Source organism: Papio anubis, chromosome 9, assembly GCF_008728515.1.
Source record: "Papio anubis isolate 15944 chromosome 9, Panubis1.0, whole genome shotgun sequence".
NCBI lineage: Eukaryota > Metazoa > Chordata > Mammalia > Primates > Cercopithecidae > Papio > Papio anubis.
This window is the reverse complement of record NC_044984.1, coordinates 47,490,238-47,630,257: the sequence shown is the minus strand read 5'-3', so window position 1 is coordinate 47,630,257 and position 140,020 is coordinate 47,490,238. Positions and strand designations below refer to the sequence as shown.

The following is a 140,020-nucleotide window of genomic DNA, read 5'->3' as shown; positions in this document are numbered from 1 at the left end:
TTGCAAAAGAAATTAGAAATCTGGATTTTTACATGAAATCTCTTTATTTTATTTATTTGTATTTTTTTAGAGACAGGGTCTTGCTCTGTTGCCAGGCTGGAGTGCAGTGGTGCCATCATAGCTCACTGCAGCCTTGATCTTCTGGGCCCAAGTGATCCTCCTGCATCAGCCTCTGATTTTTAAATGTTGGCAACTAATTCAAACGTTTAGAAAAAATGGCCAGTGATGCGGTGGCTCACATTTGTAATCCCAATACTGTCTATTAGTTTTCCTCTTCAATTTCCCCTCCTTTGAATGGTTCCCTTTTACTCAGTGAAGGAAGCACATACATGTACAGGTCCCCAGGCTCAAGATGGAATCTCACAAAATCCAAACAGGATAGGAGCAGAGGACTGGCACGGTGACTCATGTCTGTAATCCCAGCAGTTTGGGAGGCTGAGGCAGGCGGATCACCTGAGGTCAGGAATTTGAGACTAGCCTGGCCAACATGGTGAAACCCCGTCTCTACAAAATTACAAAAAATTAACTGGGTGTGGTGGAGCACACCTGTAATCCCAGCTACCCAACTTGAACCCAGGAGGTTGCAGTGAGCTGACATCGTGCCACTGCACTCTAGCCTGGGTGACAGAGTGAGACTCTGTCTCAAAAACAAAAAACAAACAAACAAACAAACAAAATGGCCGGAGGCGAAGTGGCTTATGCCTATTTCTATAATCCGAGCACTTTGGGAGGCAGAGGCAGGCAGATTGCTTGAGCTCAGGCATTTGAGACCAGCCTGGGCAACATGGCTAGACCCCATCTCTACCAAAGAAAAAAAAATTGCTGGGGTGGGGTGCAGTGGCTCATGCCTGTAATCCTAGCACTTTGGGAGGCCGAGACGGACAGATCACTTGAGGTCAGGAGTTTGAGATCAGCCTGGCTGACATGGTGAAACCCTGTCTTTACCAAAAACACAAAAAATTAGCTAGGTGTGGTGGCACATGCCTGTAATCCCAGATACTGGGGAGGCTGAGGCAGGAGAATTGCTTAAAACTGGGAGGCAGGCCGGGCGCGGTGGCTCAAGCCTGTAATCCCAGCACTTTGGGAGGCCAAGGCGGGTGGATCACGAGGTCAGGAGATCGAGACCATCCTGGCTAACATGGTGAAACCCCGTCTCTACTAAAAATACAAAAAACTAGCCGGGCGTGGTGGCGGGCGCCTGTAGTCCCAGCTACTCGGAGGCTGAGGCAGGAGAATGGCGTGAACCTGAGAGGCGGAGCTTGCAGTGAGCCGAGATCGCGCCACTGCACTCCAGCCTGGGTGACACAGCGCAAGACTCTGTCTCAAAAAAAAAAAAACAAAAAAAAAACTGGGAGGCAGAGGTTGCAGTGAGCCGAGATCACTCCACGGCACTCCAGCCTGGGTGACAGAGCGAGACTGAGACACGCGCGCGCACACACACACGCACACGCATGCACGCCACACACGCACACAACACACACATGCACACACGCACGCATGCACACGCACGCGCACACACGCACACGCGCACACACACGCACGGCACACACGCGGGCACACACACGCACACACGCACTCGTGCAGATAGACACGCGCGCGCGCGCACGGAAGCAAGCGCACACGCACACACACGCACTCATGCGCACATAGATGCACGCATTCACACACGCACGCACGCGCACGCACGCAGCACACACGCACGCACACGCGCGCACGCACACACAAACGCACCCGGGCGCACACGCGCACACACGCACGCGCACACAAGCACACGCAGGCAGACGCGGACACGCGCACACACGCACGCACACACGCGCGCGCACACACACACGCACACACGCACAGTCGGGGGTGGTGGTGCATGCCTGTGGTCCCAGCTACTTGGGATCACTTGACTGGGGGCGGGGGTTGGGGGTGTGTGCCAGAGGTTGCATTGAGCAGAGATCGCGCCTGTGCACTCCAATCTGGGTGACAGAGCTAGACCTTGTCTTGAAACAGACAAACAAAAAGCCAAAAAACAAACAAACCCAAAACCCAAAACCCAAAGCAAAACAAAAAAACCTGTCCTGGACAAAATCACGCAAGCCACCGGAAACATAGCAGGGAGACCGAAGCCAAAGAGGCAAAGCTCGCCTTTATTCCCGCAGCATAAGAACCTGAGCCAGCACAGAGGGGATTGAGTCAGAGCTGATTAAAGGGGCAAAATCTCCAACACCAGCTTCTGCCTTCATTTCCAGACTTTGAGAATCCAGTATTGGCACTGGGGCCAGTGCTGTGCTGGGGACCCAAGGGACACAGAGAAGCGTGGGCAGCCCTAGATTCTCCTCTTTCCCTGCAGCCTGCTGTCAGTCTGCCTGAACTCCTGAAGAGTAGGCACCAAGACGGCTAGGGTTGACCGAAGCGGGATGGATTTGTGCAAACCGGAGAGACATCAGACATCCACAAGGAGGCAGCAGAGGAGCAGGGAAAGAAACTGCTCTCTCGGCTTCTGGAAGCAGAGTCTGCACATCCTCCCATCCCCTCACTACATCCTCCCTATCCCAGGAGGCTGACTTGGGAGGTTGTTGGGTTGCAGGCCACCACTAATCCACTGGGTGGCTTTGTGCAAATCAGAGGAAGCTCCCATCCTCATGGGGAATGTAGGCTAAGGCATGACTTGGCGAGCAGAGCTTGGGGTGAATTAGTCCAAGTCCTCCTATGCCCTGTGCCCTTGGCAACCCTGGGGAAGGAGGACGTGGACTAACTCACCCCACTGCACTGTGCACTGGAGGTTTGGAGTGCTGGCGCGAGGTAGCAGGGGCTCCCCGAAGAGGGCGCCACATTGCCCCGCGCTAGCTCTGAGCAGGCTCCGGCCTTTCCAGCAGGTGGCGGGTTCCACCCTCCGTCCTGGAGACTGCTGAGGCCCTCGCAGGAGGTCCACGCCTGCACAGGGCTGGGGGCGGGAGGGCGTGGGCAGGAACCAGGAGGACAGGCCGGCTGGCAGCAGAGCGGCCCAGGAGAAGGCAGTGGCCCGTGAGCCAGCGGCTCCGAGGTTCAGCACGCTGTTATTTTGGAGGCTCAGAGAGGAGAGTTGAGCAGCATCGGGCAGAGTCAGGGTGAGAACTTCCGTGTCCTGACTCTCAGCCCAGTGCGCTTCCTCCACAGCACACCTTCCAGTTGATCCCAATCATGTCCCAGCCTGGCCCAAACCCTTCCTTGGAGACACCCAAGCCCCTGAGCTTGGCACTTCAGGCCCGCCTGACCCGCCTGAAGTTGACTCTGCTGTGGCCCTCCACTCCAGCAGCTGAACCTCCCAGAGGTTCCCTGAGGAAGTCGCACCCCCCTCACACCCTTAGCTCCTGTGTGTGAAGTCCCCCTGCCTGGAATGCACCTCCAATGACTGACCCATCCACTTGTGAGCCTTTCATCTTCCCAATTTAGTTAGGATTTCCTCCTTTGAAGCCCTCCCTGCCCCTCCGAGGCTGGGCTCCCCCTACCCTGTGCTACCCCACAGGGCTCTTCTCACCACACCACAGCCTCCTCAGCAGGATGAGCTTGGCTAGGGCCCAGTGTGCCTGGAATGCATCTGTATCCCCGTGCCTGGCACAGAGCAGATGGTTGTAAACATCTGCTGTTAAATGAAAGAAAGGCATAACTACATTCCCTCCTCACGCTCTGCAGTGGCAGCCTTGCCATCATGGAGGGAAGGCAGGCAGGGGGCTGTGTATGTGTGCACTGGTGTGCGCGTGTGTGTACTCTCAGGTGCACATATGGAGGGCCTCAGGCACCAGAGACAAGGAATAATTTCTATGGGAGGTTGTATGCGCATAGGCGCAGACAGGTACAGACAGGCACAGACAGACATGTGCACACCAACCCAGAAAGATGTGGAGCTTCATACACATGGGGAGATTTATTTAAAACAACAACAACTTTCATGGAAGTGTAACATACATAGAGAGAAGTACTCAAGTCATAAGTCTCCAGTGTGATGAAGTTTCACAAACTGAACAGATCATGCTACCAGCACTCACATCAGGAAGCAGAGCAGAGTTAGCCCCCAGGAGCCCTAGTGAGAACTGCATTTTTTTTTTTTTTCCAGACAGGGTCTCGTTCTGTTGTCCAGGCTGGAGTGCAGTGGTGTGATCAAGGCTCACTGCAGCTGCAGCTTCGACTTCCCAAGCTCGAGGGATCCTCCTACTTCAGCCTCCTGAGTAGCTGGGACCACAGATGTATGACACCACGCCTGGCTAAGTTTTATTTACTTTATTTTTTGTACAGACAAGTTCTGATCACGTCGCCCAGGCTAGTGGGAGTGTTTTGAACACCTGCTACCTGACTCCTAAGCTGAAAGGCAGAGGGGGAAGGGCACAGTGAGGAGAGTCTGGCGCCCTTCAATGGCCTGGCCTGCCCTGCCCTGAGTTGCTCTAGCGGTGTTACTGCTTTTTGACCCCAGGCCCTATCTCTGATGCCTTTCCTGCCACTGTCATTGCCCCTACTACTCCAGCAGTGGGGTCTGCCGGACCCTTGAACAGCTCCCTCCTGGGTCTCCTGGGCCCTTGCACAGCTCCCTCCTGGGGCAGCAGGCTCAAGGGTTTATGTGTCCTCTTCCCAGGTCCACCTCAGGTGCCATAGGGCTCCTATGGTTTTGAGCTCAAACCAGCCATTGGCTTATTTCTGCTTTTCTCCTCATGCCTGAGGGGCTGGTCTGTGAGAGGGCATGGCTTTGGCAGTGACATTTCGCAGCTCCTTGCCCCAGCCAGGCTTATCATGGCTCTTGGATAGGGGCAGAGCAGGGATAAAATGAAGGCTACTCTAACGTCCTGGAACTGCAAAGCCAATGGGTAGGCAGTGTGCAAAGCCCTGTCCCCCAGAACCAGCTATCCCAGTGCAGACCTGGCATGACTGTGTTTGGGACAATGATAAGAGCCTCATGACACTGTACAAGTCTGCGTGATGAGACATGCATAGAGATGCTGTGTCCAGCTGTGCATATTTTATGGAGACTGTGCATGAAACTCTGTGTGTGAGTGTGAGATGGGGGTTTGGGACACCGTGTGGTGTGCTAGGAGTATATATGATTGAGTTGCCTGTGCTGTGTGCTGTGGGCCTGTGACAGGGAGTGCTGGTTAGGTATCTGTTCCAGTGGTGGTATGTGTGCTTGAAAGCCTGTGTGTGTGTGTACAGATGTTTGTTGGTTAGGGGCAGTGTGGACAGAATACCTTGTCTACAGTGGAACTGTAGTTCTAGGTGTGTTTGCTGACTGCAACCAGGAAGTTACCTATGGGGACCCAATGTTGGTGAGGAGGGGTCCATCTAAAAAGGAGAAGGGCTGGGTGCGATGGCTCATGCCTATAATCCCAATACTTTGAGAGATGGGAGAATTGCTTGAGGCCAGGGGTTTGAGACCAGCCTGGGCAACACAGTGAGACCCTGTCTCTATGAAAAATTAAAAATTAAAAAATTAGCTGGGCATGATGGCACGTGCCTATAGTCCTAGCTTACTTGAACAGCTAAGGCAGGAGGATTGCTGGAGGCCAGGAGTTCAGGGCTGCAGGCAGCTATCACACAACTGTACTTCAGCCTGGTCAACGGAGTGAGACCCTGTCCTGTCTCAGAATAGATAAATAAATAATTAATAAATAAAATGAAAAAGAAAAAGAAGGCACAGGGGTGGAGGTGAGAGGCTCTGGGTCAGGCTGTCCCTTCCCCATGGGATCTTGATTGCCTGGCCCCTTTCCTGGCCTCCAGCTGTGGGGATCTAGCACCCTGCTTACCCACTCACCTGCAGAAATGGGCTAGGTGTGGCCTAGGCTGAGGCCCAGATGCTGAGATGGCAGGCCTAGCAGGAGGGGGTGGGGCAGGGACATGCCCGAGCAGTGGGCAGCTTGCCCTGTGCTGAGCTGGGCTGGCAGCTGGTGCTGGGAGCAGGCGGGGCCCCACTCAAGCAGGCTGGGGCAGGTTGGGCAGGGCCTGTCTCAGGCAAGGAGGGGATGGAGCTGATGGAGCAAGCCCAGGCCTTATTTGTGCCAAGATGGAAGGTTGAGGGGCAGTGGTGTGTGCTGTGGGGGGGATGTGTGTCATGCTCATGGTCTGTGCACACATATCCCCATTGTGAGTGCATTTAACTCATATGTGCATTTGATTGATTTGTGTGTGCATTTGTATTCCTCCTTCCTACGTTGTGTACATGGATCCACGGGTCTGTGTGAGTGCATGGGTGGTTGTGTGTCTGTGTGACCAGCACTGGACGTGCTTGTGTGAGAATCTTGCGTGGATATATGTTTGTGGGAAGGCTGTCCAGTGTGAGCAGAGGAAGAGGTCCAGGTTTTCCGGGTTGGGGCTTGAGTGGGTTTGGCCAGGCCCCTGAGCTGATTTGTTCCTACAACAACTTCACATGTTCTTCTCACTCCCTCATCATCCGCTTTTTCGTGGTTCTGACTGTGTGTGTGTGTGTGTGTGTGTGTCAGTAATGACCTACACACCATTGTGTGTAATGTGTGTAATGACTCCACTGATGCCTTCACGTCTGTTGGTAACAGTTCTATATATTAGGTGTGCACCACATGAAACATGCATGTGCATGTGGGCATCATTGCAATCACCCCACAGCTGGATCTGTGCACTAAGTGTGTCCAGCAGCCATTGTGGATGTGTGTGTGTGTGTGTCCTACAAAGTGTGCCTAGGTCGAGCTATAGGGTCCTTCCGCAGCCCCGGGATCTGGCATATCCTGTTGCATACTCCAAACCCCACATGTACTGACTCTTGGCTTCTTTCTCCTTCCCACCCCAGTGCCTCTCACAGTCCTCGGGGATCCTCCCTTGGTATGGGAAAGCCTGGGAGAAGTTGAAGGCTGGCCTCCCTGTGGAGGTAATAGAGTTTCCCCCAGGTTTGCTGTGGGGCCAGGTGGAGGCCACTCTTGGCTAAGGCACTCAGGGAGCAGCCACAGCCGTGGAAAGAGCATACACTTTAGAGCCAGAGAGCCCTGGGTTCAAATCCAGATTTGCTCACATACTGTGCCACAATGACCTTGAACCACCACCTAGGCCTCAGTTTCTCCCCCGTAAAATGGGGATTATGTTCGTTTTTGGAGTTGCTGTGAGAAACATCGATAAGGTGAACGCGAAGCTCCTAGCATGGCACACATGGCCCACATGGCCCACAGTAGTCTCTGGACAATTGTGGGTCCTTTTCCCTTTTTGAGGGATCACTTGGTTGAAGAGGACTTTGAGATCTTGCTTTAAGATCACTTTGAGATCTTGTAGGCACTGCTGTAGGGATTGAGCCTGGCCTGCAGGGTAGCATCTGGCCTCTGACCTTCAGGAACCCTGGCACTGTGGAGGGGGCCAGAGCCAGAGCTGAAGAATTCCCCAGAGCTAACCCCTGACGGGCCTGTCCTGGCCTCTGTGAGACAGAGGCACTGAGCGGCTAAGCTCTTCCCCACTTCTGGGGAAGTAGGGTGTAGAGGGGCGCAGAGATGATCTTGAGTGGTGGTGGTGAGTGACACTCCAAAGAAACCAACAGGCAGATTCCAAAAAGCCACAGTCCATCGGCCGGATCCATAAAGATCTTAAGACACAGAGACACCCCCAGAAAGACAGGCACACAACCTCTCGTTTCGGAGGGACAGAAGGCCCCACCACCCATGGACAGACACACAGTCTCCCAGAAGAACAGATACCAGATTCCCCTCCCTAGAGCGGGGCAAATTCTCCCACAGGGACAGAAACGCATTCTCCCCCTACACTCTCCTCCGCCCCCGGGGAGGACGCGAAGGGGGCGGAAGGCAGGCCAGGCTCCCCTTGCTGAGTCAGGCTGTCCCGGCTTAGCGGGCGGGTCTGGGGTGGGAAGAGGCCGGGCGCCCGTCCAGCTCCAGAGGTGGGGTGCAGGATGAGTCACCGCGGAGCGGGCGCGGCTGGCGCCGCCCTGGGCCCCCGGCCTCCGTGGGAGCGCTCGGGCCCAGCCAATCAGCGGCCGCCACCCGGCCCTAGCGCTCTGCCCCGCCCCGCCGCGCCCCGCGGGCTTCCCGGTTCCCAGGGCCCCTAGCCGCCCCGAGAGACCCCTGAAGCGGTATCCAGCCAGAGCCCATGGTCTCTACTTCTGGAGAGAGGCTGTCGGTGACAGAGCACAGGGCTCTCAGGGGAACCGAGCGGAGACGTCTCAGTCCTTCTTCCAGAGGCCCCTCACCGCCACTCCCACCAGCGGGTTAGGGGCACGGGTGGCTCTGCCGGGGGTGGGAGGTAGCCTTGCTCTTCTTCCTTCTTGACCCTCTCTGAGCCCTTCCCAGATTGTCTCTACGGGACACTCAGCTCCTCCTCGAAGGAGACAGGCTGCCTTGTTTGCCAGGCTCAGGGACACAGGGGCATTTCCTGCCACGGTCTTGACGGCAGAAGTTCTCTGTCCAGAGTCAGCAACACTACACGCTGTTGTCTGCTTCAGAAAATGCAGTCGGAATATGTCCAAGGGAAAATACAGTCAGAAAATATGCTCCGAGGGTCACTGTCCCTAAGACTCTGGTGATGCTAACTGCTGGCTGGCGCACCTGACTTGCACCTAGGCCACAAAACACCCCCCCCCCCCACAGGCACAGGTTTAGACGGTGCAGACACACAGACACACAGACAGATGTGCAGATGTTACACGATTCTCGTATATAGCTCTTTATTTTCGGGCACACAGGGAGACACATTCAACAGTAGAGGGAAGTCTCCTGGTTCTGCCTTTTACTGGTGATCTGACTTTGGGTCAATTATCGGATCTCTCCAACTCTACGTCCCTATCTGTAAAATGGGGATAGCTAGAATATCTTCCTTAAAGGATTGTCCTGAGGATTAAAGGAAACAACACCTGGAAAGTACATTGAAATAATAAATGGTAGCTATGATGATCTCCCCCACAGATATATCCATACACACACAGGCATGGACACATGCAGATTTACACACACACAAAACCTCAGACATCAATAAATGTATAGGACCAGGCACATATCAACACAGGTGTATTTGCACAAAGACACAAAGACACAAACAGACCCCCACCCCCACCATGAAGGAAAACAACAACCCCGCAACAACCATGAAAGCAAGTTTTACTGCCCAGGGTGTGATGGGAGCAGGCAGCCCAGCTGGGTCGGGGGTGGAGGCCTCCGCGTCGGGCGGTGCCCGCCCTGCTCAGGTTCCCACTCAGCCCCAGGGACAGGACGCCTTCATTCTTCCAACACACCACTCTCTGTCCCCAAGAGCAGTCACCCCATCCTTTCTCCACTGTTACCTGAAATCAGGCCCTACCCTCTCCCAACAGCATGAGCTCCAGGGTGGGGGCCCCCAGGGTGGTTGTGGTTGGTGGGAGGGCACAGTGGTCTGGTTCTCTAGGACTATTTGGGGGTCAGCAGGGTCGGTGGTGCTCTGGGTTGGTGGATTCCGGTTTTGGAAATTTGGCTGCTTGGCCTGGGAAGTAGCCCGAGGGGGACCGCCAGCCTCTGGGAATGGTCCTCTGGGCCCTGGACAGTTTTAGGCAGCTCTGCTCTACTTTGCCTTGTGCTGCTGGTCCTCAGATCTTGCCTGACCTCTGGGAGTCCCAGAGGACAGGGCCCAAGCATCCTTCCTGGAGCTGGGGTCATTTGGAAATGGTGCTCTAGAGCCAGGGAGAGCTAGAAGGCATCCCTGCTCCTGACCCTGGCAGTAAAAATCCTTTCCTGCTCAATCATAGCCACATCAGCCTGGTCTTCCAAGTAGTCTTTTCCCATTGCCCTGGTGTTTCTGCCCACAATGAACCCTCGGTTACTAGATAATCCTACTATCAGAGACTGCAAGGGACCCCCGAGGCTACTGAGTCTAGATTCAAGGTAGACAATTTCACATCTGAGGTCACACAGTGATTCTGTAGCAGCAGCAGCAGCAGGATTGAGCCTGGGGCTCCTGCCTCCCCATCCAGAGAAGCCCCGAATCTCAGGGCTCCCACCACCTCCCCCACTGCCCATTTTCACAGGGAGCAAGTTCGCGCCCCTCTCATGGACTATGTAGTCCTAAGGGCTGCTGTTGGAGACCAGAGCAAGGAGAGGCTTGGGCCCTGTCCTCTGGGACTCCCAGCCTGATAGGGGAAGAGAGTGTCAAATCCAGGCAACAGTGGAGCACCTGAACACAGCAGGCCAGGACTCTGGCACAGATTCTGGGAGGTTTATCAGGCAGTTGCCTGCAGAAAAGTTTTGAGGGAGAGGAGGAGCATGGACAGGCCTCTGGACTGTGGGGTGAGGGGTCTTGAGGGAAGGTGCCTGAAGCTTGCTCTGTCCCCTTCATAGAGTAAACTTGCTGCTTCCAGTCCTGGGGTCTAGATTCTGGGGGTTGGCCATAGAAGACCAGGTGACTCTTTGCTTAGAATGTTGAGTACAACTGAAATGGCCCAAATGCTTCACCCAGGCCTGGATCCAATATAATGGTCCTGTAGTATGACCTCCAGGGCTGACCCTGGCCAAGCTCAGGGACTGGTCTCCTCGGGGGAGCTGGGGAAAGCGGTGATTTCTCTGATGCCTTGCCAGCCTCCATTCTCTTGCTCTGAACCAGCTCAGTCCAAGCTTCCCAGGGGCCAACTGACTCTCAATTGTGACCACGTCCTTCCTGACAGTCCTCCAGAGGACTGGGAAGCCTTCTCAAATGCCCAGGCTTTCAACAACCCCTTCCTGACTCTCAGATTTCGTGCTCCCACTCCTGCCCCCAGGGCCTGGATGAGTCAGAATGGTGGGGCTCCCAGTTGGCAAGACTCAATTTTGCTAGCTGGGAGTTTTTTTCAGGGTGCTAATTAAAAGGAGCCACCCAGAGAGAATGACTTCACTTGTTCACACACACACCCTTTTGCCCTGCCCTCCCTTCTGCCCCCATTCACACGCTGAGCCAAGGCAGGGGTGGTGGGTGGAGGGAACCCAATGGCAAAAGCGTGAGCATCTGTGTATGTCAACAAGCAAACTGCAGGCTCAGAGCATTTTTGACATTTTTTTTCTCCTTAGTGAAATGTTGCAGTTGCTGCATTTCCCCTGCTGTTTGCCTCCCTGCTGAACTGTACAGGCAGAACTGCCTCTGGATGGGAAGCGAACTAAGTGTCTCCCAGTGGGCCCCAAATAACCCCACTATGGCGGGGAATCCCTCCCCGGCCTGACCTCAATCCCACCAGCTGCAGTCTATTCCCACTGGCGTCATCCTCTGTGGATGGGACCCCAGTTGGAGAAATCTTGGTGGGTCCACCTTCAGTACAGGCTATGTGAGGTTCTCTCCAGTTCTTCACAATCCTCTCTGTTCCCTAAATTCTTCCCTAAGTAAAAACACAATCCCTTCCAGTGCTAGCTGGCAGGATGGGGCTGTGGCACCCGGGGTAGGCACTGGTGCAGGTCCAGTGGTATCTGGATGGTGTTGCTGATGGCCGAGAGCCCCCAGATATTGCTGCTTTGATGCTTGGTACAACCCACATTGACCCCCTTTGTTTTAGCTAGTTGGGGCAGCTGTGAGTTTCTGGATTCTATCTGGCCCGGGTCGGGAGACTGCCTTCAGACTCCGGGGTGCCAGCAAGCATAGGGCGTGTTGGAGGTAAAAGGCCCAGGCCGGTGCCGCCCTGGGAGCTCGGGGGAGCCCGAGCTCACCTCTCCACCTCCTCCCTCCATTCTAGGATTGCCCTGCAGGGGTCGCCCTAAGCCAGGCGTCTAGGTGGCCAAAGCACCTACCCTCTTCAGACTCAGGGTCCTCCCTCAGGCTCCTTGACCCCCGAACTCGGGGTTCTCTTCTCTCTGGGGTCCCCTCAGCTCTCGGGAGTCCAGGAAGGGACATGAGGAAGGGACAGAGACAATGTGTGACCCAGAGGCTCTGAAGCAACAGGAGTGACCAGTGTTGGAGGACATGCAAACGACATGCAAATGAGCCTGACCAGTGCTAGAGGGTGTCTGGGCCCAGGCACTATCTCCAGCAGCCCTGCAATTGTCTGCCTCTTCTCCACCCATCTGTGTGTGTTAGGGTCTGTTTCTTTGCCCCTCCCCACAAGTAACCAGCTGTGCCAGGCATGTGCTAAATACTTGGAAACCTCAGTTGTCACCATAACCCGTGGCAGGGACCATTATCCTCATTTTTCATATGGTTTCTATATGGCTGCCATAGGATTAGATTAGTGTTTTCCAGTCTTTCTGCCCCCTATGAATTAATAGGTGTGCAGTGAGTCTGAAAATAATGCAACGGGGGCCCCACCCCCACCACCTTGAGAGCAGAGTCCCTCTGAGAGGTCTCTGAGAAGGGGGGCTCTGGGCTGCGGTTTGGCACAAAAAGCCTGGGGCAGAGGGTCAAATGTGGGAGGGGGATCTAGAGAAGTCATTTTGACTATTTCTCAGCTTCCATGGGGCCACCTCTCCCTGCCTGACCAGGGTCCCTGGACCTAGTCCTTCTGTATATTGACTTTGTCCTTTCAGAGATGGCTATAGCCACCTAACTTCAGTCCCTTTTGTGGCAGCACCAGCCTATCACCCTGTGTTGGGTCAGGTTTGCCAAAAAACGTTTGAAGGGGGTTTAATGTAGTTTCTGTGCCTGACTCTTGCAAAAGGCCTTCATGAGGCCTGGGGGCTTTGAGTGACACTTGTCCCCTGTCCTTTCCCGGAGTAGAGCTCCAGAGATCTGGAAAGGGCTGTGGGGAACTGATGCCCTGCTACTCCTTGCATTCGACACCGCTTCTTCCTGGCACTTAGCAGGGCCTGGGGAAGCTGGGATGGGGCTGGGGGTGGTGGCCCTAGGTGAGGTTTGCTCTGTCTCCTCCTCAAAGTGTTCTGCTCCAGCCCCAGCTGGTACTTTCATTCCAGTTTCCTCCTCGCACATTCTTCATTTCCCCACCCCTGCCATCTCTGCTGCCTTCCACACCTTCCCTGCTCCCTGCCCATCTCCTGTCTCCTGAATCTCCAGCCAGGTGCCCCTCTTCTCTGTGTCTGCCCCTCTGGGAACCTTCTTGGCTGGTCACTCTGGAGTCCCACTGAGTTTCTCTTCCCTGGAGACCCTCGGGGCTTGAGTGCTCCTCTCTGTGGCTGGGAATGAGGTGGCTCCAGGAATGAAACCCTGGCATGTTCCAGAGTTTGGAGGCTCTTGGTTGCCCAGGAAGCTCCCAGCATGTATACTCCTTGGGGTCTGGGGCCACTGGCCCACCACTGGCTTTGAGGCAAATGGCCCAGGCCTCCCTGGGGCAGTGAGAGCACAGGGAAGTAGGCACTCGGGCTCAGCCACAGGCCTCCTTTCCACCATCTCTGCACCCTATTCCCTCCCACACTGCATGCAACCATGCACCTGCCCTCTCAATCAGATGACCCCCCTCCTCATCCTTTCTTTCACTTAACAATCTCTCTCCTTTTCTTCCCAAGGCCCCTCACACTCCCCTTCACTGGAGCCTTTGCCAGCTTCCCAGCCCACGGCTCTTCTTGTTGCCCCATCTGGCCTGAGTGCATTCTCTCTCTGGATTCCTCCACCCCCTCTGGTGGAGGGGTGGCCATTCCAGCTGGAGAACAGACAGATGCAGACATAGACCTGAGAAATGGTTTACAGAAAGACCTGGGTTCAAATTCTTACTCTGCCACTATTGGTTGTGTGATCTAGGACAACCGAGCCTCAGTTTCCCCATCTATAACATGTGGTTAATCAGAGGTATGCTATGTAAAGTACTTGGCATGTAGTAGTTGCACATTAAGTGATAATTCTTCTTTTTTTTTTTTTGAGACAGGGTCTCCCTCAGTCTCTCAGGCTGAGTGCAGTGCAGTGGTGCAATCATGGTTTACTGCAGCCTCAAACTCTTGGGTTCAAGTGATCCTCCTGCCTCAGTCTTCCAAGTAGCTAGGACTATAGGCATGTGTCACTACATCCAACAAATTTTCATTTATTTCTTTTGTAGAGACAGGGGTGGGGTCTGACTTTGTTGCCCAGGCTGATCTTGGACGCCTGGACTCAAGTAGATTCACCTGCCCCGGCCTCCCAAAGTGTTGGGATTACTGGCGTAAGCCACTGCACTTGGCCTAATTATTCTTGATACATATACTACTACTGACAACTGAGACAACTTCCTGGAGGAATGGTCTTCTTTGGGACCCTTGAATGAAAGGAAGGGACATTCTTGATATTCAAACCCTGCCTCTAAGTGGCCCTTTCCTCCTAAGATGCCCTCCCCACCCAGCCCTCTTTCCTGATTTTGTCTTCTTGAAGAGATGCAGGGTGGAGTGGAGCGCCTGCCTTCCAGGAAGGGGGTTGGTTGTGTGCTCTGAAGCTGCCACCCCTTACCCCCTACTTCTCAGTTTCCCCTGGCAGGGAGTGCCCTGCTTGCCCCGGGGTAGTGCCTGCCTGGGCAGGTAGCAAAGTGCTCCCAAAGCCTGGAGAGTGGTTTAAACTTTTATTGGTGGTTGGGAGCTGCCCTGGGCTCCCTGAATGGCTGGGGAGAGCACGTGGGCCCAAGCAGGGAGGGAGAAATGGGGGGCGTGGCATGCGTTCTGCTGGCAAAGAGCATTCCTGGGCAGGGGTGGGGGTGCAGGATGGGGGTGCTGGTGCTGGTTTCCTTCCTGAGTTTCGATCAGAGGGGCGGGTTTAAGGCTGGGCTTGGTTGAGCTAGCAGCTCTTCTTCAGGAAACCTGAAAGCTTTGAAAGAGAAAAATATTGTTTGTTCCAGAGTCAGGGACACTGTCCCCTTAGCCTGGGGTGCTTTTGTCTCTGATGAAGCCCCCTCCCCAAGAGATGTGTGTTCAGGGTGGGGTTGGGGAAGGTGAACATTCACACACCCGCACCTGCACATTTATAACACACCCCCATACACACTCACATGCCTAGCTTCTTTCTCTCACACCCCCATACACATTGATACATGCAAGCGTCCACTATACCCATCCACAGAAGGTACACATTTCCACCCCACCCTTCCACACACACCGATGCCTGGCACACTCACATATAACTGTGTTACTTTCTTTATTTTTATTTTATTTTTTTATTTTTTGAGACAAAGTCTCGCTCTGTCGCCCAGGCTGGAGTGCAGTGGCCGGATCTCAGCTCACTGCAAGCTCCGCCTCCCGGGTTTACCCCATTCTCCTGTCTCAGCCTCCCGAGTAGCTGGGACTACAGACGCCCGCCACGTCGCCCGGCTAGTGTTTTTTTGTATTTTTTTTAGTAGAGACGGGGTTTCACCGTGTTAGCCAGGATGGTCTCGATCTCCTGACCTCGTGATCCTCCCGTCTCGGCCTCCCAAAGTGCTGGGATTACAGGCTTGAGCCACCACGCCCGGCCAACTGTGTTACTTTCATAGTCCCTACGATTTTACTGGTGTGCACACTCCCCTGCATGATCATAGATGATCTCTGCACCTTTGCACTCATGCCCCCCCATTTATTTACACACATCCTACAAGCTCCCTGCATACCCTTTTCCCTACGCATTTTCTTTCTTTCTCTCTGTCTCTTCCCCTCTCATCTCAGGGAGCCAGAAGGGATGGTTGTCCTCAGATGACAGTGAGAGCAAGAGAAGACACAGGCAAGTCAGCCTCTATTAGGCCAAGCCTGGTGGGAGTGGGGCTTAGAAGATAGTAACAATAATAATAATAAAATTGAGGCTGGGTGCGGTGGTTCACGCCTGTAATCCCAGCACTTTGGGAGGCCAAGGCAGGTGGATCACAAGGTCAGGAGATCAAGACCATCCTGGCTAACATGGTGAAACCTTGTCTCTACTAAAAGTACAAAAAATTAGCCAGGCCTGGTGGCGGGCGCCTGTAGTCCCAACTACTAGGGAGGCTGAGGCAGGAGAATGGCATGAACCTGGGGGTGGAGCTTGCAGTGAGCTGAGATCATGCCACTGAACTCCAGCCTGGGTGACAGAGCTAGACTCTGTCTCAAAACAAAACAAAACAAAACAAAAACATAAAATCAAATAGTTAGTGGGCACGTGGGCACTGCTGTGCTAAGCACTGTTCTGAGCACTCTGCACGTGTCATCTTGGTTAACACACACAATAGCTCTAGGAAATAGGAATAATTATCCCTTTTTTTTTTTTTGAGATGGAGTTTTGCTCTTGTTGCCCAGGCTGGAGTGCAATGGCATGATCTCAGCTCACCGCAACCTCTGCTTCCGGGGTTCAAGCGATTCTCCTGCCTCAGCCTCTGGAGTAGCTGGGATTACAGGCATGCACCACCACGCCTGGCTAATTTTGGATTTTTAGTAGAGTTGGGGTTTCTCCATGTTGGTCAGGCTGGTCTCGAACTGCCGACCTCAGGTGATCCACCCGCCTTGGCCTCCCAAAGTGTTGGGATTACAGGCGTGAGCCACCGCGCCCGGATTTTTTTTTGTTGTTGTTGTTTGTTTTTCTTTTAGACTGAGTCTTGCTCTGTCGCCCAGGCTGGAGTGCAGTGGGGTGATCTTGGCTTACTGCAACCTGAGCCTCCTGGGTTCAAGTGATTCTTATGCATCAGCCTCCTGAATAGCTGGGATTACAGGTGCCTGCCACCATGCCTGGCTAATTTTTGTATTTGTAGTAGAGATGGGGTTTTGCCATCTTGGCCAGGCTGGTCTCGAACTCCTGACCTCAGGTAATCCACCCACCTCAGCATCCCAAAGTGCTGGGATTACAGGCATGAGCCACCGCGCCCGGCTGATTATCCCCTTATGATAGCTGGAAAATGAAGGGAGGCACAGAGAGGTTAAGTCGCTAGCCTGAGGCTGCACGGGTAGGCCATAGTGGAGACAGTGTCTGAACCCATGCAGTCGGACCCCTGATCTGATCTTGACCATCAGCCCCTAGGGCCCCTCTTCCCTGATTCTCAGCCTCACTTTTGTGTTCTGCCCAAGGTGTCTCCAGGATCCCAAGAGTTAACTTCCCAGAGAATCCATGCACTGTGAATTTTCCCAGGTTGGCCCAGGGCCCACTCGGACTTCTCAAGGTCCAGAAAAAGGCCTGGGAATTACCAGCGCTCTGAGTCTCCATTTGGCGGCCTCTGACTCTATCCCCACATCAGGCACCAGGGAGGTGGTGGCAGAGAAGAGGTTTCCAGGAAGATCATGAACTGCCCCTTGCTTCCATTCCAGGCATCCAACCCGGCTCTCAGGTATCTGGATTGCAAGAATCCTGGCCACCTGCAGGGGGAGTCAAGAGTGGGAGAAACTGGCTCCTGCTCCCGCTTGCAAGGGAATACCGGGAATGGGTCTGGGCCCTGGAAAATCCTGGACAGGTGTATGGAAGCAGGACTGGATTAGACTGCGCTGTCTGGTGAGGCACCGTCTGGCTCCTATGGACTCCAGTGTGTGTATGCGTGATCGTGTGCCTGTGCGTGTGTAGGTCTGTGATCAGGTGGTGCTTCTAGAGCAAGGCTCGTATCTCCTCTGGGAAAGAAATCAGGCGGTGGACTTGTGAAAACCCCTGAGAATCTGTGCAAGAGAATATTCTAAGCCATTCACAGTAATCCAAGGATGTGTTTATTGATAGAGATGAGGGGAAAGCCTGCTAAAATTCATATGTGTAATATGATCCCACTTATGGGAAATGCAATTTTTTTTTTTTTTTTGAGATGGAGTTTCACTCTGTCACCCAGGCTGGAATGCAGTGGCACAATCTCGGCTCACTGCAACCTCTGTCTTCCAGGTTTAAGCAATTCTCCTGCCTCAGCTGGGTTACAGGCGTGCACCACCATGCCTGGCTAATTTTTGTATTTTTACTAGACACAGGGTTTCACCATGTTGGTCAGGCTGGTCTTGAACTCCTGACCTCGTATCATGATCCACCCATCCCAACTTCCTAAAGTGTTGGGATTACAGGTGTGAGGCACTGCGCCTGGCTTTTTTTTTTTTTTTTTTTTTTGAGATAGAGCCTCACTCTGTCACCCAGGCTGGAGTGCAATAGCATGATCTCAGCTCACTGCAACCTCCGCCTCCCAGGTTCAAGTGATTCTCCTGCCTCAGCCTCCCCAGTAGCTGGGATTATAGGCACCTGTCACCATGCCTGGCTAATTTTTGTATTTTTAGTAGAGACAGGGTTTCACCATGTTGGCCAGGCTGGCCTCGAACGCCTGACCTCAAGTTAAACACCTGCCACTGCCTCCCAAAGTGCTGGGATTACAGGAGTGAGCCACCACACCCGGCCTGGAAATACATATTAATATAAATGGATGATGCATCTATTGCAGTAGAATATACTGCTATACCAGACACATGAGTATGGTCACACATTGCGTAACGAGGTCTCTGTTGTAAATATGGTGCATATATGACAATGGTTCCATACATTATAATGGAACAGAAAAAGTCCTCTTGCCTATTGACATCGTAGTCATCATAATGTATCAAATGGCATTACTCATGTGTTTGTGAAGATGCTGGTGTAAAAAACCTACTGTGCTGCCAATTGTATCAATCTATAGCACATGAAATTACATACAGTACATAATACTTGATCATGATAGTAAAGGACTATGTTACTGGCTTGTATATTTACTCTACTTTTTATCATTATTTTATCATTATTTTAGAATGTATTCCTTCTACCTTTTTTTTTTTTAGATGGAGTCTTGCTCTGTTGCCCAGGCTGGAGTGCAATGGCATGATCTCAGCTCATTGCAACCTCTGCCTCCCGGGTTCAACCGATTCTCTTGCCTCAGCCTCCCAAATAGCTGGGACTACAGGCACGTGCCACCATAGCCTGCTAATTTTTTGCATTTTTAGTAGGGATGGGGTTTCACTGTGTTAGCCAGGATGGTCTCAATCTCCTGACCTCGTGATCCGCCCGCCTCGGCCTCCCAAAGTGCTGGGATTACAGGCGTGTGCCACCACTCCTGGCCCTTCTACTTATTTATGTTTTTTTTTAGAGGCAGGGTCTTATTCTGCTGTCCAGGTTGGAGTGCAGTGGTACAATCATAGCTCAATACAGCCTTGACTTCCCAGGCTCAAACGATACTCCCACGTGTCTTCCAAGTAACTGGGACTACAGGTGTGTGCCACCATGCTCAGCTAATTTTTGATTTTTTGTAGAGACAGAGTCTCACTATGTTGCTTAGGCTGGCCTCAAACTCTTGGACTCAAGCCATCCTCCTGTCTTGCCCTCCCAAAGTGCTGGGATTACAGGCATAAGCCACTGCACTCAGCAATGATCTGTTTTGCTTACTGCTATATCCCCATTGTTAGAATAGTGCCTGGCACATAGTAAGTGTCCAATAAATATGTGTTGACTGAATAAATTGAAAGATATTTATATATAGAAACACCTGGAAGGTTAAACACTAAAATGTCAATAGTGGCTACTTCTAGGTGACAGTATTTTGAAGAGTTTTATTTTTTCTGATTTATTTTATTGTCTGTCGATTTAACATTTTCAATTCTGAGTTAGTATTATTTATATAAAGAGAAGGAAGCACCACAAGGCTTAGGATCTTCTCCCTCTCCCTCTACATCTTTTTTTTTTTTTTTTTAGATGGAGTCTCACTCTGTTGTCCAGGCTGGAGTGCCATGGTAAGATTTTGGCTCACTGCAAACTGCCTCCTGGGTTCAGGCGATTCTCCTGCCTCAGCCTCCTGAGTAGCTGGGACTAGGGGCGTGCACCACCACGCCTGGCTAATTTTTTTTGTATTTTTAGTAGAGACGGGGTTTCACCATATTGGTTAGGCTGGTCTTGAACTCCTGACCTCAGATGATCCACCCACCTCAGCCTCCCAAAGTGCTGGGATTACAGGTGTGAACCACTGTGCCAAGCCCCCCCCCCTACATCTTTAAAACTACAAACTTTCTTCCGGGAGTGGTGGCTCATGCCTGTAATCCCAGCAGTTTGGGAGACTGAGGTGGGCGCATCACCTGTGGTTTGGAGTTCAAGACTAGCCTGACCAACATGGAGAAACCCCATCTCTAATAAAAATACAAAATTAGCCAGGCATGGTGGCGCATGCCTGTAATCTCAGCTACTCCAGAGGCTGAGGCAGGAGAATGGCTTGAACCCGGGAGGCAGAGGTTGCAGTGAGCCAAGATCATGTCATTGCTTTCTAGCCTGGGCAACAAGAGCGAAACTCCATCTCAAAACAAACAACAACAGAAAAACAACAAAACAAAATAAAACAATAAAAAACCAACCAAACAACAACAAAAAAATCCCATAAACTTTGACTTTAAGAAGCCAGGCAGTGGGTGAGACCTGCCTGTTCTACCCGCTCTGCTTCCCCACCCAACATCAGCCTTCCCCAGTTCTCCCTCTTTCTGCCCCTTCTTCACCCACAAGCTTCAGCTGGCAGGGCTCGCTGGGCTTTCAAGCCACCTTAGCAGGCAGAGTCGTTGGAACAATGGATCAGGCTGACTCAGGAGCTGGGAGAGGGCCCTGGGCCATACAAGCACCCTCCCCACCTGCCAGGTCAGGCCAGCAAGCAGTGCCTCTGGGGCCAAGGGGAACTGGGCTGATGTTGCAGCAGGAAGGAGTGAGGTTAGACCTGAGAGCTTCCTGATGATAAAGGAGGCTGCAGCCAGTCAGCGAGGTCACAGAGCCCGTGTTCTTTCCTGGCGGGCAGCAGGCGCACTCCGCTCTCCCCTAGATGGGATTATTCGTTGCATCTGAAGCACCCAGCACAGTGCTTGGCACTGAGAAGTGCCCAGTCAGTGTTGATGGGTGGATAATAGTATGAATGAGCTTGTCTGAAGTGGGATGTTGAGGTCCCCCTTCCTGTGTCTCCATCCTACTCTCAGGGTTTGTTCCAGGCTGTCCATATTGCAAGATGAAATGAGTCCTGGCCTAGTGGACTCTAGTCCCATCCTTCTTATGTGTCCTTGGCCTGTTGCTCTTCCTCTCTGGGCTTGTTTCTTCTGCAGTGAAACAGCATGTTGGACGAGATGATCTGCAAGATCTCACTGCTCTGCCATTCTGCACTGGCAAGTGTTACGCCCCTGTGGGATGTTTCTGCTGTTGGGTTGCTCTAGGCGTGTGTTACTTTGGTCTTTTTTTTTTTTTTTTTTTTGAGACAGAGTCTTGCTCTGTCACCCAGGCTGGAGTGCAATGGTGTGATCTTGTCTCACTGCAACCTCCGCCTCCCAAGTTCAAGAGATTCTCCTGCCTCAGCCTCCCAAGTAGCTGGGAATACAGGCACGTGCCACCACACCTGGCTAATTTTTGTATTTTTAGTGGAGACAGGCTTTTGCCATGCTCTCCAGGCTGGTCTCGAACTCCTAACCTTGTGATCCATTCACCTTGGCCTCCCAAAGTGCTGGTATTACAGGCGTGAGCTACTGCGCCCGGCCTACTTTGGTCTTCTTAACTAGAGTCTACGTTTCCCAAGGGCAGGCATGAATCTGATATGGTTCTGTGTTGCCCCAGCACCCGCAGCGCTGGGCCCTCCTGCCTGGCTGTGCCCAGCATGCTGCCATCTGTGCCCCCGAGCCCAGCTCACTCCACCCTCCCTAGCCCCGACCAGCTGTGTCACTGTCGTGACCCAGGAAAGGTGGTTACCTGGAGGAGGGAGCTGTGGGTTTTCCTTTTGAGGAGTGGGTGGGTTGCAGGGAAGAGCACATCAGTGGGTTTAGGGATTAGATATTAAGAGAATTTCCTCTCCCTTCCAGGATAGATTGGGAGAGATTCGTCAGTTTCTTAGTTTCCCCTTTCCAACTCTGCTTTTCATTACTTCTCTCCTTTGGAAAAGTTTCCCAGACTTCCCCTCTATGTTCTATCCCCAAGTCGTGACACCTAACGCTGCTCCTGTTTCTGGTCTTATTTTCTTGGGTTTGTGTGTGTTTGGGTGTGGGGACGACTTCCTTTGTCAGGGAATTTCTGAAATTGTTTTTGAACAATGATCTCTAATAATAAATTCATTTTATATTACAGTTTTGCATGCGCACACACACACACAGAACAAAATTTCATGGTGCAATATTACCCTTACTACCTGTGATGCACACTCATGTGCTGGTAAAGACTCATGCAATTGATTTCACAATCCACTAGTGGGTTGTAGCTTGCAGTTTTGAAAATACGGATCTCCTCTCAGATGGAAGTTCCTTGAAGACGGGCAGAACCTCACTTCCAACACCCAGGGCACAGCACTCAGATGGCCACGGGAGAGAGGCTGGTGAGACGGTTGACGGGGAGGGAGCTGGTCCATGTAACCCCCTACTCTGTCTCCTGGTCCGGGAGTTCCTGCTGCAGCTTTCACTGAACATCCCCAGGGTGTAGGAATCCTGATAACTTTCCCCTGGAAGTTGCCCTTCACCCTCTGGGGTGTAAGGAGGCTGTCCTTAGTAACAGGTCTCATAATATTTTCCAAATCAGGAGCTGTTGCTAGCGGCAGGGCACCCAACTGGTTGAACCTGATTGGGTCAGGGTGGTAATGGCTGGGTACTAAGCCCTGGATGGGCATGTCTGGACTCTCAACTCAAGTTCTTGTCTGAACACTTCCTTCTTCTCCTCTCAGGGGCCCCCAGAGTCGGAAGCTCTGTCCAATCCCCTTCCTGTCTCAGGCACCAGCAGTTTGTTCCTGGATGTGTAGTCCTGACTCCCAGCCTGGGACAGTCTCCCTCTCCTCATCCTGGCCCATGGTGTGCTGGGCCTGCTTGAGCAAACTCAGGAGACCTGGTTGTGTGCGTCTCTTCCCAGCTCTGCATTCAGCGACATCATGGTGGCAGCTTGAAATCAGCCATGGAATATTTGCACCATGGAAAATGGCAAACACTACAGAAGAGACTTATCTTCCCTCCCCGACAGAGAGCCCCTTGTGTAACAATAACACACCACTGCCCCATCCCTGAGAAGAGTGCTATGTGTTGCAGCAGAGTGGGAGCTGGTGTCTTCTCCATTGTGCTCTCCCCATAGCCCCCAGCACCAGGGAAACTTCTGGTTTCTTTGTTATATAGGAAACATGTACACATATGTACTACATGAAAGCTGTACAGTGTTCCTGGGAAGACTATTGGGGCAGTGTATGTTTAGAAGATCTGGGTTTTTATTCTAACTTGGCCTCTTTCCTTCTTTGAGATCTTGGACAATTGTTTTGTTTCTGTGTCTGTAGAGCGAGCAAGAATAATACCCACATCTCAGATTGTGGTGAAGATAAAAGAAGATGAAGGATCTGCACAGGTCCAGCCCAGTGATTGGCACTCAGAGAGTTCCCAATAGTATTTTTATTTATTTATTTTTTTGAGAGGGAATCTCACTCTGTTGCCCAGGCTGGAGTGCAGTGGTGTGATCTCTGCTCACTGCAACCTCCACCTCTGGGGTTCGAGTGATTCTCCTGCCTTAGCCTCCTGAATAGCTGGGATTACAGGCATGTGCCACCACACCCAGCTAATTTTGTGTTTTTAGTAGAGATGGGGTTTCACCATGTTGGCCATGCTGATCTTGAATTCCTGGTCTCAAGTGATCTGCCCTCTTTGACCTCCCAAAGTGCTGGGATTACAGGCGTGAACCACTGTGCCCAACCCCCAATAGTATTTTTAAAAGTGTGTTATAGAACATGATCATATTAGCCACTATGGATAAAAGGGCCATTATTATTCCAAAGTTTGGCATCATCCCTCACTCCTACCCTCAACTTGGAGACATATACTTCAGTTCTGGACTCCCAGGCAATGTTTTGCTAATCTTTTCTCTCCAAGGTCTCTGCCTTAGGAATGCCCTTCTTGTGGGTTTCGGGGCCTCTCTACCTGGGCATGGAGGGGCTGCAGAGGCAGCAGCTTGGCTTACCTGTGGGGTACCCTTTCCCTGTTGCAGTGAACCCATTGCCTGGGTGGGTGCCACTTTCCTTCACTTCCAGTTCAGTGACAGGAGCAGGGCTACCTGGGTAGCCTGGGTAGCTACCTCCCAGGCAGGAGGGTACCAGGGGCAGAGAATGCCAGAGTGTGCTCTGCCTGGGTATGGGGTAGAGAAGGGGTGCACTCTGTAATCTTCTCCCTTCTTTCTCTCTTGCCCGACAGGCCAAGATTGGTGCTAGAAGTCAGAGAATAGCCACATTCATCTTTGCCTTTCCTGGCTTTGGAGGAACTTAGAGCCCTTCCTCAAGGGTACTGTGTAAGCCACTGAAGAAACACAAGATGGACTCAGGTGGTGCAAAGACAAATGTCTTACTTTTTTTTTTTTTTTTTTGAGATGGAGTTTCGCTCTGTCACCCAGGCTGGATTGCAATGGCGTGATTTCTGATCACCGCAACCTCCATCTCCAGGTTCAAGCAATTCTCCTGCCTCAGCCTCCCGAGGAGATGGGATTACAAGCATGCGCCACCATGCCTGGCTAGTTTTGTATTTTTAGTAGAGGTGGAGTTTCACCATGTTGGTCAGACTGGTCTTGAACTCCCGACCTCAGGTGATCCACCCGCCTCGGCCTCCCAAAGTGTTGGGATTACAGGTGTGAGCCACTGCGCCCAGCCAAATGTCATACATTTTAATAGTTATGTTTTATTTGAATATGAATTAGAGCATTAAGAATTAGCACACAGAAGTCAAGATTTCAAGGCTGTTATTGTTTAGGGTCAGGATAAGAAAAAAGTGAACTGATTTAGATTTGATTTAAAGAAAACTTTTTTTTTTTTTTGAGACGGAGTCTTGCTCTGTTGCCCAGGCTGGAGTGCAGTGGTGTGGTCTCGGCTCACTGCACTCTGCCTTCCAGGTTCATGCCATTCTCCTGCCTCAGCCTCCTGAGTACCTGGGACTACAGGCGCCTGCCACCACGCCTGGCTAATTTTTGTGTTTTTAGTAGAGATGGGTTTTCACTGTGTTAGGCAGGATGGTCTCGATCTCCCGACCTTGTGATCTACCTGCCTTGGCCTCCCAAAGTGCTGAGATTACAGGCATGAACCACCACGCCCGGCCTAAAGAAAACTCTTAAGTATGCCATAATACCTATGGAATTTGGTCAATGCAGCTTGATGGTAAAGGTTGAATGCCAATGACTGATGTTCAGGATAGTCAGGATATCCTGGCTTAGAATTCGGCATGCACTTCTCAGCTGCAAAAGCCAAAAACGGAGAGAAGCTTCCATGGTGCCTGGATCAGGGAGGTCACTGGGGTGTCCATGGTGAGGGAGCGGAGGCTGACCAAAGGCAGGGGCAGGACACAGCAGCCTTTTCTGTGCAGTCCCTCTCAAACAACACGACAGTAGCCAAGCCTTTCCTTAGCCTGTGAAAGCCAGGGGACCTGAACGCGTGTGGGTGGGCCAGCCTCCCCTTCGCCCAGGCGGAGCTCCATCCTCACCTCCCAGCCTACACTCTGCTCCCTTTGTTCCTGGAGGCTCTAGACCCCAGGAGATGACTTTTGTTTTTTCTTGGAGCATGCCAAGAATAAGAATGCCTGCTGCTTCTGCTTCAAGAAAAAACGCAGCCTTCCACAGTCTCTGAAATGGTGCCTCCAATACTCTATTGCCCTTACTGATTTTCACGTAGGTTCCCCAGTTTCCCAACCCTTCCTCTCCCTCACCAGACTGCAAGTTCCTCCAATGCAGAGACTTTGATTAATCTTCATTGAACCTGGGCTCCCATGGTGCCTGGCACCTGGTGATACTTACTAAATGCTGCGTGAATGATTGTTGAGGGATGAGTTTCAGTTTGGGATCTGCTGTGTGACCTTAGGTACATTGCTCCACTTCTCTGGGCTTCAGTTGGCTAAGGTAGCCTTTAACACTGACATTCCTGGGTCTCTGAGAGGAACACAGTGTGGTGGTAAAGTGCAAAGACTCTGAAGCCTGCAGCATGTGTCCAAATCCTGGCTCTGCCATTTACCATTATTGTTCTCTTCATGTCCCTTTCTGTAAGTTTCCCCTTCTGTAAGATGGTGATGTAAAGTACCTACTTCATAGAGTTGTTAGCATTAAATGTTTTAAAGTTGGAGTGTAAATGTAAACACTAAATGCTTATTATATGTAAGTTCTGAGAACCGGGCCTGTCATAAAATCCCCATTTATTGTTTGATCTTTGGATAAAACAGCTCACTGACAATGTTAACTTTAAATTTTTTTTTATTATTATACTTTAAGTTTTAGGGTACAAGTGCACAATGTGCAGGTATGTTACATAGGTATACATGTGCCATGATGGTTTGACGCATCATCACCTCATCATTTACATCAGGTATTTCTCCTAACGCTATCCCTCCCCCAGCCCCCCAGCCCCCAGCAGGCCCCAGTATGTGATGTTCCTCTCCCTGTGTCCATGTGTTCTCATTGTTCAACTCCCACTTATGAGTGAGAACATGTGGTGTTTGGTTTTCTGTCCTTGTGATATTTTGCTGAGAATGATGGTTTCCAGCTTCATCCATGTCCCTGCAAAAGGATGTGAACTCATCCTTTTTCAATGGCTGCACAGTATTCCATGGTGTATATGTGCCACATTTTCTTTATCCAGTCTATTATTGATGGACATTTGGGTTGGTTCCAAGTCTTTGCTATTGTGAATAGTGCCACAATAAACATACGTGGCATGGGTCTTTATAGTAGCATGATTTGTTGCCCTTTGGGCATATACCCAGGAACGGGATTGCTGGGTCAAGTGGTATTTCTAGTTCTAGATCCTTGAGGAATCGCCACACTGTCTTCCACCTGGTTGAACTAATTTACATTCCCACCAACAGTGTAAAAGTATTCCCATTTCTCCACATCCTCTCCAGCATCTGTTGTTTCCTGACTTTTTAATGATTACCATTCTAGCTGGCATGAGATGGTATCTCATCGTGGTTTTGATTTGCATTTCTCTGATGACCAGTGATGATGAGCATTTTTTCATAAGTCTGTTGGCTGCATAAATGTCTTCTTTTGAGAAGTGTCTGTTCATATCCTTTGCCCACTGTTTGATGGGGTTGTTTGCTTTTTTCCTGTAAATTTGTTTAAGTTCTTTGTAGGTTCTGGATATTAGCCCTTTGTCAGATGGATACATTGCAAAAATTTTCTCCCAATCTGTAGGTTCAGTTCACACTGAGCCTGTTCACACTAATGATAGTTTCTTTTGCTGTGCAGAAGCTCTTTAATTTAATTAGATCCCATTTATCTATTTTGGCTTTCTTTGCCATTGCTTTTGGTGTTTCAGGCATGAAGTCTTTGCCCATGCCTATGTCCTGAATGGTATTGCCTAGGTTTTCTTCTAGGGTTTTTATGGTTTTAGGTCTTACATTTAAGTCTCTAATCCATCTTGAGTTAATTTTTGTGTAAGGCGTAAGGAAGGGATCCAGTTTCAGCTTTCTATATGTGGCTAGCCAGTTTTCCCAGCACCATTTATTAAATAGGGAATCCTTTCCGCATTGCTTGTTTTTGTCAGGTTTGTCAAAAATCAGATGGTTTTAGATGTATGGTGTTATTTCTGAGACCTCTGTTCTGTTCCATTGGTCTATGTATCTGTTTTGGTACCAGTACCATGCTGTTTTGGTTACTGTACCCTTGTAGTATAGGTTGAAGTCAGGTAGCATGATGCCTCCAGCTTTGTTCTTTTTGCTTAGGATTGTCTTGGCTATGCAGGCTCTTTTTTGGTTTCATCTGAAATTTAAAGTAGTTTTTTTTCCCCAATTCTGTGAAGAAAGTCAGTGGTAGCTTGATGGGGATGGCATTGAATCTATAAATTACCTTGGGCAGTATGGCCGTTTTCATGATATTGATTCTTCCTATCCATGAGCATGGAATGTTTTTCCATTTGTTTGTGTCCTCTCTTATTTCCTTGAGCAGTGGTTTGTAGTTCTCCTTGAAGAGGTCCTTCACATCCCTTGTAAGCTGGATTCCTAGGTATTTTATTCTCTTCGTAGCAATTGTGAATGAGAGTTTACTCATGATTTGGCTGTTTATCTGTTCTTGGTGTATAGGAATGCTTGTGATTTTTGCACATTGATTTTGTATCCTGAGACTTTGCTGAAGGTGCTTATCAGTTTAAGGAGATTTTGGGTTGAGATGATGGGGTTTTCTAAATATACGATCATGTCATCTGCAAACACAGACAATTTGACTTCCTCTTTTCCTAATTGAATACCCTTTATTTCTTTCTCTTGCCTGATTGCCCTGGCCAGAACTTCCAATACTATGTTGAATAGGAGTGGTGAGAGAAGGCATCCTTGTCTTGTGCTGGTTTTCAAAGGGAATGCTTCCAGTTTTTGCCCATTCAGTCTTGTTATCTTTGTTTTTTTGGACAGGGTCTAGCTCTGTGGCCCAGACTGGAGTGGAGTGGCATGATCTTGGCTCACTGCAACCACCGCCTCCTGGGCTAAGACATCCTTCCACCTCTGTCTCCTTAGTAGCTGGAACCACAGGTGTGCACCACCACGCCTGGCTGATTTTTGTATGTTTTGTAGAGATGGGGTTTTGCCATGTTGCCCAGGCTGGTCTTGAACTCCTGAGCTCAAGCGATCCACCCGCCTTGGCCTCCCAAAGTGCTGGGATTACAGGTGTGAGCCACAACACCCGGTGACAATGTGATCTTCATAGTTATTGTAGGTCCCACAGAGGCTCTCTGGGATTCAATGAGACATTTGACAAATTTTCTGATGTTCTTGAAGGCAAGATGGCAAAAGTGGGATCTGGAGAAAAGTACAGCTGGATAGATTCCCAAACAGAGGGAGGGTTTCTAAGAAGAGTACGCCACGGGGCCTTGTCCTTGCTTTTCTTCAAGACCGGGCCGCTGGAGCAATAGGAACTCCCCCCACCACACCAACATGCCAACTTGCAACCAGGACAGAACCTCTCAGCTCCTTCCTCCTCTTGGTTTCTGTGCTCATGTGTGTATCTTCCATGAGACTGGACACTCCTTCAGGTTGGGGAGGTGGCTTATGCATTGTGTATCTCCTGTATCACTTAGCTGATTGTTCAGCCAATAGTAGATGCTCAATAACACATACTCATGTGCACATAGAGTAATGAAACCACATTTCCCAAATGAATGGGTGGGCAGGTTGCAGGGGATGACTATTGTTTCAAAGAAGAGAATTGAGAATCAGAAGGATCTCCAGAGATTGGCAGGAAATCACCAAGATGAAACTGAATGGGGATTCATTCATTCAACTAGTATGTACTGAGCACCTACTGGCTGCCAGGCACCGTTCTTAAGTGCAGAGAATACAGAGGTGAGCAAAACAGACAAAATCTCTGCCCTCTTGGATCTCACATTCTAGTGCAGGAAAGCTGGCAAACAGAATGAGTGAGTAGAATACACGGTGTATGAGGAAGCAATAGATGCCAAGTAGAAAGAAAGCAGGGAAGGGGAGAAGAGTGGCAAAGGAGGGTTGGTCTCGGGGTTGCAGTTTTGGTTTGGCGCAGCCAGAGAAGGTGGAGGAAGGCCAGAAGAAGATGGGGAGCAAGCTAGGAGGGTATCTGGGGAGGAGCATGCCAGGAAGAGGACACAGTGAGTGCCAAAGCCCTGAGGCTGGAGTGTTCTGGAGTGTTGGAGAATAAATTAGGGGATAAACAAGGTTAGCCTTCTTTTGTGCCTTATACTTTTCTCTCCCAATCGTAATTACACTTAAAGACTTGTTTAATATCTGTTTCCCCAATAGACTCTAAGGTCTCTTAGTTCAGTGACTGGGGCTTGGTCTCAGGTAAATTTCAGTTTTTTTTTTTTTTTTTTTTGAGACAAAGTTTCCCTGTGTTGCCCAGGCTGGAGTAAAATGGCGTGATCTCGGCTCACTGCAACAGCTGCCTCCTGGGTTCAAGCGATTCTCCTGCCTCAGCCTCCTGAGTAGCTGGGACTACAAGAGACTGCCATCACACCCAGCTAATTTTTGTATTTTTAGTAGAGACAGTGTTTCACCATGTTGGCCAGGATAGCCTTGAACTCCTGACCTCAGGTGATCTGCCCGCCTCGGTCTCCCAAAGTGCTGTGATTACAGACGTGAGCCTCCGTGCCCAGCCTGGTTCTCAGGTAAATTTCTAACTCTCAGCACAGGGCCTGAAATATGGTAGATGCTCAACCATATGTTGTTGAATAAATGAATAAATGTGAATAAATGACTTTTGGGTGAAAAGATCGACTGCACAAGCAAGAACCGGCTTGAGAGCAATTAGAGAGAAAGGTTGGAGACTTGTAGCTGTGGCCAACGGTGAACTTAGGGTGGTACGGTGAGAGAAGAGGCCACAGGAAAGCCATAAGAAGCTGTGCTGAGATGCCGGGTGCAGTGGCTCATGCCTGTAAACTCAGCACTTTGGGAGGCTGAGGTGGGCGGTTCGCTTGAACCCAGGAGTTCAACATAGGCACCATGGCAACATGATGAAACCCCATTTCTACTAAAAATGCAAAAATTAACCATGTGCAGTGGTGTGTGGCTGTAGTCCCAGCTATTCAGAAGGCTGAGGTGGGAGGATAGCTTGAGCCTGGGAAGTTGAGGCTGCAGTGAGTGGAGATTGTGCCACTGCACTGTAGCCTGGGCTGCAGAGCTAGACCCTGTCTCAAAAAAAAAAAAAAAAAAAAAAAAAAGCTGTGCTGGCAGGGCCTTTCCCATTGATAAGGGCCAAGGTAGGGACAGGCTGTAGAGCATGAGGTGTGGTTGAGAAGGGTTAACCTGGAGCAGGGGAAACTGAGGAAAGATATAACCCATTAGAGCCTTGGCACTGCAGGATTTAGTATTAAGTCCATGATGGGAGCCAATTATACTTTTGCTGCTGCATGAATTGGGATCTCTGTGCACCTTTGTGTGCAAAACCAAGTCACTCGGCTGCTGAGGGGCCTGGTTCAATCTCCAGACTGTTGTCATTCTCCCCATCACTACATGACCATCTTTCTAAGTAGGGGAATTATTTCTAAGTAGGGGCAGCATCTGTTACAGCAGCAATTGCAAATCTGGGGATTCTGCAAGGTCCCTGGGTATAATGGTCGTGGATAAAAATTCATCTGTTTAAACAAATAGTGATTGATGCCTAGTGTATGCCAGACGCTGAGCTGGATAGAGGGGTGGACAGGACATACATCATGGAGCTGTGATTCAGTGTTTAGTGGTGCTGTCTTAGAAAGTTTGAAGGGCGGGCGGGCATGTGGAACAGGGAGGAGGTTCACTGTGGGCTGCTCCATGGGGCAGTGGTCTGAGCTGGGTACAGGTGGTACCTCCAGCCTGAGGAGCTCTGTGGGCTGCCTTGAGCAAGTCCCTAAGATCACAGAGGGATGGGCCAGAGCAGACTTAGAGGTCACCTGGCAACCTCTTATGTTGCCCTAGAGTATGCAGTCTCTATGCCCTGCCCCACACCTATGGGGCCTCAGGGTCCTCGAGTGTAAAACAAAGGCATTGGCTCAGATGACCTTGAAGTGCCCTTCTGGCTCTGTTATCTACAAAATTACAAATATGGGGAAGTTCCATGGAGGTGGATTTGGCCCCATCCCAAATGTGGCCTCTGTCCTCCACCCTGAATCCTGACAGGGAGGGATGGTAGAGTTCAGTTCACAGAAATCTTTCTCAAGCACATTTGTGGGGTCTGGAAGGCAGGCCCAGAACCTCGCCCCTGCACAGTGGTCCCCAGGGAGTAGGGCTTGAGTCCCCTGAGGAATGAGCAGAATTCAATGCATTTCCCAGCCCTCTTCTGGACTCTGGGGCTGCTCTGCATTGCCTCCTCTCTCCTTGGTGCACCTAATTCTCCTCCTGGGTCTTTTCTCTCCTCTTCTCTTCCTTACCTGGTCCCTTCCTCCTTGAACTCCTTTGTTCTCCCCACTGAAGGCCCTGCCTCTTCTTCCTCTTGAGGTCACCTGCCATTCAGTTTCATTAAGACGTGCTGCCGGTTGGGGCCAGGGGAAGGAGGAAGGGGCTTTTAATCCTCTGAAGGGAGGTGAGGCGTACTCACTGTTATCTGGCCTTGGGGTGGAGTATCTGTGGGATTGTTCAAATTGCTAAGACTGACTTCCTCATAGCACGTCTCTTGAGTGTTCAGTATTCTGAGCCCTCGTTTGTCCTTGCCTTGAGCTGCATTGTCAAAGGCCCCGGTGTCCTTGCTTATGAATGTGCCAGGCTCTAGGAAAGGGGAGGGGGACCGGGAGAAATAGCCCCCTTGCCATGTAAATAAGAAATTTTAGATACTTGCCCGAATCAGAGTGGTCCAACTCTGCCGGCCAGTGGTGGAGGAGCTTAAGTGGAGTCTACTGGATGCTTTCCTTCCAGGAGTCCTGCCACTCAGGAGAGTTTGTACTGAAGTATCAGATGAACCCTAGAGTTTTCCTCCAACCACCAGACTTTCAGGCCAGAGGCAGAGACTGTCCTCTGGGGAACCCCAAATGTCCTGTTTCCGCTCCCAGTCCATCTGGAGTATTTTTCTAAATGCACATTGCTTTTTCTTTTTGAGATGGAGTCTCACTCTGTTGCCCAGGCTGGAGTGCAGTGGCGCAATCTTGACTCACTGCTCCACCTCTGCCTCCTGGGTTCAAGCAATTCTCCTGCCTCAGCTTCCTATGTAGCTGGGATTACAGGTGTGTACCACCACACCTGGCCAATTTTTGTATTTTTAGTAGAGATGGGGTTTCGCCATGTTGGACAGGCTGGTCTCAAACTCCTGACCTCCAGTGATCCACCCACCTCAGCCTTCCAAAGTGTTGGGATGACAGGCATGAGCCACTGTGCCTGGCCCTAAATGCACATTTCATTTTGGAGGCTGGGTGGCTCTGATTTGTAACCTGAGGAAGCAGAGCCTGATGGCAGGTGGATGGGCCTGGCCCTGAGTGCTTGTGGAAGGAGCAGAGCCATAGGCTGGGTCAGAAACGAACTGTCCATGAGATCCTGGATGGAGATGCCTGGTTTCAGTGGGTGGTGCCTCATGGATGATTGCTGGGTTGGGCAAGAGGAAGGACTTGGAAACCCTGTTTTTCTGTTTCATTTCCAAATCTTGGAGTGTCTTTTAGCCAACGATGGCAATAACACCTCCTCACTTTGTGGCGCTGCAAGTGCGTTCCTTCTCCAACTCCTTGAGGCAGATTCTCCCTTGAGAATCCAGGGCATTCTGATGCTTCCTCTGAACCCCTTCTAGCTTTCTTTCCTCTTCAACCTCCCCGCTGCTTCCCTATCTGCTCCAGGAAGCCTTCCCTGAGTGGCCTCAGTGACTTTGCTCTGGCCATCCCTCCCTGTCCCTCAGTACTGACATCCTGGTCTCCTGCCTGCTTCCTCACCTTTGGGCATGCCTCTTTCTCCAACAACCTGGGAGCTCCGAGGGCAGGGTCTGGGTTTCCTTCTCCCTTGGCTCTGCACGTGCTGGACACTTATTCTCCAGGCACGTCAGAATAAGTCAGCTGGAGCCAAGTGACAGACACAGTCAGATCAAGAGCATCTTGCTCTCCAAGGCCCAGCCCAGGTACGGGAGTGGATAAAAGTCTCGTGCTGGGGCCCCAGGGCAGAAACTCACACACCTTGACAATCTGTCTGTCCGTCTGCAGCTGCGTGACTGTCTGTCTCTGCCATGTCTCTCTCCCCATGCCGGGCCCAGAGGGGCTTCAGCTCTCGCTCAGCCTGTTCTGCTCGCTCAAGGGGCTGCAGTAGGGGAGGCTTCAGCAGCAGGAGCCTTAATTCCTTTGGGGGGTGCCTGGGAGGCTCTCGCGGGAGTACCTGGGGGTCAGGGGGAAGGCTGGGGGTGCAGTTTGGGGAGTGGAGTGCTGGGCCTGGGCTCTCCCTGTGCCCTCCGGGGGGCATCCAAGAAGTGACCATTAACCAGAATCTGCTGACCCCACTGAAGATTGAGATCGACCCCCAGTTCCAGGTGGTGCGGACGCAGGAGACCCAGGAGATCAGGACCCTCAACAACCAGTTTGCTTCCTTCATTGACAAGGTGAGGGTCAGCTCAGCCAAGCCCCTGTCTCTGTGCTTACCTTAGAGGAGCTGCTCTTGATCTTGGGAATGGGAAGTTTGTCCTCCTTTTACCACTTTTCTAATAACTTCTGCAGCAAGGAAGTCCCTCCTGTGGACTAACTGGACTCTCTGGCTATGCGGAGGCCCTGTTGTTCCATGACTGGGGCTCAGGGACAGAGAACGGCCAACCAGCAGGGGGGAAGACCTTGCCCCATTAGTCTGTCCAGTCTTTTGGTGTGTTCAGAGTGTCATGGAAGGTCATGAGGCTCCCCCTGGCCAGGTTGGGCAGGGAGACAGCGGAAAGGTGGGGCTGATGGGAGGGTCCCACAGGCTTTACTTTCCAGAGGCTGTGCATAGGGAGTCCCACGGGAGCCTCAGGGATCCTCTGCTTCTGCTGCAGGTGCGGTTCCTGGAGCAGCAGAACAAGGTCCTGGAGACCAAGTGGCACCTGCTGCAGCAACAGGGGTTGAGTGGCAGCCAGCAGGGCCTGGAGCCTGTCTTTGAGGCCTGCCTGGATCAGCTCAGGAAGCAGCTGCAGCAGCTCCAGGGAGAACGAGGGGCTCTGGATGCTGAGTTGAAGGCCTGCCGGGACCAGGAGGAGGAGTATAAGTTCAAGTAGGCACACTGAAATTTCCCCATGCTATGTGGGCGGGGTCTGGGAGGACTCAGATTGGGTCTGACAGTCAGGAGGTGTCCCACATACTGAGCACCCAGAGGCACATGACTGGCCTCCCCTCTACCCCTCTGCATCCCCATTCCCCAGGCTCTCAGGTGCCCACCTGCTACAGGTAAAGGAGGTGTCCCGCAGCCCCCACCCAGGTCTGGAGAACCTCGGAGGAAAGGCGAGGAGACCAGTGTCCTACATGCCCCAGCTACAAGGGCCCGTGTTTCCGGTCAAGGCTGGGAAGGGCTTATTTAAACAATGCCCCAGTGGCTTTTTTTTTTTTTTTCTTGAGAAATTCCTGTTCAGCAGGCTGTGGGCTAAAGTGATTCAGATGTTCTCTGAATTGACTGAAATAGATTCCTCCCAAGGAGGGGAGGAAATCAATTTAGTGGGGCCGTCCCCAGGCCCGTGACACAATTCACAGATGGGTTGTGGTTCTGGGCTGCACACCTAGGTCACCTGGTGGAGTGGAGAGAGCCCTGGACTAATAGGGGGCTTGGGTGGGGGCGACTGTGAGTGAGGGGTAGCTGTGCGGCCTGGGCAAGACATCTCATCTCTCCCAGACTTGGTTTCCCTTCTGTAAACTTGGGAAATGTCACCTGCCCTTCCGGCCTCCCAGGCCTGTTGGGATGATGGGATATGAGGCGGAGGAGGGCAGGTTCTGGAAGGAGCCCAGGATTGGGGTCAGGAGACCTGGGTTGGCTCTGTTTTGTCTACCTAGTCATCTGTGGGGTCTTGGTCAAATAGTCTAATCTCTCTGATAAAACCCAAACTGTCTGCCCCAGTGATGGGTGTGAGTAGCAAGTGGGAAAAGGTATTCTAATATGCCTTATAAACTGAAACAATGTGACTCTCGTCATCAAAAGGACATGGGCTGAAAGAGTGGCACAGGTACATAGCCAGGACGTGGCAGGAAAAGAGAGAAGGGCTGCTTGTTGTCCTGTTTGGGGGCATTCTCAGGCAAGGAGTCCTTTTCAGGGAAGTCATGCTTGGAAGTGGGGGCATGAGCTCTGACCGTGGAGCCTCGAACTGCGTCCTTCTCTACTTATTTGGCAGGTATGAGGAGGAGGCCCACAGGCGCGCCACACTTGAGAATGACTTTGTGGTCCTCAAGAAGGTGAGGGTGGGGGCCAGTGCTCCACTTACGTCCTGAGCACCCACTGTACACGGAGCCTAGTCCTAGGCTGGGAGGGAAAGGGTGAGAGGTCCTGATTTAGGACAGGCTATCGCTCTGCCTGCAGGGGTCCCCTGGGGAAATGGGACATCTGCCTAGACACAGGGACCCCAAGACAAGATCTGACTGAAGGACTGCTTGACGAGCTCTGATGTCACAGCAGGAGAGGGTGGGGAGGGAGAGGAAGAAGCAGAACTGGTTGTGATTAATCAGGGAAGACTTCCTGAAGGCTATGTTGGGTCAATGTTGGGCAAAGGAGAGAGCAGGACAGGGTGGGGCTGGAGGAGGAAGGAGGGGGACTTGGGAGGCATGGTGGATGGGTGTCAAGCAGTGCATGAACAGTATTCCTGAGCCAGAGTAGGATCCCCAAAGGAGAAGAGGGGGTTGCAAGGTTTCTCTCCCGCTGTGTCTAGGATGCGGATGAGGTTTTCCTGAGCAAGATGGAGTTGGAGGGCAAGCTGGAGACTCTGAGAGAATACATCTGCTTCTTGAAGCATCTGAATGAAGAAGTGAGGCTCAACCAAAGGGCAGGCGGGAGCCAAGAGAGGGGACAGGGTGGGCAGGCTCCCTGTGGCCATGGGGAGAGTGGCCAGAGGGGAAGTCTGTTAGGGTGGCTTAGATTCTGGGTCATTCAGTCACTTGACAACCAATTACTAAAAACTTACTATGTGAATCGCTAGGTCCTGGGGATACATCAATGAATAACCAGACAAAAATCACTACAGACAAAAAGATTGCTTTTTTTTTTTTTTTTTTTTTTTTTGAGATGGAGTCTTGCTCAGTCACCCAGGCTGGAGTGTTGTGGTATGATCTCAGCTCACTGCAACCTCTGCCTCCCGGGTTCAAGCAATTGTCTGCCTCAGTCTCCCGAGTAGGTGGGGTTACAGGCGCCTGCCACCACAGCCGGCTAATTTTTGTATTTTTAGTAGAGATGGGGTTTCACCATCTTAGCTAGGCTGGTCTTGAACTCCTGACCTCGTGATCCACCCGCCTTGGCCTCCCAAAGTGCTGGGATTACAGGCATGAGCCACCGCGCCCGGCTAAGTTTGCTTTCTATTGGGAGACAGACAATAAGCAACAGACTTAGTAAATAAGGAAATTATACAGTATGCTAGGAGGTTATAAACACAATGGAAAAAAGGAAAATGAGCACAGGGAAAGGAGGATTGGGAACATGGAGCAGGTGCCAATTTCAAATCATGTGGCCAGGGTAGGCCTTATTTAGGAGATAAAATCTGAGCAAAGATTTGGAGGTGAGAAAGGTTACCACGCAGGGGGGTTTCCAGGATTCCAGGCAGTGGCTGCAGCCCACAGTGGGAGTGTGCTGTCTGAGGAAATGCAGGAAGGCCAGTGTGGCCAGAGTTGTAGGAGCAAGAGAGAGAGGAATGTGATAAGAGGTCTGAAGATGGCTGGGCACAGTGGCTCGTGCCTACAATCCCAGCACTTTGGGAGGCTGAGGCAGGTGGATCACCTGAGGTCAGGAGTTCGAGACTAGCCTGGCGAAATGCTGTCTCTACAAAAAACACAAAAATTAGCCAGACTTTGTGGCAAGTGCTTGTAATCCCAGCTGCTAGGGAGGCTGAGGCAGAAGAATGGCTTGAACCTGGAAGGCGGAGGTTACAGTGAGCTGAGATCATGCCAATGCACTTCAGCCTGGGCAACAGAGTAAGACTCCATCTCAAAAAAAAAAGAAGAAGAAGAAGAAGAAAGAAAGAAAAAAGAAGAAGAAGAAGAAAAAAATGAAGCCTGAGGAGTGATGGGGGCTGGGTGATTTCGGGCCTTGCAGGTCATTTTCCATTAATGTCCAAGCTGCAAGAGACCTCAGAGACCACCTCCTATGGCCCTCATTTTTGAATGAGGAGATCAAGTCCCATGGTGAGCAGGGTATACTCAATGCCACCTGGGATGAATGGGGGTCATGGCGTGTAAGCAGAAATTTGCCATCTTGCTCAATCATCCTAGGCTTCAAGGGGAGAGGGAGCTGGGGGTGGGTGGACACTGAACCTGTCTTCCCTGCAGGAGCTGGGCCAGCTCCAGACCCAGGTCAGCGACACGTCTGTGGTACTGTCCATGGACAACAACCGCTACCTGGACTTCAGCAGCATCATCACTGAGGTCCGCGCCCGGTACGAGGAGATCGCCCGGACCAGCAAGGCTGAGGCTGAGGCCCTGTACCAGACCAAGGTGGTGGGACCCGGGAGGGCAGCACCATGCTGGAAATGGCTAGGTCTCCATGCCCACAGTCTAGGGTGGTCATCCACCTAGATTCCATTGGGGCAGTTCCAGTTACCTCCCTGAAGGTCTGGGGCTGGGTGGGCAGGGCCATTTCCCCTCCAGGAGGGAGGTGATGCAGAGGAACTGTGGGAGATAAGCTTGGACTTCTGGAAGTACATCCCACTGTGTCCTGGCTACAGGCGTTTAACAAACACTCCAAATAAGGAAGTGAGAGGTGGCATTCCAAACATAGGGAGATGGTCAAAGGTGGCGGTCCTCTCAACTAATGGTGTCCCCTCTGTTCCCCTCTCAGTACCAGGAGCTTCAGGTGTCTGCCCAGCTTCATGGGGACAGGATGCAGGAAACGAAAGTCCAGATCTCTCGACTGCACCAAGAGATTCAGAGGCTGCAGAGTCAGATTGAGAACCTCAAGAAGCAGGTAGATTCCCAGAGCCCCCCAAACATCCTCTCATTGCCTTTGTGTCTTCAACTCACGCCCCAGTTCCTAGTTTCTGTCTCTCCATTAGGGTTGCCAGTGGGTTTGTGTCGAGGACGTTGATAACTGGCTGGAGCTTTGGATAATTTGGGGAGAAGATAACTTCAAGCCCCATTTAGGGTGAATTCAGCCTTCCTGTTGTGACTTCTAGCCGCATGTTGGCTTCTGTGGGATAGTGCCACTGCATTGCACTCCCCTGGCATTGGGGAGGGGCTGACAGCATTGGAGCCTATGTCCAGGTGTACATCTTGCTTTCAACCTTTTGGGGAGATGGTTAATTCATCTCTTTTCTCTTTTCTTATCTCTTTCTTTTCTTTTCTTTCTTTCTTGTTTCCTTCTTTCCTTCTTTCTTTCCTACAGAGTCTTACTCCGTTGCCCAGGCTGGAGTGCAGTGGCGTGATCTTGGCTCACTGCAACCTCTGCCTCCGGGTTCAAGGGATTCTCCTGCCTCATCCTCCTGAGTAGCTTGAATTACAGGCACGTGCCACCATGCTTGGCTAATTTTTGTATTTTTAGTAGAGACGGCGTTTCACCATGTTGGCCAGGCTGGTCTCAAACTCTTGACCTCAAGTGATATGCCCACCTCGGCCTCTCAAAGTGGTGGGATTACAGGCGTGAGCCACTGCACCCAGCCTCATCTCTTTTCTTTTTTTTCTTTTCTTTTTTTTTTTGAAATGGAGTTTCACTCTTGTTGGCCTGGGCTGGAATGCAATGGCATGATCTCAGCTCACTGCAACCTCTGCCTCCTGGGTTCCAGTAATTCTCCTGCCTCAGCCTCCCGAGTAGCTGAGATTACAGGTGCCCACCACCATGCCCGGTTAATTTTTGTATTTTTAGTAGAGACAGGGTTTCACCATGTTGACCAGGCTGGTCTCAAACTCCTGACATCAGGTGATCCACTGGACTCAGCCTCCCAAAGTCCTCGGATTACAGGTGTGAGCCACTGTGCCCAGCCCACATCTCTTTTCTTATCTCGTCTTTTGACTCTTACTTCTCAAGCCCAGCAGGGACTTTAAGGTCAAACACTGAAGGTCCTGGGGCCCTATGGGGGAATTTGGGAGCCAGGGCCTCAGAGAGTAAGTGAGGTGGGTGGCAGGATGGGGCTAACTTCTCCTTAGGTAGATGCATTACAATGGTCAGAAGTAGAGGAAGGGATTGGCAAGGGGAAGGAAGCCATTTCCTGCTCCTCCTGCAGTGAGGAGACCTCACTTCTAGGTGTGAAGTGTTATGAATTCTCAAACTGTGAAGTATTCTTGCACTCATATTTCCTAAGCCCAAAATATCAATTTGGGGATCAATGGAGGATGGAGAGCAGAGACCACAGAGTCAAGCCATTTCCTCAAGCACTACAGCTTGGTTCGAAAGTCACATGCTGTCCCTTGACTCCCAAGCAAGGCCCTCTGGGGAGGGTTCTTGGAGTATCCAGAACCCACACTTCATCCCAAACCATCCTTCTGGCTCTTGTTTGCAATGAGAGGCAGGGCCTGAGAGGAATGTGATGAGTCCTGTTACTCAATTTGCTGCCACTATGTTTCACCAACCAATTTGAACCCCTTGCTTTGGAATCCTCTGGGGAGGCTGTTAAGATCCAGATTCCTGGCCTCCTGGCAGAGTTGAGGAGTCAGAATCTCTAAGGATGGGGCCCAGAAACCTGCTTTTTAAATGAGGTTGCTGGTTCTGAAGCATGTGGTCTTCAGAGTCTAGTGGCAGCATGCAGGAGTGTGCTGGGTACCTGGGCCTGGGAATCACAGCTCCTCACACAACAACGTGCCTTTCCTGGGAGAATCCCTCCTGGGGATATAGCACTGTCCCCTGCTGCTTTTCCTGCACAAACATGATTAACTGGGCTCCCCTGCGCAGGCCCAAGTGGGTTAGGATCCCAGTTCTGCCACCCATCTTTCTGAGCCTCAGTTTCTTCATCTGTAGAGTAGAGATTATGTTTCTATCCACAGAGTGGGGATCTAATAATGACAGACTTTAGATAATTCCTTCTTTCCTGAGTCAGATATGAGGGCAAATCAACTGTAAGGCTGATAAAGACAGGGATCTCATCCTTCCTCTAGCTTTCTATTGTCAGTAAAGGGATTATATTTTCCTTCTTTTTTTTTGAGAAGGAGTCTCGCTCTGTCACCCAGGCTGGAGTGCAGTGGCGCGATCTTGGCTCACTGCAACCTCTACCTCCCGGGTTTAAGAGATTCTCCTGTCTCAGCCTCCTGAGTAGCTGGGACTACAGGCGTGTGCCACCATGTCCGGCTAATTTTTTTTTTTTTTTTTTTGTATTTTTAGTAGAGACAGGGTTTCACTGTGTTAGCCAGGATGGTCTTGATCTCCTGACCTAGTGATCTGCCCACCTCAGCCTCCCAAAGTGCTGGGATTACAGGTGTGAGCCACTACACCCGGCTGAGATTATGTTTTTCAAACCCAAAATTGAGGCACACGGTTTGATGTACTCTGACAACAGGACAAAGTATTTGAAATGGGACTGTCTGAAAAAAAAAAAGAACGTTGGTGGCCCTCAGGGGGAGCCTTGTAGGTGGTGATCCACGGTACAGGAAGAGCGCTAAGCACCCTGGGAGAGGTGCCGAGGGCTGGGGGTGGGAAGAAATAGGGAAAGAGCACTTGGGGAGGTGGCACAGGAGTTGTACTAGTGTCCTAGGGCTGCCGTGACAAATCTCCACAAATTGGGTGGCTAAAAACAACAGAAATGTAATCTCTCCCTGTCCTGGAGCCTTGAAGTCTGAAATCAAGGTGGTGGCAGGGCTGTGCTTCCTCTGAAGGTGCAGTGGGAGTCCTCCCTGGGTCTTGCTAGCTTCTGCAGGCTCCAGGAGCTCCTTGGCATTTTTTGTCTTATTGCTGCATCATTCCCATCTCCGCCTCTTTCTTTTTTTTTTTTCTTTTTTTTTGAGACAGAGTCTTGCACTGTTGCCAGGCTGGAGTGCAGTGGCACGATCTTGGCTCAACTGCAACCTCCACCTCCTGGGTTCAAGCAATTCTTCTGCCTCAGCCTCCCCAGTAGCTGGGACTACAGGTGCGTGCCACCACGGTCAGCTATTTTTTTTTTTTTTAATTTTTAGTAGAGACAGGGTTTCACTGTGTTAGCCAGGATGGTCTCGAACTCCTGTAATCTGCCTGCCTTGGCCTCCTAAAGTGCTGGGATTACAGACGTGAGCCACCATACCCAGCCCTGCCTCTCTTCTGATGAGTTCTTCTCTCTGTGTCTGTCTCTGTGTTCTCTCTTCTATTCATAAGGACACCAGTCATTGGATTTAGGGCTCACCCTAAATATGGTATGATATGATTATGAGATCCTTAATTAATTACATCTGTAAAGACCCTACTTCCAATAAGATCACATTCTGGGGTCCTGGGTGGACATGAAAGTTTTGGGGGATTCTCTTCAACCTACTGCAGGAGGTAAGGAAGTGAGGGAAGCAATACTTTCCCTTAGAATGAGAGGAGCCTGTTGCAGGGGTGGTGTTGGTACAGATGGCCATGTATAATTTTGAGCTCATGAGATTATGATCCACCCCAGCCCTCAAGTGATATCCACAGGGGGTGCTTTGAGAGGCTATGTTGGACTTACAACCACTTTCTCGCTCATTTCTACCCCGCTTCCAGAACGCCAGCCTGCAGGCCGCCATCGCTGACGCTGAGCAGCGTGGGGAGCTGGCCATCAAGGACGCTCAGGCCAAGGTGCACGAGCTGGAGGCTGCTCTGAGGACGGCCAAGCAGAACCTGGCCCAGCTGCTGTGCAAGTACCAGGAGCTGATGAGCACGAAGCTTTCCCTGGATGTGGAGATTGCCACCTACCGCAGGCTGCTGGAGGGCGAGGAGTGCAGGTGAGGGAGGCTTGGAGGGACCTGGGAATATGAGGTGGGGGAGGAGGATGGGATGCCAACACAGTGAGCTGCTTGCTAAAGAGGATTCCGAGAGATTTCCTGACATTGCAAGTCGCTAAGGGCAACTGACGCTGCAGAGAGATATTTTAAGTTGGGGACTGTGGATTTTATCTGCTGAGAGGGTGGGTGGCCTGCTCTGAGGGGCTTAAAAGCTCGTAGGGATGCATTCTTTGCAGTATTTCTTAGCGCATCCCTCTCTTGTCCTTTTTCCCCTAGGATGTCTGGGGAGTGCCCCAGCCAGATCACTATCTGTGAGTATCAGGGGACTTTGGGGATGGGATCCCCATGGGGAGCCGAGGACCCTGCTCTGACCCGGTGCATTTCTTGGCAGCCTCGGTGGGAGGCAGCACTGTCGTGTCTGGAGGAGTTGGTGGAGGCTTGGGGAGCATTTGTGGACTTGGTGGCGGGAAAAGCAGCTCTGGGTCCTGCTGCACCAGCATCGTGACTGGAGGCTCCAACATTATCCTGGGCTCTGGGAAGGACCCTGTTTTGGGTTCCTGCTCTGTGTCTGGCTCCAGCTCTGGCTCCAGCTGCCACACCATCCTGAAGAAGACAGTTGAGTCGAGTCTGAAGACATCCATCACCTACTGAGTGAGCCAGCAGCCACCTCCTTCCTGAACACATTTGGCCTGCTCCCCCCATCAGCCGGCTCTGCACGGCCAACTCTGTGTCCACTGCCCACAGCCCAAGCCAGCCCGCAGCGGATGCTGCAAAAATCAATAAAGTCTCCCCTCCTGCCTTTCTGAATGCTCTAAGTGCTTGCGCACCTCACCCAGCAAAACAAAAGCTGTGTGGCTCCCCAGCCTCCTCTCCTTGGAAGGCAATCTGTGGCATATGTGTGTCCAAACGGGTCCTATTGGCATCTCACTCCACATCCCAGCCACTCTATCAAGGGATCCTTCAAGCCCCCCAGTGTGTTCCTCGGGGTGCCCTCCATCTCTCATACTTCCACTGATGTTTTAGCTGTGCTTGTAGCTCACTTCCTCGTCAATTGCCTGTGTTAAGAGGTTCTAGTTCTTACTGCGGGCAGCGCCCTTCCTTATTCCTGACTGTGCACCAAATTTTTCTCCTCCTAGGAAGATTCTCTAATTCTCATGTTTAACCTGCTGGGCCCTTCCTGTCCCTGGCAGTCTGGCTGCACCTGTTGCTGTCCCGGGCTCTGTGTTTGTCTGGTTCTGGTCAGGGACTCAGCTTCTCAATTAGCCTGCACTCCTGCACCCAGGATGAGGATGTGCTCAGCTTGTGCCTGGGGGCTCTGATGGAGACTTGGGGCTCAAACTCTGCCCCTACCCCCTTATCTGTTGGCTCTCATCTTATCTTTGGGCAAGTCTGAACATGAGGCTGGAAACTTCTCCTCCTTCCTCTCCTTCAGGAAACTCTGCAGGAAGCCAGGAGTGTGGGAGTCGGGTGGGGTGCCAGGAGGGGCTGGAAGGATCACCTTTTCTACCCACCCCCAGCAGCCTCACGGGTGCCTGCAGTTGCTCTTTCCCCATTCTTGCTTTCCAGACCCAGGTGGGGGACCTTGCTCAACCTCACACTCCACTGTCTGGGCTGCAGGAGTTCACATTACACCTGTCCTTGCTTTAGAGGGAGGGCAGGCCTTTCCTCAGATCCATGAATCTCTCCATCCAAATTATGCAAGAAGGCTTTTCAGCTTTGTGTGAAGGAGACAGGAACCGGTGAGGATGTGGCTAGAACTCCTAGGCTTGAATCCCAGCTCTGCCGTTTCCTAGTGGTGTGACCTTGATCAAGCGGCTTGACCTCTTCAGTTACCTCATCTGTAAAAAGAGAATAATAATAATATGTACCTCACAGGGCTGTGTGGCGACTGTGCCACTAGGATCCCAGAAGGAAACGAAATTCATCCAAGGGAGTTCAATTAAATTCACTTTTTAAAAAAGTAGGCCGGGGGCGGTGGCTCAAGCCTGTAATCCCAGCACTTTGGGAGGCCGAGACAGGCGGATCACGAGGTCAGGAGATCGAGACCATCCTGGCTAACACGGTGAAATCCCGTCTCTACTAAAAAATACAAAAAACTAGCTGGGCGTGGTGGCGGGCGCCTGTAGTCCCAGCTACTTGGGAGGCTGAGGCAGGAGAATGGCGTGAACCCGGGAGGTGGAGCTTGCATTGAGCTGAGATCCGGCCACTGCACTCCAGCCTGGGGAAAAACTCGGGCTCCCGACCCCAAAAAAAACGAAAAGAAAAAAAAGTATAATTTCTGTTTCTCCCACCTCCCAGAGGATAGTCTTTCTTTAGTGCTGAGGGATTCAGCCCCTTACGCGGGCTTTGGCAGAGGTTACGGGCAGCACCTGCCATTCTGAATCGAGATATGGGTGTTGGGTCCTTCTGGGCTTCACAAGGCTGCTTCCTGCCTGGCCTGCTGTGAGCGGCTCCCCTCACATGGTAATGCAGTTTCACATTCAGCCTGGGAAGCACCCAGACATCCAAGACACTCGCTTTGGAAATGTCCCTGACGGTGGTGACCTCTACCACATTTTCAGATGAAGACTTTCTTAATGGCCTTGCCCTCGGGCACATGTCAGGTACAGTTTGTGCAGTGAATAGGCTGCACGTGGCCGTGGGCGTAATTGTTGTTCCTTCTTTTCTTTGTCATCTTGGAAGTGAGGGCCTGAGAGGTCTAAACTGACTTTAACGAAAGGATTACTTACAGTGGTGTAGGTAGGGCTGAGGGAACAGGGATGGAGAGGCTAGGGACCAGCAATGGGGGGAAGCTGTTACCACCCCTAGAGCGAGGTCCACCCTCTCAGTGTGTCCAAGACTGAGAGGACTTGCAGAGCTAAAGCTGGGCAGTCCTGAGAAAATCAAGATGGGCTGGTCGCCTTATGTAGAGCTGAAGGTCAAGAGAAGCAGTGAGGCGGCAGAAGCTGTAATCTTGGGGAGACGCAGCCATGACCCCAGACAGTGGTCTGAAGGGGTTGGAAGTAGGGAGGGAGCTGGGAAGAAGCACCTGACCCCTCTCCTCCCTCTGATCTCCTGCTGGTGTCTCCCTTTGGTCAACCCAACTGGAAGCCAGAGTGCCAGGGAGCAGCCCACAAGGGTCAGAGGAGGGTGGAGAATGGAGCGTGAGGGAGGCAGATGGAGCATCACCATCGTGGAGACTCAACATACCATTGCAGGGATGGTGCCCAGGCCACTGTCTGCCTCATAGTATGTGCTGAGTAAATGCTGACTGTAAAAATGATGATAATTAGCTCAGAAAGCCCTACCCTTTGAAGGCTCCTTTGTTCCTGTAACTTTCTTATTGCTCAGCACCCAGCCTGGCCCACGGTAGGTGCTAGGTTGGCAGTATCCACTGTCTTGCCCCCTCCCTTTGGCGGCAGCAACCTTCTTTCCCCTCTGCTTTTGTGTCCTGCCATCAGGGAGGGACTCTGGGCAGGTGACAGTCTCCAGAGATGCAGCCCCTCAGTAATGAGTATAGCAGTGTGCAGCAGCTCTTCCTCTCTGTGGAGGGCAGGAGGGGAGGAAACCGCTCCTCCCTGGGCTGCAGAAAGAAGGTCTTAGCTTGCATGTCTTGTCTGAAGGTAGAGTTGTGAGGGCTGGTGGAGGCAAAGTGGCCTCCCAGGCTTCTGTCTGGGCCTGGACTGTGAGCCTGGGTGGGAGGGAGGCTGTCTTCAAGCAGCAAGCCGGGAGCTCCATGAGAGTGTGCCCTGGGCCCTGTGCACCTGTCCCCAGCTCCCAGCACAAAGCCTGGCCCAGAGAGCAAGCTTGGTAAATGTGTGCGAGGGATGGCGTGAGTGTCAGTGTCTGGGGTGAGGTGAGACTTGTGTTTACTGACTGCCTCTCACTCCCACCAGCCTGGCTGTCCTGTGACTCAGAGGGGGCCCACAGCCACATCCTGGAGGCTAGGGCCCACTCATGACTGTTTCCTCCTCCCACACGGCCCAGGGAGAGATAAAGGAGGCTGAGAAAGTGATCTCAGCCTGGGTAAAGGAAACAAAGGTCAGTGGGAAGTGGTGGCTTCATCCAGGGATCGCTTTTCCAAAGGGCTTCCATGGAGGGCCCTGCTTATAGGCAGAGGAGGAAATGGGGCTCAGAGAAGTTGCGAGTTGCCCCAGGACACGCAGCTCAGTGTGGGAGATGGCTCGGCTTGGCTCCTCAAATGCCCAGTGTCCTAACTCCAAAATCTCCTCTTGGCTATTAAGGGACTAGTTCTGCAAGTGCTGTCACTCTCATTCCTTGTGGGAGCCGGGTTCAACTTCTTCAAGCAACTGGGAGCCACTTACAGCCTGCCAGGGGCCCTAGGAGAAGATCCCACAGCTCCCTCTGGTCCTGGAGCAGGCAGTCTCTTCACTTGCCCTCCCTGGGCTGAGGGAGGCCAAGCCTTCTCCATGGCAGTCCCATGTCCTCTCTTTTGGGATCCTGGGGACACAGGCTGGTTGGTCATTCTGCTCATCTTGTGGGGGTGGGGAGCACAACGATGCTGTCCTCGCTCTTTTTTTTCAGGCAAGTCTCGGTTCACTTTGAGCCCATCTTCTTGCTGAGAGATGAAGGGGGTGAGGAGGGCCAGTGTCTAAAGTCACCTCCTCAATCACCCCTTGCCCCTGACAGTTGACGTCTCTATCTTTGCTCGGGGCTTTGTTTGGTCCCAGCAGACTGAGGTGAATAGGAAGTTGGGGGCGACCATATGAGGTGATTTAAGGAGCTCCACTGGCCCCTCTGAATCAGACACATGGGCTCCTGCATAAGGGGAAGATGGGAGTGACAGGGTTTCTGCATGGGCCTCCTGGGGCTTTTTCGGAACACCTGCCTTTTGGAGCTGTGCCTGTTTCCACCCAGGGTGGTCTGTGTCCTCAGCCCACCTCCAGCTCCCTCCAAAGTGGCCGAACCTTTCTGTGGGGACTCTGCTGTGGTGCAGAGGGTCAGGGATCTCAGGTATTGGTTAAATCCCCTGCTGTCTCTTCAGCCTCCATAAGAGGGTCCTTTGCTCCCAGGCTTCTGGGCCCTGCCTGAGGACCCCAGGCCTTTTCTACCTCCTGATCAAGTGCCTTGCCCCCATGGTTGGCCAGGGACCCTCTTTCTGTCTTTGAATTCACTTTGCCTGCACAGGCTCACTTCCCAGAAGGCTCTGTCGCTCTATGGCAGAGGCACAGGCTATCCCCACTCTCACCCTGTCACCTGTGTCACCCACCCTGGACCTGTGAGGAACGGTGGGCCGTGGGCTGGGGGTGGCAAGGGAGCAGGCCTGGATGCTCCCTCTGGCAGCCCATTGCTCAATGCTCCTTCTCCTACCACCTGCACAGCCCCAGGCCCTGCAGCCTTAGCTTACAACAGGGGCCTGGGACAAACCCCATAGAACAGAGCTCTATTGACAGCGGCCACTGGGGCTGGGTAGGAGGACAGCAAGGCAGTCACTGGGTGGTGGGGGTGGCCGTGGGAGCCCGTATCATCCTGTGCCAACCAAGGAGAGCCTGGGGGTAGGGGGAGAAGGTGGCATCCTGCCCCAGACAGTCTCAGCTCAGCCCCAGCTCTGGAGCACAGGTGATAATCAGGGGGGCCCCTCCCTCCTGCTGGGGGAGACCCCTCCCTCTCCCCCTGGGGCGATGGGGCAGGAGTGTCTGTGGAGCTGGGGAGCCGGCCCAGCTGGGAAAAGATAAAAAGCCCACGGTGGCCCAGCAGCTCACGGCACTCCCTTCCTGCCCTCTCGTCCTGCCCTCTGGCCTCTCTGCAGCTATGAGGTCCTCTGTCTCTCGTCAAACATACTCCATCAAAGGGGGCTTCAGCTCCAACTCTGCCAGTGGAGGGGGTGGGTCCCAGGCCCGCACCAGCTTCAGCTCAGTGACGGTGTCCCGGAACAGTGGCAGTGGTGGCGGGGCCCGCTGTGGCCCCAGCACAGGTGGCTTTGGCAGCCGAAGCCTCTATAACTTGGGGGGCCACAAGAGTATCTCTGTCAGTGTGGCCGGAGGGAACTCCTCGGGGCGGGCTCTGGGGGGCTTTGGCTTTGGCAGCAGGGCATTTACAGGACAGGGGGCTGGCAAGCAGACGTTCGGGCCTGCTTGTCCTCCTGGGGGTATCCAGGAGGTCACCGTCAACCAGAGCCTGCTGACTCCCCTCCATGTGGAGATAGACCCCGAGATCCAGCGAGTGCGCACTCAGGAGCGGGAGCAGATCAAGACCCTCAACAACAAGTTCGCCTCCTTCATCGACAAGGTGAGCCAAGCAGGAAGGAGGAAGGGAGCTCTTGGGGAAGAGGCGGGACCTCTAAGAGAGGGTGGGCTGGGCTAGGGCTGCTATAGCCCCCTTGTACTAGGGTGGTTGTTGACAGAGCTCTGGAGCTCTCCCCGTCTAAGCCTGGGATGCCGAGACGTGGGTGGCTGGAGGCAACCTTCAGGTCTTTGCTGTGCCTGTGCGGGGGAGTCTCCAGTCTACTCATGAGTCCTGTTTGCCAAGCCCACCTTGCCTGTGTTGAAGCCTATTCTACCACCATGATTAATACGATTGATTACACAGTAGCCTTACCTCATCATCAAAAAATGGATGGTCCTCATTGCTCCTTTTAGCGGGGTGGTCCGCATTGCCTTTTGTCATTTTACAGCTGGGGAAACAATGGCTCAGGAGTTGAAAGAGTTGTTCAAGGCTAAGGACATGGAGCCCTGTTTTTTTCATTCTTTCAGGCTTGGAGGAGGCTTTAGGGCAAGATGTGATCAGAACACAGTTGTGTGTGGGTGGGGTCATAGAGGAAGGCTCCCCTTCGCTTCTCCTTTTTTTCCTCTCTGTTTGAGCGAAGAGGCTCAGGTTGGGGTGGACAATGAGGAGGGTGGTCGTCAGGTCACCAAGCTCTGGGGGTGTGGAGTTTGACCTGTTGCCCATAGGCGTGTCCTGAACCCTGCCCTTGCTCCACATGGATGGGGGCAGCACTTGTGCTGGGATTTCCTGGTCTGTTTTGCTGGCATTGTCCTCCTCGATCCTGAGCCAAGGACGTGGGTCATGATGGGGAAGGTCTGGCAGACAAATGTCCCTTGGTTCAGTGATTTGTGTTTTTCCAAAGAACATGCACATCTCTTTTCTACTGTGGTACCTACAGTGCTTCTATGAAGAGTCAGAAATGGTGATATTGTGCCCATTTTTGAGATGAGAAAATTGAGGTCTAGAGAGCTCAAGTGATTTGACCACGATGATACAAGGAGTTGGAGTCAGAGGCAGGACTGGAAACCAGGCCCCTGGACTCCGTGGTTCTTGGCACTAAGAGGTGTTACTGCTCACCGATAGGCACACCTGCTTCATGGTGCTCCCGGGCCATGTGACTGAGGCCCAGGTGCTGTGGAGGTAGGACCTGGAGAGACTGGATGACAGAATGTGAAGCAAGCCGTCTTGCCTGCCTCCTCACCCTCTCCCCTAGTGACTTTTGGTTTTCCTGTGGGACTGTCCCAGAGGCCAAATAAGCCAAAACCTTTCCCAGGCTTGCAGAATCACAGCCTGGGAGCTGGAGGTCTGAGAGATTGTCTTGGAACCCCAGCTGGGTCAAAAACTCCTGGGGGTCCTGTTAAACCCATACTATAAGCTTCCTTCTGAGTCTATAGAGGAAGGGCCCATACATCGGTATTTTTTTAAAAAGTTTATTTTTTGGGGAAAAATGTGGAATTTACAGAAAAGTTGCAAGAATAGTACAACGTACTCCTATATACTCTTTCACCCAGTTCACCAATTTTCTTAATTTTTTTTTTTTTTTTTTGAGACAGGGTCTTGCTCTGTTTCCCAGACTGGAGTGCAGTGGTATAATCAAAGCTCACTGCAACCTCCATCTCTTGGGTTCAAGTGATCCTCCCACCTCAGCCTCCTGAATAGCTGGGACTACTGGCGCATGCCACTACACCTGGCTAATTTTTAGTAGAGAGTTTTAGTAGTTTTGATTTTTAGTAGAGACAGTCTTGCTATGTCGCCCAGGCAGGTCTTGAACTCCTGAACTCAAGCACTCCTCCAGCTTCAGGGTCCCAAAGTGTGTGATTTTAAACAGTTGATTTACATTTTAAACAGTTGATTTTAATGCAGAATTAGGGGTCAGAAACATAGATCTAGTCCAGTTTACGCAGGACAAGTGAGAGAGGGAGACTCAGAGAGAAATGATTCGACCAAGGTTACCAACTAGTAAATTGGTACTGCTATTGAGCTGGGCTTTTGTGCTTATTAACTTGTTAGAGTTCTTTCCATCAGATGGGACGGTCATTTCCAGCAGTCTGTTCCCCTAAGGACCCTTCCCCACAGCAAGGTGTAGGTGCAGCTGCAGTGTCCCGATGATGCCCTGGCCTAGGAGGGGAGGTGGCAATGGACCCCATCCTTGGCCCCTCTGGTGACCGGAGGATGACGTCAGCCCACCCTTTCTGCTCTGGCTCAGGTGCGGTTCCTGGAGCAGCAGAATAAGGTGCTGGAGACCAAGTGGGCACTGCTGCAGGAGCAGGGCCAGAACCTGGGCATCACCAGAAACAACCTGGAGCCCCTCTTTGAGGCCTACCTGGGCAGCATGCGGAGCACGCTGGACGGGCTTCAGAGCGAGCGGGGGAGGCTGGACTCAGAGCTCAGGAATGTGCAGGACCTTGTGGAGGACTTCAAGAACAAGTGAGGAGAGCAGGCCAGGAGGGGCCATGTGGGAATGAGGAGGGGCGGTGGGAAACCTGCTGAGAGGGCCACCCCATTCCCAGGGTCCCAGGCTCACCTGGGGGACACACAGACAGAGCCGGATCCCTCAGGTGCTCAGGTCCAGCACCTGCTGCCATCTGGAGAATTGGCAGGTCTGTTTGCAATTTTAAAAAGTCTTTAAAGTAGGGAGAATAGTATAGTGAACCCCATGTTCCTGTCACCCAGCTTTAATCATTATTGGCTCATAGCCAATTTTTTTACACCTCCCCACTTCCCTTCTTCCTGTGTAGTCTTTTTTGTTTTTTTAACTTTGCATTTTTCTACGTGTTCTGACTCCCTTGTAGTCTTGAAGCAAATCCCAGACATCTTGTCATTTCATTCATTAATATTTTACAAGTTATATTCATATATCTGCATATATGAATGTAGTTCTTCTACATGACTCAATAAAACATACAGTGCCATAATCACATCTAATACATTTTAAAACAATAATTCCTCAATATAATTAAATATCCAGCCAGTTTTGAATTTCCAGTGGTCCCATACATGTCATAACTTTAAAAAATACGGCTTGACTCAAGCTCCAAATAAGGTTTATATATTATAATTGGTTGATATGTATATTTATAACTTTAAGGCACATTTAAAAATAACTTTTCGCATAAATCGACCATGGCAATTTCTAAGCCTTAAAATCTCATCGAAAGTGGTTGGGGAGGAGTTAGCTGGTTTGAATGACACCGTGTTGTTGAAAGTGACAGTAAAGGTCAGCCACTGTTGACACATCTTCACTTGTCCCTCTAAAGCCTCCTAAGGGCTTGGATCCAAAGAGATGGCAGCTCTTGATTGCCATACTATTGCACAAGTTCTGTGCCTCTTTCCCTAAAATGGGGTGGGGAGAGGGAATGTTTGAATCAAGGCAGACCCCACATTTCTTCACTGGTTGGCTACATTAAAGAACTGCTCCTCAGAGGTGTTCTTGACCAGTGAGTGACCCATCAGGGCTTCCGTAAAGCTGAGTGGGTACCATGCCTGAAAGGCAGAGCCAGGCTGAGCCTGGCCTGAGTCTTCCCTGTGTAACAGGTACGAGGATGAAATCAACAAGCGCACTGCTGCGGAGAACGAGTTTGTGGTGCTCAAGAAGGTGAGCCGAGTGGGGTGGGGGAGGTGGTCCTTCGGCTGCCAGGGTACTGGGCTGATTCGGGAGGAGGTGACATCCCTGGGGGCTGAGGCTGTGTCTTGCTCTCTCATCCCCAGGATGTGGATGCAGCGTACATGGGCCGGATGGATTTGCATGGCAAAGTAGGCACCTTGACCCAGGAGATTGACTTCCTGCAGCAACTCTATGAAATGGTGAGGTGGCCAACGGGCAGGGAGAGTTTGCATACGTTATAAACAGCACTGGGGGTTTTCAATGGAGGTCTGACCTGAATTCACCAGTGCAGCCTCATTGGTGGAAGATGAAACCTTGACACTTTTTTTTTTTTGGAGATGGAGTTTCGCTCTATTGCCCAAGCTGAAGTGTAGTGGCACAGTATTGGCTCATTGCAACCTCTGCCCCCAGGTTCAAGCGATTCTCCTGCTTCAGCCTCTGGAGTAGCTGGGACTACAGGTGCCTGCCACCACGCCTGGCTAATTTTTGTATTTTTAGTAGAGATGGAGTTTCGCCATGTTGGCCAGGCTGGTCTTGAACTCCTGACCTCAGGTGATCCACCCGCCTCGGCCTCCCAAAGTGCTGGGATTACAGGCGTGAGCCACCGCACACAGCCTAAAACCTTGACACTTTAATTAATATTAGCTTCCACGTATTAAGTGCTTTTGATGGGCCAGGCACTGGGGCAAGCTTTTAACATAATCTTCTCAATAACCCCATAATGCAGGTACTATTATTGTCTCCATTTTATAGTCAAGGACCCTGGGGCTCACAATTACTTGTTTGTGGTCACAGCTAGGAAGAAGCATTCTAGAATTTGAATCTGGCTCTTGAACTCCAAAGTCTGACTCTTGTCACTGTTATATTGCCCCCTCCTGCCCAGTTTGTAATGGAGCAAGGGATGAGGGAGCAGGAATGGGCAGACAGGAGGGACTGGGATTCCAGATCGGAGTAGAAGGTGAGTAGTGGGTAGATTAAAGAATCCAGGAGGGGTTCCAGGAGACAAGGGGGCTTTGGAGACTGGAGTGAGACGGTGGAACTTAACATGAATTGACCACAGAATCATAGACTCTTAGGGTCCGCAGGACCTCAAGAGCAACCTTTCATCCAGTGCAAGAACACTTTCTATGATATCCCTGACATATCCCTATCATATGTAACCTCTACTCAAGCACTTGCTGTGGTAGGGAGCTCACTACTTTTTAGGGCAGGCATTGCCATTGTTGAACAACTTTATTAGAGCACGGACTTAGATCTCCTTCTCATGACTTCTGCCCTTGACTTTGCTCTCTGGGCTGCACATATCCAGTTGTCTTCCATGTGACTTATGCCTTTCACATGACAGCCCTTTAGAAGTCACGATGATGAGAGGATAAAAATCTGTGGCATGTGAGTAAAGTATTTAGAAGATAGAGGGATGGGGAGGGAGATTCCAGATACAAACTTCTATTGATGCAGCCTAATAGTGCACTAGTTTATGTGTTGTTTTAGAAGTCATTTCACAATGTTGGCTTCTTAGAACCCCTCCTGGACTTTTTCACATAAATCCTTTCAAATGAGACACACATCTACTCTCCTCCAACTTCCTGTATTTGGGTAGCTGAATTTTGAAACTGAGTGGCATAGTTAACCATTCCCTTTCTTTCCTATGAAATGCCATTGTGGTGTCATCCCAACATTTTGAGCTCTGTGGGCTCTGAGTAACTTGATTCTTTTATCCAATGTATTAGTGATGCATAGCTTTGTGTTATCTGCAGATGGGATAAACTTTCAGTGTAGGTATTTGATAGCATCTCGTGTAAATCATTGATACACATGTTAAGGCAATCAGGGCCCAAAACAAAGTCCTGTGGGTCTTCGGTGGTGATTTTCCATGGGACTGTTAACAGACTGTTCCATGTCTGTTAATCAATAATTTGTGGTTAAATAGCCTCAGCTACTTTAAAATTCCCTTAACAGTACTCTTACCTGGACCACATTTTTCTGTCTTCTTTCAAGAATGCTATGAAAGGCTTGGTCAAACATTGTCCATGGCAGACCTTTAGCAGTTTAATATTATAATTATGAAGGAAAATTAAATCCACTTGGTTCCACTTTTCCTTAGGGAACCCATGATGGCTTCATGCCTCCCACACACATTTAGGAATTCATTCTATGGGTCTGGAGGAGGTTGATGTCAGCCTTATTTGAAGAATTCCAAATCTCTCCTGTTTGAAAATCAGGCCATTTACTGTGGGGTTTTGGGGTCTCCTCCTCTCCATATCTCTCAAGGATGACCAGGCATTCCTCCCCTTGGCAGTCCCTGGAGCCTCTCAGTGTATGCTCTTCCGGCCTGGATCCCTGTGATCTCCAACAAGGCCAAGGCCTCTCACCTTCCCTGTCTTGGGTCCCCATTTCCTCTCAAGTATTTTTCTTGTGCTTTCCACTTTGATGACCGGTTTGTTCTTGATGGAAAAGTGGCAAATGACAAAGCAGCTAGCTGAGCGATTGGCCTTTCCTGGATCTTTTGTAGTAATCAGCCCAAAGGGACCTCCGTGTTATTCCTGCCTAGAGTTCATCTAACAGCATCTGTCCTCTGACTTTGCTGTTTCCCGGGCTTATCCTTGGCTGGACTGCTTGCCTTCCAGCATCTCTGCATGGCCTGTCTGGATGGAACTTGCTAGGAAGTGTTCTGGGCCGCCATGCTGGGGTTTTAGGTGCTTCCCCAGTTTCTACTTTGCCGGGGTCACTGATGGTCATTCATGGTCTGGGGCCTCCTTGTGGTCCCTTAGGTTCCATTCTCTCTCCTCTTCTTCTCTGATTGTTTAGGACTTGGCTTTTCTCTGGTCTAAGGCACATAGCTGGCACACTCAGCATGCCTTTCCATTGCTATGCCTTGTTTATTTAACAAACATTTACTGAACACCTTCCACATAGCAACAAAGACAAAGTCTCAGCTCTTGTGGGGACAGGTTATTAGGTGATGAGAGCTGTGGGGGACAGGCACAGGTGCAAAGGCACATGGGGATGCCGTGGCTGACCCTTCCTAGAAGGGCTGCAGAAGCCTTCGAGGGAGACGACATCTGAGTTGGATCTTGATGGAGGGGCTAGACTTCTAGAGAAGGAGCAGGAAGGACTTTGCAGCCTGGGGCCCAGCCTGTGCAGTGTCACAGAGGCGTGAAGGAGCATGGTGCTTGGGTACCAGTGGGTGGTGAGTGCCCACATCGAGTGTGTGGGCACAGTTAGGTGAGGAGGAGGCAAGGGAAGGAGAAGTAGAGACCAAGCCTGGGCCCTTTCCTGTCAGAGGTCCTCACGGCCTAGCAGTGCCTCAGTGGGGTGAGAACAAAGGCCAGTACAGTTGTTCCCTTGTTGTCTCATGGGCTCAATCAGTCACGGAACCAGCATGGCTCTCAATAATGCCATGGTCTGATTTTGGCCAAGCCAGATCCCACAGCAATCTGGGCGGTGAACCACCTATCACTGGGTGTCTCACGGGGCAGGAAGGCAGCCTCCATGGTGGCCTCTCTCTGGCCTGGGGTGTCTGCGGAACCCAGTCCCTCTTCCGGTTATGCCACTTCTGCCTGCTGGCTCCCTTTACCCTTACCTAGACGTCTCCACTATCTTTCCCCCTTAGAGTCCCTGGTGTCTAAGGAGACACACACCTTAGCGATTCACAGAGCTCTTTCTGCTCTGATTTCATGAGCTCCCTTTCATTGGAAAGCCTGACTTTTTCTTTTCTTTTCTTTTTGAGGCAGGGTCTCATTCTGTCACTCTAGCTGGAGGGCAGTGGCGCAATCACGGCTCACTACAGTCTCGACTTTCTGGGCTCAGGCGATCCTCCCACCTCAGCCTCCCAAGTAGCTGGGATTACAAGCACACGTCACCATGCCCGGCTAATTTTTGTACTTTTTGTAGCAACAGGGTTCGCCATTTTTCCCAGGCTAGTCTTGAACTCCTGAGCTCAAGTGATCGGCCCACCTTGGCCTCCCAAAATGCTGGGATTACAGGTGTGAGCCACTGCACCTGGCCAAGCCTGACCTTTCTATCCCCTTGGTCTAGCAAGACCATTGCATCACCTCATCCACTCTTGATGCTGTTCAGTGGAGAGTTTTTGCCTCCTTGTCTTAGAAGTTTCGGGTTGATTTTCCTCGGGACTATGCTCTGACATGGGGCTGGAGAGAGACCCTGAGTTGGGGAGGGCAGGGACAGGATGCTTCAAGATGATGCTGACAGTTCATCTTGGTGGGGAAGGAGACAAGGCAGCTGTGACAACACAATCTTATCTGTGACAGATAGGCCTTATGGGCACCTCCAGTGGCCTTCAGAGAAGTCTGGGCAGGTAAGAATGCACTTAAATCAGCACATGCCATGGGTCATACATGGATCTTAAGCCCCACAACCACCGCAGGAAGAAAGTATGATCAGGCCGTGGTACAGAAGAAGGAACTGAGGCATCGCAAGTCTTAGCTGCTACATCAGCTACAGAGCCAGTGCACGTCAGGCCGGGGACTTGATCTCAGGCTTGTCTATCTCCAAAACTCATATCTTTCCAAAAACCACAAGTTTTTGTAGTGACTGGATTGATTGTGTCTCTAACCTCCTCATCCCACTTTTTGAAATACAATCTAATTTAACAATCTGCATCCACATTAGTATGGATATTGGTTTTGCCTTTGGTATTTCTCTTTACCCCTTGTCTCTCTTTGTTCCTGCCTAGCTCTATTTTAGTCTATGTCCTCTCAGCTTCTAAAGTCAGACTCCTGGGGTTTGAAACTGAGCTCCTCACTTACGGGCTTGTGATCTGGGGCAAGTTACTTAATCTCTTTGTGCTACTGGAAAAGGGCATGTAATGAGTTAGTACCTGCCACGTGCCTAATGCAGAGCCTGAACCACAGTGATGCTCAGCGTCCGAGGGTTGTTATTATTATTCTATTATAATTCCCTGGGCTGCCACGAAGGGCCAGTGTTTGAGAAAGGATGGACACAAGACCAGACTATGGGAGGTGTTGGGTTTTAGGGTTAAGGTTCTCCACCCATCAGGGAGCCTCTGAGGAGTACTGAGTGAATGAGAGATTTGTTTAGGGCATTCTCGGGCAGCCCAGAGCAGGAAGGACCATGGGAGAGATGGAGGCAGAGTCCCACGTGGGACCAGTGATCCAGCTGGTCCCAAGGCCAGAACAGAGACCCTTGACTCCCCATCACCTAACCTGCCATTCACAGCATCCTGAAGCCTACTTATGTGTGAAAGACGATAGTTCTAAAAACAGGAGGGCCCAAGAACATCATGACAGTCTGTACCTTTCCGTGTGCTCTAGAGGAAACCACTTGGGCTTTGTGGTGTAATTGACTGGTCCGAGGCTGGGTCCCACCCTGGACCTGGTGGCCTTGGATGCATCACTTCTCTCCAAACCTCTTTCCTCACATGTCCACGGTCAGGGCCACTGTGGATGGTGGTGCAGCTGGTGATTCGGCTGGTGCTGGACGTGCTGCTTCCACCTGAAGGGGTGTCTTTCCCCAATTTGCACAAAGGCACTCTGTGAGCCTGCCATGGGCACCCTGTGAGCCTGCCATGGGCCCGCCTGCCGCACAGGGTGTCCTGAGGCCTAGAGGGGTTAGTGAATGTGCTAGCACAGTGCCGGGCATCAGTGGTAGTGCAGGGAGTACATATTCTCTTTTCCCTCTCTAATCTTTTGGAAGCCTGCAAACCCACAAAAATAAATGAAGTCTGTAAAAATGGGAGCTTCATTTTACAGCTGGGGAGACTGAGGTCTTTCCAGTTGTGACTTTGCTCTAGGCTGGAGCCTGGACAAGAGCACAGGCCTCCTGATGCTACCTGTCTTTCACCCCCTGATGCTTCCTGGGGCCTGGAGCAGGGATGCTGGTGGCAGCTGTCTCTGTTTCTTCAGGAGCTGAGCCAAGTGCAGACCCACGTGTCTGACACCAATGTGGTGCTGTCCATGGACAACAACCGCAACCTGGACCTGGACAGCATCATCGCCGAGGTCAAGGCCCAATACGAGGAGATTGCTCAGAGGAGCCGGGCTGAGGCCGAGGCCTGGTACCAGACCAAGGTGAGAGGCATAGCTGGCTCAGGTGTGAGGCCTGGGGTCTGATCAGATCTTCTCTCATCGTAAGAGGCTTGGGCCTCTGGGACTCTTGGAGTCCGGGGGACCAGATATACTCAACTTGCATGGGGCCTCCAGCTGTGAGAGTGGGCTGGGGCCATTTGAAAGCTCACTGCCACTTCTTTGGTCCCCAGTATGAGGAGCTGCAGGTGACGGCTGGGAAGCATGGGGACAACCTGCGGGACACCAAGAACGAGATTGCTGAGCTCACCCGCACTATCCAGAGGCTGCAGGGGGAGGTAGATGCAGCCAAGAAGCAGGTGAGACTCTACCTGGGGGCTGGGGGGTCTGGCCCGGTGTTGGCAGGGCCTTCTCATTGTCATCCCGAGAGGCTAGGCCTACTCTTCTCTTGATGGACACAATAGAATGCTAGGCCATTGATCACAGGCTCCTTTTACAGGGGGGAAACTGAGGCCCAGAGAGGGAAGGGGCTTGTCCAATGTCACACAGCATATGAGTGGTAGAGCAGGTGGGACAACCTTCTCCAAGAAGACTGATCTATCCCATCTCTAGGAGATCAGAACAGAAGGTCGACGGTTCAAGGGGCCAGGTCACAGATGCTGATGCCGACTCCATCTTGAGGACGGCTGAAAAGTGTGGGTTCTTCCACAGATTAGAATGAAGCACTTGGTTACTAATCAGGCTCTGTTACTTATTTCATCTCTTCTGAGGCATTGGGCTGATCTGCAGTAGGAGGGGTTGACGTTAGACTTCAGTGAGGACTTTCCCAGTGGCCTTACTTGATCCTGCTTGTGTAATAGCATCTCTTCAGATGAATACTTCTCTCTTCTTTCTTTCCCAGTTGGTTGGGGGCAGGGATATGGGAATCATGATGCCTTCATGGCTTGAGGGCAGAGAGATGAATGGGATGACCCCGGAGGGTGCTTCCAACACCTCTCCCCGCTGGGCAGTGTCAGCAGCTGCAGACGGCCATTGAGGAAGCGGAGCAGCGTGGGGAGCTGGCGCTCAAGGATGCTCAGAAGAAGCTTGGGGATCTGGATGTGGCCCTGCACCAGGCCAAGGAGGACCTGGCGCGGCTGCTGCGTGACTACCAGGAGCTGATGAATGTCAAGCTGGCCCTGGACGTGGAGATTGCCACCTACCGCAAGCTGCTGGAGAGCGAGGAGAGCAGGTGGTGGCCCCTCCTGCCCGACCCAGAGAGCTGCTCAGGCCTGCCCTGGGGGAGAGCCCGAGGAGTCTGCTCTGGGGTCAAGAGGGAGAGGGAGGAACCAGGGAGCAAGATCCTGACTCATGCTAGGGGAAAATCTGTTTGTGCCCACTGCCTCCGTCACTCTTTTCCTTGGCTGGCACAACTCTTGTTAATCCTTATTGTGGCTGACAGCCGGGTAGGAATGGAACTTCCTCTTCTATCACCAGATTCCACCAGCAGTGGAAGCTTTGGAAAAAAAATCCACCATTTCTGTCCTTAGGAAAGGCATGAAATAGAGAAAGTGGGCAGAAATTAGGCAGCTCTGTCTGGTCGTGGGCTTGTTGCCATTGGGGCAGGGATGTTGTCCATAGCCCACATGGGGAGAGAGGAAAGAAAAGGGGAGGATGGGAGTTGGCACAGCCTACTGGTGACTCTGCCTTCTCTGCAGCACCGGGTTTTGGACCTGGGCACAGCCCTATACACATACTTCTCACGTTTCCTGGTCTTGTCATCAGGATCCACTGAGTTGATCCAATGTAAAGGCAGAGGGAAGGAGAGGGTTTTCATGTGGGCACCAGGGACCACTGACTGCTCTCCCGGCCTTTCTGTGTCCCCTAGGATGTCTGGAGAATGTCCCAGTGCAGTCAGCATTTGTGAGTATTTACTCCCCGCTTCCTGCTCCACCCCTGGCCAGGCCCCAGAACTCTGCTCAGTTTATGCAACCTGTCCTTGTCCTAAAGCATGCTCTCCTCCATTTGAGCCCCTGGAGACAGGTTCAGAGGGTCCTAGTACTGGGCTTCTCTATCCATTTCCCATAGCTCTGCTGCCTGATTTTGTTCTGATTCTCCACTGATTTCTGGGTGTCCCCCAGCCCTCTCCTGGCACGGCCACCCTGATTAATCCAGACCCTTTGCTTTGCAGCTGTGACTGGCAACTCCACCACTGTGTGCGGAGGTGGCATCGCCCTGGGTGGGAATGGGGGGGCCACCAAGGGTGGATTCAGCACAAATGTGGGCTACAGCACCGTCAAGGGAGGGCCAGTCTCTGGGGGAACCTCCATCTTGCGGAAGACCACCACGGTCAAGACGTCCAGCCGGAGGTATTAGCTGCTGAGCCCTGCAAGGGCCCCTGCAATCCTCTCCCTGCCCTCCTCACCCCACCTCTGCTGCCCTTTCCAGTCACTTTCTCAGGAGCAGGAACAGCCAGGGGACCTCAGACCCAGGGTGTTTTCATACCAGACTATTTGCATCTTGGAAAGCACTCAAATCTACTCAGGTTTTTTTCTTGGTCCTGCAATAGGGTGGGAGGGGAGGTTAAAGTTGCCAGCTTGAGTGATGTGCTTGGGTGACTTGGGGGTGATCTTTTGACCACTGAGAGGAGGCTGAATTTCCCAAGCCATTTGGAGAGAGAGAAATTGAGAGTGGTCCCCAAAGACCCTTCAACCTCCCCAGTCCCCCACCAGACCCACCCTCTCCCTGAATCTACCCACACCTCCCTTCCCTGTCTGTGTCTCAATAAATGGTACAACTACAGCTAGCTGTCTGTGGCTGCAGTCTGTCCTGCCTGGGGAACTGAAATTGTGTCCATTGATTAATGTCCTGATGCCTGACACAGCAACAATCACACACTCACTACGTCCCAATCGCCATGCTTACTTAGGTACATTAGTTTGATACCATCGCCACTCCAAGGCTGTACATGGCTCACAAGAGGAGACTGAAGCTCAGAGGGAATATGTACGCAGCTCAAGGCCAGACCTGGCTGAGTGGCTGCCTATTACCCAGCCACCCCCTGGTGCCCATTCAGCCTCCCACTAACTCTGTAGGGGCAGACGGCATGCTTTGTTCAGTGGAGAGATCTTAGGCTTCAGAACTAGGCAACTTGGGTTTAAATCCAAGTTCTGCCACTTACTAGCTGTGTGACCTTGGTCAAGTTACCTAACCTCTCTGTGCTTTAGTTTCCTTCTTTGTAAAAGTAGGTTGTGATAAGAACATGTGTAAAGCATCTGGCTTATGGAGGCCCTTACGGGAATTGGGTTTCTTTGCTTCCCCACTCCCTGACTTCTGGATTCCCAGCTCATCCTCTTGGCCTCAGTGATGTCTCTCTCAGCCCCCACATCCAGTCAGCAAGAAAAATCCACATTTAATTGGATTTTGTGGTTTACAAATACATTACTTTGCCTGTGACCATCACCACAGCCCTGGGTCCAGCAGTGGGCACGTGGTGTTCCAGTTTACAGGTTAGGCGATTCATGCTCACAGAAGTGAACTCTCATGCTGTAGTCGTCCTGCTGGTTAGAGGCGGGTCAGTAGTGTCCAGGGCTGCAATTTCAAGCCCTCTGTCCCATGACTCTGGAAGCTACCTCTGTCCTACTCCTGCTTCCATCACTTGCTAAATTTTACTGCTCCTTCCTCCGTGTGTCTCCTGATATCACCTCCTTTCCTCTTCATCTCCACAGTTCTCTACTCTGAGCCTGGACCCCATTCTTCAAGCTGTACCCAAGTGATTCCCCAATTGGCTGGCCTCTCAGCCCTGCAACTCTCAGGCCCTCCCCACCCTGCTACCAAACCAGTCGGCCCGACCCGAGGCTGTCACCACACTGCTCCCTTCCTTGGCAACGTTAGTGCTGCCAACCCCTTAGGGCTCCTGGCCGTTGCTGGGATGCAACCCTCACTCTTCAGGCCTGATCACCCTGTCCTCCTCAGAGGAGCCCCGAAGAGTTCTGATAAAGCTTCCTCCAGGGCTGTGGAAGGCCAGCAGAGGGATTTTCAGCCAAACTCTAACCTCCAGCTTAGGAACACAAAGGCCTAGCGGTTTAGGGTCAGCTCTGCCTCACCAGCCTGGGTGGTCTCTAGCTTCCCTTCTCAGACAGATGGAGTATAGCCCACCCCATGTACAACACTTTGAGGAATACTTGCTAATGCTCATTGAGTGCCAACTGTGTGCCAGCACTGCTGTGAAGTCTTTAACTGATTATCTTCACAGCAGCCTGTAATACAAATACTATTATCATCCTAATTTTGCCTAGAAGGAAAATAAGGCAGAGTGGTTAAGTAACTTGCCTAAGGTCACACAGCTAGTAAGTAGCAGAGCTAGGTGTGGAATCCAAGTAATCTGGTTCCATAACCCAAGCTCTTAACGACCAGGTTATTTTGCTTATATAGAAAAAGGAATAGAGAGGAGGGGGTGCTGGAGCTAGAAGGGGCATTGGATGCAATCGACTCCAAACTTTTTATTTCATAGATAAGAAAACAGGTGGAGGAAGGGGAAGAATTTATCCGAAGCCATGGTAACTTAATGGCAGTGTTAACAAAAATCAGTTTTACTGAGATCATAGGCCAGGTGTGGTGGCTCATGCCTGTAATTTCAGCTCTTCGGGAGGCGGAGGCTGAGGCAGGTGGATCGCTTGAACCCAGGAGTTCAAGACCAGCCTGGGCAACATGGTGAGACTCCGTCTCTACAAAAAAAAAAATACAAAAATTAGCTGGGTTTGATAATGCATACCTGTCGTCCCAGCTACTTGGGAGGCTGAGGTGGGAGGATCACTTGAGGCTGTTGAGGCTGCAGTAAGCTGTGATTGCACCATTGCACTGCAGCCTGGGTGACAGAGGGAGACCCTGTCTCAAAAAAATTCTATTTAGGGCTCAAAAACTGAACAATAGAAACTTTTAATTGTCATGGAAAAAAACCTCAGAGATTATATTGCAGCCCAGGAGGGCCCACCAACAGTAATGTGCTGCTTAGACATACTTGTCGAAGGATGGGAATGGCCCAGACCCAGGGGTTTCCAAACTGAGGACCCTAAGGGCTGCTTTCAGGGCTGCAGGGGGAGGTCAGTAGGTGAGAAGTATCATGGTCCCCTCCTCTGCACCAACTGGATTATCTCTCCTTATCTGTTTTACTCATGAGGCTGTGCACGTGATTTTGTTTGTGAGGGTGCTTTTGCTGCGAGAACATGCGGGAAGCCCCTGCCTGTATATGCCTGGGGTAGGAGGCCAGCAGGGGCAGCTCTCTGGCCTGGGGGAAGAGGAGCCCCTGGGTACAGACCCCCACGCCTGGCTCTTAGGAGTGCCCATCCTCTCATTGCCCTCACTGGCCTCTCCTTAAAACGCTGATGGCCCTTTTCTGCAGAATCTCCGATCCCCATATTGGCTCTGGCTCCTCAAGAATGACTCAGGCCCGGTGGGGCAGTTGAAGTTGGGTGACCGAATGGGGTGAGGGTGCCTGCCTGGCCAGGGAGGGCAGGAGCACTTTCCCACACCACACAGCGGATTTGGAGCTGAGAGTGACAGAAGCCCTCAGGATCCCTTAATCCCAGGGCTGAATGTGTGAAGGGCTTGCCTCCCTCACCCAGAAAGCCCTGAGCAAACACTCCCTCCACCCGGCTCCACACCCCTGTCAGCTGCGCATCCCTCTGTGAAAAGACTAGGAACAGCTGCCAAACAAGGAAGGGTCACGGAGGGCAGTAGCAGAATCTGCGTGTGGGGGTTTGGGGAAGGGCAGGGGACCAGCTTTTAGCTGTGGCTGCTGGGTAGAGGCACCTTGTTCAGCCGCCTGCCTCTGGCCCAGATACGAAGGAGATGTCTGTCCCATTTTCAGGGAAAGAAACTCATCTCTCTTTCTCTCTCACTCTAGGGTGTAAAGGCGCTTTTGCATAGGAAGTTCTTCCTTATGTCTACCTTCAGTTTCTCAGGCTCAGTTTGAAGATTTTGTGTACTTCTTGCAATTCTGATTTAATAATAAGGACACAGAATGTGGCTCTAGACTAGAACTTTCTTCCTGTTTGGATTGGGTTTATTGTAGGGTTTGTCATGAAATTAATTTGGATTTAGTTAATTGGAGGATACAAAACTGGCTCCTCAGGACAGTGTCATATCTTATTGGGTACTTGTAAGAACAGGGCCACATCAACCAAGCAACTGACCATGTGCTGAGGGTAAGGACAGAAAGGAGCTGAGCCGCATCTGCAGAGCTTGCAGTCTGCTGGCCAGACACCATGGCCGTCCTGGTGGACCATGAGCTACTGGGCTGTATAAGTTGCTGTGTACTTTTTTCCCTGCAGATTCTGTGCGGGCCAGTCACTCATATAAAACATTGTATCTACCGTTTTATACATTGTAAGGTCACAAGCTTTGAAGTCAGACAGATAGGACTGACTTCCCATCTTTACCACTTCCTGGCTGTGTGTGATCTCAGGCAAGTTACATACCCCTCTGAGCCTCAATGTCTGCAGCTCCAAACTGGACATAGGAAAACACTTCTTTGGCCGGGTTGTTAGAAGAAGCATCTAGTGTTCAGCATGTAATGGTAGTTCCAAAAGAGAATCCCTTCCACCCAAGAGGCACCGCTGCCTTTCCTTTGTCTTCCTTCTTGTATCAGGGATAGAACATCTCAAGTCACCTTCATGAGAAGTACCTCAGTTGCAGCTCCTTGGTTTGGGTGCCCTACAGGCACAAAATAAGACTGATTGCATATTCTATATTGTTTCCCTGAAAATCCCCTTGGCTTCTGGCTTGCTTTTTGTTCTAAGCAGTAGACACAACTTTAGGGGCAGTGGACCCACGCCATTTTCTCCTAGTGTTGGAGTGTTACAGCCATAGAGTAAAAGACCCGATAAGCACACTACAAGCCATCTCAGGGATTCACCTGTGCTCAGGCAAAGCCTCTACCCTGGCCTGTGATAGTCCCCATCAAACTCCAGGGGCTACCAGAGAAGAAAGCAGTGAATGGCAGGTGCAGAGGCTGAGGTGAGGCAGCCGGGGGCACTGAGCTCTGGCCCTCACTCAGGGTGAGATCCCAGTGGTCCTACCATGTCCTCTGGGGCAGGAAACCAGGCAATTGGACCTCAGCTTCCCAAGGGGGATGTTCACATGTTTCCTCTGCTCCTGCAGCTGCAGCCCCCAAAGACCTGCAGTAGTTCCCACCCTCCTTCCAAACCATGCCCACCTTAGGAGCAAGAGTGGAAATTGATAGACCCTGGGATGCTAGTGCTCCCAGAGCCCCTTTGACCCAAACAGCCAGTTCCATCAGGTTTATTCAGGTGCCCATTTTGCATTGGTTATGACACAATTTAGACAGAGTGACTTTATACCAGGCAGAACAGTGTGAGTGAGAGGCCATATGTGAGTGAGAGGCCATAGAATATGGAGCCTTTGGGACCAGACTAATGTGAGTTTAAATCCTGCCTCCATCACGTGCTGCTGTGTGACTCTGGGAGCTACTTTACTTCTCTGAGCTTCTGAAAGGAAGGTTAATGGTGCTAACCGCATAGAGCCTCTAAGTAGACTAGTTGATCAAGTGTAGGTAAGGCATCCAGCACAGGACTTGGCACAAAGTGGGCGTTTGGTGAATCTGGGCAGAAAGGATCAGTGAAAGTCCAACCCCTTCCTTCTAGGAGATGGTTCTGGCTCTAGAATGCTCACCTATTGCAGGTGGACTGACCCATGACCCAGGCATTCTCCCGTGATGGGGCCTGAGGACTCCAGTCCTTACGACCACAGTCCCTCCACCCCCTCTCCACTTACTTAGAGGCCATCTTGGCAGAGACAGACCACAGGTAGGGGTAGGAGGGGTTGGGGGAATGGGGATAAGGGAGGAAGTGGCTGGAGAAGGAGCTGGCTGAGCTCTCAGCCAGCCTGGCCTTCCCTGCATCCCTGCATCTGGGGTGGGATCTGCTGACCACTCTGTCCTCAGCACTGGCCCCTGCCTTCTGTCTGTGCATGGAGGCAGCCGTTCACTCTCTCCCTGGCCAGCTTTCATTCAGCTAGGGGCAGCTTGGGTCTGTGGGATTAATCAGGTGCTGGTGACCACTCTTCCTCAGACCTGGGGTCATTTCATCCATGAGGAATTGAGAAAAGGAGGGAGAACAAAGACAACAGATAGCTCCTTGTAAATGACAATGGCAAAGCTTGGGCAGGAAGAGAATGAATGCCTGCTGACCTCCTATATGCCAGGCACCATGGGGACATTGTCTCATTCCCTGTGAGGCACATGTCCCATTTGGTAGATGAGAAGATAGATTGGATGGTCCATTATCACACTGCTCATAAAGACAAATTGAGTCTGGAAAATTTACAAAAGAAAGAGATTTATTGGACTTACAGTTCCACGTGGCTGGGGAGGCCTCAAAATCGTGGCAGAAAGCAAAAGGCACTTGTTACATGGTGGTGGCAAGAGAGAGAATGAGAGCCAAGTGAAATGGATTTCCCCTTATTAAACCACCAGATCTCGTGAGACTTATTCACAACTACAAGAACAGTACGGGGGAAACTGCCCCATGATACAATCATCTCCCACCGGGTCCCTCCCACAACATGTGGGAATTATGGGAGTACAATTTAAGATGAGATTTGGGTGGGGACACAGAGCCAAACCATATTGGATGGGTTCAGAGTGGTTAGATGGCCCACCCAAGGTTACACAGCTAGTTAGTGGCAACTGGAGGGATTTGAACACAGATCTGTTACACTCAGCTGGGAAAAATTTAAGTTATGGCTTAAAACTAGGATTTTGCGTTTAAAAACATTGATCTGAGAAGGGATCCACCGGTTTCATCATTCAACCAAAGGGATCCCCAGCAGCAAAAAGTTATGAACTCTTGCCCCGAATTCTGCACCATTATAGAAAATCAGAACGCGCCTAGCAAACAACTGGGCAGCAAATGGAGTTGCAGAGTGCACGACACCAGACCCTGCTGGAGAACGCCCGTCTAGAATTGTGCAAGCACAGACTGAAGGGAGGCCTGCAAGGCAGCATGGGTACGCAGGGCTGAGAAAGACAGTCAGGGTTTTCTTAGGGAAGATGTTTTGTCTTCCCCCATCTCCTTAGTACCTAGCTCCATGCCTGGCAGGTTCTCAGTAGCTGTTGGCCAAGTTGAAGTGAATCTGGATCTAGGTTTGGAAGGCTAAGGCTGGCATACAGAATATTCCCCTTTTAATGGGTACATGGAGCCAAGTACATGTGGAGGAATAAGAATGCTAAGAATAACAAATATACATGTGGCTTTTGACAGCTTACAGAGCACTCCGTTAATCACTAGCTCACTCTATCCTGAGAAGTGGTAAGGCAAATATTTGTATTACTTCCAATTTATAGGGAAAGCAACTGGGCTTCAGAGGATGATTTGTTCCGATTTGCAGAGCTGGGAAGTGGCAAACTGTGCACTCAAACTCAGGCCCTCTAACTCCACATTCTGTAGGGTGAGAGGATGGGTGATGGGATGTCTTTTCTGGAGGAGGGAGGTACTGTGAGGCTGGAGAGATGGAGGTACAGTGGGTGGGGACCTGGAGGGCTGGGCCCAGGCAGGGGCTTCTGATTAGGAAGCCCTGGGGCGCCGGTTCAGGTTCTCCCAGAGAGGAGTGTGATGGGATCCAGTAACCTGTGCCCTCCAGATGACTTCTGTAGGTGTGTTTAGTGACATGCTCAACAGGTGCGGGAAGGATGGGTTTGTGCCAAGGGCCAAGCCCAGAGATGTTTCAGATTTTTCTCTTTATGCCCCTGCAACCAAGCCCTGCTGCTCCAGCACATATAAGAGACCCAGGTTGAGGGCTCCAGCATTCACCGGCCTGGGCCCTCTTGCTTCTCTGATAGCTCCCAGCTTACTCTCTGCAGCCATGATTGCCAGACAGCAGTGTGTCCGAGGCGGGCCTCGGGGCTTCAGCTGTGGCTCAGCCATCGTAGGCAGTGGCAAGAGAGGTGCCTTCAGCTCAGTCTCCGTGTCTGGAGGTGCTGGCCGATGCTCTTCTGGGGGCTTTGGCAGCAGGAGCCTCTACAACCTTGGGGGGAACAAGAGCATCTCCCTGAGTGTGGCTGGGTCACGACAAGGCGCCTGCTTTGGAGGTGCTGGAGGCTTCGGCACTGGTGGCTTTGGCGGTGGATTTGGGGGCTCCTTCAGCGGTAAGGGTGGCCCTGGCTTCCCTGTCTGCCCTGCTGGGGGAATTCAGGAGGTCACTATCAACCAGAGCTTGCTGACCCCCCTCCACGTGGAGATTGACCCTGAGATCCAGAAAGTCCGGACAGAGGAGCGAGAACAGATCAAGCTCCTCAACAACAAGTTTGCGTCCTTCATCGACAAGGTGAGCTGTGTCCCTGGCCGGAGAGGGGCAGTTAGAAGAGAAGGGTCCTGAGTCGTGGGGTCTCAGACCTGAGCCTACCACAGGTGCTGGGAAGACCGCTGAACTTCCCCGGGCCCCAATTCTCCAGCTGTTGAAGGGGCATCGTGACTTTAGCCTTCCTTTTTTTGTCCCGTGGCTGGTGGGAAGGTGGGAGGCTCAAGGCAGTTAAATGTTTGGATTTCCCTAGACATGCTGTGGGATATTGGACAAATCATTTAACTTTTGTGGCTCTAGTCATCCCAGCTATAAAGTGGGTTCATTATTTCTCTGCTTCTTCTCAGATTTTGGTTTTGAATATAATGCAGTTAACTCCACTAATCACTTAACAATGGCCACTTCTGCTCTTACAACAGAAGAAAACTAAGCTGATTGTGCAAGTGAAAAAGGGACTGGCTCCAGTGGCAGATTCTAGGTCTCACCAGGGCCTTGGAAATTTACCTTTTTCATTCCTTTGATTGAACAACACTGCTCATGTCTGGGTCTGTTTGAAGAAAGGAGGAGACAGGTCTTTTCTTTTTGTAGCCCAACTTCCTTTTTCATGCAATGTCTAGAAGTTCAAGTTCTTTAAGCTCAGTTACAGTCATGCATGATGGATGATAGTGAGCAGTGCAGCCCCAGAGAGCCGAGTCATCCAAAGATTGATGACTGGGTGGATGAGTGCTGCCCTTTTGTCCAGATTGCCCTGGTTTACCAGGCATCAAAGTTTTAGGCAGCTTCGACATATGGGGCAAGAATGAACACTCTTGGAGTAGAATAAGGTGCATATTTGCTCTTCTTGCTAGTTCGAATAAACCCACAGTAGCCTAAAGAGGTTTTACTGTGACTGTAGGACATGCAGATATGACAGCAAAAACTCAGGGCTCTTTGATGCATCCTTGTCTCATCTCATCTCATTTTACCTTTCGAGTTCAAAATGTGATCAGTCTCCCTTACCTGCTTTCCTTTCGGTTCTGAGGCTCATAAAGTGGAAATGTCATGCTAAGCTGCTGTCTTGGTTCATCTGGATAGATTTTTTCATAGAGGGAGGGAAAGTTCAGGGAAGCCCTTTGCAGAATGGAGTTTAGGTGAGACTCATAATGTGTATAGGGCCCTGGTTTTAAATATCTATACTCAGTTGTTCACAGGTTCACAGGGACACACCAGGTCCATTGATAAGTAAGCTTATTAAAAAAGTCTGTAGTGACTTTATCTTTTGTTTGCTTTGGGTCAGGATCACTTTGAATGCAACAGCCTCCAGACTGTGATGTCTCCTAATTTCATTTTGTTATTTCACAGAAGTTTAATGTTCTTCTTTGGGGCTTTGGGTGCCTGTGGTTAGGAAGTTGTTTTTGCTGCACTGTCAGGCTCTGCTGCTCTGGCTGTGCTCTGTTCTCCACAACATATGTGACCCCCTTGGTGCTATGGGCTCGAGAATGGGGCCATCATGTTGACCTGAGTGAGTGGTGCCCTGGAGATGCAACACAGTGGCCCTACTTGGGTGGTTCTTGGGCCGTGTGGTTCCCTGGGATTGACTGGGTTGGTGTTGGCCTTGGCTGGCCCTCCTGCCACACTTCAGGCCCTTATCAGTTGGCTGGTGCCTTTATCAACACAGGTGCGGTTCTTAGAGCAACAGAATAAGGTCCTGGAGACCAAATGGAAGCTGCTCCAGCAGCAGACGACCAGCACCTCCAGCAAAAACCTTGAGCCCCTCTTTGAGACCTACCTCAGTGTCCTGAGGAAGCAACTAGATACCTTGGTCAATGACAAAGGGCGCCTGCAGTCTGAGCTGAAGACCATGCAGGACAGCGTGGAGGACTTCAAGACCAAGTAAGTGGGGAGGAAGGAAGGGACGCCATCTGACACATGTGCCCAGCCACACCCAGGCTCCCGGGCCTCTCTCCAGTGGCTTAGAATCTCAGGCTCTGAAGGTGGCTAGGAAGGCCCTCTAGTCTGTTTTCCTACATTGACATAGTCACGTTTTCACAGGGTGAGGTCTAGTAACCACAAGTTGTTCCAAATGGAAATTCAATGATAGATTCAGGGATTTGGGTCTGCCATATACAAACAAGATCAGAACCCAAATAGATGAAAAGCAGTATAATATGGTCAGAAGAATACAGGCTGTAGAGACAGATGGAGCTGGTTTGCATAGTGAGTCCTCACTTACTATCTGTGTGACCTTGGGTGAGCTGCTGAACCTCTCTGAGCTTCAGTTTTATTCATCTTCAAATGGGAATAATATTCCTACTTTATGGATTGTGAGAATTAAATGAAATTACATGAAATAGAGAAAGCATGTGGCATATTTCAGTACACAGAGTGAACACTGAATACACAGCACCTCTCATTAAACTCACTATGGGATAGGACTGACAAAATAAATACCAACCCTCTCTCTCAATTCATTCACCCACCAAACAAAGGAAAATGGAGTGTGCTGATGACATTGCTGAGAATTTAATCTGCCAGAATGGCCAAAAGTACAGCCCTTCCATGGATATTAAATCAACTACACCATTGCTGGGTTTTCTCTCGAAAACAGCCTCTTTAAAGTTTGGTTTTCATGTCTCTGAATAAACCTTGGCCTAAACTGGTACTTCCTATATTCAATGAATGCAGTGAATGTAGGTTAAATGAATATCTGTATGAACATGGGGAATGTAACTAATTACCTGGATATCTCCAAATTTGTTTGGAAATGCTTGAAAACAAGCAGCAGAGATCTGAGAAACACCAGCTCACTGTGGGCTTTTGTCTTTTTCTCCCTGTGCCCACCCCCAGATATGAAGAGGAGATCAACAAACGCACAGCAGCTGAGAATGACTTTGTGGTCCTCAAGAAGGTAAGAGACGAAGGATGGTAGGGAGTGCCTTCAGGGTGCTCCTTCCCTTGGGGAGTGGTCTTTGGTTGAAGTCATGGGTTTGGTCCATCTCTGCCTCATCTCCACTTACTTGGAACTACTTAGATCTATACAGTCAAAGAAAGTGGGTAACCAAACCAGGTTCTAAGGAATTAAGGTAGGGAGGAAAGCCTATTTGCATTTTTTTTTTTTTTTTTTTTGAGATGGAGTTTCACTCTTGTTGCCCAAGCTGGAGTGCAATCTTGGCTTGCCGCAAGCTCCATCTCCTGGGTCCAAGTGATTCTCATGCCTCAGCCTCCCAAGTAGCTGGGATTACAGGCATGTGCCACCGCGCCTGGTTAATTTTGTATTTTTAGTAGAGACAGGGTTTCTCCATGTTGGTCAGGCTGGTCTTGAACTCCTGACCTCAGGTGATCTGCCTGCTTCAGCCTTCCAAAGTCCTGGGATTACAGGTGTGAGCCACCGCACCTTGCCAATTTTTATTTTTATAAATTCATGAGGTACAAGTGTAATTTTGTTACATGGATAGTTTGTGTTGTGGTGAAGTCAGGGCTTTCAGTGTATCCATTGCTGGGATAACATACATTGTATCCAATAAGTAATTTCTCATTGTCCACCTCCCTCCCACCCCTCCCTCTTTCAAGTCTCCATTGTCTATCATTCCGCGCTCTATGTCCATGTGGTACTTGCCTTTCTGTGCCTGAGTTATTTAACTTAAGATAATGAACTCCAGTTCCATCCACATTGCTGCAAAAAGACATAATTTCATTCTGTTTTTATGGCTGAGTAGTATTCTATGGTGTATATGTGCCACATTTTCTTTATCCAATCATCTCTTGATGGACACTTAGGTTGATTCCATATCTTTGCTATTGTGAATTGTGCTGTGATTAACATGAGTGCAGGTTATCTTTTTGTTACAATGATTTCTTTTCCTTTGAGTGGAATTCCAGCAGTGGGATTGCTGAATCCAATGGTAATTCTATTTTTAGTTCTTTGAGAGATCTCCATACTATTAGAAAAGCCTATTTGGATAATCAACTTCCATGTCTTCAGGTGGCTCTAAGGGAAGAATATATAAAATTGGTCCCCCACCAGCTCACCTGCTGCTGAGTAGTCTTTCCTAAGAGTAGACTTTCCTAAATGCTGCTGAGAACATCTGTAGGTGTCACTTAGTACCCCCTCCCCCCACTGGCATTCCTGTTCCTCATCTCTTATCCTCCTTCCTCCTCTGCAGGACGTGGATGCTGCCTATATGAACAAGGTGGAGCTGGAGGCCAAGGTGGACAGTCTTAATGATGAGATCAACTTCCTGAAGGTCCTCTATGATGCGGTGAGGGATCCTTCCTTCCATTCAGGGAAAGGGAATCCCCTGTCTGCGATGCTGCTGGCTGGGATTCACAGTTCTTTGAAAGGACTCCAGCTCCCTTATTTTAGGGCAGTGGGTTCTCATCAAGGTCATGCATAGAAAGGTTTGAAGTGGGAAATTCAACTGGGAGATTCTTAGAACCAGATGTAGTCTTGGTCTTAGAAGGGGTGATTAGATCTAAAGAGTGCTTGGAATAGAATTCATTGCTGTCTAGCATTTTTTCTGGTGAAATGGATCTGTTCCATTCCCTTCCATCCAACACACCGGCACTCACTGCATTAGACAGAGTGGCTTATGGTTCCTGGGGACCAGTAAAGACTAGAAGCATTGCTCTTCCATTCTGAGCTGTCACAACCACTTGATTTCTGCTTAGAACTTTACCTGTCTCTCCCCTTCCTACACATTGTGAATGCCAACTCTGCTCCCATCTGAGCCTGTATCAGGTCAGTGAAGGCTTTCCTAGAGGGGCTAGGAAAAGCCTATTTGATGTGAGACATTTGCCTTGCAGGAGCTGTCCCAGATGCAGACCCACGTCAGCGACATGTCCGTGGTCCTCTCCATGGACAACAACCGCAACCTGGACCTGGACAGCATTATTGCTGAGGTCCGTGCCCAGTATGAGGAGATTGCCCAGAGGAGCAAGGCTGAGGCCGAGGCCCTGTACCAGACCAAGGTGGGTGGTGTGGATCTCTCAGGAGATGGGGCTGGCTCTGGGGCTCTGCTTTTTACATCTGTGAACAGGGGATCATTAGCTCAAGACCAACAGAAGTCAGATACGAACAGACATTTCCAGGCATCGTTGGTCCTGGTCTGAATTGCCACCTGTGGCAATTCTCACTGAGTTCACTTGAGAATGGACCCTACCCAGATGCCCCTGACCCCTGGTTCTCTGTGTTTTCTTGAGTATTAGGTCCAGCAGCTCCAGATCTCGGTTGACCAACATGGTGACAACCTGAAGAACACCAAGAGTGAAATCGCAGAGCTCAACAGGATGATCCAGAGGCTGCGGGCAGAGATCGAGAACATCAAGAAGCAGGTGGGTGTCTCTCCCTTCCAGATGAAGCACAAGGCCAGGGGCCTCAGGCAGACATCTCCAGAGTGGACAGGCAGATAAAACATCGGGCCAGAAGACCCTGAGCTTGTTGCTGGGAATTCACAGTTCTTTGTGCAAGCCATACCCAGATTTTTTCAGCAATAACCCAGTTGGCACAACATGACGCTCCTGGTGCATAGGTTTCTTGGCTCTTCTTCATGGGTTTTTGCTCATCTTTATTTAATCAGTCAGGTGGAGGCATTGGTGGGCTATGGCTGGAGTGAATGAGATGTGTAAGTGTCAGGGAAAGTGGGCAGTACAGATAGAATCTTGACATCCTGACCCAAGGAAAGCTGGACCAGGGGAGGGGACAGGTGTAGAGGCCTTGAAGGCAGGGCACTGCTGACTACCTATCTAATGCCTTTGTCAACAGTGCCAGACTCTTCAGGCATCCGTGGCTGATGCAGAGCAGCGTGGTGAGAATGCCCTTAAAGATGCCCACAGCAAGCGCATAGAGCTGGAGACTGCCCTGCAGCAGGCCAAGGAGGAGCTGGCACGAATGCTGCGTGAGTACCAGGAGCTCATGAGTGTGAAGCTGGCCCTGGACATCGAGATCGCCACCTACCGCAAACTCCTGGAGGGCGAGGAGTGCAGGTGAGGGGTTAGGCAGGGTGTGAACATGAGGGCCGGAGAAGTCCAGGGCCATGAGCTTGTACCTCTGCCGGGCTGCAAGCGTCAGTGCTGTGCCAGTGCATTACGAACCAGGACAGCTTAGATAACAGGTTCACACTGGGTCCTCAAACTCAGAGGCTGCTCAAGGGTAAGAGAGGTGAGTGAGGCGGGCTTATTGAATGAAATTCTGTGCTCCCTGAGGTTCACTGCCTTTTCTTTCCCCCACAGAATGTCTGGAGAATGCCAGAGTGCCGTGAGCATCTGTAAGTACCTTCTGCTCCTGCTGTAGTTGTTCATTCACCCGGGTCTTGGCTGAGACCCCAGGGTGCTGGCACCATTGGAATAACTATGTCCTTTGTGTCTTTTCTGCAGCTGTGGTTGGCGGTAGCACCAGCACTGGAGGCATCAGTGGAGGATTAGGAAGTGGCTCTGGGTTTGGCCTGAGTAGTGGCTTTGGCTCTGGCTCTGGAAGTGGCTTTGGGTTTGGTGGCAGTGTCTCTGGCAGTTCCAGTAGCAAGATCATCTCTACCACCACCCTGAACAAGAGACGATAGAGGAAATGAGGTCCCTGCAGCTCACTGTGTCCAGTTGGGCCCAGCACTGGTGTCTCTGTGCTTCCTTCACTTTACCTCCATCCTCCCTCTCTGGGGCTTGTCTTACTAGTGTCCCCTCCACTATCCCATGGGCTCTCTCTGCCCCAGGATGATCTCCTGGGCTGGGACAGGGACTCTGCCTCTTGGAGTTTGGTAGCTTCTTCTTGATTTGAGCCTGGTGACCCACCTGGAGTGGGAGGGATGTCAGCTGACAACTCACCTCCCGTGGACAGAGACGAAAATGACCAAGAGTGTCATGTCCAGAATTATTGGGGTCACATATGTCCCTTCCCAGCCCAATGCCATCTCCCACCAGATCCTGTATTATCCATGTACATCAGGACCAAACTACTTTTCCATCACCTGGTAGCACCTGGCCCTGCAAGCTTAGGACAAGAACTACTTAGTGTCCCATTCTACTCCTGTCATTCCCTCTTATCCATCTGCAGGTGAATCTTCAATAAAATGCTATTGTCATTCATTTTGAGCAATGGTCTTTTTTCCCTGGGGAGGGGTCTCTAAAATCCTGTATAACTAGACAATTTTAGTGAAGGTGGATGCTTGAGGGTCTGAAGGATCCGTCTATACAGATCTGGGTCATCGAATAATTTCTCAGGTCTCTACTTCTAGGTTGCTCAAATTATTGGGGTAGAAGTACAGCGTATAGAGGCCGAAGGCTGCCTACAGGGCAGTTGTACAGATACAAGGGGCGGCCGACAATTACACACACATTAGCTATTGTAGGGCACCCTGGGGCAGCACCGTTTCAATGCTGATCCTGGAATAAACCTGGAGGGAAGGGGTTTAAGTCTGCAGGTGGGGGGCATTTGACAGGTGTGAGAGAAGCAGGCCAGGGGTCTCTGTTGAATATAGAGCAAGAAGTTATGGAGCTTATGAGAGTGCTTATACTCTGTGTCTAGCAAGGCCTCCCTATTTTCATGAAATTTCATGCATGGGGCTAAATCTCACTGGCCCAACAAGGCTTTCAGGAACCTGTTCCAAGAATCAACAAGGTCACGGTTGTTGGAAGGAGACATGCATGTGCGTCATTCTCCTAGAGTTTTCATGAGCTGCTCACTTCCCCAGCTCCACAGGGGTGCCTGGGGTTATGTCTGTGGTGCTCTCCCTGAGTGGCAAAGAATGTTGGAGGTGGAGCAGGGCTTCTGGAGCAGCAGTGGAGGGAGCTGTCTAATTACAGAAGTGAGGAGAGGATAGTCAGAGGTGGGGGTCTGGGTAGAGCCTTTGAGGACACCCTTTTTCTATACTGGAATTGGTCCAAGGTGCTTGGAATTGGTCTGAGTATAGAAAAAAAGCAAAGTCTCCCCTTTTCCAAAGATTTCCCAGCTCCTGCTCTGCAGTCTGACCCGAATCAGTTGGCTGCAGATGCAGAATGCACTCTCTGCCTTGGCCACCCAACTGCACCTCCCACCCTTGACTGCCGCAGAGTTCATTCAGGCTCCAGTTCCTCCAGCCCTGTGTCCATGGGGCCTCATGGTGTGCAGGCAGAAAGGCACATGGTTTTCCCAAGACCAGTCCCTGCCCATGGGACCCTCATGCAGATCCAAGGTAGGCTCAGGGTTGTTCTGCCTTTGGGAAAGCGGGGACAGAGCAGCAAAGCATTAATCTCAGGGGCTTGTGCTCTCTGGGCAGGGGACTTTGCCAGGAGGAACCTGGGCTCTGTCCTTCACCAGCCTGGCCCTAAAGTCCCCATTGTCTTAGGGCTCATTGAGCCCCATGTGTCAGACCAGGAAGTCTCTACAGCCGGCCGCATTTGGCGGCTTTGACTTCTTCTAAGGGCTGCACTCCTCCCCTGGCAAAATGCTGATGGGCTCTTTTTTTTTTTTTTTTTTTTTTAGTTTCTGGGAGTGGGGAGGAGGAGTTAAGTGTTGGAAGTAGGGGTGGAGCTTCTCAGGTTCGCCCACCAGGAGGCTGCAGGTTGTGATGGGCCTCACGGAGAGGCAAGGGGCAGGTTAAAGCATTTCCCATGCCCCCTGAGTGTGGGAGCAGCCAGCCTGAGCGGCCCTCCGTGCCTCTCAGTGTCTCTTTGGTTGAACTCAGTGATTTACACTGCAAGGTCAGGCCATAGATTATATGTGTGTATGTGCATCTTAGAATAAACGTATTTGTATTCGTAAGCACATGGCTATGTAAGCGTGTCAGTGTTTCTTATTTATATAAAAAGTCTCTTAGGTTGGGTGCAGTGGCTCACACCTGTAATCCCAGCACTTTGGGAGGCTAAGGTGGGCGGATCACAAGGTCAACAGATCGAGACCATCCTGGCCAACATGGTGAAACCCCGTCTCTACAAAAAATACAAAAATTAGCCTGGCGTGGTGGCAGGAGCCTGTAATCCCAGCTACTAGGGAGGCTGAGGCAAGAGAATCGCTTGAACTCAGGAGGCAGAGGTTTCAGTGAGCTGAGATCACGCCACTGCACTCCCGCCTGGCGATAGAGCAAGACTCTGTCTCAAAAAAAAGTCTTCTATTTTACATAAAAGATGAAAAATCTTCACATTGATCTCTGTTTCTAGAACAGTCCAGGAGAGTGCATCCTGGCCTTGATTCATATGTTTGAAGCTGGTTGGCTAGTCAGAGGGGATATTTGGGGTAAATATACTGCTGAGATAATAGGCACCACCCTTCTCTCTGATCTTTTGAATTGGATTCTGGCCAGCTCCTAGTGCTCAGGAAACAGGGAGACATGGTTTGCATTATCTGCCCTGTTGGAGGCCCCATGCTCTCCCTTTTCTTTTAAATGCTTCACCTCTAAGTATACAGAAATCACTTTTCACATCTGAAGGGCCCAACTGCAGGTTGGCAAATCTCTAACTTGGTTTATTTGGCTCATCTGCCCTGACTCCATTCCCCAAGCTCTCGGCTCCCAGCCCTGACTGCAGTCCCACCATCACTTTGGCTCAGGCACCTGTCGGCTCCTAAGCAACTGTTATGTTTGCCTAGATCCCTCCCACCTCACCAAGACCCTCTGCTCTGGGTTCAGCCCTCTCAGTTCCAGAAAGTTCTCACTAATGCTTCTGAAGTCTCCCTACCTCATTGCTAGTAAAACCAGAAGGGTACAGCAAAGAGGGGCTTATTTAATGTCCTACCATGGGGTTTTGGTTTAACTTACTGATGGGGCCCAGGCTTTGGGTTCTAAGACCAGAGGACCTCAGAATAAGGCATGACTGCTCCCATGTCTTGGGTGGATGTTCAGGGTTTAGTGAGACAGCTATGTGGGGAAATAATTGAGGGAGGTGGGCCCCCTTTGTGGGCCCTCAGGACACAGTAACAGTGGGCCAACGAGGGACAAAGGGAGGGAGCAGGCTGAAGAGAAAAACGCCATTTTAGCACCGTTCCATTTTTTTTCCGTGTTGATGGTAGAGTCTGAACAGTCATCTCGTTATTCCACTGAGAGGGCCGGGAGTGTAGAGTTGTGGCCACGAACGGTCTTGGCGGTGGAAGCCCCAGACTCAGGCTCATTGCTGCTCGTGGTTTTCTGGCTTGGCTTTGGGTCAAGGTAGGACTGTTCTGCATCTGCATTTTTTTTTACTTGATTGTTGTGGATTTGATCCTCAAAAATTCGAGAAAGTGGACGAGAAGCCAGATAAGCTGGGAAGACACTTTCTGGAGAAAGTGTTTTGATTGTCATTTGCCATCCACCCATTCACCCATCTACTCATCCATCCATCCATCCATCCATCCATCCATCCATCCATGATCCATCTATTCATCCATCTATCCATCCACCCACCCATTCACTCATTTACTCAACAAACCACTAGTCTATAAATTATTTATGGGCAGGAACCATGACTTTATTAATCTTGACATTCCAGGGCCACTGTGCTTGCCATATAGTAGCTGTTTAACAAATGTTAATTGAATAATGTTTACTGAGTGCCTAGTTTGTGCAGGCAATGGGGACCCATTATGGAAAGAATAATTATACTCTCTTTTCAAGGAGCTTTCAATACAGATGATAATGTATAGATAAAAACATGCACATAAAGAACTTGGTAACTGGATAGACAGATAAATGACTTTGGAAGTTACAAATGAAGGACATGACAGTCCAGAGGAGAGTAAAATTACTTATAGTCTAGAGCGAAGGGTTGGCACTCACAGGAGGCTTCATGCAGGAGGCGGTATTGAAGTGGGGTCTTGATGAAGAAGCTGGTCCTAGATGCTAGAGACGGGGGCAGGTGTTCTCCTTACAGAGGGCAGGATTCTGATACCTAAGAGCAGTCCTTTCTTCTAGAAGTCTTCTAGGAGTGGCTCCACCCCTTTGGAATATCCTGCTGTTCTGTGTCCCTTAGGCCTCCTCATACTGGATTTTGGTCACACTCCATTTTCTGTGCAGCGTCCTGTGAAGCTGCAGCATTTCTCCCATCAGGCTGGGAGCCCCTTCTCTTGTGAATCCACCACCCAAGAGCATGGCAGGGGCAGTTGCTTCAGCTCGACAAGCATTGTTGAGCACCTACATTGTGTCAGACTCTGTGTAGGGCCATGAGGATATAAAGCTTATTGCAGTATGGTCCTCACCCTTGAGAATGGCATAGTGTAATGTGAAAATGGTGCATGAGTGTGGGGAGTGTAGACACATTAAATACACATTTTCCACACTTTCAGGAAAATGTTGAAAGCAATGGTGTATGCAAACACTGAGGCTCTGGAAGCATAAGGGAGAAGCATTTGCTTTTGCCAGGGATTCAAGGAAGACTCCCTGGAGGAGGTAACACCTGTGAAGCCAGCCACGTAAAAGGGGTGTGGACCTGGAGCTTGTGAGAGGGGTGCAGGGGAGGAGGGTGCTCTAGGCAGCAAGAATTTCAGAGTAAAGACAGGGAAGTGTGGCTCAGTGCAGTACCAAACCAAGAGCCGCTTAGCATCACTCCAGGCAGGGCAGGGAGTGGTGGGAGAGGACGCTAGAGAGAAAGGTTGAGGCCAGGATGTGGAGGACATGGGTTGGCCCATTGCCTAATTTGTTTGGGGTTTGGGCTTTATGTTCCAAGACTAGACAAGCTCAGAACAAGGCGTGTCTGAGAGATTAAGCTCAGAAACAGATGAGGAGGTAGCTCTGGGCCACCTGCTCTCAGGGTGTGGCCTGGAGGCCCATGATGTGCTTTGAATTGCAGTCTAGGAACCACCACTCTGCCCCTCCCTCCCCTGCCATGCAGCTGTAAAGCTAAGCCTTGCCATGGCTCTGCCTCCTTTCCCACTCTTGTTTCCTATGAGGGTATGTTTCCAGGAACAAAGACGTTTGCTGTCATTCCTTTGTCTCTTGGCAGAATGGTATCTCACCCCGCATGCTGGCATCCATTCCTTTGATATTTATTGAGCACTTTTCATGTGCTAGGGGCTATAAATTGCTATTTTAAAAATCCCCTTGTGTTACTTGCAGTGTCTCCTGGTCCCCTTATTTCCACTATGATTGTACCCTTTGCTTTATGTCCAACTGGATCCCCTCAAATTCCTCAGTGGAGAGAGATCCATGCTTTTCAAATCATTGCATTGAGAAATAAATGTATTTTTCCTCTTAAATGCCTCTTTCCCAGGTTAAATGACCACTTAATGGTTGTTTTCACCTCCTCTTTTAACTTTTTTTTTTTTTTTTTTTTTTTGAGACGGAGTCTCTCACTGTTGCCCACGCTGGAGTGTAGTGGCGCGATCTTGGCTCACTGCCATCTCTGCCTCCCTGGTTCAGTCATTCTCCTGCCTTAGCCTCTGGAGTAGCTGGGACTACAGGCGCCCACCACCACGACTGGCTAATTTTTTGTATTTTTAATAGAGACGGGGTTTCATCATGTTAACCAGAATGGTCTCAATCTCCTGACCTCGTGATCCGCCCCCCCTTGACCTCCCAAAGTGCTGGGATTACAGGCCTCAGCCACCGCACCCTGCCTATCTTTTGTTTTACGACAACTGTTTAATAACTTCCTAAGATCTCTTGGGAATTTTCCAGCGAGGACAAGGTTGTGATTTCTGCCGTGCACAAGCATCTGGTTTGAGCAGGCACGCCAGCCAGACATGATTCAGCACAAATATAAATGGACAGCTCTTATCCATGCAGAGGAATCTTATGTAAATAGAGGCTTATTCAGGGCAAACCTTTTTTTTTTTTTTTTTTTTTTTTCATTTTTACTGTTATGTTTATTTTCTCTGTAAGTGCTTTGTGAATGCTGTCCCTTCAGTTTATTCTTACAGCAGGACAAGGAAGTGAGTTATTTAAAACTAGGAAGCTGGCCGGCATAGTGGCCCATGTCTATAATCTCAGCACTTTGGGAGGCTGAAGTGGGCGGATTGCTTGAGCCTAGGAGTTCAAGACCAACCTGGGTTAGATCGAGAGACCCTGTCTCTGCAAAAAAAAAAAAAAAAAAAAACAACAAAAAAGCTGGGCATGGTGGTGCATGCCTGTGTCCCAGCTACTTGGGAGGCTGCGGTGGGAGGATGGCTTGAGTCTGGGAGGTTGAAGTTGCAGCGAGCTGAGATTGCGCCACCGCACTCCAGCCTGGGCAACAGAGTGAGACGCTCCCTCTCTCTCTCTCAAAACAAAAACAAACACAAAAGCAAACCAACCCCCCTCTGCACCACCACCAACAAACCCATGCCTTACCATTCTCCTCCTCAGGCAGGACTGATGGAAGTCAAGAGCTAAAGAAGGGAATAGAATCTTAGCTTGCATTGAAAGAAGCACGGTGTCCCCATCACAGACAGGAAGGGGCTTCCTATTAGTTCCGGTGCACATGAAGCCACCTTTGAGTACCCTATCTTAGCACTGTAGTTTTAAGAGATCCATTACATATTAAAGTGGGTGCAGAGAATAGTCCTGGAAACCATGTGTACTGAGGACTGGGAGAAACAACTGGGTCTATCAAACTGGGAGGTTGGTGTCTGTGAACTCCACAGTATTTTCTAATATTGGAAGGGTTGTGATACAGAAGCCAGGGGAGTTTGTGTGTTTTACTCTGGAAGGCCAGGAAAGAGCAAATTCATCTGAACTCAGTTGCCATCTGCTGAAGGCCTGCCAAGGCCACAGGCTGATGGACACAAAGGCAGGGAAGACAGGTGGTAACAGCGCTCAGCAGGGAATCTCAGCTGGGGGCAGGTGTCCAGCGGTGGAGGGGGCAGGAGCTTGAGACCTGAGGCTGAGAGGCCCCAGTTAGGGTTGCTGTTGTGTCAGGACTGCAAGGGTTCTGAGAATGCACATGGATGCAAGTGTCTCTTGATTGAGTGAATAGTGTGTCTTTTTATGTATATGTATTACCACTTTCAAATGTATATGATTATGAACTGCAATTTTATTTAAAAGTGTTTGCTAAATTCATAGTAAAAAATGTATGTTCTTAAAGGATACTGGAAGTATGAGTTCTGACATGTGTGAAGGTCAATGTAATTTTGTGTGTGTTAAAAGGGGCCTTCACACCCAGAGAGGTATGGGTGTCATGCCATGACGGACAGGTGACTGGGGCTCCCGCTGACCAAAATTTCACTGATCCTATAAGAGGAGTTGGGTTCCCATGGAATGGAGTGGAAGGCCTGAAAGCTAGATCCATGAAGGCCTTCCTTGGGTCAGGGTGGGGTCTTGCTGGCCTGGGCAAGTTAGGAGATTTGATGAATTGCCTTCCACGGGGATCTTGAAGAGTAGGAGTGGCCAGGCGGATTCTGCCTTGAGGTAGAGGAGTGGACTAGAGAGTCCCCTGGCCATAGCACCCTATGAGTCTCTGATTTCACACATTGCAATCCAGTGACTCACTCTTCTCTCCAGGGAGAAAGCACTTAAGGAGCTTAGTTAATAAACTTCAGATAATTCAGGTGCTGGAGGTGACTGTAAACCAACTCTATTTTCTCAAAGTGTTTATTAGGCCCTCCAAGTTTAGAGGGCTGGGCCCAACCAATAAGAATTTCAACTCACTGATCATCTCCTCCCCTTCCACCACTTCCTTCACTTACAACTCTGATCAGAATTGACATTCTAGTCCTGGGAATGTACTCCCCAATCTTTGTTTTGCTCCCTGTCCTCTCAAAGGCCAAACCATGTCTTCTCTGTTATCCCGACTCCAAGAGTAAGTATAGATTATGCCCTTCTTCCCTTTCCTTCCACCATCTGTTGGGGAGGTCCCAGACCCAGGACTAGCTGATGACAGCAGTGATTGTGATGTTGCTTCTCCAAGATAATTCCTTCTAAAGGAATGACAAGCATGATTCAGAATCAGTGGGTTCTGGCAATGGCTGAGATCTCCCTCACTGGGGGCACTAAGTACCCTGAATCACTATGGGTTTAAGAATTCCTAGAGACTCATTGCCCTGGAACCGAGGCCCCACACCTGACCAAGCAGCAGCCTCATTTCTGTCTGGCATAAAGGCAAGTCCTCCATCCTGCTCTCTTAGATATTATAAGAAAAAATATGGCCTCATTTTTGTAATATGTTTCCTTTTTTTTTTGTTGAGAATGGTCTTGTTCTGTTGTCCAGGCTGGAGTGCCATGGTGCAATCATAGCTCACTGCAGCCTTGACCTCCCAGGCTCAAGTGATCCTCCAGCCTCAGCCTCTCGAGCACCTGGGTCTACACGCACATGACACCACACCCGGCTAATCTTTGTATTTTTTTGTAGAGATGGTGTTTTGCCATGTTTCCAAGGCTGGTCTGAAACTCCCGGGCTCAAGCAATCTGCCCACCTCAGCCTTGCCAAGTGCTGGGGTTACAGGCGTGAGCCACCACACTTGGCCTCGTGATATGTTTCTTGAAACACTGGCAGATATTTCATGCATCTAGCTATGTTCCTGTGAGATCTAGAGGGTCAGAGATGATTGATTATCTTTTATGGTTAGTGATGCTGAAATGCATAGAATTTAAACAGCCTTGGTCGTACTTACTTATGGGGAGGATCTGGTCTAGCCCCGGGATTGGTTCATTGCCTCTGAGGGAGCAAAGAGGAGAGGAGCCTGTGTGGCCACCCTCTGGGCCAGGGCTAACTTCACAGTCCATGGGCAGAACTTACAGAAAATCAGGGATATAAGTCAGAGGTGCTGGAGAGGGGATCCCAGCAATGAACGGGACAGATTGTGTGACCTGGAACGTCCAGTCAACTTCAACTTGATTCTGTAATTGGTTGATTCTTGATTGATTGGTTCTTGATTCTGTGATTCTACTTTTTTTTTCCCCCTGAGGAGGTGAGATTCATTTTGCATGTACATTTTTCTAAATCTGAACACCAAATTTGAGAAGTCTGGATTCCTCACATTGAAATAATCTCAATTAGCTTGTGCTACCTCATGCAATGGGAGTTGAACTAGCTTTCAACCAGTTTTACCTGGTTGTAATCCAGTAAAAGGGCTTAACCATTAATTCATTAATAATAAATTGATGGACTAATTCATTTTTTCAACAAACCAAACTTTATGGCACTTACTATTGGCAAAGCACTGTGCTTTGGTCCAAGGGACCCAGTGTATTAACAAGACTGGAAACTCCTGGAGAGCTTATGGTTTTATTCTGGGGTGGAGCTAGGATGTTGCACAGCCTGGCAGGTAACACATGGGAGAGATACAGATAAAATGGAAGAACCAGGCCACTGAAGAAAATTTCATTTCCTTTGCACTTGGGCCACTCCCAGCCCTAACCAGTGGGTGTTGAAGTCTGTCCTTTTCCCCAATTCTAAGGAAGCTCCTGCCAGGGCCATACAGACCACACCCTTAGAAGGGCCCAATGTGCAGCAGACAGAAGAAAAAAAGGCCTGTCCTGGAGAGATAAGCAGCTAACTTGGCCAGCTCCAGAGTGAGCAGGATGGCTTTTCTCTTGGACAAACCAAGCCCAGTCATAAGCCTCTGGACAATCCCAGACAGGCAGAGTTTCAGGCTTTTGGAGTCAGACATGTTCCATAGTGCTGCCAGCTCTGCCAGATCTGGCTTTTTGGGGTTTAGAGGGGCGTGGGCGACTCTCAGGAGCACATCTCTCAACCAGAAAATGGTCCCACAGGGGCCCTGTGTGTCTTGTCCATGACTGGGTCTCTAGGGTTTTGCACAGGGCCTGGCACACATTTGGCAGTCTGTAAATATTTGCTGAATTTGTTGTTGACTTGATGTTTGAGTTTCTCGTTCCCTAGGCCTTAAGCTAAAACCAGAGAAATGCCAAAATGTGGGGAGCAAGAAAGGAAGCCATAGAGAAACCCCGAGATGTGTAATAGTGTACAATTTCTTTGGGAAGTTTTAAAGAGAAAAAAATATTAGGCATGTTGGATTTTGCCAGTGTCTGGTCAACATGGACAGGTGTTAACTTGACTTTTTCTCTGAAGATAGTCATAAACCAAAACACCACTACCTCCTGAACTAAAGCTTGGGGTATAGGGAGAACCCAGGAGGCATATTTGTGATAGTTCTGGGCTTTGTTTCCAGGAAGGGAGGAGGAGAGGTCAGCGCTTCATCCCAAAACCCAGCACAGAGCCGGGCACATACTGTGCACTCAATAATCGTGGAGAGATCTGCATCAATCCTTCCATTAAGACACTTTGCCAGAGCTGTGAGTGGGCTCCACTGTCTCTTCTGCTCAGAGAAGCAGAACCTCCTCAGGTCTCCACTCTATCCTTTCCAGAGCTGGGCACAGCTCTGCGGGGCCCAGGGGCAGCTAACAGGCAGAGGGACGGCTGCTGAGCACCTGATGCAGGTGAGTGTGCCTCCTGGCTCCCGTCAGACAAAGCTAGGAGGAGGCCATGCCCAAGCATGGGGCAATGCCAGGCACCACCCCCTCGCCAGGTAAGCCTGCCACCTTAGCACTTTTACCATTTCAGATTATTTTCAAGGTGTGTTTGGTAGCCTGGAATAAACTTATTGCCTTGGAGGCAAACCCAACCCATGAATATTTGGGATTAATTATCTCTCCTTCGTTTGAGCCCAACGACCTCCTCAAATGTATATAAAAGGATTTATTTTGCACAGGTCTTCAGTTCCCGTCCCTCTTCCTCTGACTGTCAGTGTTCCCTGCTTAACTTGCACTCTTCTCTTCACCAAACTCTTCACCATGAGCAGACAAGCCAGCAAGACATCTGGTGGCGGGAGCCAGGGTTTCTCCGGCCGCTCTGCCGTGGTCTCCGGCAGCAGCAGGATGAGCTGTGTGACCCGCTCTGGGGTAGCTGGTGGAGGAGCCTATGGCTTCCGGAGCGGAGCAGGTGGCTTTGGCAGTCGCAGCCTCTACAACCTGGGTGGCAACAAGAGCATCTCCATCAGCGTGGCAGCTGGTGGCTCCCGGGCTGGAGGCTTTGGGGGAGGCCGTAGCAGCTGTGGCTTTGCAGGTGGCTATGGAGGTGGCTTTGGGGGCGGCTATGGAGGTGGATTTGGTGGTGGCTTTGGTAGTGTCAGAGGAATGGGAGGTGGCTTTGGTGGAGCTGGTGGCTTTGGAGGGGCTGGTGGCTTTGGAGGGGCTAGTGGCTTTGGTGGTCCTGGTGGCTTTGGTGGTCCTGGTGGCTTTGGTGGGCCCGGCAGCTTTGGCAGTCCTGGTGGCTTTGGCCCTGGGGGCTTTCCTGGGGGAATTCAGGAAGTGACTATCAACCAGAGTCTCCTGCAGCCCCTCAATGTGGAGATCGACCCCCAGATTGGACAAGTAAAGGCCCAGGAGCGGGAGCAGATCAAGACCCTCAACAACAAGTTTGCCTCCTTCATTGACAAGGTGATGAAGCTCTGACTGGCCATCCCTTCCTGGGCTGGAGACTTTGAATTTGATCTTTGGGACACAGTGTTTAAATGTGTCTTGGATGGGCCAGACTGGAGGGTGAGGAGTTAGGTGGAACTCTAGGGTCTGGGAAGATATTCAGGGTTGAGGAGTTTGTCCACATGGTCAAGTGAGGGGAAGTGTAGAAAGAAAACAGTCCCCTATTTGGACCTGAGAATCGCATATCCTGTTTGTCGGAACCTCTGCTGAAACTTCCAGTCATTGCCTTACTGAGGCCCAGGCTGGCAGGGCAGGCAACCCAAGGCAAGGGCCACAGCCACCATCAGGGAAGGGTCCACTGAGAATGGGAGGCTTTTCAAATATAAGCTGTCCTCTGAGCTTTCCAGGAAGCCCTTTCCCCTACATGTTGCTGTGCCAGGCAGAGGAGGCTGATCACCTGGATGAGGGATTAGGAGCATAAGAATCTTAGTCCCAAGGGAGTGCAGAGAAATGGGTGACTGTGCACTCCTACTCAGCCTAGTCAGGAAGACAAGAGTGCTCGGTGAGCTTCTCCAGACCAGGACAGCTCTCATGGGGCTGCTGTCCCTCCAGGGTCAAGAGAGGTGTTGTCACGGTAACTACGGCATGCCAGCCAGCGTTGCTTCCCAGCATCACTTCACTGTTTTTGAAAAGCTAACATGTCAGTAGAGTCATGGGTGGAAATGGTGCTACTGAGGTTTATGTGCATTTTTGCAGAGTGTACTGTAGTTTTGAAAGTTGAGATAGGGTCATGAAGTCCTTAGGAACACCAAGGGGTCAACCTTACAATTCTATTGCTTTCCGGTAGGAGTCACTTCTGGTTTCCCCTTCCTTTGTGACTTTCCGAACCACATTGCAAGTGTAGTGTCCTGACTGATCACCCATCTGACCATAATCTCTCTGACTACAGTAGGAACCTATCTTTGCATACTTTCTAGGCCTTTGTGCTGGGGGCCCAGGAGATAGACACCTGGTCCTACCTGAGTGAAGGCCCCTCTGCTCCTCTGCTACAAGTGTTACCTGATGTTGCTTCCTGCAACCATTGCAGGTGCGGTTCCTGGAGCAACAGAACAAGGTCCTGGAGACCAAGTGGAACCTGCTCCAGCAGCAGAGCACAAGTTCCATCTCAGGCACCAACAATCTTGAGCCTCTTTTTGAGAATCACATCAACTACCTGCGGAGCTACCTGGACAACATCCTCGGGGAGAGAGGGCGCCTGGACTCTGAGATGAGGAACATGCAGGACCTGGTGGAGGACTTCAAGAAAAAGTGAGTGACGGGAGGAGTGGGAAGATGCCATGGCCCACCCTGTCTCAGAGTCTTGGCCCCTTCTACATGCCTCCTGACTTCTAGGCAGTGGTGTCACCTGGCCCGTTTCCCTCTCCTTACCTTCACGAAGGACAACTTGGTTCATTCAGTTTCCCCTCACCTTCCTTCTCCAAGCATAGTGCTTTGCAAATAAAATTGGCAAGAGGGATGAGTTTAGGCTGGGCATGGTGGCTCATGCCTGTAATCCCAGCACTCTGGGAGGCCGAGGTGGGCAAATCATTTGAGATTAGGGGTTTGAGAGCAGCTTGGCCAACATGGTGAAATCTCATCTGTACTAAAAATACAAAAATTAGCTGGGTGTGGTGGCACACACCTGTACTCCCAGATACTCGGGTGGCTGAGGCAACAGAATTGCTTGAACCCTGGAGATGGAAGTTGCAGTGAGCCAAGATTGCGCCACTGCACTCCAGCCTGGGCGACAGAGCGAGATTATGTCTAAAAACAAAACAAAACAAAACAAAACCAAAAACAAACAAACAAAAAAAACCGGATGAGTTTAGAGTGGGGGAAGCATTTTCTCATGAGCCAGGTTGGGGAAGATCCTGGTTCTGGCATCCGAAAGATTCTGGGACTACTCGTGGTATGGTGATCAACTATCCAGAGGTTTGCCTGGGACTGAGGGGTTTCCTGGGATGCAGAACTTTTAGTGCTAAAGCCAGACAGTTTGCCTGGGCAAATTGACATGGTTGGTCTCCCTAACTAACAGGGAGATAGTAAAGAGGATGTGCTCATCTGACAGGGGCGAGATAGGGATGGAGGGACGGAAGAGATGAACTTTCAGAGTTCCAGGGAACAATGGTGTTTACGATGACCTCAAAACCAAACTCAGCTGTTTCTTTTTTTCTCACACAGATATGAGGATGAAATCAATAAACGTACAGCTGCTGAGAATGAATTTGTGACTCTGAAGAAGGTAAGGGCTGTGTGTGAGGTTTCTGAGGCTTGTAGTTGCAGGTTTCTGGCTGGGTTGGGGGAATCTCCTCACTCCACTGCCACAGAGCTGCCAAGTTCAGGCCTTTGGAGCAATAAACAGAAGTCAGGTGCACCTTAGTCTGGAAGATCCCTAAAAGAGTCAGTTAATCAGTCTCTAGTTTTTAAGTAGGATTGAACTTAGACCATCCTAATGAGATACAAATTGCCCGTTCAAATGGAGACTGGTTTTGGACAAGGACCATCACTTCACCAGTCCCCTCTGCTGTTTCTTGCTGCAGTTGTGGTTTGTTGTTTGTTCCTTGGGGAACAGAGCCTTTATGCTCTTCTTTTCTCAGGATGTGGACGGTGCCTATATGAACAAGGTGGAGCTTCAGGCCAAAGTGGACGCCCTGATAGATGAGATCAACTTCCTGAGGACCCTCTACGATGCTGTGAGGATGTTACCTACTAAGAAGGGACAGAGGGAGAGTGAGATGTTTCCAGATTTGAGGCTGGTGTATTTTGGTATCTAGGCCCCAGAAGACATCTGGGATGAGCCTGGAGAAGAGGACCCTTGGAAGGGATTCCACAGGATAGGCTGCAGACATGGGGTTCTCTGAGTGGCTGGGGGGCTGGGGACAGAGTGTGGCCGGTACACATGTGGAGCAAGGAATCAGTGAATGAGACTGTTGATCAGGAGTCTCTCAGGGCCCTGTGTGCTTGTTATAGAGACCCCAAAAGTGAACAACCTCCCTCTGTGTTGACAGGAGCTGTCTCAGATGCAGAGCCACATCAGTGACACATCTGTGGTGCTGTCCATGGACAATAATCGCTCCCTGGACCTGGACAGCATCATCGCTGAAGTTCGTGCACAGTATGAGGATATCGCTCAGAGAAGCAAGGCCGAAGCTGAGGCCCTGTACCAGACTAAGGTGGGTGCTAGGCACCTCTTAGAGGATCCACTGGAGGTTTCAGAGAGGCTGTGGCCTATTGGACAGCTGGGTGGTGAGATCCCAGTGGTCACTGGGTGAATGACTTTTGGTTTTACCCTCTGAAGACATCCTTCTAATGGTGGTTCAGTTGCAGAAAGTCTTGCCCCTGGGGGAGCTGGTTGCCTGCTATGTGGGACTGACTCCAGCTTGCTCAGGAACTACAGGGCAGGAAAATCTTCTACCACGACAACCCAGATGTTCTCTTTCCTGCTGCCTTGGGGGTGTCCCTGCCGAAACACAATGCAGTCATTTTAGCAAATGCTTACTGAGCTTCTCAAGGTTTGGTGGGTGATGTCGTAGGTATAGAAACAATTCAATCAAAGCTGCAGGAATATCCCATCTTCCCTTCTGTTCTCTAGTTGGGGGAGCTACAGACCACAGCTGGCAGGCATGGGGATGACTTAAGAAATACCAAGAGTGAGATCATAGAGCTCAACAGAATGATCCAGAGGCTGCGGGCAGAGATCGAGAGTATCAAGAAGCAGGTGGGATGGTCATGGATGCTGGCTCCTGGGATGACTGCTGAGGGGTGGGGACTAGGATCTCAGGACTCCTCCCTTGGAATAGATGTCTGGAGGTCATCTCAGGCTGGCTGACCCACAGGGCACTATCTCCACAAATGGAGACAAGATGGAGGCACTAGGGGAGGAGGAATGTTCCCTGACTTTAAGATGGGATAATCCATTGCAGGTAAGGAAGGGCTTGGGGCCCTCTTACTGAGCTTGTCCCTCCTACCTCCCTTGCCCCAGAATGCCAACCTGCAGACAGCCATTGTGGAGGCTGAGCAGCGTGGGGAGATGGCCCTCAAGGATGCCAATGCCAAGCTCCAAGAGCTGCAGGCTGCTCTACAGCAGGCAAAGGACGACCTGGCGCGGCTGCTACGTGACTACCAGGAGCTGATGAATGTCAAGCTGGCCCTGGACGTGGAGATTGCCACCTACCGCAAGCTGCTGGAGGGTGAGGAGTACAGGTGAGCCTCTAGTCCCGTCTTCCCATACCCCCTGTCTCAAGTCATATGTCAAGGGCCAGATAAGCGACCAAGTAACTGGGGATGGAGCCCTGCTATGTAAAGAGAGGCTTTGCAGTGAAGCATTTGCCTCTACCAGCCCACTTCTTCCCAGGCACCCAAAGCACTTATGCAACGGGTGCCCACAGGCTGTCCTTGCTACGGCCCAAAGAGGGGTGGAGAAAGTTTACTGATGTGCCAGGCTTCTCGGTTCAGCTCTGGTTGCTATTCATGCCCTTGGTCCATGGACTTGTTGGTGTGTGCTTTGTGACGGGGCCTACTTTCTCTTGTCTTCTCAAACAGGATGTCTGGAGAGTGTCCCAGCGCTGTCAGCATCTGTAAGTACCGAAAGTAGCCAAGAAAATGAGAGTTAATTCTGAAGTATCTGCACTAATTCAGGGTAGTAGCAACTAATTTAAACATATTTTTATGGAAGTTGGAGGGGTTTTCTGGGAGAGGAGAGGGAAGCGATTGGCTTTTGTAATTGTTCTGGGTTCAGGGCACTTTTGATAGGCTTCAACGGCCAATGTGGAAGATCCATAGGGGGCCCCTTGATGGGGGGAGAAATTCAGAGGCTAGATCCCCTCCCAGGGGGTCATCAAGATTGTACTGTGGGAGGAACCACTGGCTAATTCATAATGGCTTAATGGCAGGGGAGTGAGTAGCTAGTGGCCATGGAACGGCTCGTTGTGACTATCCTGTGCAAAGCTGCCTTGGTCAGCTCTGGATAGTCCCGGGCCTGGTGGATCATTGATGATAACACAGCAGCCGGCCTGGGCGCCGGCGCTGATCGCTGTCCTGTCCTCTCCCCCACAGCCGTGGTCAGCAGCAGCACGACTTCCGCCTCCGCAGGTGGCTATGCAGGCGGTTACGGCGGAGGCGTGGGCGGTGGCTTAGGAGGTGGCCTTGGCGCGGGCGGAGGCTCAAGCAGTGGCTTTGGCCGGGGAGGCGGCGGCGGAATCGGCGGTGGAATCGGCGGTGGAATCGGCGGCGGATTTGGTGGCGGCAGCAGCGGCGGTTTCAGCGGTGGCAGCGGCTTTGGCTCCAGCTCCGGCGCCCGCTATGGAGTCAGTGGTGGGGGCTTCAGCTCTGCCAGCAACCGGGGCGGCAGCATCAAGTTCTCCCAGTCCTCCCAGTCCTCCCAGCGCTACTCCAGATAAAGAGTACGCATCAGTATCGCAGCCACCCGCGCTTCCCCTCCGCTCCCCACGCCCCCATATCGGCAACACCCCCAGCTTCCCAAGAACGTGGCTCTGCGCTGGAAGGTTGGTGGCCTCTTGCTCCTCCTTCCAGATCCCTGGCCAAGCCCAGTCACGAGAATTTCAGGCTCCCCTCTCTGGCTCCAGCCTGTGCCTGTGATTGTACAGGTGTGGTCTAGGCCGCCACCTTCTGCTGCCCCGGGGTCCCTTCCCTGGGTGGGATGTTCACTACAGCTCTGATGTATATAGCACACAGCCCCCTCCGCCCCTCCGGTCTTTCGCCAATAAAGTGCACTGTTTCACTCCGGGCCTCTGAGTATTCGCTCCATGTCCTTCTCCTCAGGGCACTGAGCTCCCTGGTCACCTCCCTGGCCTCCCTGCCTCTGCCTCTCCCATGTGGGCTCTGTGATCCACAGAGCAGCTGGAGAACTCTTCCTCTGAAACAGAGGCAGTTTGTCTTCTTCATACGTTGTGCGGATCCGGTTATTCATTATTCTGTGAGCACTGTGGGGAGGGAGAGGTTCTGCTCCCGGATGCTGCGTACCCTGTGTACCCTCACCGTCCTTGATGGTGAAGGCTGGGCCATGCAGACATCTATCTCCTCCCTGCCTTCTCTCATGTGGGGGAACTAAGAGGGCCTTGGGGACAGAGGGTTTCTTCCCTTGGTGTTGATTCTCACTCCAGCTGACATCGTGAAAGCTTTTCCCCCATCAAAGTGCTCCGGGAAAGTGCGGGCTGCTGGAAGCCCAGGGATGGAGAGGTTTCCCCAGAGCAGCCTATTCAAAGTCTGACCCAGGAACACCATTCCGTTGAGACACTCTGCAATAAAAGATTCCACGCCCATTACATCTTTTCTTTTTGGAGCACATATTAGAGTTTCTAAGAAGTTCAGTAGCAAGGAAAACCTGTTAGCTTCCTTTAATCCAGCATTTCCTGCAGAGGCCCCCATTCTTGCCCCTAAGCACTGTGCATGCACTTGGGGCCTGAAAGTATGTGCACCAGCCATGAGAGTTCTTGTCATCCTGGCCTCTGCCCTGCACCAAGAAGTTCTGAGAATGTGTTAGTTGGCCATGGGAGTGCTGTCCAAAAGGTCACTGCTGGAAAGGACTCAGAAGCAAGGAGTCCAAGGCCTTTGCTTCCAAATGAAAAGACCGAGGCTCAGAGAGGAAGGGTGACTCCTCTAGGGTCTTATAGCACGTGAATGCCTGAGCTGGGAATGAAGCCCTGCATCCCAAGCCTAGAGCTCCTTCCACTTCCCCCCACTGTCTTTGACGATGCCTTCCAGGCATGCCACACTGCCCAGGCACCCAGAGAGAACACACAGGCTGTGGAATAGAAATGTGAAGTCAGGCTAGGCCAGGGAAGCAGTATTTCCATCCTTGGACAAGGTTGAATTTATTTTAGAGATGAGGAATGGCAGATAGATAAAGAAAACCTGCAACTGACAGTTGAAGAGATTCAGTGTGGAAATCCAGCTGGTTCCACTTTTTGAAGGAGGTGGGATTTAGGAGCTGTTACTTCACGTTTGGGTAGGAAGGTACTTTTTCTGGTTGGTATCCTTCTGTGGAAAGAAGTAGGAGACATAGGTGGGGAGGCTCAGTGCCCGACTCAGTTTAGGGGATTGGCCCTATGGGACTGTGCCAGTCATGGGGCAGCTGCTTCACCCTGGGCAAAGTCTTTATCATTGAATTCCTTCCTTCACTCATTCAACAAGTATTCATTAAGTGTTTGTTTTCTGTCTGGAACTGGGCTAAATTCTGGAGATGAATTGGTGAGCAAGAAATCAGATGTTGACCCCACCCTCATTTTAGTAAGGAAATCAACAAAAAAAAGTAAGCAAACCAAATGAACAAAATAATTTTAAATTGTGGGAAGTATATAAAGAAATGAAACTAGGGGCTGAGTTGGATGAATGCCAGGACTGGTTAATGGACTGGATGGAGGTGGGGAGGTTAAGGGAAAGGGGAGATTCAACCAGGATACCCAGTTTCCCAGTATGAGCACTTGGGTGGTTGGTGCCATTTACTGACTTGAGTGGAGGGGTGGGAGGGCGGGATAGATGTGGAGAGAAACTTCAGCTCTGCTTTAGACAAGCAAGAGCTGCTCATGAGATAGACACGTGAGACATCCAGGTGAGATGTGAGCCTGTAGATTCAGAAGGGGGCCCCATCAGGGCTAGACACTCGCATCTGGACATCATCAGCTTAAGGGTGGATTTTAAAGCCATGGAAACTAATGAGTTTTTCTGGAGAGAGGGTGGAGAAGAGGGCCCATGCTGAGAACCAATGTGGACTGGAATGTAGAGTCAGGGACAGGAGTGCAATCTACCAGATGGTGGAGCCTGGGCCACGTTCTTCAGAGTGCCCCCACCCGAGCAGTCAGGGGGGTTCTAAATTGGCTCCAAGGAAAGCCCAGAGCAGGCCTGGCCTTCCTGGGTACTATGCACACTGGTTTCCAGTCTCACGTTCAGACAGTGACCTTTGTCCTTTGCTGTTCCTCCCTGGACCTATGCTCACTGGCCTTGTTTCTCCTGTGGGGTTTAGAGGAACCCCTGCTACCTAAGTAACCACTAGTGGTGAAGTGGTGGGGTGGGGCTCCATGCAGCTTCTTAAAGGACAGCCTGGCACAGGAGGAGTGGGGCGGAGAGGCTATTTCTTGGAGGTGTCATTGTTCCAGAGGAATAGTCAGGGCAGGTGACCTTGGTGTCAGGACCTGGGACCCAAGGAGTTAACTCTATGCTTGGCTGGATATTCTCAGCCCAGCACTGACTGTTTCTTTCTTTCTTTATTTTTTGAGATGGAGTCTCCCTGTGTCACTCAGGCTGGAGTGCAGTGGCACTATCTCGGTTCACCGCAACCTCTGCCTCCTGGGTTCAAGTGATTCTCATGCCTCAGCCTCCTGAGTAGCTGGGATTACAGGTGCAAGCCACCACGCCCAGCTAATTTTTGCATTTTTAGTGCATGATGGCCAGGGTGGTTTCTAACTCCTGACCTCAGGTGATCTGCCTGCCTCCGCCTCGCAAAGTGCTGGGATTACAGGCATGAGCCACCACGCCCTGCCAGGCCCTGACTGTTTCTAATCCAGGCTGAAACCCCCTTGCAGGGAACTTTACCTGCTTCTGAGTGCTCCTTCGTTTCCTTTGCCTTAGCATTTGCATAGTTTTTTTTGCAGAATTCTATGTTGACTTTTCAGTGCTCTTAAGTCACTGGGCTTGAGTTTGCTTTCTTATACTTGACTAGACTTTTCATTCTTCTAGTAGGTAGTCAGTAAGTCCTGTGTTGTCCATGCTTTTCCTGTCCTCTAAGGCATACTTTTGCCCATAATGAGCTCACAGTGATTGTTGAATAATGCCTACTTGTGAGCCTGGATCCTAAACTGGGATTTGCGGTCTTTGGTCAATTGTCAAGAATTTCTTTGCTCTCTCTTCCACATCTCTCTTTCCTGGGTGTGGAGAGGTATATCCACTTGCAATGAAACAGAGGAACCAACTTCTACCCTATACCCTATTCTATCTATCTATCTATCTATCTATCTATCTATCTATCTATCTATTCCCTCCAACCACTCCCACACTGTCTTCCACAGAAGATATGCTCAAAAGAGTGTTTTCCTGTTCTAAGAGATTGCAGACTCACTGGTTCACTTCCCATTAGGAAGACCAAGTTGAGTTTTTAGATTTCAGGTGATTCCCTTCTATATCTTTGTGAGAATATAGGCTATAGGTCAGAGCAAGTATCAATGGTAACAGTGTCACATCTACAAAGGCTCAGTTAAGGAAATTAGGGGATTGTTTTCTACAAGAATTTGAAAGTAGTTCAGCGCTTGCCTATGGATAATCTAGACTTGACTGCTGATGATCAAGGTTTGCATGTAAAGTTTTACGCAATTTGCAGGTAAATCTCTACACGATTCTTCTCTGTTTTGCCTAGAACTGGGTGGAGTGTTTGTTAGCCAAGCATCAGAGATCTCACTTTCTGGGATTTGGACTGCACCTTCTCTCTGCCTTCTCAGAACTTCAGTCCATGTGCATTCTCCCTCTATGCAAAGACAAAGACAAAGACAAAAAATGTGGGCACCGTGAGATAATCTTGGGATGATCGAGAAAAACTCACTTAAATTCTGAAAATGCTTCTTCACACATTTTATCTGAATCTTCACTACATCCTTCACAAGCCCTTCTAGCACATGCGCGGTCTAACGTACCTCTTTGTTGTGCCTAAGATAGAGCTAATCCCCACCAACACTTCCAGCCTAGGCTGAAGGCTGAAGGTGACTTAGCTCTCCTAGGGAACCACTGATGGAGGTGTGCTGGGAGAATCTGATACTTTTGGAATCCGTGGTGACGAGACCAAATGGTGACAGCTCTGGGGCAATTTTGCTCCCCAGGGAACATATAGCAATGTTTGGCTACATTTTTGGTTGCCACAAGTGGGGGAGTGCTACTGGCATCTAAATAGTAGAGGCCAGGTTGCTACTAAACATCCCACATCACACAAGCCAGTCCCCTTCAACATAGAAATAGCCAGCCTCAAATGTCCACAGTGCCACTGCAGAGAAAGCTGTGCCAAACAAGAGGTCATCTCATTCACTTCTCTCCTTGGGAGAAGATCTTTAGTTATAGTGATATGGGGTTACAGTTGAACTGAATAGAGACTCTTCTGGATTTGAGGGAAGTATGTATTTGTAGAAGTTTTTTTTTTTTTTTGAGACAGAGTCTTGCTCTATCACCAGGCTGGAGTGCAGTGGCATGATCTCAGCTCACTGCAACCTCTGCCTCCTGGGTTCAAGTGATTCTCCTGCCCCAGCCCCCTAAGTAGGTGAGACTACAGGTGCACGCTGCCACGCCTGGCTAATTTTTTTTTTTTTTTGTATTTTAGTAGAGACGGGGTTTCACCATGTTGCCCAGGCTGATCTCGAACTCATGAGCTCAGGCGATCTGCCTGCCTTGGCCTCCCAAAGTGCAAGGATTACAGGCATAAGCCACCGTGCCTGGCTGAAGTTTGCTTGTTTTAAAATGGAAATGCCCTTTTATTCTGGATGAAGACATAGGAAACAAGCCAAGGAAAGAGTGTGGCCTTATGTGGGGACTTTCAAGACCTGTGCAAATGGCCCACAAGGTGCCTGCAGTTCTCGTATCAACCTGGCTTTCTCACGCCTTTGTGCCTTTGATGCTCTGTTCTCTGCCAGGAATGCTCATCCCACCGTCACCCACTTGCCCTGCTCACTCATCACTGAGGATTACCCAGGCACTGCCTCCTGAAAGCCTTCCTAGACCCTCCATGGCACTGAGCATCTGTCTGGACTCCCATGGGACTTTGTCTATCCCTTTTTATCATGTGCCACATTATATTAAAATGACAAGTTTCAGTGCCTGTTCTCCACATTAAAATAGAAGTTACTCAAAGGGATGGCTGTGCCTTATTCATCTTTGTGCTCCTCAGTGAACAGCAAAATGCCTGGCACATAGCAGGCCAGGCACTGTGAGCTTCACTAAGTTAATGAGATTTTGAAAAGGATAGGGTAGACTCTTAAAGGTAATTACTGCCCTGACATATTTAACAAAAACAACTGGATTACTGGATTAAACAACTAACTTTTGTGACTAGCCCAAGTCATACACTGGGCATTTTGCATATGTCATCTCATTTCATCCTTTGCAACTGCCATAGGAGGCAGGCAGCAATTATCCTCATTTTCTAAATTAGGACACTGTGGCTTGGAGAAGCAGAGTGACATGACTGATGGGAAGTGGCAGATCTGGCCTCAAATCCAAAGGGTACACATGTAACTACTGTGCTATGCTGCTGAACGGGGCCGGCTGGTGTCTTCTTGGACTCTAGGATGTCCTCCCTTGTATGTGGACTAATGACTTTCCACAGTTTTGAGCCAGAAACCAAACCTGAAGTTCCTACATTAGCAGATGAGGTTTCTACAGCTGAGGCCCTGTGATGGTGAGTGGGCCCACGTTCAACTCTCGGGAGTTCTGATCTCCAGACAGAGAAGCCATCGAGATCGATTAGGAGAATACCTTGATAATGATGGGTGTTCCTCCTTGATACTAAAACGGAATTCACAAAGTTTAAAACTATTTTCATCAGCACAAGTTGATGCTTCAAGGCAGATCTGACCAATTACATTCTAAGGGTGGTTTTTTTTTTTTTTAAACATGCAACACAAATGTATTATTTAAAGGTGCATCTTGATTACCTGTTTGGTGAACAAAAACAAAATATGATGGCTCACGCCTGTAATCCCAGTACTTTGGGAGGCCAAAGCAGGTGGAGCACCTGAGGTGAGGAGTTCGAGACCAGCCTGACCAACATGGTGAAACCCTGTCTCTACTAAACATACAAAAATTAGCTGGGAGTGGTGGGAAGCACCTGTAATCCCAGCTGCTCAGGAGGCTGAGGCAGGAGAATCGCCTGAACCCAGGAGGCGGAGGTTGCAGTGAGCCTTGATTGTGCCACTGCACTCCAGCCTGAGCAACAGAGTGAGACTCCGTCTCAAAAAAAAAGAAAAAAAAGAAGATTGTGGCAAATCATTCCTGTGGACCAAGTGGTCAAATGCAGCATCTAAGATCCAGCAAGCAGCCAAGCTAAGTGCAACCCCCTGGCCTCTTGCTGTTTCTCCAACAGGGTGAGGACATCACCTTTTACATTGCAGATGATGGAGCAGCTCATGTCATCTATAAATTCCATGCGCACCCATGTGTTCTGTCCCTGAGGCACTATCCTGACCAGCACCTTGGTGACCCTGGCCAGCATGGTAGGTTGCACATGACTGGTGTTCAACCTATCATGCAGCAGTCAGGTAGAGAGTATATGGGTGGGTTCTTTACATGTCAAAGTGGACTTTTCACTTTGGGATGGTGTAATTTGACTTGCTGAAGTCTAAATAGAAGAAAAGCATCCATGAATTTATGACAGGCTTTGAGGTTGGACAGTCTTATTAAAATCCAAGCTTGCGGGCCGGGCACGGTGGCTCACACCTGTAATTCTAGCACTTTGGGAGACCGAGGTGGGTGGATCACAAGGTCAGGGGTTCGAGACCAGCCTGACCAACATGATGAAACCCCGTCTCTACTGAAAATACAAAAATTAGCTGGGCGTGGTGGCGGGTGCCTGTAATCCCAGCTACTCAGGAGGCTGAGGCAGGATAATTGCTTGAACCCGGAAGGCGGAGGTTGCAGTGAGCCGAGATTGCGAGATTGCGCCACTGCACTCCAGCCTGGGTGACGGAGTGAGACTCCATCTCAAAAAAAAAAAAAAAAAAAAAAAAATCCAAGCTTGCAAGTGAATTGACTTGAGGCAAGTTAATTAACCTCATGCCCTTATCTGTAAAATGTGAATGAAAATTCCTGCCTTGCAAAGTTTTTGTGAGGATTCGAAACGATACATATAAACAACCTGTCAGTGACTCGTATATGTCAAGCAGTCAATGTTAGCTGTTTTAAAATTCTGTTCAGAGATGGACAATAGGAATTAAGATTTGAAAGAGGAAATTATTTTCACTGAAACATAGTCCCCACACCTCTAGAAAGTATGCAGCAGATCAATAAGTATTTGTTGATTGATAGATTGCATTACTGATGAGGCCCTGTAGTGGGAAAATGGCTTTTATGTAATTCCCAATATAGACACTATGATTCCTTGCAACCTGTTGCAAAAATAATCAAAGACTTCACTATTGCCTTGACCCTATACCGGGCTACCCCTTATAACTCCTCCTTCCTCTTCAGCCTCCAAACTGACACCTTCTAGGAGGGCTTCCTACATTGACATCATCATCACAAGAGCTGCCATGTGTTGAGCACCTGCCTCGTGTAAGGGTTTTCCAACTTTACCTCCTACAGTTCCCACTACAACTCCATGAGGACGCTGTGCTAACTCCAATTTGCTGAATGGGAAACTGAGGCCCAGAGGGTAAAACGCCTTGCCTGATGCCATGCAGCTGGAAAGTGGCAAGGCTGGGATCTGAATACAGGCTTGTCTAATTCCAAGGCTTCCATATTTTCCACTCTTTCAAGCTGCAAGGGAAGAGAGGAGGAGATGCAGTTATTTGAGTTCCAGAAAATCCAGCATGCCTGTGAAAGAGCCATGGTGTTTGGAAATATCCAGCCAAATCCATTTACTGGTGAGAAATATTCATTGACAGGAGAGCTGGTCTTTAGAGAACCTGTACAGTTTTCAGCACCCCAGTGCCCTTGCTGCATCTTCAACCCCAGGCCTCAGTCTGCTCTCAGCTTCCTGCTATCTCACTTGGAGCAAGTGCTTCCTCTCCAGGGATGAGGATGTCTCCTTACGCCCTAACCCCTATCTGCACATTCTCATCCATCCTGGATGGCTAGTTGGACTAGTGTTTCCCGACTATACTGGGCAGCATGTTAGTGGTTGTTAAGATAGAAATATTTTGTTGTTAAATTTGGGAAGCTGTGATTAAATTAAGGCAAAAAGATTATTTTCTATAGGACTTCTTAGGGCTTTTAATTTGCTAAATAACTTTACTAAAATCCCAAGAAAGAGCCATAAACTTTTTTCACTTTTTGGAAAATTTCATTTTCCAAATTTATATAATCACAGAACCTTTTAATCAGGGCCATCTTGGGAGATAGAATTTTGCCCTGCATATGCCCTGGGAGAGATCCAAGTACCAGATAAAGAATTAGGGGTGAGCTGGAGTGTGTTTTAATCAAGTGTAGAGATAAGACCAGAATCAGAACAAATTGTGATTGCTAACAGCTAAGACTTTAGTAACATAAGGATTTAGTTGTACTTAGATGTCTGCCTCTTTATCAAGCTTTCACTATAAATCTTGCTCTATATGGTAATTATTTTTACTGTTCATTGGTTAAAGTTGCTTCATTAGTAACAAGCTTTTATGTCAACAAGAAAAGAATGCTAATTCCTAGTCCAGGGGTGGCATACCCAGAACGTTAATTATTCTGTTTTTTATTTTTGAGAACAAATTGGTGATTATCTTGAAAATGGGATCTGCGAACCTCCATGGAGAAAGAGGCAGCAGCCATAGCTTCCTCATCCTCAGCAGATGGTGGTGGAGAGGGACGTCTGCCCACTTTGACCAAGGATAATGACTACTGTCTTATGATGCATTCCTTCACTCATAATTATGTTACAGGCAATCTGAAGTCTTCTCACCGCAGTTGACTGCCAGAGAGCAATTTGGTTAGAGGGAATAACTACTTGGTTTTAGTACCCCCAATTTTTTAGGTGGGGAAATAAAAATCCAGGGTGCTCAGCCATCTGGCAAGCTTTACACAGAAGGTTCCAGCAGGTGAGAGATTGGAACTCAGATTGCTGGCAGTGGGAAGATCCTTTAGATACTGTTCTGAAAGATCCTACAGTGAATAAGGGCAATGTTGCTGAGGACTGCAACTCTGGGTATTTCCAGCAGCTCCATTCAACTGCTGAGAAGACAATCTCCATCTGATAAACAAGGTGATGCTTTGGCAGGCTCAGGCTACACGGATTAGGTGACCCAACCCAAGCCCGTGCTTTTGTGATCTGTACATCACCTTTTTCCACCATGCTTCTCCAGCCTATGCCAGGGTGGTAGAAGCGAGCCACATGTCAGAGGCTGCCACTCACCACCTCAGCACTGCAGCCAAGGGAGGGAAGGGAATCAGAGATACTTAAGTCTGTTCTTGTTTGCTTTGGGCTCTCACCTGGAGCTTCAGCTGAGCCTGGCTCAGCTTTCTTTCCAGGAAGGGCATGTGATCTGCTTTTAAAGGATCCAGAGAATATGAGGAAAGACCTTACCAGGGGGGCTGTCATTCAATTGATGGGTGGAGTAAATGTCTCATGGAAGAACTCAACATGAAATCCTCTTCCTGGATTATCTGTGGAAGAATGATGTTAATTTAAAAATCCAAATATATATTGCTGAATACTATGTATTTAACTTCCAAAACAATCCTGCAAGTAGGATCAATGCCACCTTTTACAAATGAGAGAGAGAAGTCAAGTACCTTGTCCAAGGTCACTACATAGTAAGAGGTAGACATAGGATTTGAACCCAGGAATTGAACCTTTGGAATTCCACAATGACAGGTTTTCTGTTTTCTGTTAGACCACAGCTATCTTACTCCTGTGTGGAATTTTGTGATTTTCAAAGGACTTTCAGTTACATTATCCTGCAAGTCTCACCACAAACCAGTAAGGTAGGAAAGGGTTTGGCAGATTAGAACACAGACTTACGTTAAATCGTGGCCCAAGGTCACCCAACCCAACCCTATTCAGTATAGGTCTCACTCTTTTCTAGTGAGCTTCTTAGGGATGCAAAGTTGTCTTGAGAACAGCCAGGGCCAAACACGTTATCGCTTCCCCATTCTCCCAAATAGAGTACTGGCAGTAGCTAAACATACAGCGCTTGCTGCGTGTCAAGCACTGGGCTAAGCATTTTATATTTACTTAACTTGTTTAATGCTCACAATAACCCCATGAAGTACTTGCCATTCTTAGTTCCATTTTACAGTTGATAAACGAGACACATAAAAGTTAAGTAACTTGTCCAAGGCCTAAAAGTTGGTGGATAGTGGATCTGGGATCTGACGCCAGACAAGCTGCAGAGCAGAGAGCTGAAAATTAGCTGCAGAGCTCTTGAAGTTGCTCAACTCATGGTGGTTCCCAGGTTTTCAGATCAATCCTCTCTCCTAGACTGGACTGTTCAGAAACCAGAAACTCAGAAAGAGCGCCCACTGCCAATTTGGCTGGAATTCCGGAGATAGACTCCCCACCAATTTCTTAGGGAGTCTAGAATCAGTGCCCCCGCTCCTGTCATATGTGTGAAATCTCCTATGCAGACAACAACCTGAGGATTTGGTCTTGCCCTGTGTGATGTGTTTGGGTGTGGAGGTGGGTTGGATGGGAGTGGGGGTCCGCTGAGCTCTTGGCAGTGAGAGCAGCAACTCATCATGTGTCGTTCATTCTGCCATCAAGCGTCCTCCATCCTCCTACTCCTGGCCCCTGTGGTGCAGCCATGGTCTGGACCAGGGCTTCCCAGACATCCTGCATTATAAGAATGACCTGGAAGGCTTGTTAAAAATGCAAACTCTCAAGCCCTTCCTCTGAAGATTTTCATTCACAGGGCTGGGGTGGGAGCTGGTTTTAGGTATTTGCAGTCTTAGACATCAGTCATCAGTCAGTTAACACATTTGTGCTGTGCTTACCCTATGCTAGGAGCTAGACATTTAGGATAATTTAGAATGGGCAGGACTCAAGCCTTGCCCTCAAGAAGCTCAGGGACCGGTGGGGTATGGGCAAGTAAGCAGGTAAGTATACTTTACATCAGGGTCATGATGGAAAAAGTACAGGGTATGGTGGGAAGACAAGGAGGGGCATCTGACCCAGACCAGGGAGTAAAGCAGGGAGGGTATCCCCTCCAGAAGATCTGAGTTGGGGCCTAGACACAACATGCACTGTCCTTCTAAGATAAATGGGGTCCTTGAACCGACTCTACCAGACAGCTGGAGGGTTCCCAGATTCTGTCCCCTCTTGCTTCTGGGTCCAGAAATTGCCTGCTGTCAGTCTAGGATGGTGGGGGGAGGGCTTGGTCTGAGGCTCTCCACAGTGCATGCCTCCTCCTCTTCCCAAACCTCATACTTGTTTGCTTCCTGTTCCAGGAGCTAGATGTGTTTAGCTCCACTGTAATTTCTTTCCCATAAGTAGTATTTCTCAGCCCAAACTCCAGGTTTGCTGAGATGGATGCCTTTGGCTGAGGTGCTGGCAGAGCAGACTCTGTGGGTCTGGGCCCCTCTCACTTCCGTTCCCACTCCAGGCCCTCTGAAGAGTTGGGCACAGGTGGCATGCCACTGGAAGACAAAGCCCAATGATAGGACAGATGGGTACAGCCACTGCAGGAGCCTGTGGACACTGTGGTGCTGCAGGGAGGGACCCAGCCCGCCCGGAAGTGGTGGCCTGGTCCTCACCCCTGTGTCAGGGAGCTCATGGCTCCTGATCCCCTGGTGTCTAAAGCTGCTTCCTCTTGCTGGATCAGGTGCTGCTTGGGTTCCCTGAAACCCTTGAGGACATCACACAAAGAGAGGGAGGAGAGCTCTAGCATTTTGTCAACTGAGGCAAGTTTAGGTGATTAAGCTAAGAAAGCAAAGCCACTCTGGCCCAGAGGATTATCTTTGAGGTGTGTTGGGAACCAAGAAGTAACTTAATGCCTACGAGGCAAACCAAACCCAAGATGACTCTCAACTAATTGCTTGCCTCTCCTTTTGCCAAGCCAAACTCCCTGGTGTATAAAGGCCAGTCTCCTCTCTTGTCCCCATCCCTCTCAGCTCTCAGCTCTTGCTAAGTGATCACTAGGTCACCTCCAAGCTCTCTCACTATGAACAGACAAGTCTGCAAGAAATCCTTCAGTGGCGGGAGCCAGGGTTTCTCCGGCCGCTCTGCCGTGGTCTCCGGCAGCAGCAGGATGAGCTGTGTGGCCCGCTCTGGGGGAGCTGGTGGAGGGGCCTGTAGCTTCCGGAGCAGAGCAGGCGGCTTTGGCAGTCGCAGCCTCTACAACCTGGGTGGCAACAAGAGCATCTCCATCAGCGTGGCAGCTGGTGGCTCCCGGGCTGGAGGCTTTGTGGGAGGGCAGAGCAGCTGTGGCTTTGCAGGTGGCTATGGAGGTGGCTTTGGGGGCAGCTATGGTGGTGGCTTTGGTGGTGGCAGAGGAATAGGTAGTGGTTTTGGAAGGGCTGGTGGCTTTGGTGAAGCTGGTGGGTTTGGTGGTCCTGGTGTCTTTGGTGGGCTTGGCAGCTTTGGCAGTCCTGGTGGCTTTGTCCCTGGGGGCTTTTCTGGGGGAATTCAGGAAGTGACTGTAAACCAGAGTCTCCTGCAGCCCCTCAATGTGGAGATCGACCCCCAGATTGGACAAGTAAAGGCCCAGGAGCGGGAGCAGATCAAGACCCTCAACAACAAGTTTGCCTCCTTCATTGACAAGGTGAGGGCAAGGCCAAGAGGTGCTGTGGAGGGTTTGGAGTGCCCAGGGGTTGGTGTAGAAAGATGCCATGGGGACCTGTGAGACACAGGGTAGGGGTGCCTGGCTCTTGTCCTGGTGCTGCCTTGGTCCCTACAAGATAGCGATCATGCCTCTTTCACTTTTTGGGCCTTGTTTTTCCAGCTGTGAAATGGGGGGAAGAATTCCTGGTCCTGGTTTCCTACTAAGAGTGAGATGAGGGTAAATGAAGTGGGGGTCCAAACACACTCTTAGCTCTTTGAAGAATGAGCCATTAGTCATAAAATTATTGCAGTTACTTTAATTTCTCCTGAAAAGCAATTGCTTGATAATCCAAACTAGCTAGTAATCAAAAACTGTGTTAGCACAGATCTTGGGGCTGCCTCTAAATGAGGAGTATTGGCAGCTGCCTTACCTTCCAAGCAACGCTGTGCTTCAGCCAATGTTAAATTGAGCTGTCCATGCTGGGGCAGATGAGGGTGTGCTGGGTCTGTGTGGTACTGAGTCCAGGATCTGAAGGGAATTTCTCGTTTTTTAATTTGGGAAAGATGAAGATTTAGAAAAGACAGAACTAGAATTTGTTGAGTGATTACGCCATACCTGTTATTTTCATGTGTTTCCATCACATGGAAATACATCACATCATATGAAGGAGGTCTTCATATGTGAAACTTCTAAAGAAATGTTAGACCTCATTGACTGTTTTCACTGCCTTTATGGAGCTGAAAAAAGCTTACATCTAAAAAACAATGACAAACTTTATTTGTGCTGACTTCCTTTAGTTGTATTCTGAAGGACCCCTATAGACCCAGGGCAGTCCTGGGTTTGATTCTTAGCTTTGTCACTCAGTAGACTTGTCATTTTGGGAAACTTAAACTCTTTGAGTCTCAGTTGCCTTATCTACAAAATGGGGATCACAGCAACTGCTCTATAGGTGGTTGTGAGAATTAAATGTGATGGAAATACATGAAAATAACAGGTATGGCATAATCACTCAACAACTTCTAGTTTTCTCTTTTCTAAATCTTCATCTTTCCCAAATTAAAAAACAGGGGAAATTGCAGATTGAAGAACTGGGTTCCTTCTCCACATTTCTACCATGTGGGATGGGCAGCCCCACATGCCCAACTCAAGAGGCTGACTCCTTTTCTTCCCCCTTTGATGCAGGTGCGGTTCCTGGAACAGCAGAATAAGGTCCTGGAGACCAAGTGGGAACTGCTCCAGCAGCAGACCACAGGCTCGGGGCCCAGCAGCCTAGAGCCTTGTTTTGAATCCTACATCAACTTCCTACGCAAGCAGCTGGATTCACTTCTAGCAGAGAGGGGGAACCTGGAGGGAGAGCTGAAAAGCACGCAGGACCTGGTGGAAGACTTCAAAAAGAAGTGAGGGTTCCTCCTGGGGAATTTCCCCTTCTGGGGAATTAGCAGGGAAGTGTGGTCCTAATTTGGGATTTCAGCTGTTCCCAACTGTGCCTTCAGTCAATACTCTGGGATGGATTTATTGAGTGAAGCATGACCAAGCAGAAGGGGGTGAGAGGGTGGGGACTGAGACTCCCAAGTGGCTATGACACAGATTTCAGTCTCCAGGTGGGCCCCCTCCTATTCCAGCCCAGAAGGACAAAAGAGTCCTCCCAGAGTTTAGAACCCTTTAGGATGAGGAGTCTGACACACTTGACTGTACATAGGAATCACCTTGGACACTTGTCAACAATGCATATTCCTGTATTCCAGTCCTAGGTACTCTGAATCATAGGTGTGGGGCAGGCCCCAGGAATGTGAGGGCTCCCCTAGCTCCTGGGGATTCTAGGCAGATGTCCAGGGCTGCACTTGGTAAAGGCCTCTTTCAGTGAGTCTCATCCAATGTCCTGTTCTGCAGTTTTGGTTTGCCTCCTCCTTAACATTCCATGTTGCAGTCCATACCCGCTGAGGTCTGTGAGGAGCAAACGGGGCCTCTCAAGGTGGGAGGGAGCTCCCAACTTCCCCAGGATCAGAACCCACAGGGACGGGCACCTGCTCTGCAGAGGCCCTATTCCAATTCAACTGCACGAACCTGGTGGGCACCCACTCTGTGGCAGGCTCTGTGCTGGGCTCTGGGAATCCAGTGGCAACTCAGATTCACATTCCCAAAAGAGGTTTCAGAGACCTCTTTCCTCCTAGGGGAAAGAAAGAGGTCCTGCCCAGAGACCTCTTTTCTCCTAGAATCAGTCCAATTCCTCAAGCTTTATGAAATACAAACTCTTGGTAGTAGATTTTAGTCCTTAACAGGCAGGAATCCCACCACTCTGATGCATTCAGAAGATATGAATTCATTTTTAACTGAAATTCTTACAAGAAGTAACTGTAATTAAGTAAAACAGAAACAGAGGAAACCGGTAGAAATGCCCAATGAGAGCAAACATTTATTTCACTGGGTTCCATACGCACACATTGTGCTTTGCAAAGTCAATCAAAGAGCTTAGGCAAATAGTCAAGCTCCTTGAAGTCTGCCCTCTCACCCTGACTGCCCATACCTCTGCCCATCACTGGATTTAGAGGGAAGAGGGCCAGGCAGTGCCCTGAGCTCTAAGAGGTCTCTGGGCAGGACCAGCTACATGATTTTCAGGGCTCAGTGCAAAATGATAATGCAGGAACCTAGTTACAAAATTATTAAGAATTTCAATCATGCCTGTAATCCCAGTACTTTGGGAGGCTGAGGAGGGAGAATCACTTGAGCCCAGCAGTTCGAGACCAGCCTGGGCAACAAAGTGAGACCTTGTCTCTACTAAAAATTAAAAAATTGGCTGGATGTGGTGGTGCATGCCTCTGGTTCCAGCTACTTGGGAGTCTGAGGCAGGAGGATTGCCTGAGCCTGAGAGGTTGAGGCCACAGTGAGCCATGTTTGTGCCACTGCAGTCCAGCCTGGGTGACAGGGTGAAACATTGTCTCAGAGAAAAAAAAAAAAAAAAAAAAGAAAAGAAAGAATGTCAATATGGTGCCAGCATTGAGCTGAGTGTGAGGACCCTGAGCCCAGGGTCCCATGTAACTGCACATGCCCATGAAGCTGGTCCTGTCTCTGCACTGGTGAGAAGAGTGCCTGGAATCCTCATCTCTCTTTTCCACTTCTGAAATGCCAGTGTTCAACATACCTCTTGTTGTTCCAGGTATGAAGATGAAATCAACAAACGAACTGCGGCAGAGAATGAGTTTGTGGGGCTCAAGAAGGTAGGTGAGCCTGGACCAGCATACCCAGGTTCCCTTTCTGGGAGCTGCCCCCATGGAGAGAGTGCACAGCCAGCTGTTCTGGGGCACAGTGACCTTATATGGTGTGTGAGATTGACACTTTTCCTTACATTTTTGGAAATGAAATGTTTAATGAAGGAAGCTGCTCTAAGTACATTACCATGGGAAAGTATGTTAAAATGTTACTGTGACTAATGAGCTGATTAGCAATGCGAACTAATAATGAGCGCTTTATGTGTAGAATTAATCAAGATTTTCAGCCTACAAATGTACTCCAGATGCTATTAATAACAATCAACAAATACTTGTAGCATATTTAAACCAGTCATCATAAAAGTGAAGTAGTGAGAATACCCTAATTTCTGTTCAGGAGGGTGGGATTTCTGGTACTACACAGCCAAAGTCACATACATATTAGGTAAATTTTTTTCTACCCTAAAATCAGATGGTTACTCTTAATTTCTACCTTTAATCAGATGGTGCCTTATGGTTTGTATTTTGTTAAAGCATTAGGATTTGACATGTCAAGCAAGGAAAAGGAAGAAAGCCACTTTGAGTTTCCTTATTTTAAAAGGGAAGATGAGAAGTCACAGTTAGGAGAAGAGCTAGGGGAGGAACAAAGATGAGACATGAGGGCTTAGGAAAGAGCCACTGGGTGGGAGGGGAACAGAGGGTCATTCTCTGGGTTTCTGACCTCCTCTGCAGGATGTGGATGCGGCTTTCATGAACAAGGTGGAGCTGCAGGCCAAAGTGGACAGCCTGACAGATGAAGTCAGCTTCCTGAGGACCCTCTATGAGATGGTGATTCCTTGGTTTGCAAGCTCCAGAACCTTCCTGTCTGATTCTTCCCAAGCATAACTTCAGGGGACAGCCAAACAGCACAACACTCACAAAACCAGCAATGGGGCTCAGGACTCAGCTCCACCCCACCTGGGAAACGTTAACTGAGCTCCTTCAGTCTGCATAGACCTGAGCCACAGGTCCTCAGGACATTTTGCTCTGCACCTTCTCTCTGGCTCCTATACTCATATTATAGCTGGCTTCTTCATAATATTCCTCCCTGCTGGGGGCCCATGGAAACTTACACAATAGGACTCACTGGCTGATACTTTCAGGCTGACAGCCTGATTATATTTGCATATTTTGCATATTTCCTTTAGCCTTGTTGTCTAACATCCTTTAGGCTGTAGCCAGGCATAAAGTGTGAGCTTATTTTTCCAACTGATCCACTTCTAGCCCCATCCTTGGGATATCTCCGCTAGTAGAGGATTCCTAGCATCCCCTGGGCCAGGGGATGGTGAGAGTAATGATCCATGTTTCCTGCAGGAGCTGTCCCAGATGCAGAGCCATGTCAGCGACACGTCTGTGGTTCTGTCTATGGACAACAACCGCTGCCTGGACCTGGACAACATCATTGCTGAGGTCCGTGCCCAGTATGAGGAGATTGCCCAGAGGAGCAAGGCTGAAGCTGAGGCCCTGTACCAGACCAAGGTGGGAACCCTCCTTGTGTCCTTAGATCCTGATGACCTTCATCAAGAATGTGCCAACACTTTGCAAAAGCCATTTTGATTGGTTTTTCCTCTGCTAGCTTGGGGAGCTGCAGACCACAGCTGGCAGGCACGGGGATGACCTGAAGAACACCAAGAGTGAGATCATGGAGCTCAACAGGATGATCCAGAGGCTACGGGCTGAGATTGAAAATGTCAAGAAGCAGGTGGGGCTGGGTTTAACGGAGAGATCCCGGAGGTCTTCTGGGCCCTGGAGAGAAGCAGCACAAGCTCTGCTCCTCTGCTACATGCTCTCTCCATCCTTTCATGGTGTCACATGTGGGATAGCACAGTCTTTGGGAAACTTTGTTCTTCCAGATGTTTCTTTTGGAGGTTGAGCTTCTTGGAATGCTCACTCAAGAAAGATGTTTGCTTATTCCAGTTTGCCTAGCAAATCTTGCAGCTGCAGTGCTGGACTTAAACACTCAGCTCTCAGCAGGATCTGCCCTTAGTGAAGCTGTTTCTCACACATTTCACATAACCTTGATGGCTGTTCTGTATCATTGGAATAAAGTGATTAGGCAAGAGAGTTTTTAACAGTCTTGCAGAAAAGATTAGAGACTAACCAGAGCACTACTACCTGTACCAGCATAGGAAAGCAAATTAGTGCTCCCTTTCTTGATGTGCCACAAGTCGATTTCTATGCGCCAAAGATGAATTAAGCAATTGCAAAACGGACTTCTTTTCTCTGCACATGCTCCATTGAGATTTCTAAGGAAAGGGAGGAAGGGATGCAGGATGTGGGGGAAGAGATCCACTCCTAGTAAAGATCAAGTGTTTGTTTCCGGGTCACTATGCTAATTGATCTTCCACCTCAGAATGCCAACCTGCAGACGGCAATTTCAGAGGCTGAGCAGCGTGGAGAGATGGCCCTCAAGGACGCCAATGCCAAGCTCCAAGACTTGCAGGCTGCCCTACAGAAGGCCAAGGATGACCTGGCTCGGCTCCTGCGTGACTACCAGGAGCTGATGAACGTCAAGCTGGCCCTGGATGTGGAGATTGCCACCTACCGCAAGCTGCTGGAGGGAGAGGAGTGCAGGTGAGGGGTCATGGGATCTCCATTCTCCAGATATGGTTTTAGAGTGACCTTTGATAGTGTGAAAAGTGGGCAAGATGATAAGGAGAGGAACACTCAGACAAAGGGCAAGGAGTGTCTTGAATGACAGAGTCAAGGGTTCAAGTACCACTATTTTATGTCCATTGAGACCATCTAACTCTCAAATGTTTAATGGGCATCAACATGATGTTACATATCTCTACTGAACTTCACTGTGTGCAATGTATTAGGAAAGTTCTTTGGCATTATGACAAGTGATAGGCCGGTGCTGTCCACTGGAACTTTTTGAGATAATGAAGATGTTCTATTCTTGTGCTGTCCAATACAGTAGCCATTGGCCACTTAAGCACTGGAAATGTGGTTAGTGCAACTGAGAAACAGAGTTTTACATTTAATTTAATTTTAATTAACTTAAATAGCATCATGTGGCTACTGGCTCCATATTGGAAAGCTCAATATAGACAGTCCTACAAGCACCACCCATGAAGGGAGTCCATATGGGGAGATGGTTCATACATCCATGCTCTTGGAAAATAATACAACATTAAGCAGCAGACAAAGTCTTAGCGAGTGGTTATTGAATGCTAAAGGAGTGTCAAGAATCGAGAGATCTTTCTGCTGAGTTCCTGCCCAATGCATCATGTGTTCGGGGGTAGCTACCCCTCTGTCCTCGGGTAGCTCCCAATCTGATGAAGGAAGCAGAACCCAAGTATGAGAAGGAAAGCGAGAGTGAAGATGATGTCAAGTGTACTAGGAGTCATCGGATGAGGAGAAAGTGGTCAACACCAGTGGGCACACATGGGCAAGGTGTGCACACCCATTCCATATCTTCTCAGATATGTGGACGTGCCTGCTTCATGAACAAGACACAGGAAGATGGGCAGTGTAGGTGGGGCATTTCAAATCCATCCTGCGTTTAGTGTCAGTCCCTCCCATATTTTCTCCACCCTGAACAACCCCCATCATGTCACCACCACCCCAGGAGGGCTCATTGTGGAAGCCTTCTTGGAAAGGGAGAATTGGAGATAAAAAAAAATCCAGGGCTGAGTTGAGAAAAATGAAAGAGCATGCTAAGGTGGGAAGATGGTCTTAGCAGGGGATGAGAGGTGGGGACAGGCCAATCAAGGCAGATCTGGGTGTCAAGTAGTTTGCCTAGAGAAGATAATCTCTAAGTGCTAAGGGGAAAAGGGTGGGAAGTCTCAGCTCTTGAAGCACCCCCCTTTCTGGGGAGATACGGTCATGGAAACAGACTTGGAATAGGCTTTCTTCTCGCAGGAGCTTGACCCCTAGTGGGGCAAATGGGAGGGTGTGGCTCCCAAAGTTGTGAACTCTCAACTCTGGTTATTGACTCATTGCAGAAATAATTCACCTCTCCTCTTCCTTTTCAGGATGTCTGGAGAGTGTCAGAGTGCCGTGTGCATTTGTAAGTAGTCTATTCAAAAAACCCTTTCCCTGGGTTGTAAGAAGGGCAACTAGAAACAACCTCACTGACTGACCTTCAGGCAAGAAGGCCTGTTCCATCCAAGGAGGTCAGGCCACCTGACAGTGTCTAGGATCTCAGGCCTCGGCCACACGCTCTGCCCCTAGCATAAGCTGACAACCTCTCAGGCCAAAGATAAAACTCCTCTGGTTTGGGGAGTGGCCTAGGTTGGAAAACCAGAAATTTCTGTGGATACTTCTGGTTCTTATTCTTGGGAGAAGGCACTAGAGGCCAGGCTCACTCTCAAGGTTTGCAAACTGAGGCATTAGATAAGTTAGCATCTTTCTGGAAGTCACAGAGCCAAGCAGGGTGGGGATGTAATACAGTGCTTGGCTTCCAATTTCCCAGGCCCTTTGCCTGAATTGTGTGCCTGTTGTCTTGTAGCAGTGGTCAGCAATGTCACCAGCACAAGTGGCAGCTCTGGTAGTAGCCGTGGAGTTTTTGGAGGGGTCAGTGGCAGTGGTGGCTACAGAGGCGGCGGCAGCAGCAGCGGCTATGGAGTCAGTGGCGGCAGCAGCAGTGCCTATGGAGCAGTCAGTGGCGGCAGCAGCAGCAGCTATGGAGGGGTCAGCAGTGGCAGCACTGGGGGCAGGGGTAGCAGCGGGGGCTACCAGAGCAGCAGTAGCGGGAGCAGGCTCGGTGGTGCAGGTAGCATGTCCATGAGCCACAGTGGAATGGGCTCCAGCTCTGGCAGTGTCCAGACTTCTGGAGGCAGTGGCTATAAGTCTGGTGGTGGAGGCAGCACCAGTATCCGCTTTTCCCAGACCACGAGCTCAAGCCAGCATAACTCCACCAAGTGATCTTCTGTGCCAAATCTCTATAACCACCTGCTTCCCACTCAGCCTGCAACAGTGTTTCCCACTCTCTGCTTGGCATCAATGGATGCACATGGGTCAACCACATTTTTCCTCAAGTTCCCTGGAGAAGAAGCTGAACTTCTGGTTTCTTCACTCCCATGACCTTCCCAGGGCCATGGAGGTCCAGCTGCTGGTCTGGGATGATGATGCCCCTGGAAACCTTCCTGCAACGGCCCCTTACTTTGGACAGCAACCTCTGAGTCCAAGCCAGTCTTGGCCTTCACAGCCTGGCCTGTTCCCACTCTGGCCCATCTCCCTTTCTTACTGGGAGTTGGTAATTTGAAGCCAATCATCTAAGCACTGTCTGAGGAGGGCAGAGTCATGGGTTCAGTGCTGGAGGGTGCATGGTCAAGATCTCCAGACTGCTGATTCCCAGGGAACCCTCCCTACATCTGGGCTTCAGATCCTGACTCCTTTCTGTCCCCTAATTCCCTGAGCTGTAGATCCTCTGGTGATGAGTATGCTGAACTTTCTTTTCTCAATAAATTGCACTGAATTTTACATTCTGGTGTTTGTCTTTTATTCCAGGAGTCACAGAATAGATCATGACCCAAAAGTGATGAGATATCAGGTGATGGTGATGGTTTTCCAGGAATTTACAAGTGGGCATAAAGGCCACTGAATAGTCTTGCCTTCTCCATCTATTTGGTTAGGTTGTTGTGATAGGTCTGCCCAGGAGTATGTTGTTTAAGGGGAGACCTTCCCCACTCCCAAGAAAGTCATCCCATCCATCCTCCAGCCTCTAAGCAGGCCTCTGCAATTCAGTCTTGGAAGAAGAGGGTTCTGCAGTTCATCAAGGAAACAGATTCCACTGGGACTTCAGTTCCTTTGTTCCACCCCCATCCCAGCCAGACACAGAACCAATCCTCCTTCTGCAAACACAGCTCTTGGAATCTGAAGGGGTCAATACATAGCATCCTCTTCTCCTTGCATAGATTCTGAGCCAATTAAAAAATAGGACAAATGAATGAGCAGATGGAGGGCCAATATTGCCTTTATTACCAATAAAGCAGATACTGGAGCATGTGTTTTTTCTTTTTTTTTACCTCGGATGGAAAGGGCTTCTCCTATCACAGGACCTCAGGATTAGGCCAGATTTTCTACTTGGGCAGGGGCAGCCAAGGGCCACTGCGGCCTTCCCTATGGGGTCAGATCCCTAATAGCCGAGGGAGAGCACAAGAGAGAAGAATATAATCTTGCTGTGGACAGCCAGATCCTAAGAGATGGAGGGGCATTGCTCTGCAAACTCAACTCTTCCTTCCAAACTCACCGATCAGGTAAGAGAGTGGGTGGGAGTGTTAAACTAGTAAAACTCACTCCAGGGGGGTATACAATTAGGAACGGGGATGATGTGTGCCTGCCCTCACACCAGCATTTACCAGCCATTTTCAGAAAACTGAAACCTGAACCCAGGGAGCACAGGGGTAATGAGATAGTCACTGAGAGAAACCAGGAAAATTGGGGGCCTCAGGAGATGACATTTAGGATCTGTGATTTTTCCCTACCCCACCCCCCAACCAATCCCCTCTGCAGGCCACTAAGCATGGCAAAATGCTAGTTTGTAAGTCACTGTAGACCAAGTGTTACTGCCCATAAGTCAGGTCAGGGCTGGAATAACGAGAGGGCATCTGTACATTTGTCTAATGTCCAAGGGGAGTGCCAGGGCCTGGTCTCTATATTTCTGAGCCTTAGCTCACCCCATTTAATCTCTAAAGTACTGTAGCCCTGGCCTCAAGAATTGGAGAAGAGGACATTTTAAAGTTTCTATACCTGAGAGATCAATAAATACTTGCCCATCTTTTCATGGCTTACAAGCAGGAGGTAGTGCCCTTTCCACTTTCCCTTGGCCTAGCTCTGGGTACTTTGAGCAGGCGCAGGCAGTTCTGAATTGCTGCTCTTACTGGCCTTTTAGAGACACTGCAAGAAACATAATCGGTTGTCTCCCCAACTCCCCACAGGAAAACACCCTGGGAGCTCTGCTCCATGTGTTGCTGGGTAGTAATCTCAGGGCCCTGCATAACAGGTGGGGAGCTGAGCAAAAGTTTGGTGGTCAATTGAAAGGATGAATAGAGATGAATAAGGGAAGTGGGCCTCCCATCCCCTCAGCCTGAATGAAAGATGGGATAGGTCACACGCTAAGGTAGGACAGAGTGAAAAGTTTACAGTGAGGACCTAGGACACTCTTTTGAACTCTTGTGAGGAGGAATGGTGGAGGGGGCTACCAAGGGAGGTAGTGAAAGACTTAAGAATACCTCGAATTAAAGGAAGGGGCCTATTAAGAAAGGCACATTGTAGAAGAAGCCTGGAGCAGGCCTGGGAAGGAAAGAGACTCTGGGCAATATGGAGGAAGGGCAAGGGGTCAAGGCTCAGCTATCCAGACCAAATCCCAGGAGAACTCCAGGACTAGTGTCATCTTCCATGTTCTTGACACAGTGGCACTGAACCATGTGACAGTGGAGCACATGGTGAAGCTCCAGGGTGAAGGCATCATGTCTGAGTCCAGGATAGGGGCTGGGGAGAATAGAACATTTTGAAGACTGTGGGAGACTGGCAATCTTGGGCTGTCTCAGCCTTACAGAATCCCTCAACCCATCGCCCATCTAAAGACAGAACTGGGGCAGCTCTTTGTGTTTGAAGGCAGCCAGGGTAAGTACAATAGGTATTTACCTGTGTGGAATGGTCAAAAGGGTGACAGGAACCCTTCGGAATTCATACTTGAAATCCTACCAGTTGTCTTTAGAATTAAACAATCTGTCTCCTAGTGGCAACTACTTTGTTGTTTTCCATCCTTTATTCTTTATCCTTCACTCTTCTCCCTCTCCTTCTAGATATCTTTTACTAAATTATAAAAGCAACACACATTTAGAGCAAAAATGCATAAAGTTTTAGCAAATTAAAAGAAGATTAAGATCATCTATGATTCTACCATCCTGACATTTTCCTACATTCATGCATGTGCATGCATGCACACATATTCATAGAAATATATAAAATATTTTACAATGGGGTCTTAATACATTCTGCTTTTTAACTTGATTTTTCACTTAATGTACTGTGGAATTTATCCATTTAGTTATTCAACAACTATTAATAGACTGAATGCCCACCATTTTCTAGCTACTGTGCCAGGCCCAAGGATACAGGGGAGAACACATACAGTTTCTGCCCTCATAGAATTTATAATCTAGATGATAAGAAATTTACTAATTAGCATCTTTCCACAACAGCAAATGTAGATTGAGATCATAATTTTCTTTTTCGGTGCAGATTCTTATTTTTACTTAACAAACAAAATCAAAGGTACACATTAGGAACTATAAACAATTATATGTTTTTCTTCTTTCTAGAGGTGTGACATATATGTTTTCTAGTCAGCAATGTCCTACCAAACATTTTACTAACATGAAGCCAGACAGATGACCTTTGATACCTCTGAAGCCTTTTGCTACCTCCTTTTACTCAGGCTGAACTAGACCAGTGGAACACCATTTTTTTTGCAAGAAAGATTTTGAAAGGAAAAAGGATAGAGTTGGAATTACAGAGCTTGAAGAATTACATTTTAGCAAACTCACTCCCACCCCAACCAAAAGCCTAACAGACTGATTTATACGGAAAGGATTTTAAGTAAATCTGTACGAATACACTTAACATGCTGTAAGTAAAAGATATCTTTCAGTTGATTTCCAGCACATAGCATACATCCATTGATGTCCAGTAAAATAGGAAATTCAATTAAAAAACCATTTTTGCCTTCATAGCACTACAATTAAAAAGTACAAGCCATTGAATACTTAGATCTTTAAGGGGCTATTCAGAAATTCTAAAATCAGATCTACTGTATTAGATCTACCACTTGAGTATTCATCTACAAAAATATTTTTTCAACAATGATGTTTAAAAAAATAAAGGCTTCTCTAGAAACTGTGGGACCATATCAGGACTAGCAGAAGACAGTGATAAAAGTACTGCAAATCCACGCCTAGGAATTGATTTTCCCATGTAGATTTTGGTTAAGGACACGTTTTTCAGTTGCTTCCTTCGGCCAAGACTGGCTCTAGTTTTCTCCTAATAGTGGGCAGAAAATAGGAGCTTCAGAAATCTCAAGTCAGGGGCAGTTGGTTTGAGTGACATCCTAGATAAATACTCCCAAAAAGTAAAATACCTGCACAGGTGGATCCCTAGGGTTGATGGACTACAAATCTTACCCAAGTGAAAGAGCTGTGAGCACACGAAAGTTTGGTGTAAAGCCTGCCTGTGGTATTTGGGACAGGGAGGGTTTGTGATGGTGTTATTTTCCATGTTGTTGACACAGGAACATGTATGGTGAGAAAAGGGGTCTTCCAGGTGGAATGCTAGACACAATCTCTTGTCCCAGAGTAGTCTGACCCTCAGAAGTTCCTGAGAGCAGTGTCTACTTTGGCAAGGGCAGTAGGGTTACTGAATACAAGAACGTGTTTCAGGAAAAGCAGAGGTCCCTGGAGGGTAAGGTAATTATCTTTTTGATTCATCAATGCTTAATATTAAAGAAGAGCGGCAGAGTCAGTCTTTCCAAGACATATTCTGTCATTAGGAACAGACGCCTCTTCCCGCCTACTGGGCCCATGATGTCCAGAAGGCTCCCACTGCCTGGAGACGCGAGCTAGTGCCACGGATTGTTTTGGATAGCTGGTGTGGAAGGTGTTTTTGCACAATCAAGTCACCACTAAGTCACCACTTAAATCCAGTCCCCGGCCTTCTTTTTCTGCTCTGTAGTCCAGAAACATCTCTTTAAATGCCAGAAGGTTTGTAAATGTGACTAGCGTGTCGAATATGTCATCAGCCACTTCATCTTTATGGTGCTCTAATGTTGCTGTGAAAGTCGCCATGTTGAATTCTGGAATCCGCTCCAGCAGCTGTTCTTCAATATATTTTTCTACCAAAGAAAGGTATTCGTTAAAGATTGGTGTGTAGGTGAGTTTATTCTCTTCCGTGTCTTCAAATTCCTGGTAGTATTTGTCCATGAAATTTCTCTGCGGTACCTGGAACTCGAGATCCATGATGATGGCCTCAATAGAACCAACCACAGCATCAAATTTGGCTTCAGAGGCAGAAGAGATGGGCAGTGCAAAGCTCTCTTCCTCTGGGGCTTCCGTCACTTCCGCTGCTGCGTCCATCCCTGATCTAGGAGCTGGCGAGCGGCCTCCTGTCAGCCTGAGACCCACAGAGTCCGCTTCCGTGCGTCCTTCTCCTCCCCCGCACCCCACCTCCCAGGTTACTGAGCTGTAGGTGCCATGCCCTGCCACCTGTTACCCTCATGGCCAAGTCGTCCTTAATAACTACATAATATTCCATTATATAGATGTAGCATCTTTTGATATATATATTCATTTCTACTTTTTCCACTGTAATAAACGTTGCTGCAATGAACACACACTTCTCTGGACTCTGGTCCTATTCGTTCTTTAAGGTAAGTTTTTAGAGGTTATTGGAATTGCAAGGCCACTTAAAATTTTTGATTTATATGGTCAGGCTGCTCTCAAGAAAGATTGTACCAATTCATGCTTTTGTAAGTAATGTATAAGACTTCCTATTTCTCCACAGTCTTCTGAACACTGTGTGGTATTCTTTTTTAGTTTTTTTTTTTGATAGTTTTCTATTTTCATTTCTTTGACTGCTAATGAGGTTGAGCATTACAAATATGTTTATTCGCTATTTAGCTTTCATTTTCTGTGAATTGTCTCTTCACTTATTCAGTCCATTTTCTCTATGAGTGATCATTTTGTTTTTCTGAATAATCTGTACATCCTCTTTGTAGATTAACAAAACTAGCCGGTTGTTTGTAAAAGCTATTATAAACAGTGTCTTATAAATGCAGATAAATATTACATCTAACTCTTGCCATGGTGTCATGACTGGATGAAAGAAAGACACACCTTATTGGCTACCTACTGTGTGAACAGCCTAGTGGTATGTCTGAGATCAAAGGATCTATGAACATTTTGAGCAGAAAAAGATAATGATTTCTTTTACTCCCAATTTTAGCAGAGGCTGTCCAGGGCACATTGCATTGTTTAGACTATGCCTGGATGGTCTGTTTAGATCTGGATCCCCCTAAAGAAACAAAGGCAAAGCAGAACCTGCTAGGGAAGGATGACGTGGATGGAGAAGATTTTATACTAATATCATATGCTGAGTGTTGACAGGACTGCAGAAACGTCCCTGAAGGGGGCCCGCTGACTGTCCTCTACAACCTGAGCTTTCACTCTCCACCCTGTCTTGCTTTTCTTTGTCAGGGGCTCTGGTGTTGGCTAGTCCATCTTCTTCTGGGGAGCCTGATCCATGTACCACCACAGTTCCTGGCAAGTCACCCAGAAGCCAGTCCTACATATATCCTAGTCCCATTCTGTGGTTCCGCATTGGGAAGAAGCTGCTGCTCCTCTCTTCTTGCTTGTCTGAGGCAAGGACTCCAACAGCACCTCAGTCATTCAGGTATCCAGCAACCATTCACAATTGTGCCAGAATCAGTGCCCTGTTGGGGATGCTGAGAATAGCTGGGGTGGGGTGACAAAGAGAGAACTTAGTTTAGCAGGAGGGAGACCAGAGGGGCTTACAGGATTGCAGGGAATTGGGGTCAAGTTGTGGGAAGAGGCCACCTCCAAAATTATGTCTATGGTGGTAGATGAGATGACAGAGTGAGGCAAGGCTGGGAGAGAAACAGAAGCAGGATCAGCCCCCTAGGGATGTGGGGTCTGTAGTGGATGGGTGGTGGGCTCTCACCCTTTTGAGAACCTGGCACTCACTTCTGCAGCCCCTGTGGCTCCTGATTGCTCTTAGCAGAGTGCCTTTCCCTAGGCTATGATCTCTCCCCAGTGGCAGGTCTAGCACTCCATAGGATGGGCTGAGACCTTTGTTGCAGCCAACCCAACTACATAGCAGTTTAACCTTTCCCCAATCCCCAGTCCTGCTTCATTCACTTCCTTACATATTGATCCGAAGAGTACTCCCCAATAAACTTCCTGTACACAATCTTCATCTGAGTCTGTTTTTGGGAATTTGACCGGAGACAGGACCAGAGGGAGCTGGTCAGTTGGCTGGTTGACTGGGATTTGGATGGGGAGCTTGCCTTTTTTTCTGGTAAAAACTAGTGCCCTGGGAGCATGGAGAAGACCCTGGGATCCTTGAAGACCTTGGAGGTGAAGGTCCGATCATGGTGGGCAGCCCACCGCATGTATAGAATTCATGAGAACATTCTGCAGGGATTCTGGGGTGTGGGCTTCTCTGGCATGCTGCCATTTGATCAGTGGTAAACGCTTGCCTGGGACATTCAGGAAAGCCAAGCTAGGGCTGGGGTAGGGATTGCTGCTACTTAGGCCGGGCTTCCCAGGTCCCCTCTGCCTTCTCTGTCTATTCCAGATGTTCTTTCTCCCACTGGCTGAATTTCTGAGGTCCCGACTCTGGTGTCCCAGTGAAGTAATGGTTCTTGCTAGCTCATCCCTGGCTGACAGAGAGACAAACTCTTAACTGTCCTCCTTGCCTCCAGGGGGCTCTGGTTGACCTCTTTCAATTCATCTTTGCTGGCAACAGGGGAGAGCAATTAGCAAAATGTATGTATTAGAGCTCCTTTCTCACTCCCACTGTTTAGACTAATTATTTGGTTGTTTCAAGCCAGGCGTTCTGCCTTATTAAAGCTGAGGTTACTCACAATCAAGGCCAAATAGTCCACGTCTGAATTCCCATAAATTTATTTCATGAATGTTTTGCCCTGAAAAACTGGTAATTAAGATGCAGGGTCTGGCCGGGTGTGGTGGCTCACCTGTAATCCCAGCACTTTAGGAGGCCGAGGCGGGCGGATCACGAGGTCAGGAGATCGAGACCATCCTGGCTAACACAGCGAAACTTCGTCTCTGCTAAAAATACAAAAAATTAGCTGGACGTGATGGCAGGCGCCTGTAGTCCCAGCTACTCAGGAGGCTGAGGCAGGAGAATGGCGTGAACCCAGGAGGCGGAGCTTGCAGTGAGCCGAGATTGTGCCACTGTACTCCAGCCTGGGTGGCAGAGCGAGATTCTATCTCAAAAAAAAAAAAAAAAAAAAAAGATGCAGGATCTTAGCTGGCCAAAAACAATGCTTTGTAATAGAAGTACAGAGAAAACCTAGGACTTGAGGCATTTTTAGCTTATCTTCAGCTTTGTAAAATCATCGTGGTTTAGTTAGAATTGGCATGGTTTTTAATATAGGGCTGAATCAGTCTGCTCAGTTTCCCTCTGCACACATGGCTGATGGCCTGAGTCTCCTGACTGTAACCCTTGCCTTATCTCCCACACAGATAGATACACACCCTTGCACTCACACCCACACTCTTGCCTTTTTGAAACAGGAAAGCACTGAACAACTGTGGCAACAGCACCCACATGCAAACTTTGGAGAACAAAGACCCTGCCGATGAGAGGGTGTGTCCTGTGGTTGATGGTCCAGAGATGATTTTCTGTCATTGTACATAAGGATGACACCATTAGTTAAAAGCTAATGTGTACTGAGTGCTTGTTATGTACCAGGACATGTTCTAAAATAATTTAATCCTCACAGCAAATTTTTATCTGATAGGTGGAAATCAAGGCATAGTGGGTTAAACAACTTACCTGAGGTAGTGTAACTAAGAGGTGGGGAGCCAAGATTTGACTCATGGGGTTTCACTACATACAACATGACTTAACTGACCTGAAGACGAGTGAGGCACAAATGAGGGTTTTCTAGCACTAGATTCTTCTCATTCTGAAACTCATGATGTTAAACTGGTGTTCTGAAGTCTTCTGGACCTCTCACGTCTTTTTGTGAATTAGAAATAGGTGTCCATTCTGTGCAGACAGCTTCATGGTTGCATGTCTTAGCAAAGGATAGCACTTGTGTAAAGTAACAAATGTTTGTGTTCTTCTGGGTGGACATAGTCCATGGCAGAGCACACAGCTCGGTGACTAGAGTATGGGCTAGATTTTCGCTCCCTTTCACATCCTTGGCCTGGAACTCTTATGTGTGACACAACCCACACAACTGACATGATGGCCTGGTGGTTTTGTGTTAGTCTGTCACTATCCTGAGCCCTGAGATCTGGAGAAGAGGGGCCTTTCCTCAATCCAATGTTGAATCTCCTCAGTCCTCAGTTTCTGCAGCTGGCCTGCCTCCACACCACTCAGCATAGGGTCAGCACTGCCTTTCTAGAACAAGATAGTAATGACACCACAGCTTCTCTATACCTGCTCTCCAGTGGCTCACTGTCACTCTAGGAGCTTTAGAATCTCCTGGTTTTAGATTCATTTCATCAAGGAGCACTGTGTTCACATTCTCTACAAACTGGACCTGCCCATGCCTTATCCACCACATCCACAAGGAAGTTGCCAAGTTGTGCCAGAATGAAGCTGGAAACCTATTAATGCAGACTTTTAAGGAATGTAGGAATTCAAAAACCATGTGCAAGTTACTGTTGTGATGATACTGCAAAGAATGGCTTATGTATACACCATATTTCAGTTGCAGTAAAGAGATCTGGTGGCATGAAGACTGAAGGTTGTCTATTAGATTTGGCTTTTAGAAAGTCAGGGAGAAAGGCATTCTTAGGAATGTGATGTCCATGATTTCAGGGTTATGTACAGAACTAGATTTCATGGGTTTAGGAGTTGATCAAGACAGGGAAGTGGACAAAACGGGGTCATGCTTTTCAGACACTTAGTTGAGAAGGGAAAGAGACACAGAGTGATAGCAAGAAGGTGTCATGGGGTGACAAGAGGTACTGTAAGGGTGGGAAAGACTTGGATATGAGAGGAGAGGTTGAGAGGAGGGGCAGGAGAGAGAGGAGAGTAACGGATGGAGCAAAGAATTAGAGGAGATGGGTGGGGATACATCTTGAAGTCTTGTACCAGAAAAAGGAAAATCAAGTGGGTGTGGAGACAGGCAGGAGTAAAGGCACGGAAGGGATGTTGAGGGGATCACTCCTGATGGCTTCAGTGTTCTTGGTGAAGTAGGAAGCCAGGCTTGGGTGGTCTCCCCTATCTGAGCTCAGTGCCTGCAGCAGGTGGAGGAAGGAAGGTTGTAGTCATGGCCTTGAGAAGGGACTTTGTTAGGCTGATGGTTGAAAGATAGGGGAATAGGGGAATTGATGAGGCTGGTGAGAAGGTTGTCCAGATGGTGCAGTCCAGTCTGTTCTTTCTATGAGGAATGAGACAGCATCAATTTTCTTCACCACTTTCCACTACCTGGTCAATGCCTAGCACATAGTAGATGCTCAGAAAGTATTTGTTGAATGAATGGATAATGCTTGATGTGAGAAGAGCAGGAAAAGAAGCCAGGAAAGAGCTAACAGCCTCGGAAAAAATGAAGGGGTTAAGGCAATGAGATTATTTATATGAGTGAGGAGCAGATGTGATGAGAAGTAGGTGGGAGAGCCCTGGGAGATAGAAAGTTATGGCCAGAAAGTGGAGCTTGGGAATCAAGCTTCTAGGAGGGAGCAGTTCTTGGTGATGGTCCAGGCTGCAGGCCTGGAGTGTGTGGTTGAGGTGGAGTGAAGGAGAAGGTGACCGAAATTGAGAAGACCCAGGGATTCCATGTCCAGGACGCTGAGTGGATCACCCTCTCAGAGGTGGAACTTACCAAGGATGATGGTGGTAGGAGGGAGGAGATGCATGGTGTTCCAGAACCCAACAAGGGGAAGAAACCTCAGAGGTAATTTGTTCAACTTCCTACCAAATGATAGCAAGAAGATTGGCTTGGGTGGAATGACAGAGTTTTAACATTAAAGTGTTGGAATCAGGATGGAGGAAAGAAAAAGGGAAAGGGGAGGGCATTTCAGGTCAAAAGAGGAGATCTTTCTGCTAGAAGAGGCAGGCTTGTCAACTTTTGGGTAGGAGAGTGACATGCTGAAAATGGTACTTGCGTAAGATCATGTTGGCGCGGGTGGATGGGAGCAAAGGGAAACTAGAGACTCTGGATGATCTTTGGGGAGCAGTGAGCCACATCTAAACTCATGACCCACTGCAGTTTGCCAGGCTGTCATAAACAGCATAAATTCTTCCCACTCAATGTGTCAGGCTGGTACATACCCCTGTGTTCATGGATATACCACGCTCTGCTTCGTAGCCTTCAGCAGCCAGCAGCCTTTGATGATCTTGCTTCAAATGAAGCTGTAATATTTGCCACACAGATAGGTTTCTGCAAGTCTCTTTATCTCCCCAACATGGGATACTCTTTATCCTCTCCATCAACTCACCTCAAGATACCTTCTCTGGGAAGTCTTCCTTGGCTAACTGACCTCCATAGTTCCCATTTCAATCCCCTCCTGTAACTGCAATAGTCACGTGACTGTTTCTGGTCCCATCTGTGTCTGCCTCATGCTCTGGGTAAGAGTGTCAGGCTGTTTGCTTTCTGGGTATTAACAGAACACATTTCCTCCTTCCTATAAACTTCTTGTTATATGATCAAGAAGCTATTCAATAAATGAAAGAGAACTGCGTTTGCTTAAGCTTTAGCTCCCATGTTGTCTTATGTGTCTTGCAATGAGTGCCCTTCCCAAAATCTTTGAGAGCCGACTTGCCATCCCATGATCTACTCCTGTGGTGCTGTCTACAGAGGCAAGCACAACATTAGATTCTGTAGGTGTGATGGTGCCAAAGAATGCGTTTGTTCTAAGCCTGGTATAAGCACCTACCAGAGGTGAAAATAACTGTAGCCTCCAGGGCAACCTGAGCGTGCTCTTTGTTTTTATTTTAATAAACTGTAACTAGAAGGTTCTCAGTCATCAAGTTGTTTATGTTCATGCACAGGGTCAGTTGGCAGTGAACCTACCCCTGACACCCAGTCAAAACTTCTCTTCCTTCCAGAGGTGATGGCACGGCAGCTCCGAGTGCCCAGCTCTCTGGCCTGTCTGCAGGGAAGGCCTTCTAGCACCCCTGCTACTGTGGTGTAACTTTTTTCTTGGCCTGTGCTCACCAGAAACCACTGGATTCAGATCCTCTCTCCTTATAGCCAGGATGACTGTTGCTGTTACCCCGGGTTAAATTCTTAATAAAATTGCCTCTCTTTTGTTTATTTTGAGGATGATCTGCAGCCTCTTCCCAGGCCCCTGAGGATGTCAGGCTGCCAAGACAAGCATCCAAGCTGGGATGTTAGGGGCTTCTAGGGGCTGAGAAAGTGTGAGGGTGTGAGGTGAGATTCAAGGCCTTCCAACCAGCTGGGTCTCTTTACCCTCCAGTTGGATGATTTGGCTGCATTTCCCATGTGCTTAACATGGGCTTGGTGCACAGGTGGGCATGTTTAGCAGAGAGGGTAGCCATTCCTCCAAGTGGCAGCTGATTTAGTCAGTTTGTATTTCAAAAACCCCATTTTGAGTTCATGCATGCAGGCTCCTGTCCTGGGTTTGGGGCAGGAGATGATTGGGGTAGAAAGGTGTCTGGAGGGCCAAGACTTCTTCTCCAGCATGATAGTGGAGGCGGGACACACAGCTACCCACACAGAGGACGATGCTATAAGCAGGATGAGCTGAATAGTTGTTGATCCCACAAAATCTGGGAGCCTACCATGGGCCAGGCACTGTGCTAGGCAATAGGGAACCCTGGAGAACCAGGCAGAGAGGATCCTGTCATCATGGCACCTGTTCTCAGGTGGACAAGGGTGCAGCCCTCCCTGCAGGGGAGAGGCAGGAAGGGAATGCAGGCAGCAGAATACATAGGGGCCTGAAAAGGGGACTAAGGGGGCATGTTTGAAAGAGGAAGAGACTGGGCATGGGATGTGAGATAAGCGAGATGAGGCTCCCTGGGCAGCAGGTGGGGGCAGCTCCCCAAAGCCCAGGATTATGGCTCTGATGAAAGTGGTGTCCTGGTATGCCAGAGGGGCACCTGGACCTAGTAGGTAGGGCAGCCTTTCAGACTCCTGATTGGGAGCTTTTGCAACTGGGCTTGCCAAGTGGTACCACACAGAGCAAGGACTTTCTGCTATCTTAACTTACATCCATCAACTTAAAGGCAGAATGATCTTCTCTCAATCTGGTAGACAGGGTCCCCAAAACTTCATGAACTATGTGGCATTGAGTTTCTGGGATCTCAGAACATGGATTATTCCTTCCCAAGAGGTGGGAAGCAGGTGACTGCTATCTCTGGATAAAGGCTCAACAATCACTGGAGTTTCCCAGCATGGTTTAGTTTATATGGATATGAATGCTATGAGCAGAAGTTAGCATCACCAGCCACATAGCACACAGGTTAAATATTTTCACTAAGGGGACAGATGGAGACCTGTGCTCAGTTATATATGCAGTTGGATTTAGGGACTCGGTGCACTTCCTCCTCCTGCTTCGGAATGCTAACCTGCAGGTGGCAATTGCTGACACTGAGCAGCATGGTGCCAGGGATGGTGCTGACCCTCAAGAAGCCCAGGCCAAGTTTGCAGAGCTCAGGGAGTCCCTGCTGCAGGCCAGGGAGGACCTGGCCCATCTTCCATGTGACTACCAGGAGCTGCTGAACATCAAGCTGGGCTGGATATGGAGACTGCCCTACCAGAAGATGCTGGAAGGCAAGGAGTGCAGCAGCGTAGGCACTCTGATAAAGGCACAGAACCCAACTTGAGAACCCCATTTCACAGGATTGTGTGGTCCTTTGGTTAGCTGTGCTGTGTTATAGTGATTTTTGTCCCTACATTTCCTTCCCTTTGGTATACACAGGCTCTAACACAGTGGCAGGGGACAAAGGAAGGGCTCAACAAGTGCTTGATGAACTGGACTGTACCGCTCAGCACTCTCTCTCTGGGCTCAGAGATACAACTTTTATAATATTTGCTAGAGTGGAATGCTCAGAGCCTCCTAATAGGCATATAGTGCACCCAAAGGCAAATGTCAGTGAATCCTGGTGTAGTGAAGAATACGAAGATCTGTACCAGGTAGTCCTAGTAGCCTGCTGTCCCTACACTTTAAACTGGTGTTTCCACTTTCCTCAGAACCAGACACTCTTTCTCACCTTCCCTTCTTTGTTAATGTTATCATTGGACAATTGGAGTCTGTGCAGTGCTCTGGAAAAGATACTTGGCCAGCTGGGTGTGGTGGCTCACACCTGTAATCCTAGTGCTTTGGGAGGCTGGGGCAGGATCTCCAGAACAACGTGGACAACATAATGAGACCCCATCTTTACAAAAAATAATACAAAATTAGCCAGGCTTGGTGGTATGTGCCTGTAGTTCCAGCTACTTGAGAGGCTGAGGGAGAAGGATCACTTGAGCTCAGGAATGTGAGGCTGCAGTGAGGCGTGATTGCACCACTGCATTCCAACCTGGGTGACAGAGAAAGGCCCCATCTTAAAAAAAAGACAGCTGCACCTGGATGTGGGTGGTGTCCATGGGCCCAGAAGGATGATGCAAATAGGATCTGTGTCACTTATGGTATGGGATGGGGAATATGCGGGGCACTCTACCCAGCTTGATTTACTCCTCTCACACACTGCTGAAAAGCCATATTATCCCAGTTTTGCCCATGCGGTAACTGAGGCCAAAGTGATGGCAGAGCCATGTATCCAGAGACATATTACATTTCTATTCTCTGCATTCCCCATCCTAGAATCTCAGAGAAGTCCCTTCTCATGTCTAACCTCAATCCCTGATGCTGGAGCTCATATCATTGTACCCTGGCATCCCAGGGGCTAATTCCAAAAAGAGCTTGTCTCACCTGGCTAATGTCACCATAACCTTTCCATGATATTTATTTTGTTCCTGAATAGGGTATCTGGGGAGTGCCAGCATCCAGTGTGTATCTGTGAGTATACCGTGCACTTCTTTTCTATCATTTTAGATGATTTCTCATGGATTTGTATCAGCTTTTCAATCCTAGAATTGTCTTCTATAGCCTTGTCCCTAGAATAACACAAAGGCAGGGGCACAAGACAGAGACACATAAGTCATATTTAGGTAGGATTCATCCAGTGTATGCCCTGGGCCTCCCTCAGACAGGGAAGGCGCATAGGAGCATTGTCTCTCCTCTTCTTTTCTTTTGCTCTCTTTTTGTAGTGTCTTTTCACAAGTCTCTCCTCTGTGGTTTTCCTTGACCACCCATTTCTCAGACAGGGATTGGCATGAAATGGGCATTTAGGAAGACAGACTGTGACTAAGCAGTCCATTCTCATTGCAGCTGTGGTCAACCACATTTCTAGCAGCAAAAACATTAGTAAGGGGGACAGTAGCAGCTCCAGCAGTGGCAACTGGAGCAACAGAGATACCCAGGGTCTACAAGTGGGTATCAACCCCATGGCTGATGGGAAGGATGTCCAGTTCAGAAGCATAGGTCTCTCCGTGGATCAGAATCCCAGACTTGGCAGTTCATCACCATCCTCCTTGGCCAGGATTGTGCAGACGACCACCAGCAGTGGCCAGTGCTCCTGCGCCACATACAGAGCCTGAGACCTAATACATGACTACAGAAAGTCCCCCTGACCTTTGCCACTCTTCCGTAATAGCTCCTTTCTCCTCAGAGTTAGTGACACCACAATCCCATCCCCTTGGATGTTCAAAGCCAATCCAAGAAGGGACCCAGAAAGACATTGTCCGGCTAGGGGGTTGAACCTGAGCCATGGCACTATTGCCTTTTTCTTTTTTTTCTATTCCTCTTCCTCTTCCTCTTCCTCTTCCTCTTCCTTTCCTTTCCTTTCCCTTCTTTTCTCCTCCCTCCCTCCCTCCCTCCCTTCCTTCCTTCCTTCCTTCCTTCCTTCCTTCCTTCCTTCCTTCCTTCCTTCCTTCCTTCCTTCCTTCCTTCCTTCTTTCCTTCCTCAGAATCTCTCTCTGTTGCCCAGGCTGCAGTGCGCTGGTGCGATCTCGGTTCACTGCAACCTCCACCTCCAGGGTTTAAGCAATTCTCCTGCCTCAGCCTTCCAAGTAGCTGGTATTACAGGCACGCACCACCATGCCAAGCTAATTTTTTGTATTTTTAGTAGAGACGGGGTTTCACTATGTTGGCCAGGCTGGTCTTGAACTCCTGACCTCGTGATCTGCCTGCCTCGGCTTCCCAAAGTGCTGGGATTACAGACATGAGCTATCGTGCCTGGCCCACCTTTATGTTGTCTTATATAGAAACCCTGCCTTTCCTTCTTTCAGCTCTGTTTTTTTTTTTTTTTTCTCCATTAGACTGTAATATGTTATGCTGCATTTTGGCTCTAAGTTTTGTAGAACAATAGAGGCCCATTGTGCCTTCTGAATCGGAGGGTGACAGAAAGGCTGCAGAAAGTTATGGTAGCAGCTGTATGTGGACTGAACGAGAGATGAGAGGAGAATGAGAGCACTGAGGGAGTCTTTGGGGTTAAGCAACCTGCGTCAGACAATTGGCCTGATTGCAGTGATATGCTTCCCTCTTTCTGGATCCACCCTAGGGCAGCCCACTCCCTGAGGCTGGCACACTTCTCACCGAGGCCTCAGTGGTCCTTGCCAAGAGCTCCAAATGGCTCAACAGTCAACTGTCACTTCAGTGCCCAGCCTGGGTCTCCTCAGGGCCTTCCTCACTGCTCCTCTTAAGGTCTTTGGGACAAGGTGGTCGGGGAATGCAGTCAAATGCTGCCCATGTATCTTTCTTTCTTATTATTCAAGAGCAGCCAACCCTCTCCCCAGCAAGATTTTGCCCACAACACTTCACATGCCCTTTTCCCCCACATACTGAGATCTCAAGGTTATGGAAAACCAACAAATGAAGCAAATATACACTGCCTAGTTATATAAGTAATTACTCCCTGCCATAAATTGTTCTGGGAACTTCACATATGGCTCATCTAATCTTCACAATGATCGTATTGTTACGGGATCCTTGGGATGTCACTTTTCTGGCCAGAAACCTCTGTGGCTGGTGGTACCTTTGCCCAAGTTCTTGTCCTGTGTCCAGGAAGAGTGAGGTATGCAGATAAGTGGAAGGTGAACAAAATGAAGAGGAGTTTCAGTGAGTGTTACAACAGCTCAAAGGCGACCCACAGTGGGTAGCTTCCCTCTGTGGGCAGGTTGTACTGTGTAGAGTGTGCAGCTCTCAGGAGAGAGGAGGCCCTGGAAAGAGTGGCTCCTTTCTATAGGGAGGTCACCCCAACATCTCCACAGATCTCTGAAGCTCTCAGCAGAGAGGGCTGCTCCTCTCTGCAGCTCATCATCCTGGCATCTCCAGCTATCAGCAGAGAGGGTAGCTCCTCTCTGCAGGTGGTCCTCCCTCATCTCTTCTTTCTGTGTCCTTTCCCCTGCTCTGGCTGTGCCCTGGGATTTTATGGACCTCAGAGGGGAGGAAGTGTGTGCTGACTGGCCCATGGGCTGCCCCAAGGAGGCACCACAAGTCCCCACTCCAGTTGGTGGGACTGGCTGACCATTCCCCAGCCTTCAGGCCCTCCCTGGCCTGAAAGTGAGACCTTACTGGGGACTGCTCTTTTCCACCCAGTAATCTGCCTGCCTCCCACTGCCATTCATGACCCTGGGGCTCAGACTCAATCCAGCTTGGAGATCACAGCAGGCAACAGGAGAGGAGAGAGGCCAGGCAGGGGAAGCAGAAACTCCCTGAAGCAGCAGGGACTGGAGGGGGGGGCCCTTCCCAGGCCTCTGAGGGTGCAGGCTGCAGAGATGCCCAGGTCTTGCCCCTGGGAGGGCAGTGGCAGCTATATCTGGGGAGCTTCTGCCCCACCAACTTGGAAGGGGCGGGGCTCCTGCTTGTCCCTGGCTCCTGCCTGCTCTGCAGAGTGGGAGACCCAGGTCTGCTGCTGTAGATCAGGCAGCTGCAGCTGCACCCAGGAAGGCAGACCCTGCCTACTCCTGGCCCTCTAAAGAGCACAAGGAGGCTCCGATCCACAGCCACAGTTTGCAGGGCTGTAACCCTGACCAGGAGGGTGGGGCTCTTGCTTTCTCCTTAGAACAGGAGGCCTGGGTCTGCAGCCACAATTTGGGAGGCTGCAGCAGCACCTGGGGAGGTCCCGCCCCGACTCAGAAGAGGTGGGGCTCCAACCGGCTCCATGGAGTGTGCAGCCCCAGCTGTGCCTCCCTGCTGCAGCTGCTGCCATCACTATGAAGTGGGTATGATTATCCTTACCTTACAGATGTGGAAAAGGAGGTATAGAGACTTAAAGGCCACATTGTGCCACAGGTTAGTTAGCAAGTGGTAGAGCCAGTGTGTGAACATAGGCAGTTGAGCCCCAGAGTCCATGCTTGTCACTCCCATACTATATTAATAACATAGGTGTAGTTTTGTTTCTTCAAGACAGTGTGTGTGTGGGGGGGGGTGTGTTTCTGGTCTTCAACGGCACAGCGTTACTTTAGTGAGAGGCGTTTGAGCCTTTAGACGCTATCCAGGAAGCGGTGCTCTGTCCTTGGTGCTGAAATCTGGCCCGGGTGTCCAGTGGCCTTTTCTATTTCAGGAGGCTGACTCTGTAGTCATTTCCTCCAAACTCAACTCTTCCCATCCCCTGCTTCAGCCCTGACTATTTGCATTTGGGCGCACAAATTTCCTGTGCAAGATCAGATAAACATTTGGTTCAGAGTCAGACTTTAAAATAGTCTCAGACTTTGTCTATTTTGTTATATTCCCAATAAAACCAAGACCAAAAAATTTGCCTCTAAGCCTTTATGAATAATAAAGCCTATGAATATTGGCATGTTTTCCTTTCTGCCTCCTGCTATTGGAGAGTATTTGTCATTGGTGATTAGAGTATTATATTTACTTTCTATTTTAACATGGATTATTATTTTAAGTTAACTCCCTTATTATTGTGATAAGAGGGATATAAAAATAAAAAAATCTAAGAAGCTAGCCTTCTCTTGATCGAGGCTGGGTTCATGCTGAGCCACATGCCTCACTGGTCACTCCCAGAGGAAGAGAATGATTTAAAACATTAGGTATTATTATTCATTAATACGGTAATTAAAATAATATCTTCCTCTCTGGGATGTGTTAAAGAACATATGAAGTAATATATGTAAAAAACACTTTATAAGACAAAAAATGTTCATACTGATATTGTACTATATGTATGCAAATTTTTATTAGCAACTCTATTCTAAATTCTTTAAGGAAAGCAACTGTGTCATATAGTGCTTCTGTGTTACACAATACTGAGCAGGAAATGTGCACTCAGTAAACACTTGCTGACTGATGGACTGATTAAATGACGTAATGCATGCTAGAGCTTGGCACAGCTCCTAGAACAAGATAAGTGCTCAATAAATGGGAGATATTGTTATCATTATTTCCTATCTATCAATTTCTAATGCTATCACTGTTAGTTAATTTCTGAGGAATAAGACTCTTAAGGCTAGAAATGACTTTAGAGGCCAGGAAAAGGAACCTCCATTTAGATACCTATGTCCTCTCTAAAACATTGTCTACAGTGGTGTCCCACCCTGCTGTGGTGGGGAACTCCTCTTCCTCTCACAGAGGAGGTTAAGCTGAGTCTTACCATGTAAAATTCCACTCGTTGGTCCAAGTTTTCCTGTAGCTATAGGTAACAACTGTAAATCCCTTTGTGCATGAGAGTCTACAAATGTTTAAGGAAGGTTTCCCCTTTATCAGGGTCCTTCTCCAGGTGGGACACTTTCATCTCCTCTCAGCTGGGGGGTGCCCCCAACCATCCTCGGTGCTCTCAGACATTTTCCAGGTGCCTAGAACCAAACCCTTCAGGTGAAGCCTGACTAGTACAGGAAAAAGGTGGGCACAGAGCTTGTCTTTGTGCACCCTCTGACCTTGCAGGTAATTTTGGCAGCTGCTTTTTGCCACTGACTCACCTTAAGCTGGCATGATTTTATGCAAGCCATTGTGAAACCTTATCTCCCCATGGGGAACTGTGCAGCTGTTTTGCTTGAATGCACATGTGGGGTTTTACATTAATCTCTGTTAAATCTTTCTTATTAGTTTTGGCTCAAGCTTCAAACTGTCAAATTATTTTTGGATTCTGCCGTCCAACTTACTTGTTACTCTTACTAGGTTCAGGCAAGCTATATATTTGAACTATATGCCCATATGTCCTTATTTGCATGTACTGGAAAGAGAAACTGCTATTTACAGTGAAAACTGCTTATTTATAATAGGAAGGAAAGGTGTCATAATTAGTCTAAGGCAAGGTGGCTCTTCAAAAACTTTTTTTGTGTGTATGCACAAAAAAATTGGAATGAGCAAAATCTTTCTTATGGAAAATGTCAAACAAACATCAAAGTAGAATGGTGTAATAAACACCTGTGTGCCCATCACCCACCTCAGCAATAAACTCATCTTAGTTCATTTCTACCCATTCCATGCCTCTTGATGGTGGAGCAAATCTCAGACATCATACTATTTTATTCATAAATATTTTTATAAGTTTCTGTAAAAGATAAGGACTCTTTAAATACTATAACCATAATAACCTTATGGCCCTTAACAAGATAAACATTAATTATTTAATATGATCAAATATCCAGTCAGGTTTCATATTTCCCCTAATGTCTCAGGAATGTTTTCATTAAAATTGCTGGCTTGCATCAGGGTCTAAATAATGTTCATACATTGCAATTGGTGGATATGTGTGGATTCCCAACCTTCTTTTTGTTTCTTGTAATTTATTTATTGAGGAAACCTGGTCAGCTGTGTGTAGAGTTAGCATCCTACTAAGTTAGTGATTTTTTCCTCCTCACAGTGTGATATTGTTTAACATGTTTCTCCATCCTTTGTCCATATTTAAAAAAATTTGTCGCCGGGCACGGTGGCTCATGCCTGTAATCCCAGCACTTTGGGAGGCCGAGGCTGGTGGATCACAAGGTCAGGAGATCGAGACCATCCTGGATAACACAGTGAAACCCCGTCTCTACTAAAAACACAAAAAAATTAGCCAGGCATAATGGCAGACGCCTGTAGTCCCAGCTACTCAGGAGGCTGAGGCAGGAGAAAGGCATAAGCCAAGGATGTGGAGCTTGCAGTGAGCCCAGATCGCACCACTGCACTCCAGCCTGGGCTACAGAGTGAGACTATGTCTCAAAAAAAATTGTCATACATTAAAATGGACTTTTTGGGGGTGTGGGTGTGTGTGTGTGTATATATATATATATATATATATTTTTTTTTTTTTTTTCTTTTGAGACAAGGTCTCTCTCAATCACCCAGGCTAGGGTGTAGTGGTGGGATCATGCCTCACTGCAGCTTTAACCTCCTGGGCTCAGGTGATCCTCCCACTTCAGCCTCCTGAGTAGCTGGAACTATAGGTGCATGCCACCATGCCTGGCTAACTTTTGTATTTTTTGTAAAGATGGGATTTCACTATGTTGCCTAGACTGGTCTTGAACCCCTGGGCTTAAGTGATTCTCTCCCAGCCTTCCAAAGTGCTGGGATTACAGACATGAGCCACTGCGCCCTGCCACCAGTTCTATAAATTTTAACACAGTTATAAGCATATAGATTTAGGTACGCATTCCCACAATCAGGGTGTAAACAGATTCATCACCCCCAAAACCCCTTCGTGCTATTTTTTATAGTCGTTCATTCCCCCCACCCCTAACCTCTGGCAACCACAGATCTGTTCTCTGTCCCTGTAGTCTTGTCTTTTTGAGAATTTCATGTAAAGAAATCATACGGAGGTTCTCCTTAATGTCCAGCCTAAGACATGCTCAGTGAAATGCAACACTCTGTCCTTGTCTTGGGATGGGGGACACAGTTGCTCTTCCATGCCTTCATTATCTATGTGGTTTGCCTGCTGTTACCTGCGGCACAGTGTGGGGTTCAAGTCGATGCCTCCATTCACTCTTTGTTATCTGCTTGATTCCACTCGAGCGGATGCTGGATTGCCAACAGAAGGGCTCTGGGTGGGGCAAGGGGTTTAGTGTGCTGGGAACCTGGCACCTAGAGGCTGAGGACAAGTGAACATGTGTGGGTGGCTCCAAAGCCTGGCTGAGTGACTGTTCCCTGCCACCGAGGCCTCTTCTCCTACCAAGTACGTGAATAAACAAGAATCAGCTGGTTTTCTAATGTGTTTGAGTCAGGCATGACAAATGACCCTGGCAGGAGAGAGAAACATGTCCCAAAAGAATGCACTTGGAGGTTGTAATGAGTATGTCTATCTTACCATGCCTTGTCCAGAGATCCCACGCTCCGGGCCATGTGCTGAGCTTGGAACAAGGAAAAAGGATGCTGAGGTGGAAACATAAGCTTGCATGGGACATTTCATCTTCCTCCCCTCCTTTTTTCCCCTGAAAAAGTTCATTGCCCACTCAGCCCAGCATGAGATTTCAAGTCCTTGGTGAGAGCCTAGAATGTACAGTGCATTCATTTGATGGTCTGGGCGGGAGTTAGGCTTCACTCCGAACCACCTAGGCATGAGATGATTGCAGGTAAAGCCCCATATACAGGGCAGAGAGTCCTGTCCTTGCAGGCTAGGCACCGTCCAGAGGTAAGGAGAATCACTTCCTCAGGACAAAAAGGCAAAATGTTACCTTAGAGACTCTTGATGGCCCCCGCATCCCGAGGACCCCACCGCAGTGGATGTGGTTCCCAGGAGAGCTGAAGGGCTTTCTCTCAGGACCACACTGCACCATTAACTGAGACAAGGTCTCCTGCAAACATTTTATGTTTTAAGGACTGGGATCTGACTGGCAGAAGTCAATGACCCAGGTCACCGGAGATGGGAGGAGCATGGAAAATCACCTAATTATAGCAAATGCCGAAGTTTGGGACTAGGTTCTGTTAGGAAGCAGCCCGTCCATTGTAGGGAGCCTAAGTGTTTTGCTGCCTTGGATCTGGTGAAGGAAAAATGAGGCCAGTGTCAGAGAAAAATCAAAGCAACTAGTGGCTCCAGGGTTAGGACTAAGGTGTGTTTGGGATTTGAGGCGTTGACCTGTTTTGGCTAGAAAATCAAGCTCAGGAAATTGTCAAATTAGTGAGCCAATCCACCGGGACTTATAAAAAGGACCACCTCTCTCCTTGTATCAGAAGGTGCCCTTTCCTCAGGCTTTCTAAACCAGGACGTCTTCCTGCATCCAGAGAAAATGATGAGCCAGCAGTCCAGCAGGACCTCCCACGTCGCCCAGGGCTCCAGTGGCCACTCTGCCATCCTGTGTCTGACCAGAGCTGTGGTGGTGCCGTCAGATCCATCGGCCTCACGCTGTGGGGGAGGCAGTGCTGCTGCGACCTGTGCCATGACAGGGGGCACCTTTGGCAGCAGGAGTCTGTACAGCTTTGCGGGGAGAAAGAAGATCTCACTGAGGGTGGCTGGAGGTGCTACCCAGGCTGGGGGCAGGGCCAGGGGTGCTGGGGCGCCTTTGGAAGCAGTCTGTGTGGGGCTGAAAGAAGGGATATGAAAAGTGTCTTTGGAGGAAGCTCCTTCAGCATTGGAGGGAGACCTAGTGGCTTTGGAGGAGCGCCTGGTGGAGCCGGGGGCTTTGGAGGTTTGGGGGCCTTTCCGTTTGGCATCCAGGAGGTGACCATCAACCAGAGCCTCTGGTAGCCCCTGAACATGGGGATCGAAGCCTAGATTGAGGTGAAGACCCAGGAGAGGGAGCAGATCAAGACCCTCAACAACAAATTTTCCTCTTTCATTGACAAGGTGAGTGTCTGTGGTTGGGGAGGGGCAGAGGCCCTGAGAGCCCCTGGGATCCCAGGCATGGGAGGCCTGGGTTTGGAGAGCAGGTCTGCTCCTGAGCTGGGGACTGGAAAGAGCATGACCCTCTCCTCCATGGTTGATCACAGGTGCGGTTCCTGGAGCAGCAGAACAAGGTGCTGGAGACCAAGTGATGCTTCCTGCAGGAGCAAACGGCCACCTCCAAGGCCAGTGCCAATGACCTGCAGCCCTTCTTTGAATCCTAATTGGCTGCCTCCAGGCTCACCTGGACAAGCTGTTGATGGAGCAGGGTTGACTGGAGGGGGAGCTGGGCACCATGCAGGCACTCGCAGAGGCATATAAGAGGAGGTGAGAGGCAGTGCTCCCGGTGGTGAGGCTCAGGTGTCCAGAGCGTGAAAGTCATCTGGCCTCTGCGGGCATCGGCAAGGAACTGGGGCAATATGGATAAGGAAGGTGCTTGACAGGGCTTATTGGTGGACCTGCCGTGCAGCACCGTGTAAATGAACAAAAGCTCTGCAGCCAGACTGCCTGGGTTTAAGCTTGACTATGTTTCTTTCTAACTGCACAATCATAGGTAATTTATTTAACCAATCTGTGCCTCAGTTTCCTCATTTATAACATGGAGGTGATAACTGTACCTACCTTAAAAATTCGTTTGAGAGCTAAATATTTTAATATATGCTGTTCAAACAGTGCCCGGCAAATAGTGACACATTATTAATTAATTAGTTAATACTAATGAAAGGCCCATCAACCAAATAGATTGTTAATAATGCTGGTTTTATTATTACTGAATGACATGAACTCGAAGGTCATAATAATGAAAGGCATTAAATGTCTCCTCTGTGCTGGCCCTGTGCTTGGTGCTGGGGCTACAGCTGTGCATGTGGAGCTCAGGGGGCCAGTTGTTCCCATAGGTCCCTGTGGCTGGGGTAGCTGGCTGCATTAGCATGGCAGAGGCAGAAGATTGGGGCCCTTGGTCATCGTGGCTGTGGTGTAGGGCCTGGACTGAGTGAGGGGCCTGGGAAAGAGAAGCTTGGGGGTGCTCTCTGGGAGCTCCCACCCTGTGGGACTGGAAGGGACATTAACTTCAGTGCTGACTGAGGAACACTGAGAGACCCCAGGACTGTGGGAGGGGCTCAGGCCTCAGTGTGGGAGATGGGAAGCCATATGGGAGCACATCAGAGGACCGAGCATGAAGAACAGGTGGGAGAATGGAGATGGCATTCCATGCAGGGTAGCTGGGCTTGGAGGAGGACAAGGTCTCATGCCGTTACCTCCATCACCACCATCCTCAACATTTATGCCAGTGCGAGAAGGGCTGAGAGAACTCAGGGCTTCATGGATCCCTATGACTCAGAGAAATTTCTGCTTGGCTCACCCCTGAGCTGGACTGGCCAGGGCCCCTTCCTAGCACAGGGGCCAGGGCCCCTGTGGTACAGCTGCGGCTGACCCTTGCTGCTCCTCCTGGAGGAACCGTGAAGAGGGGAGCAAGCGTGCAGCAGCTGAGAAGGACTTGGTGCTTCTCAAGTAGGTAAGCAAGGATGGGGGCTGGATGGGGATTGGGACTGGGGCTACAGCTGCCAAAGCAGGTTGAACAGTGCTCCTCAGGGGTCAGGCCGAATTCCCACCATGCCCGTGAGACTTCCCAGCATCCCAGGACTTTCTCAGTGCTGCCAGCCTGGTCACTTCTCAAATGTCACACTCTGCTTCCCTCATCACTAGATCAGTGCCAGAGGGGCCTGGGTGATGGGGGCAAAAAGTGATGAGGAGAGAGAGAGATATATGGAGAGTCTCCCTGAACCTGAGAGACTTCCTGGGAGAACATGCCTCAGGGTCACATGAACACTTACAGGTCCCCCATCACTGGAGTCTTATGTATCTTTTTTCAAAGGCAGAAATTCTGCTGTCTTTTTTATTGGTTCCTGTGTCTGAGCGGCTTCCAGAGCCTATAAGTAAGCCAGTTGCCAAATTGCTTTGAGCTCTTTGGAATATAATGCCACTTTCCTGCTGTGATGAGGCATTAGTGTCATACATAAGAATTCTCTTTAATTCCTGAGTCTCATTTTCAAGTCCCTTTTTTTTTTATATTCACGTATTTATTCTCGGAACAAACAAACTTATCTTCTCAGAGAATAGAAAACAGAGATTTCACTCAGTGACAAAGATGGACACAGTCAGTTCACCCTGTCCCCCCATCTACTTAGAAAATCCCCTGGGGGAGGGATGCCTAGAGCACACAGCACCCCTTGGTGCGGGGCTGTGCACAGGTCTAAAGGCTTGCGACTTTCTTTACCATTTAAGCAGGAAAACAACTGTCCAGATGACAGTAAGATTCCACTGTCCGTAATCCTCATGGTGCCAGGTCTCCTGGGGCATCTAGGGCAAAAATGCTGCTGCAGTTTATACAGTTACACAGTCAAGTCTGAGCCAAAGGAGGTCCCATCAGGCAGCCAGGTTTCTGTTCAGTCTGGGGAGCAATGCCAACTGGCTGCCCCCATAGCCTGGCATGAGCTGATGGCCCACTGCAATCCCAAAGCAAAGAAGGGCGGAGCTGGACCAAAAAGCTGTGGTAATTTGCTCTCCCTGCCTCCAACAGCATCGTCCTCTCCTTTTGCAGCCCCACAGGCAGGCCTCCTGACCTGAGGGTCTGGACTAGGGAGTCTGGTTGTTTTCCTAAGCCCCCGTAACCCAGGAGTGAGGACCTGGAAAGAGGGATGTGAAGGTTCTGAAGAACAGGCATCAGGCAGCTTCGGAGATGCCCTCAGCCCACAGGAAGAGTGGTGTCAGGCAAAGATGATCTCTTCCTGGTGCTTCTTGGTGAGGATGGTGCCTGGCTTATGCTGGGCATCTGGGTGATTGGCTAGCTTTGGGAGACAGGAAGACACTGGGCTTTCCAGGATGGCTTGCTTCAGCTCGTAGAACACAGCAGAGTCCTCTTTTGTGAGGAAGGTGATGGCCACCCCACTCTTGCCTGCTCGTCCCGTGCAGCCAATGAGGTTGATGTAATCTTCAATATTTTTGGCCATATCATAGTTGACAATTATAGACACATCTTGGATGTCAATACCATGACCAGCCACATCTGTAGCCACCAAAATATCCTTGGACCCAGCCTTGAGGTTGGACAATGCAAACTCTAGCTGCTTCTGGCTTTTTCCACTGTGCAGTGTGCAAGCATTGTACCCCATCTTCTCCAGGGATTTGGCCAACGCGTCGCAGTCCTTCTGCCTGACGAAAGTAATGATGGGTGGATCAAAGCCTTGCTCCAAGATTGCCAGCAGCTTTTTCTTCTTTTCTGACTCTGACATGAGGAAGACCTTCTGTTCCACACACTCATGGGGCTTGCCTGAGGAGCCAATGTACACCACAGCAGGTCGCCGAAGATAGCTCCTGTCCAGACGCTCCACCGCTGGGGGCACGGTGTCCGTGAATACGACTGTTTGGTGGTACTTATGTTTTCCCGACTCAAAGTTGGCCAGCATCTTCTCAGGGTCGTCAGCCTCATCTGTGTCT

At 49.7% G+C, this 140,020-nt stretch overlaps 5 protein-coding genes and 2 pseudogenes across 6 annotated transcripts; 5 read left to right on the top strand and 2 right to left on the bottom strand.

Moving 5' to 3' along the window:
- Positions 1-32,387: 32,387 nt before the first annotated feature.
- Positions 32,388-42,868, top strand: KRT78 (keratin 78). The gene is made up of 9 exons (XM_003906436.5): positions 32,388-33,654; positions 34,075-34,289; positions 35,395-35,455; positions 35,926-36,021; positions 37,532-37,696; positions 38,040-38,165; positions 41,841-42,061; positions 42,338-42,372; positions 42,453-42,868. Exons 1-9 carry the CDS (start codon positions 33,289-33,291, stop codon positions 42,710-42,712), a joined length of 1,545 nt encoding a protein of 514 aa, XP_003906485.3. The 5' UTR covers positions 32,388-33,288; the 3' UTR covers positions 42,713-42,868.
- A 1,504-nt stretch (positions 42,869-44,372) lies between these two features.
- On the top strand, positions 44,373-60,652 carry KRT79 (keratin 79). The gene is made up of 9 exons (XM_003906428.3): positions 44,373-48,289; positions 50,472-50,692; positions 51,800-51,860; positions 51,974-52,069; positions 57,755-57,919; positions 58,108-58,233; positions 58,885-59,105; positions 59,742-59,776; positions 60,045-60,652. Exons 1-9 carry the CDS (start codon positions 47,813-47,815, stop codon positions 60,227-60,229), a joined length of 1,587 nt encoding a protein of 528 aa, XP_003906477.2. The 5' UTR covers positions 44,373-47,812; the 3' UTR covers positions 60,230-60,652.
- Positions 60,653-66,415: 5,763 nt separating this feature from the next.
- Positions 66,416-75,223, top strand: KRT4 (keratin 4). Its single transcript, XM_003906433.5, has 9 exons — positions 66,416-68,197; positions 69,828-70,042; positions 70,997-71,057; positions 72,313-72,408; positions 72,953-73,117; positions 73,355-73,480; positions 73,911-74,131; positions 74,378-74,412; positions 74,522-75,223. The coding sequence occupies exons 1-9, from the start codon at positions 67,514-67,516 to the stop codon at positions 74,701-74,703; spliced, it is 1,785 nt and encodes a 594-aa protein (XP_003906482.2). The 5' UTR covers positions 66,416-67,513; the 3' UTR covers positions 74,704-75,223.
- A 635-nt stretch (positions 75,224-75,858) lies between these two features.
- KRT3 (keratin 3) lies at positions 75,859-93,796 on the top strand. 2 transcript variants are annotated; one of them, XM_017945900.3, is made up of 9 exons: positions 75,859-76,308; positions 87,464-87,684; positions 88,597-88,657; positions 89,013-89,108; positions 89,424-89,588; positions 90,008-90,133; positions 90,398-90,618; positions 90,958-90,992; positions 91,471-92,178. In XM_017945900.3, exons 1-9 carry the CDS (start codon positions 76,126-76,128, stop codon positions 91,812-91,814), a joined length of 1,452 nt encoding a protein of 483 aa, XP_017801389.1. In that variant the 5' UTR covers positions 75,859-76,125; the 3' UTR covers positions 91,815-92,178. The 2 variants fall into 2 exon arrangements, with proteins under 2 accessions (XP_017801389.1, XP_003906476.3); XM_003906427.5 differs by lacking the exon at positions 75,859-76,308 and adding an exon at positions 83,373-86,394 and having other exon boundaries at positions 91,471-93,796.
- Positions 93,797-101,921: 8,125 nt separating this feature from the next.
- Positions 101,922-117,050, top strand: KRT76 (keratin 76). The gene is made up of 9 exons (XM_003906426.3): positions 101,922-104,804; positions 105,987-106,201; positions 107,959-108,019; positions 108,743-108,838; positions 109,364-109,528; positions 109,626-109,751; positions 110,403-110,623; positions 112,030-112,064; positions 112,506-117,050. The coding sequence occupies exons 1-9, from the start codon at positions 104,205-104,207 to the stop codon at positions 112,919-112,921; spliced, it is 1,935 nt and encodes a 644-aa protein (XP_003906475.1). The 5' UTR covers positions 101,922-104,204; the 3' UTR covers positions 112,922-117,050.
- Positions 117,051-117,089: 39 nt separating this feature from the next.
- Positions 117,090-120,840, bottom strand: LOC110740686 (annotated as a pseudogene).
- A 17,234-nt stretch (positions 120,841-138,074) lies between these two features.
- LOC101006225 overlaps positions 138,075-140,020 on the bottom strand; it is a 6,329-nt pseudogene continuing 4,383 nt past the window's right edge.

Coding starts and splice junctions, on each gene's coding strand:
- KRT79 (XM_003906428.3), top strand. CDS start 47,813: ATGAGGTCCTCTGTCTCTCGTCAAACATACTCCATCAAAGGGGGCTTC. Junction 51,861..51,973: donor AGTTTGTGGTGCTCAAGAAG/GTGAGCCGAGTG, acceptor TCTCATCCCCAG/GATGTGGATGCAGCGTACAT. Junction 58,234..58,884: donor TAGATGCAGCCAAGAAGCAG/GTGAGACTCTAC, acceptor CCCGCTGGGCAG/TGTCAGCAGCTGCAGACGGC.
- KRT78 (XM_003906436.5), top strand. CDS start 33,289: ATGTCTCTCTCCCCATGCCGGGCCCAGAGGGGCTTCAGCTCTCGCTCA. Junction 33,655..34,074: donor TTGCTTCCTTCATTGACAAG/GTGAGGGTCAGC, acceptor CTTCTGCTGCAG/GTGCGGTTCCTGGAGCAGCA. Junction 34,290..35,394: donor GAGGAGGAGTATAAGTTCAA/GTAGGCACACTG, acceptor CTTATTTGGCAG/GTATGAGGAGGAGGCCCACA.
- KRT4 (XM_003906433.5), top strand. CDS start 67,514: ATGACTTCTGTAGGTGTGTTTAGTGACATGCTCAACAGGTGCGGGAAG. Junction 70,043..70,996: donor GTGGAGGACTTCAAGACCAA/GTAAGTGGGGAG, acceptor GCCCACCCCCAG/ATATGAAGAGGAGATCAACA. Junction 72,409..72,952: donor TGAAGGTCCTCTATGATGCG/GTGAGGGATCCT, acceptor TTTGCCTTGCAG/GAGCTGTCCCAGATGCAGAC.
- KRT3 (XM_003906427.5), top strand. CDS start 85,639: ATGTATATAAAAGGATTTATTTTGCACAGGTCTTCAGTTCCCGTCCCT. Junction 90,134..90,397: donor TCGAGAGTATCAAGAAGCAG/GTGGGATGGTCA, acceptor CCCTTGCCCCAG/AATGCCAACCTGCAGACAGC. Junction 90,993..91,470: donor TCCCAGCGCTGTCAGCATCT/GTAAGTACCGAA, acceptor TCTCCCCCACAG/CCGTGGTCAGCAGCAGCACG.
- KRT76 (XM_003906426.3), top strand. CDS start 104,205: ATGAACAGACAAGTCTGCAAGAAATCCTTCAGTGGCGGGAGCCAGGGT. Junction 104,805..105,986: donor TTGCCTCCTTCATTGACAAG/GTGAGGGCAAGG, acceptor CCTTTGATGCAG/GTGCGGTTCCTGGAACAGCA. Junction 110,624..112,029: donor CTGGAGGGAGAGGAGTGCAG/GTGAGGGGTCAT, acceptor CTTCCTTTTCAG/GATGTCTGGAGAGTGTCAGA.